The following is a 144,179-nucleotide window of genomic DNA, read 5'->3' on the forward strand; positions in this document are numbered from 1 at the left end:
AAACAAATATTTTGGCTACAATAAGGGGTTTCAGTATATCGTGGCTCAGAAGCCCAGTTTCTGGTGGGAGGAGCATGTAACAGAGACTGATCACATTATAACAGACCAAGGAACACAGTGAGGGAGGAACCAGGGGCAAGGATGTATCCAAACACATGTCCCTAGTGACTTGCTTCTGCCAGCCAGGCCACACGTCCTAAAGGTTTCACAGATCCATAAGTTACTGCCACCAGATGTGGAACAAACATTCAAAACATAATCTTGTGGTTCACGTTCAGATTCAAGCCATCAGTGTTCCCAAATCTTGGTGCTATATCTTCAAATATGTGGAGCTTTGCAAAAATATCTCTTTTTATTTTGGAGCGTTATTTTAGAAATTTTTTTTCTTAAATAATGCCGTTTCCATGTATCAAATCTCATTTGTATATGCAATCTCTGAATATTCTCCTATCTAAGTCTTTATAACTCATATATGAATATATAACTACTCGTCTGGAGAAATTAAAGAGGACTTCTGGAAGCAGAAGTCAGATTCCGGGACCTAAGAGGTGAGTGAGATCTCCAGCTTTTTCAGGAGACATTTGGGGTAGCTGGAATTTTTATTGACTGCTGGGCATAGGTTTTTTTGTAGGGAGGGGAGATTTGACTTTGTTGATCAAAGGCTGCTTCAGCACAATCCCAGAGAACCTCGTTCTCAGGGTGGCTCTCTATCCAGTCATCTTAGCACCCGCAAAGAGATTTTCCCTTGTAGTCATCCTAGGAAAAGTTCCATACCGTATGTTCTCGGATCCAATTTGAGTGTCTCATCCATCCATGAGCCAATTGCCTGGCTCTTGACTGTTAAGAGTTGAGTGACCATCTGCCTTAAGAGTCTTACAGTCAAATCACATGGTTGCCTGGACTGACTGGGGGAGTAGATGCCTGAGAAAATGGATGTGCTCTTATTAAAATGGAGGAAGTTATGCCAGGCAATCAAAATAGAAGGCGATCATAGATAGCCCCAAAGTAACCCCACTCTTTCAGTTTTCCTCTATAACTTTGTTGAGCTCAGGGTTGGATCCAAGGGTAGAGCTTACACAGACTAGGATGGGAATGGAGACCCTGAGTGTATGTAGTTCCCTAATCTTTCTTCCTGCCTCAACTTTCATTGTTTCCTCAGTTTTCTAGCTCTCAGCTTTCACCAGTGCAGTGATTCTCAACCTTCCTAATGCCATGACCCTTTAGTACAGTTCCTCATGTGGTGATCCCCAACCATAAAATTACTTCTGTTGCTACTTAATAACTGTAACCCCTCTACAGTTATGAATCATATGTAAATAAATATCTGAGATGCGACCCTCTGGGGCTCATGACCCACAGGTTGAGAACTGCTGGGCTAGTGAAAAGGATAGGATTTAAAGACTCTCATCGGCTCTCAGAGAGCCTACACTATTAGTGAGTTCCAGCACATAGGACCTCATGCTAAGGTCAAGAAAATTATTGACTCAGACTTTCCCAAGCACATATGTGCATCCTGGGCCAGAAGACACTGCTGTTAACCACATATTCAGAATTATTTATAAATATATTATATATTTATTTCCATCTATTCCCATAGATGACATGTGCCTGTGATTACAGTCACAGTATCATTTAGTAAATACTTACAGATGAGCTTTGGAACACTGTCTTTTTATAGCCTGAATTAGCATGACTTGGGGAATATCTTCCAGAATTAAAGTTGTCTAGACATACTATCAACATGGTTTTATGTCCTTATTTCTGTATTTAACTGAGTGAAATTCTTTTTATCTAAACTACTTGTTTGTGGATATAGAAGTGCTTCTTTCTTTTTTTTTTTTTTTTTTTTTGTTTTTTTTTTTTTTTTCTGGGGACCGAACCCAGGGCCTTTTTTTTCCTAGGCAAGCGTTTTACCACTGAGCTAAATCCCCAACCCCAGAAGAAGTGCTTCTTTCTTATATTAGCCTCAAAAAGTTGACTTTGAAAGAATATTTTATAAACTAAAGGAAGACCGTGTATAATATATTGGATGTATATAACATATGCAGTATGTATAACTTCATGTTTTTATATTAATCTACAATATACTTCTATCACAATATATAAAAGTCACAGTATAAACAAAATTATATACATGATTTTCTGTATTTTCAAGTTTTTAAATTTGCTGTTTAAGTACTTGTGATCTCATGTCTGATGTACGTCTAAGAGCAATGACTAACGTGAAGACAATTTATAGCCAGGAAACAACCTGACTGACAGTTTTCTCAAAGCCACACTCCCATAAAGTTTATGATGCTGCTTTGATTTCTCAAGGTTTCTAGAGGATAAGAAGATTTATTACAAAATGTTTTCCCACTTTATGTTGGCAGTTTTAATTTAATTTACCATTATTTCCTTCTAGGTCACACCTCCACCCTTAGTCTCACTTAGGCTACTTGTGAAGATGTAGCAGGAGAAATAACCTTGGCATTCCTTTCAATTTGTTATTAAAGTTGAGTTAGATACTTGAAACACTTCGGTGTACAGATTCTGAAATAGTCTTCATTGATCCAGGTCTCCTGATCTAAGCTCCTCTTCCGAGTAGACTGGCTTTGAAATGTGCTTCTAATTGCTTTAATAAAACAACAAGGTAGGAGGTGTTCTTTATGGTTCTGTTGCATACGACTTTTACTTCTGTCTTAGTCGAAGGTCCTTTCACGACCTGCTCAATCTGTATAGTTTCATGAAGCAAGGCAGCCACGTTAGACCTAAATTGTCAAGAAATGACGATGCTGTCTGGTCAACTGGGGTCTGAGCATGTGAGCTTGGCAGCACCATCTCCACACCAGGTTGTCACCTAAGACCTCAGACCTGTTCCACCCCTGATTACGGCTTATGAGAGCGCCCGAGGCAAAGGTCCATTCTAAAATTCTTGCCTCCCAGAAACGGTTAAGGAATGTGTTGTTTTCAACGGTTACATCTCTGGTAATTTACATCATGTGATCAATAGATTAAATCCCATGTGGAGGAGGTTTACGTACATGACCCAGCCAAACTCCACTGCTGAGAAGTGACACAGTTTGGATGTGTCCCTCACATTCCTGTGTTGGAAGCTGGATCCCCACTGTGATGATGTGGGTTGTGTGACAGAATGAGACAGGACCGGATTGTGAGAGCAGAGCCTTGGGCATGGGTTAGTGCTGTTATCATGAGAGTGGGTTAGTTATTGAAAGGGCGGTTGTTATAGAACAACTCTGCCTCTTGTACTTTGTCTCTTCCAACACTCATTTGCATGCTTTTCTGCTTTTTTTTCCATGGCATAATACAGCACAAAAGTCCTCATTACGTATTGTCACGATTCCTTGGAGTGCTGAGACTCCAGAATTGAGAGCCAAATAGACCTCTCTGTTCTTTATAAACTACTCAAGCCACGATATTCTGCTATAACAACCGAACACGAATGAAGACAACTCATGGACTTCCTTACAAGGCAATTTGGCAGTCAATTGGGTTAAGTAAATGTCTATGTTATTGGGCTCACATGATATTCTAATGGATGAATTTCTCAGAGTGTTTGACTTGTAGTGGGGAAGAGGAAAAGGGTGTTATAAGCCTATGCAATTGATAGGTGTCCAAACGAGAATTGCGATTTTATTTCTAAAAGAACAAGGAAGTGTACAGGGCAGGTAAAACAACAGTAATCTGTTATAATACCTTTTCTCCAGCATCTTGGAAAAATACTGCTTCCAACCATACAGAATTTCGATAACCATTGAGTAATAGATCTTTTTATATTCTAGTACTTTGAAGTGAATGTTATACTATAGTATACTATAGTATACCTTATAATTTACACATAAAAGCACAAACAACTGTGCTGGATTTTCATCAACTGATTGCAACTTATCATGAACCCTTCAGATGAGTAAATATGGCAACTACCACAGTAGCCATCTGGGAGCATCTTCCAGTCACCATCCACATTCCTCTACACTACCAACTTTCAAAAATGCCAAGTCTTGTGAATTTTTGTCTTTTACATAAGGGGAACGATATCACTTGCCATCTTCTTTGTTTTTTAGAGTGGCTTACAGAATGTGCTGCAGGTCGTCCAACAATGGCTGTCCCCCAGTAGAAAGGTCAAGAATCCAGCAGTTGTTCAGTCTACAAGACTGAATGTCTCAGCAGTCCCAACCTGATGCTTGAGTTCTGAAGGATTCCTAAAGAGCGGATGGTCTTCATTCTACGTTGGAATTGGAAAAGTAGGTTCTAATACCAGTGAAGGAATGCCACAGCAACAGGGTAGATGAACTTACCAGAGAGACTGAGGGCAAGTAGGCATAAAAGCAAAAACCTCCTTCTTTTCATGTCTTTTTATGGGGGGCTGCTACTGGAAGTTATGGCCCAGATTTGGGTTGGGGTTTCACCTAGTTTTAGTTGATGCTTGTAGTTAAGGTTGATAATGAAAATTGGCCATCACAGAAGGCCTGGCTGGTGGGAGCAGAAGTGGGCTAAACTGTATCTGCAGCCAAGAGGCAGAGAGACTTGAGTTCGAGTATTCAGGGAGCCTCCTCCTCATATCTTTTCATGGGGACCTCAGTCCATAGGATGATGCCTCCCATATTCATGGTGGGTCTTCTCATTTAAACCTGTTGGAAAATACACACCCAGATGTGATTTCAGATGTGTCCAGCTGACTGTGAGTGTTAACCTTTACAGGGGTAATTATTTAAAGTCCTACATCAAACATCCTGGTGCTTCTACTTCAAATATCTGGTGCTTGTTTTGCGGTGAACACATGTATGCATTTCTGCTTTGTACATATACAGGAGCAGATTTGCTGGCCTTTGGGGGTTGTATGTGTCGGGTCAGGCTTTAGTGGATACTGCTAAATTATGTTTATTGTTAAGTCTTCTGGCTATCATTCTATTGAGGATATTTTTCTCAATCTGCAAAACTTCTTTATAGGGTGTGGATGTGGGTGACTTGTCTACCAATTGTCCTCGCATATATCCTCAAATAATTGTTAAAATCAGCTCTTTTATTTTTGAGATTATAAAATATTTGCAGCACGTGATCCTCCCCTTTCTCTAAACCCTCCTATCTATCCTCCTTGCTCTCTTGCAAGCTCATGGCCTTTTTTTAGTCATTGATGTTGTTGTATTCCTGTGTGTGTGTGTGTGTGTGTGTGTGTGTGTGTCTGTCTGTCTGTCTGTCTGTCTGTCTGTCTGTCGGGTGTAAATAAATATATATTCCTAAATATAACATGCTGAGCCTATATAATGTTAGTTGTATGCATGTTTCCAGGACTGACCATTTGGTATTGAATAACTAATAGGTGAGCTCTTTGCTAGATAAAGACCACTTCTCCAATCTCAACATTCATTACTTGCCTGTCGTTCTTTGTGAAGGGTTGGGGCCTGTCGTTCTTATGTATGAGTGGGTTCTCCTAATCACTCTGGTAGGTCTGTTGTTGTCTTTGTTCAGCTCATGTTTAGGCAGTCACGGTGGTGAGACATTATGCGTGTAGCTTCACACATTACTAGGAGGCAATCTCACAGCGAGGTCTCCGATCCTCTAGCTCTGCCAATCTTCCTGCTCCTACTCCCACGGTGTCCCCTGAGCCTTCCGTGTTGTTTTAAGAGCTGTTTTGTGGATATAGCCAGTAGAACTAGGCTCCATAACTCTGCATTTTGATTGCTTGGGGTTTTCTGTAATGACTTCTCTCTGTTGTAAAGAGAAGTTTTATTGATGAAGGGTTGGGAACTACACTTATCTGTGGGTATAAGAACAAATATTTACAAAGTAGTTACGGATTGTGCTCATTTAGTAAAGTAGCAATTGTAGGGTTTTTCTCCATGATCCATGACTTCACTAGCCCCGGGGAGTCAGCTAGGTTTCCAGTACCAGGTATGGTCTCCCTCTTGCTGAGTGGGTCTTCAGTGAGAGCTGTTGGATGCTGCCAAGGTATGCGGGCTACTACTGCACCCTATTGTGGTTCAGAGGCATCGCAACTTGGTAGAGCTGATGATTGCTTCCCTTCATCTCCAGTTTTTACAGTTGCGTGGTTAGCTTTCTGTGGTGCTGAGGTTTAAACCCAGGGCTTTGAGCATGCTAAGCCAGTGCTCCCTTCTTGAGCTAATCTTTGTCTTTCAGGGCAAGCTTCTCATAGTAGATTTTTAACACAATCCACTTCACTTTTCCTTTTATGCGTAGTTATTTTTGTGTGTATGTGTGTGTTAGTGTTTGTACTCTGTTTATAAAAAAATGGCTGTCAAATGTGCAACGTGAGTCTAGTGATGTCTTATCGTCTATCAGTGGTATTTTAAGGATCACATACTCAACTGACTTAGCAAACTGATATTCTCATAACTTTTGAAAGAGCCTTGGGTTTTTTTATTTTTGTTTTTGTTTTGTTTTTAATTTTTAGGGTGGAACCACTTGTCATAAAATGTGCCATGGGATGCTGTGTCTTAGTAGATATTGTTTTCACTGTATTTAGTTATTGAGACAGACTCGTACTATATTATCTTCATTGGCCTGGTACTTAAGATATAGACTGGGCAGCCTGCCGTTGAACTCACAATCACCCACTTGCCTTTGCCTCCCAAGAGCTAAAATTAAAGGAATACCCCACCATATTGAGTTGCCTTTCAAGTTTGGAGGAAGCACAGAGTACCCAAATCGCCTTCTCCAGGGACAGTTTAACAACAACAACAACAACAACAACAACAACAACAACACAAGTATCTATTTTAGTGTAACAGGCCTTTGTCTGATACTGCTTCATGAGAGTCCCTTGCTCTTCCTGACCCACTGTAACTACATTTTCAGAAGTTAAATGAATCGTAGCATGCTAGTAATGATGGTGGCATTACGAAAACAGTTGTGGCAATGATACTAACAATGATTTGATCAGGTACCCATAATGCACCAGCACTTTATGGCCTAGTGACCGCCTAACACTTTGGCAAATATAAGCGACTGGAAAGGAGGGTATGAGGTTGAAGGGCGTAAGAGGGCGGGTGGAGAAGAGGTGGGGGAGTCGACGAAAAGAAAATCTAATACTGTGCATGCTGATTAAAATTTTGAATAAAAATTTAAGTAAAAATCATCATCAAAACAAGTATAAAACAGAATGTCCTATCAGATGTAACAGGGAGTTAACATTAATAATAGAAAATTTTCATGGAGAGAATTATTTCACCTGCGGTTAAATTCGTTTGATTATCTTGGGAGAAGTATTTTCCTTGTGCAGTTCTTCCAAACCGAAGAGTTTATAAGGTCAATGAGTTACAAAACCTAGCCAGGACCCGCAGCCAACAATGTCAAAGGTTCAGCACTTGGTGCCAATCCTTAGGTGACACTAAGGGCTGATACTATTCCCAAACCTCTGGCCCTTTGCTTACTTCCTGGTCAGAATCTAACTACAGAGAAGCTACACACTGATAAATCCTGGCACTGATTAAAACTATTTGGAATATGTATGAAAGTTATTTGTATGCTAATTAAAAAAAAACACTTACAAAAACTCCTGGTAAATGTTCTAACTGTTTTTGTCAGAGACACTAAACAAGTCACAATTGAAAACCAGTCTGGAGGTGACTTTATCTTTCTCGACAGTCTATAAACAGTAAAATCACAGTCTCCTTTCAAAGAAGGCTAGCATGTGTTAAGGTGTTCATCCAGAAGTACCCAGAGATGCCAGAATTCACAATGACAGAGCAGGGCACGCTTAAATTGGAACTTCGGGCAAACAACGCAAGCTTTTAGTCTAGATATACCCCACATTTACACAAAATTCACTTTTAATCGTTACCTGCAGTTAACCTGGCAACCCCCCAGCTACCAAAACGACTCTAAAAGTTTGTTTTTCTCTGAAGCTGCTTTGTCTAATGGCCACACAAGGAGACTGAACGGGTCTCTTAGGGCAATGTCCTCGTTACACATTTAGATTATGGATCTCTGTTAAAAAAGTTATCAGCTCATCGTTAGACTTTGTAACATTATAGCAGAGAAAAGCACATGCGCGCACATAAAATAGGCATAAAAAAATCACATAGGTCTCACTAGGTTTCATTAGTTACCATACTTCAACGTTTGCCTTTTTTATTTTGTTAAAAATTATTGTTATATTTTATTTTTTAACTTCTTTTGAGATTATAAGTACATCATTTCCTTCTTCCGTTTTCTATTTCACTTGTTATTTTTCAAATTCATGGCTTATTGTTTCATTACTTACTGCTTTATACACACACACACACACACACACACACACACACACGCACACCTAAATACATGATGAATACAACCTACTCAGTCTTTTTTTTTTTTTTGGAGCTGGGGACCGAACCCAGGGCCTTGCGCTTCCTAGGCAAGCACTCTACCACTGAGCTAAATCCCCAACCCCCCCTACTCAGTCTTTATGTTCCTTGTATGTGCGTGTTTAGGGCTGGCCATTTGGTATTGGATAACACAAGAGGTGTGCTCTCTCCCTGGGGAAGACTATTTCTCAGGCTCTTGGCATTCAACCCTGGCCTTTTAAACTAGCAAATGAACATTTCCTTGTAACCTTTATAAAAATTGACTTATTGTTATTTAACATGATCCAGATCAACTGGTCTCCTTTAGAAATCACAAGGAAGAAAAATAAAATAAAGGAGAAAATTGGATTAGCATATCAACAAAGTAAAGGGAAATTCCCCTGTACGGCTCAGGAGTGCCTGCTCATAATTTGATTTCCTCCAATTTCAGTGCTGGCAATGTATGGGAGTCTCCGAGGGAGAGTCTTAGTTTCCCTGTGGCCTTGTCTTCATTGTAAAACCCAAGCAGTAAAACACCATTGCCTTATAGGTGGGTGCCTCTTAGGGTGTTTTAATAACAGGTGTTATGATAAGATTACATGCTCCACTATGTTCATAGCAGCTTTATTCTTAATAACCAGAAGCTGGAAACAACCCAAATGCCCCTCAATGGAAGAATGGATACAGAAAATGTGGTTCATTTACACAGTGGAATACCGTTCAGCTCTTAAAACCAAGGGCATCATTGAATTTTGTAGGCAAATGGAGAGAACTCGAAAACATCATCCTGCATGAGGTAACCCAGACCCAAAGGACATGCCTGGCAGAAGCCTAGCATAACTGTCCTCCGAGAGGCCCCACCCAGGAGCTGAGTGAAACAGATGCAGAGACCCACAGCCAAACAGTGGATGGAGCTTGGGGACTCTTATGGAAGAATAGGAGGAAGGATTGTAGATGCCAATCAGATAGGAACTCCACAGGAAAACCAACAGTCAACTAACCTGCACCCTTGGTGGCTATTGGAGACTAAACCACCAACCAAAGAGCATACACAGGCTAGACCTGCCTCCCCCACATATGTAGTAGACGTGCAGCTAGATCTTAATGTGAGTTTCCAACAACTGGAGTGGAGGCTGTCCCTAAAGCTGTTGCCTGTCTGTGGAATCTGCTCCCCTAACTGGGCTGCCTTGTCTGGTCTCAGTGGGAGAGGATGTGCGTAGCCCTGAAGAGACTTGGCCTATGGAGGGGGTTTCCTAGGGGGCTTCCACCTGTTTAGAGAAGAAAGGAGAAGGGGGATGGGGAGAGAGACTATGTGAGGGGGAGATGGGGGCAGCGATCCGTATGTAACGTGAATAAATAATAAATTAATAGAAATAAGTTACATGTGTATGTTATACATTCTTATCGAAACATCATGTTAAGTGAATTAGGATCATAAGTTGTATGAGACTGACTACACTTCAAATCTAATGATGTTATAAGTTCTGTCTTAGGAAAGAAAGTCCGTAGGAGTGGCTCTCAACCTTCCTAATGCTGCGTGCGACCCTTTAATGCAGTTTTTCATGTCATGGTGACCACCGACTATAAAGTTACTTTGTTGCTACTTTATAGCTGTAATTTTGCTACTGTTATGAATCATAATGTAAATATCTAATATGTAGGATTTCTGATATGAGACCCCTGTGAAATGGTTGGTTAGCTCCCACGGGTTGAGAATCACTGGTGTAGACACTTACTGTCCCTTCCTTTGCCCATCTGTCCAAACCTTTCCCACTACAAGTGAACAGCATTGCCTCGTGGATGATTATAAAGTGCCTGAACTATTTCCAGGTCTCCCTAAGTCTGGTTTCCTAGAATCTAGTTTCCTTCTCATCTTAGAAGTTCTATATCTCCTGGTTTCCTAGACAGCTACCCAAGAATTAAGTTTCAAGGGTGCAGGAGCCCTTTTCTAATACAAGAATGAGCTAGGAGACTTGCCTTGTTGTTTTCTCTGCAATGCTCCTCTCAGAGAAACAAAGGGCTTGCCATAGCCAGTACCAGGCTGACGACTGAGACACAGCCAGAGCTCACAGGGTGCCACCGAGGATCGAAGCTGACAGCAGATCTAGCATGGTGTGAGTTTGCAAACTTTCCGAATGCTTCAGTTAAGCCTTACATTTTCTGGAAAAAAGAGAAAGCTTTAAGTCTGTGGACTTTGGGCTGGTCTACCCATTCCCTCCCCTCAGGTAACACCACACAAATGCTGGAATCTAGGAAGCAGCCAGGGCTCATCTGGGCACATTCCTTCTGTGTGTGCTGGTCAGTTTGTCTGGGTGTCAGTTATCCTTTTGCTTCAAAGGAGTATTAACCATCAGAGTTCTAACCCCAACCTGGTCTGAAGGGAAGACTGCCTAAGGAGAAGGGCCCAGCTCTTCCCCTCACATCATTAGAAGGATGGATATTTGGAGCGTTCATTCCCTGCCATTGGTCCTTCTCATCTTAGAAGTTCTATGTCTCCTGGTTGTAGAATTAATTGTCAAGGTGAGTAGGGCCTGGAGTAGCTGTTTGCCAGACCTTCTAGAGACAGCTGCTCCAAAGACATGTACAGCCTACCTACTCTGGTATAGTACTGATAAGGCAACATCTTTAGTCATTTCACCGTCTCAAAAGCAGTGTCAGTAGACCTTATATGAAATCTGAGACACACATATTGATTTACAGAGAACGTTAAAAAATAGGTACCTGCTCTGAGATGGGCATCTCTGTGAAAGGATCGAGCACATGACTACATAGATTTTTAGACTGTCTGTCTGTCTATTATTGATATATCGATCTATCTATCCATCTAACTATTTATTGTGTGTGTGTGTGTGTGTGTGTGTATATCTTTGTGTGTGTCTGTGTGTATGTATGCACTTGTGCCATGGCTCCAGTATGTAGAGGTTGGAGGACTGCTTTCTAAAGTTGGTTTTCTCCTTCCTTCGTGCGGGCCCCAAGGATGGAGCTCGGGGTTTTCAGGCTTCCCAGTAAGCACTGCTTCCTCTCTTGTGGCTCTTACAACATGTCTTTTATAGACATGTATTATAAAGACAAAGTTCTAGAGCACAGTACATATGCTAGCCAAACCAAACCAGAAAACAACCGCTACTCTAATGATTTCCTGCTACTGTAGACTGTAAGTCCTGCCCCTACAACCAGGATGCAAGGTTCTTGAACTCAGAGCTGGGGAGATGGCTCGGTAGCTAAGAGGACTAGCTGCTTTTGCAGAGGACCCAGCACCCACATAAGGGGTTACTAGGATCTGACACTATCTCCTGGCCTCTCAGACACCAGCATGCATGTGGTACACACACACACACACACACACACACACACACACACACACACACACACACACACTGCCATGCACGCCACACAAGGAAAAGCAAATCTTTAAAACTTGTGTGTGGTACATTTCCTTTTGTTGCAGGTATTCAAAATATGCTCTGCCCTGATGATGACATTTGCACATAATTTCCCCTCCTTGTACAAAACATAAAAGATTATCTGTCACATAAACCCTCAGTTAAACTAAGAGTGTATTTATATTTTTCTATTATGATTGGGCTGAGAACCTATGCTTTGAATATTTTTCCTTCCGGAAGGAACAGGGATCACAAGTGTATTGGGACAATAGTTAACCAAACAACAGCTAACTTTAATTGACTACTTACTATATGCCAGGATTTAAGCACCTGGCTTGTGCTAGCTCACCTAATCCTTAAAACAGCTCTTCCAGCCACAGGTCTCTCAGCATTGCCCTAAGATACTCATCTGGAGGGGTAAGAATAACTGCTGTTTTTCTAGAGGATCCAGGTTCAGTTCCCAGCAACACACAGGGTGCCCTACAAACATCTGCAACTCCAGTCCCAGAAGATCTGATATATCTTCTGACCTCCGTGGGCACCATACACACGGTACACAGACACACCTTCAGGCACTCACACATACCCATAAAATTACTTTAAAAAAATTACCAAAAGGAGCTTAAGTATTTGCTGATTTTTGTGGAAGAAGCTGATGTATTCTGTGATCTCGGTTGGCACAAGGTGGTTATGCTTGGCCCTCCCCGTGAACGGGTTCTGGTAAATGATTGGTGGGCGGATGCTAAGGCATGGTAACTTCGTCACAGAATTGGGACTTGTAGTGTCACAGGTTGAGTGGTTGAAATGAAGGCATTGTTTCTTACGGTTAGAGATTTTGAAACCGAGAGGCCACTGCTATGTGACATGGAAAAACAATTTAGTCACAAGATGAGAATGCTCTAAGTCCCTCCCTTCCTAGGTTCTTTACCTGACAACGCAGAGTGAGTGCACATGCAAATTAGAGATGGCTGTACTGAGGGGGAGAAGCTGTCTAAGCACACAGGGCTGGCAGGCTGATCTTCAGACCTAGAGATTCTCCCATCAGATGATCACCAAAAGCTAGCTTCCCCTTCCTGGGGTTGTTTCTGGAGGAAGTGAGAGCTAGATAGTACAGAAAGCAATGAAAGTCAGCAACGGCTCAGGGCCAGCCCATCACCCCACCCAAACCAGAAAAGCAGGACTCCCAACGCCCTGGGGTGTGAGTCTTGCTGCCAGTCAGCAGTAGGGCTTCCGGACAGGTTCCCTCAACCCTGAGAGAATAGGACTGAGAACATGTCATACCACAGTACCAGGACCCAGCGCTGCCTCCTCGGCAGCAAGAGAACCTGTGTCCTAGAGAGAGAAGTATCCTAAAGACTGCAGGAAAACAGGCCTGCCTGTTTAGATTGGCCCATTGATGTTCTACCTGGAGTCAGCACTGAAGAATGGAGGAATGGGGTGAGGCTGACTCCAGCCAAGGAGAACTAGAACTCCGGGCCTGGGAACTCTCATGGCTGCCATTTACCAAAGGGAAAAGGGAAGCCTACAGAGTCATGGGCTTACCTGAAAGTCATACAGAGGCTGACACTGAAGTCCGAGTTTTGGACTTCAACATACTTTTATTTGTGATTTTAGTCTAATAACAATAACTTTCGATTCTAAAAACAATTTTTTTTAGCAAAAAAGTCAGAATGAATAACCGTCACTCATAAATAATAACTCTTGTATTTGTAGCTTTCCAACAGAACCACAGAAATTAGCTATCTTTGTTGGCTAAGGCAAAACAAAACAAAACAAAACAAAACGGTGTTTTCTCACTGGCAATTTAAGTGAATTTTTAGTGACTTCTCATATTTATTGAGTGCCTATTGGAAATAAACGTTGTTCTTTTTTTCCCCTTCCCCCCTTTTGTGGTTCTTGGAGTTGAACCCAGGGCTTTATTCACACTATGCAGGCCATCTCCTCTGAACTACACTTCCAGGGTTTCAAGTACTATTCTAGATAACACACTATCACCATCCTTACAGAACTGGCGTTCTGTTGGGGGAGAATTAAGAAACAAGCAACAAAAAATATTCTCTGGTTTACAAAAGCCCCTGTAGGAAGAGTTATTATAGGTTGAAATGAACTTAAAATAGATTTCAATGGAAATATAATGTTTTTCCTCTCCAGCCTCCAAGTTAATACCCATTTATGCTATTAATGGGTATTAATATTAAAGTGGGAGAAATATTGAAATAGGCAATTATTTCATAGGCAGCCACCACAGGACTTACATATGTGCTCACAAACCATCCATCCACACGATGCTCGGTGTATGTAATTATATGCTTAATGCAAAAAAGAATAAAGACACACAATGACTGCCTCCCCGAGAACTACAAAGGGGAATATGATACACTCCACATTAGGGACTATAGATGATGTGTCATAGTTTACATTGAATTTGCTCAATGGCTTCCCAGACCCTGGGACTCTAAATCAGTCCTCTTAAATGTGAGGAATGTGCCTGTGTTCAAGTTGAGGTGCTATATCACTTTAATCTACTTGTGCCATTGCTCTTACCCAGAGCACGAGTGAATGGTGAGAAGGAAGGGTGTGGTAGAGAGAATAGTCGGGGGAAAAGGGTGGAGGGATTGGTGAGGGTTGGGGGACAGGAAGAGACAGGCCATCTTAGGCAGAATCATCGGGAAAGTCTAAAAGGTCAGAAGGAACATTTCTCAACGGTGTGGATATAAGCTGGTGGATTCTCTGGAAAAACAATATCTCAGGTACAAAAACAGTTAAGTCTAAATGCTCTGGGTCAAAACCTCTGGATGCACCAGAAGAATAGCGAGAATGCTGGTGTGAGGAAGCCCAGTGAGGAAGAGACCCTATGTTGGTGGCAAGGGTCTATATTAAGAGCAACTTACCTGTCACTCAAATCTTTGAGATGGGTGGGGTATTTTGAACAAGGGGTTAAACAATAAGAATCGCAGGGAGAAGAAAGAGACAGTGTGGCAAGTGAAGACACTTCAGTGGGATTCAAGTGGGAGAGGAGGCAGCTTAAGTCAGGGCGGCCATGTTGCATGTGGAAGTGGTGATAATCAAGTTGCACTGTGAATAGAAAATGCTTTGTGTTAAATGCGATACATGAAAGAAGAAGAGAAATGAACACTATCAATAATCCTCATAGATACATCGTGTCAAGTCCTGTGTTATATACTCCATCACTACCCAGAGCCTTGTACCAATTGGGATTTCAAGGCCAAGAATGATTAGGGATCTGAAATGTATGCAGAATATATTTTCCTTTATTTTTTCCCCTTAAAGTGAGAGAAAAGAGTCTCCCTGTCCTCCTTTTCCCCTGTCCCCAGAGAAAAGCATTCGAGTATGTCCTCTTTATTCACACTCTAGTGATTGTCCACCGAGATGTCCAAAGTTTGCATTTAGAAAGTTTTGATAAAATCTTCTCAGTGCCGAGGGGCATTACCGAACAGTACGAGCATGGCGACACTTTAGTATTTCCTTATGCAGCATATAATGCTGGTATCTGGGGGTTCCTAAGAGAAGCAAACAGCAGTCTTTCTCCCGTGCAGCTTAGCAGCTCTCAGCGGGAAGGATAAGAAGGCAGGGATGATTCATAGAGGAGACTTCTTTCAGTATCTTGCCAGCTCATTGCCCTCCTACATAGATACCGTTCCCCTTCCCCACCTTAAGGTCAGTGTGGGCAGCTGTGGTGACAGTGCTGGCTTCTGGACATCGTTGATACTGTTCCAGGTTCAGGGACATGTGACCTGAACCGTACAAGTTGGATTTCCTCTGCAAGGGATTAGAACTAGAATTCAGAGATGCTAATTATCTTGTGCATTGAGGGGTTAAAAGCCTAGGCGTTTAACCACTGGCTATGATAATGCAGAGAAAATCCCTTTGGTGAGACAGGAAGCCAGGGAAGAAGGAAGCAGGCACGTAGACAGCCTTCTAGAGCCTGAATTTACCTCACGAGATCCACAGGACACTCCTGTGCTAGCAGCCTTCATGGAAGCAACAGAGAGCTAGGCATGATGGTGCTTGCTGTGATCCTAGAGCTCCTGAGGCGAAGGCAGGAGGATCATGATTTTAAAGTCAGTCTGGACTGCATAGCACAACCCTGTCTCAGAAAAAAAAAGTAAATAGAGAAAGACAGAGAGGGGGGGAGGGAGAGGAAGAGAGAGAGAGAAACTCAGAGAGAAACAGACAGAGAGACAAAGAGAGACAGAGAGAGGGTGGGCAGTTGAGATAGTTATAGAGAGGGAGGGAGGAGGGGGGGAGACAGAGACAGAGATGGGGGAGAGAAAGAGGGAGAGGGAAAGAGAGAGACCTATAACTTGTATCTTGCCAGATTCTTTGTTTGTTTCTGTCTCTAGCAACCACATTCAATGATATTTGTTAAAATGGGTAAGAAAAACAAAACAAAGAAAAGTCCCTTTATGTCTGATATGATGCAGCTTCAAAATAAAAAGTACTTTCTGAGGTGGTTTGCCTAATTTTTTCCTTCAAAATTCCTAAGAAAATACTGAAAAACGAGGATTAAACCAACCCATTAGCGTCTTTTCTAACAATTCCTTTCCACTTGTTCATTAAGAAAGTTTAATACGGCATACCCACCTTATGCCAGGCTGTTCTAGAGTCAGCAGGTATAGTGGAGGACAGACAGATGTCCCTAATCCTCTAGTACTGAGAGACAGCAGACCACAAGCAAGACAAAGAAACACAGCACCAGGATGCACATAAAGAAGCCAGGGAAGGGAGTGGGAAGTGAGGGAAAGGCTTCCTGGAAAGGGGATTTCTGAACGTCTGTACTGGTGAACTGCGGGTGTGGGTCCTGATGACAGCAGCGAGAGGAATGCTCAAGGCAGAGGGAAAACTGTACACACGCCCTGACGCAGAGGCAAGTTTGGATATTCCAGGCACAGCAATGAAGATGGAGAGGCTGTAGGTGTGTGAGTGTGGAAATAAACGGAAGGAGATGCCTGACAGCTTGTTACAGCCAGATAATGTGGAATTTCCAGAGACCATATTATGTTGTTGCTGCTATTTGAAATGAGGGTTTCTTTCTTTCTTTCTTTCTTTCTTTCTTCTTTCTTTCTTTCTTTCTTTCTTTTTTTTTAACACTGGAAGAAGTACTTTATTAAAGGCCCTTGAAAAATAATACAATAAATTCTTCTTAGACTCGAATGTGGAATAATTAATAGTAAGCAACACATTTACTAAACAATTCACTAATAACTGAATTATACATTCTATTATTTATGCATAATTTTCTGCATATGGACCATATAATTAAACCTTTGCAAGAGTCGCAGGAACATATTTAAGATTTATCTAATACTCCCTATGAAACACTAAAAATATTACTATGAGAAAAATTTGGTGATATCGTGTATGTGTGGAAAGACTTTTGCTATTTTTTTCATCTTTATTAACTTGGGTGTTTCTTATTTACATTTTGATTGTTATTCCCTTTTGAAAGGGAATAACAATCGAAATGAGATTTTCTTATAACATACATTGGTTTAGAACCCAGTCTCTAGTCCTATGGTTTCAATCTTTGGGATCCTCTTACCTTAGCCTTCTGATGGTTAGTATTATAGGCCTGTACTATCACACCTAGCTGGGGCTGTATTTAAACTGAACTGAAACACACGCACACAGGCCTGCATGCATGCACACACGGATGCGCATGTGTGCACACACACAAGCACTTTCTTGCTCATACTGAGAAGGAAGTACCTCATGAAAAGAAATCCTTCTTGTCTAAGTTGGGTTTGGTATCCTATGGGCCTCTACAGAATATTGGACAGCCTATATGCTATTGTTTGTATGATGTTCACCAATATACCCACGTGTACAATCAGAGGCTAGTTTTTTTTTTCTCAACCTGACACAAGCTAAAGTTTTTTAGGGAAGAGAAACCTCAGTTGAGAAAATGCCTCCATCCAGATTGCCTATAGACAAATCTAAAGGGTGTTTCCTTGATTCATGATTGATGTGGAAGGGCACAGGTCACTTTGGGCGGCACCATCCCCTTGGCTGGTGGTGGTCAGGCTGAACGAACGCTGGAGAGCAAGTCAGTAAGCAGTACTATTCCATGGCCTCTACTTCCACTCTCGCCTCCAGGAGCCTGCCTTGAGGTCCTGTCTACTTCCTTCCATGAAAGATTATAACTGTAAGCTGAAATAAACCATCTCCCCCTAAGTTGCTTTTGGTCATGGGGTTTTTATCACAGCAATAGAAACTCTAACACCTCCAGCGACCATATTATGTTAATCCTCTGGCAGGGTGCTGATGAGGAGAGGGACCTGTGAGTGCACAGTGGCTTTTGAGAGATGTCATTCTTCCACGTAAAGCACAGTAATAGTTCAGGTGAAGATGGAAGGACCCCAGTGGATGCTGGGATCCATAGCATCTCTGATTGTGTTTAAAGGTGATGGTGTGAGAGAGGAAGGTAGTGAGGGCAGGGAAAGGCACGTGGTCTGACCGGGAGACTAAAAAATAAACGAAAATCTGACCATCGCGGTGTTGAGGTTGGAATTCAGCTCAACAGCAACACCCAGCAGTGAAGTTACAAACTCCCAGAAGAGACTGGTAAGGTGAAAAATGTCATCAATCTTTTGGCAGGCCAGAAATATTATGAAAATTAGCTTTTATATGAGGTGATTATTAGAGAAAAAACAATGTTTGTACCGGATAGTTTTATGTCAACTTGACACAAGCTAAAGTCATTTGAGAGGTGGAAGTCTCAGTTTAAAAAAAAAATGCCTCCCAGCTCCGAAAAAAAGAACCAAAAAAAAAAAAAAATGCCTCTATAAGGTCAGACTGTAGGCAACCCTGTAGAGAATTTTCCTAATTAGTGATTGATGAGAGAGGGCCCAGCCCATTGTGGGCAGTGCCACCCCTGGACCAGAGGTCCTGAGTTCCATAAGAAGCAGGCTGAGCATCCATTAGGGGCACGACAGGAAGCAGTGTCCTCCATGGGCTCTGCATCAGCTCCTACCTCCAGGATCTTCCCCTATTTGAGTCACTATCCTGACTTCCTTTAATGAGGAACAGGATTGAGGAACTGTAAACCAAATAAAACCTTTCCTGCCCAAGTCGCTTTGGTTGTGGTATTTCATCCCAGCCATAGTGACGGTGACTTAGACACTGTCCTATGGTGGTAGGGGTGGGGGAGGAGGTGGTGTACCGAAGGTCTAAAGGAATAAGAATACCTTCAACGATTCCAGAAAAATGAAGTGTAGTCAAGTTATCACTCCCGGGATTAAATAATAAAAAAAAAAAAAGACATTTACAAAAGTTAGCTTATAAAAAAAATAAAGCTAGAAAGACTTTAGAATGGTTTTGATGTGTGTTTTTTTTTTTTACTTATATTGAAATGTAGAAACAGAGGTAGAATCCACAGCCCGGGCAGTAAAGTAGAGGACACAGGTTTAGACACCCAAGTTAATGCCGTAAAAGACAAACTCAGGAACCCCAGGTTAAAGGGAGGAGTGGATTCGCCCCTGGCCGTCAGGGTGATTGAACGTTATACAGTCCTGAGAGAGAGACGGAAACAGCTGGAGTAGTGACAATAAGTAACTTTCCCACTCTCGATTTTCATTCTTATATTTAATTTTAAGGGGCGTGTGTGTGTGTGTGTGTGTGTGTGTGTGTGTGTGTGTGTGTGTGTGTGTGTGTGATTCTTGGAGGCCAGAAGAGGGCACTGGATCCTCTTGGGTTGTGAACTGCCTGATATGGGGGCTGGGAACCAAACTCAGGTCCTCTGCAGGAACAGCAAGTGCTCTTAACTGCAAACCTCTCTCTCCAGCCTCTGAGTCCCGGCTTCTACTGAAGGAGTTACTTGGAGAGCAATGGTACATGTGCCAGTCTGGATATGGCTGAAAGTTTGCGGATACAGACATTGAGCATTCAGCCACAAGACCAGCTGTTTAAGAGGAAAGGAACATCTGGCTGACTCCAGCTCTGCATTGTGAAGTGTCAGAAGATAGATGATTCTCCCGAACGTTTTAAAGAAAAAGGCTTTGTGACGTTAACAAACGACCTCTGTGTACGGAGACCCAAAACCAGACCTGTCACACATTCTTCCTGACGACACTGTTTGAAGACTCGAATCAGGACACCCGAGAGCAGCGCAAGGACAGAGTGTGGCTTAGACACGGCTCGAGGCATTGTGCAAATGTTACAAGCCAGGAGAAATGATGAGAAAATGGGTATACCTAACAGTAGAACTTCTAAAAGTATAACTTTACCAGTCCCCTGTTACTAAACTAGAAAGCAAGTTCAGGCTTAATCCAGTTGCCGGAACTCAACAGTGTCAAGAGCTGTTTGTACGTCATCTCATTAACCCTCCACAATTGTGAAATAGGAATGACTATCTCTTGGAGGCTGAGGAGGTAGGTCAGCAAGTAAAGGCTCTTGCTACCAAGCCTAATGACCTGAATTCAATCTCTGGAACCTGCGTAGCGGAAGGGCGAGAGCTAAGCAGGCTGTCCTCTGACCTCCGCATGTACACGGTGGCATGCGCAAGGTCACACACGGTAAGTAGATGTAAAGGTGGAAATACTGCTAATCGTTTTGAATAAAGAAAAGGAAGACAAAGAAGTAGGGTCTTTCCCAAGGCATGGCTAACGAGTAGTAGTCGGGATGCTGTAACTGCGGGCTTTTCCACCCGCACCCCAGTTCTTGGAAATACCACTCTGAGACTTATTATTAATGAATAATTACTTGGGCCACAGCTTTGGCTAGTTCCCTGACTAGCTCGAAACTTCGTTAACCTGTTTATTCTAGTCTATGAGTGCCACTTGGCTGGTTACCCCTCAGTTTCAGGCCAGAGTTCGGAGTGAATCTGTTTCTGTGCCCGAGTATCCCAGAGTCCTCTCTCCCTACCAATTCCCACATCCTAGTTCCTGCTTCAGCTAATAGGCCATCAGCGTTCTATGGACAGGCGATGCCTCCATACAGAACAGAGAGATTCTCTGTACAGGACGCAGCGTTCTGCCTCTGAGCGACTGTGGGGCTGCATTGTTCACAGGTAGCCTGAATTCTGTACTTAACTCTGGGTGTCAAAAAGAAGAGTTCTGCTTAAATATCTCTCCTTATATTTAGGGCTGTTGGCTTTATGTGCATTTTCAGAAATTGATTCATCTCCTAGAAGGATTATGTTTCTCGCTGTGCTGTATTTACAGCTTGACATACACACATGATATGTAGATGTGCATTTCACACATATGGGACGCAGTTCTACCCCACACCTTGTTTAAATGACTGGGTTGCTTGGATTTAGCTTGGGTTTCCTTCTGCAAATTATATGTATACATATATACATATGTGTATGTATTATATGTGCATATTATATAATTATATTTGTGTATTTACATACATATATATTATATATACGCATGTACATATATGATACAATCTGATGAAAACATCTAATAGAGCTTTCTTCACAGTGTGCTATGCTGAAGGCATTTGATTCCCGCAGATCAGCTGGTAAGTCACAAGGACATATGAAAGTGGACTAGGACAGTTTAAAACTGATAGAAGGCTGGGTACACTTGTCTGGAGGGGATACTTTAGAAGGAAACCTGGAGAATCACGGTACTGTGTGCCACACGTACTGGTAGTAATATTTCAAGGTAAGATACTTAAAACATGCTCCAAGCAATAGACATCATCTCCTCAGGGTCTAGAGAGGTGGCTCATTGGTTTAAGAGTACTGGCTGCTCTTCCAGAGTTCCCAGCACCCATGATGGCTCAAAACTGTAATTCCAGGCAATCTGATGCCCCCTTCTGGCTGCCACTGGCACTGCATGCACAAGGCGCAAAGACATATGCAGACAAAACACCTATACACATAAAATAAAAATAAATAAGTCTTTGGAAAAGACCATTTGTATTTAAGTGGGTTTGTTTAAGTGTGACATTAGTGTCTACCTTTAGCACACTGTCTGATTTAAAAGTCTTCACCTCCACCATTTCCTTGGGCAAGTGAGTCATCTCCTCTCCTACCCTCTCTTCTCTCTCATTCTCCTTCCCTCCCTGCCTGTCTCAGTATGAGTCTCACGCAGTTCTTGCTGGCCATGAACTTGCAGCACAGCGAAGGATGCCCTTGAACTTCTGATCTTCGTGTTTCCACCTCCCAAGTGCTAGAATCACAGGCCTGTGTCTCCATAGCTATTGACTTCATCTCCCTGAAACACTTTCCCTTCTTAGAAAAGTGGAGATAATTCCAATCTTAAGGGTAATCGTAAGAATCATCCTCGCTGGTGCAAAAGGCATTAGCTACATCTGTTTTTGTTTTTTAAACCTAATCTCGTTAGAGAGTAGCAGCTGTCATTGCTACTGCAGCCTACAGAAGGGGATTAGATAGACTTTAAGGGATCAGAAATGTTTGCTGAGTGAAAACGCAAGCCACCCACAGCACAGCCTTCTTCTTCCCCTTTAGAGTTGCTCGCCTGTCTCACCACTATGATCTCAGTTACCGCACTTGTCACTCCCGTCACCCATTAATCTGTCAAGTGATGATGAGCCTCAAGCTCTAAGCGTACCTTCAAGCGAGGACCTGGACTGTGAACTGGAAAGCGTGACAACTGCCCTTCGATCCACCCCCACTGCCCCAAACACACACCCATCACCTGCCTGTTTAAATGGTGCGTCCCCGCCGCTGTCACTTAATAAAACTTGGCGCAGAGCGCGCTCAGTGGATTCGCTGGACGCGACGGGAGGTTCCAGTTCTCCCCCGCCCCAGAGTCGCTGGTGCCTAGGCAGTCGCGGTCGGGGCCACCCGGGGCCACACCTGGTGAGCGCTCAGCGCTGCCGCAGTGCGACTTCTCCCGATCCCTGAGTGACAAGGGACGCAGCAGGCGACAGGGGTCTTCCCGATCCGGCGATTGGCAGCGGGTATTTTGGCTCCTACTTCCTCCAGGATCCACACCTGCAGGACGTACCTGATCTCCGCGGGACGCCACGCCTGCCTACACCGGGAGAAAAAAGCGAGCGCGGGCCCGAGGCTAAAGCCACCTGTGCTGCGCCGGCCACCACTGTGCACTCTGGGCGCGGGTCAGGCGGGGGACCATGGACGCTTCGCGGGACATCGGCAGCTTTGTGGTGTGGGACTACGTGGTGTTCGCAGGCATGCTGCTCATCTCGGCGGCCATCGGCATCTATTACGCCTTCGCGGGGGGCGGCCAGCAGACCTCCAAGGACTTTCTGATGGGCGGCCGCAGTATGAGCGCTGTGCCTGTGGCTCTGTCCCTCACCGCCAGCTTCATGTCCGCTGTCACTGTCCTGGGCACCCCCGCCGAGGTCTACCGTTTTGGGGCGATATTCAGCATCTTTGGCATCACTTACTTTTTTGTAGTGGTTATCAGCGCGGAGGTCTTCCTTCCGGTGTTCTACAGACTGGGGATCACCAGCACCTACGAGGTGAGAGGTGGGGGACGGGGAGAGGGGAGGTTTGCTTGCGTTTTCAGGCTCCACAAGGGACTTTCTGGGGGCAAGCAGTTTCTGCCATATGGAAATCTCTCCTTGGGGGTGCGTCTCGGATTATCCCCACCCCAACCCCGTGCGTTGCATAGAGACATAGGCTTCTAAGCGGGAATAGATCCTTGGGATTTGGTTTTTTTGAGCTCAGATCCGAAGCAAACCAAGTAGAATGGACGTGTATTCTAGGGTCTTTCCTGACTTTATGAGGCTTTAAAGTCAGTCTCTCTCTCTCTCTCTCTCTCTCTCTCTCTCTCTCTCTCTCTCTCTCTCTCTCTCTCTCTTCTCTCTCCATCCCCATTTGTCCACCCTAGTGGTTAAGATGTAGCTCTTATTCCAGTGCTTGTCCTGAAACCAAATTCCAGGACCTGTGAATGACCTTGGGCCATTTGACTTAACCTTTTGTACTGATATCTTCATCTCAAGAAGAAAATAGCCCTGGCGACTTCATCTGATTGTGGGGAGAACTGAACGCGCTGATGCAGGTGTTCCTTTTAGAATAGGGCCTACCGCAGAGTATATGCTGGGTGAGAGCTGAGTGTAATTACTATGGGGGAAGTTATCCTGAGAGGACTAGAAAAGTGAAGCGGCAAGGTTCTGAAACAGCACTGCTTGCTGTCTCGCTGTGGAGGAGTCACGCAGGAGACCCGCACTTCATCTGTTGCTGTGTTCATTTTAAAAGTTGTTCTCAGGACAAGGCTCTTTGAGGATGGAGAACATTTGGTTTGGTCCCACTTAAAGAGATGTCAAAGGTTGTGTGTGTGTGTGTGTGTGTGTGTGTGTGTGTGTGTGTGTGTGAGAGAGAGAGAGAGAGAGAGAGAGAGAGAGAGAGAGACTTTGCCCTGTTTTGTTTTGTTTTTAAAAAGCTCAGTCTCTCCAGCCATGTCCTTAACTCAGACCTTAACCTACAAGCTTTACGGAGATGTTCCCACAGCATTAGGCTACCATTCAGGGAGCTAGGCGCCTCAGCTCACAACCTCTCAGTCCAGGAGTGTATGGTCCGTTTCCCTGAAGCCCAGCGTCTCTGTAAGGTGGTTTCAGTGAGGCTGGTTTAGCCTGGGCTGGGCACCTGCCTCATCGGCATGGCAAGTTTTGGTGGCAAACTCTGTCTGTGTTCTACAGGTGTCATCCAAGTCTAGGCGTGTCCCAGGTCGAGTTGCCTTCTCACTGTGGTCACTGTGTTTATGGAAACTGTGTGAGAAGCTTTCTCTTTGTGAAAGGGAGGTGACGGACTGGCTGTCCCAGGCCAAATTCTCAGTTCTCACTGCTGTCTTATGTTGTTCTTCGAAACATTCATAGCAAGCCCTGATTATTTTGCTTAAGAAATGATTAATTTAGGAATTCACCAGTGAGGAACAGCAGATGAAATCCCAAGTGCCTTTTGGAAATTCAGAAGGCTGGTGATGTTGTGCTCACATTTCCCGTGGCCACCGGGCCTCCAGCAATGGTCACTATCTTGCCCCACTCATGCCTATACTGAGGCTTTTCGTGTGTGCATATTGGCATTCTCATGATAGAGAAATCCTTTCCTACCTACATGTCTTTATAAAAAGCGCATGGGAAATGGTCAGCACTGGGGGGACCCTTGATCGGTGGGTCACGTGGCAGAGTATATTTCTTAGTGGGTACGAGGACATCTTCAGATGTGAATTCCTGACTCCTGTCATTCACAGGTGTTACCAGGTGGGCTTTGGGGGCACTGAAGTCTGTGAGCTCTGACCTGTAGCTGATCAACTCCAAAACTTAGAAAATGGCTTGAATAACCTGGTAAGAGGACTGCAGCCCTGCCAGGAGAACGCTGCTCGCAGAACCACTGACCCATGGCCTCTTCAGGGCTGTAACATTAACTCAACCAGAAAGGGACTTCTGTGTTTCTAGTGATAGAAGTTAAGTTAGTAAGAATTCTGGCTAAAAATGGCCCCCAAAAGCTAATGTTTATTAAACGTTTATAATTCATGCCAGGCACTGTGAGTTTTTGTACATGTTTTGTACATATTATCTAACTCGATACAGCACAATTCGTGTAAGGCTATTCTTGCAGCTCAGTTTTCCAGATGAAGAGGCTCGGAGTATACTAAGCCAGAGAGGGGAAGGAATAAGAATCCATGCCAAGCAACTTACTGATTGCTTCCGAAGGCTCTAGTGAGTTGGTTAGAACCCTAAGCGTTTCACAGAGAACTGAGGAAGTCATACAGGACCTTTGAACTTATAATCACTCCATGCATGTCCAGCTCAGGGTGTCAGGTAGTCAGGGAGAAGGAAGCTTGCTGTGCCTCTGTTAATTAGTCATGGCAGAGGATGTCTTGGGGGAAGGCTTTGTGGTTCTGTGTTGAGGACACATTTATAGACATGCTCCCCGGCACTGAGTAATGGTCACCCCTACACATCCTTGCCCAGATATGAATTATTTCCACACTTCTATTTATATAGCCCGATTTGGTTGACTACAACATTTTTTCTCTACCACTGCTGTCAAAATATAGATGACAGGCATTTAACAATGTTCAGACTCACAGACTGGCAGGAAGCCTATGCAGGAATCCAGAGCGATGAATAATTTCTTTGGGATCTCCCAGGTTCCACTTTAGCTACTTTATTATGGATAGCAATCGAAACCTTCACATCTCTAGGTTAATCTAAATCCCAAGGATGGTGAAAGATCTCTGTTCAGCGTAGGTATTTGTTATTCTGTTGTTTTGCCTGTGAACTCTAGATCTGTTCTCTAAGCCTACTGCAGTGGGACCAGGGCTTCTGCTTAAGTTCTTACATGTTTCCTCTGAAGGCTAGTAAAGGACCCTTGGCTTCCAGTATCTGTCTTCAGTTCACTTTGTGTGAGTGTAAACATATGGGTCAGTTGATCTTTGGGACAATAATATATGTGAAAAATTCCAAGTTATTTGGTTCAAATTGCTATATTTTCTTTTTGCTGCCACAGTCTCTTAAGCTTTGTGTAGTCTCCAGCACTTGGATACATGGATCTAGAAAAGGCAAAAAACTATCACACGCCTTTAATCCAAGCACTTGTGAAGCAGAGGCAGGTGGATCTCTGTGAGTTTCAGGCCACCCTGGGCTAAAGAGTGAGTTCCAGGATAGCCAGAGCTACAAAAGACTTCTATATCTATTCATGTCCACTGATATGTAGTGTAGATTTACTTAAGGGAAATCTTCTGAAATAACTGTTTCCAGTTTTCAGAAATGTCTCCACTTTCCAAAGTAGCCTTACATGATTTTGATATCCATGATTCACAAGATCATTGGCTTTCAATTCCACTAATCTTTGCATCTTAAGTTTTGAAAAGTTTATATCTTATCTATGTATATCATTGGATACCTTCTCTTTGCAAAATCAAAGAGAAAGATTTGCCCCTGGGATCCTCATTTTAAACACAAGGAAGCTGAGATTGAGAGAATGGTGGTCTCAAGCTCACGAGTCAGGCTTGGGACTGCCCAGGGGCTGCAATTCTTCTGTGGTCACTGCCTTGCACTGTGTTGGGAATTCTTCACCCATCAGTGACAAATGAAGGTCTTGTCTGTGGTGCTATGTACTTATTGAGTCTTAAACTCATGATCAGGTTTCTTTTCATTTATTCGGTTATAGGCACAGATTCTGTGCATCAAAGTTTGTAAGTTTGTATGCCACATCCCTGAAAACAGATTGCCATCTCGGTCCTCTCTGAGTGCCAGCAGCCTCATCTCCAGCACAGTGCCTGCTTCACTGAGTAACCAAGCACACCAGGTGTGTTAGCTGTGATTGTGCAGCAAAAATACCCATATGTCTTTCTATTAAATGGTTAGCTAATGACAATTTCTCCTCCTTTTCCTGTTCCTCCTCCTCCTGTTGATTCTGTCTCCTTCTATACAACAAGACTCCCAGTCATTGACTTTTTTCTACATGTACTAATAATTACTCAAGTTAAATAATAGCTTGGTCTTCAGCTCAGAAATTCTGATTCTAACTATAATAAATTTTTATAGATTATACAACACAGGAAATGAATAGGCCATATTATAAGCTATAGTAGATTTCAAGGAGAGTTGTAAAGATTGTCAGGGTCTTGGCTCTAAACAGAAGATAACCTGACATTTCAAGAGGCTGAGGTAGATGGCTAGGAAATTGAAGCCAGTCTGGGCTACATAGTAAAACCCCATTTCAAAAACGGAAGCAAAACCCAAACCAACAAACTGACCCGGGTCACCAGAAATGGTGGCATATACAGCAGAAGGATCAGAAAGATCTATCTGGTCTTTATAGGCAGGACTTGTCTCAGAGACAAAACAAAACAAGACAAAGCAACACTGAAAACTTGACTTCAGCGATGTAAGTTAAATCTACACACACACACACACACACACACACACACACACACACACACACACACACACACACACGCGCGCGCGCGCGCGCGCGCGTATGTCAAGGATTGCAGAGCAAGGAGTTTGAAGGCAGTTCATAGAACAGCAGGAGAGGCAGAGTAAACAGCTCCTGGGAAGAACAAAGCATCAACAGCTTCTTCAGTTTTTTTTCCTGTCAGGATCATGACTTGCCACTTCAGTCCCTCCCCAGTTTAGCAGTTTCCATCCGGATGAGAAGGTGATTGGCTGCCCTTGAGGTCACGTGATTTCCTCTCGCTCAGAAGACGTGGAGTAGTTGATGCAGATTTCTACTCTGAAATAGAAAAGGGTTGATTTCTCAATCGAATCAAAAGAAATAGAGAATGGTTACTGGAAGGAAAGAGGAAACAATAGACTGGTGAAAACGAAGGAGTTTTCATGCACGCATTGTGTGAAGGATTTCAGAAATCTGTGCATATCAATGGTCATTGAATGGCAGTCTAAAGCATCAGTTTACACATAAGTAAAAGTCATTTTAGAAAAATAAAAACACAAAATAAGTTACAAAGTTCCTGTAAATGTCTTACCCTTCATTTCTGGAGACGATTTAAAATCTGTTTAGGAAATTCACCCCCCCCTCTCTCTCTCTCTGTCTCAACAGTATTTGGAACTCAGATTTAATCGATTCATTCGTCTCTGTGGCACAGTCCTCTTCATCGTTCAAACAGTAAGTACCTCTCCATTAATTTACTTTCTCCTTTGCTGTCGAAAATGTTTTTTTTCTGCGGTGAAATATGTGGAAGATAAAGACAACAAGACAACAACAACAACAACAACAACAAAACAAAACACACACACACACACACACACACAAAAAAAAAGAAAGAAAGGAAAAGAAAACAAAAACAAAACATGCTTGTCCTCACCAAGAATGAAACCTAAAGATCCTTAAACTGTGCTTCAGTGAAGAATTTAAGTTCTTGAAAAACAAGGTTTAAGTGAACCTTTTTTAATAGTCATTGCTGTTTATTGAGAGAAGTGACTTTGACCCGAAACTGTAGTAGAACAATTTTTTTCAATAACTAAGTTTTTCTTATTCACTTTCCATCCAGATTGCCGCCCTGGTTTAAGTGAATTTAAATACTGTGTTGGTCAAGCAATAGACGTAGACCTTTAGGAAAATACCCTTTCTAACCTCCACCGGGACCAAGCTGACAGTCAGCACGTTATTTCAATGACAGAAATATTTGAGGGAGCTACGTTGGCTGACAGGAGGGAAGACTGAGTAGATTTCTCAGTCTTTTCGCAGCTGACTCGGTATTAGGTATAAGCCTGACGGGGAAGACTTTAGGGAAGAGTTTTGTGTGAAAGCATACTTTAACGATGAATCAGCATTCTTTAAAAACTTGAGCTTGCTCCAATCGGCACTGTGTGCTTAGGGTAAAGGAGAATCCTGAGCTTTAGGAGAGATCTCAAAGACAAACACACAATGCACTCATTCAAGAATATGCAAATGAAGATAGGCATATTGATGAACCTGAATGGAAAGCAAAGGTTTGCCAAGTAAAGGTAAGCATCACTGCTCCATGCTTCTCGTTCCTTAGGAGGCTGCCGGAGGGTTTCCACTATCCTAATCACAGCATTTACCACCCCCCTGCCACGGTTGAGCATTTTAGGTCTGGATTCTTAAGGGAGGTGGACAATTTGCAGGTCTCCAGTCTAAAACCGCTTAAGCACTTGCTCGGGAGAGATGTGAGGCAGAGCGCCCTTTCCCAGTGTTTGACTTGGTTTTGTTTTATGCTTTTGTACATTTCGTCAGGTCTTAGTATCGGCTGTTAGAAGAGACAGGTAGAGACTCTGATAGTCTAAGGCTGGTCGCTCCTGTGTGGTAACTGTTCCTGCTAAAGATGCCTCCAGGAACAAGACATGGGGCTCAGTTGTTATGAGGACAGTGAGCAAGTCACATTTCAGATCTTCAACACGGTCAGAATAACACGGTGGAAAGTAGTTCATTTCTTTTCAAAGGAGGAGAGCATTAACACTTCCCATTTGAAGGACTTGCTTCCATGTAGGGCAATTAAGCATTCACTTAGCATATAATTTTATAATGTTTATAACATTTTATAATGTTACTTGAAACTACTATAGAATGTATTTGAAGGGTGAAAGGCAATGAAAATGATATTTTGAGAAGCGGATACTTTGTCTTAACAATCGTTTCTTTGTGTTTAAGTGTTTTAAGTCTACGAAAGTTGAATTTAAGTTTGAGTTGTTGGATCAATGAACATATTTTTGTACTGATTATCATTACACTTTAAAAAAAAGTCTTCAGAAAGGTTTTTGTGATGTTTTAGATACACTGTAGACAGAATGAAATCAATTTTATTTAAATATTTTCAATCTATAATGACACATTAAATATATTGATATGGATCAATTTGTAACTGATTTTATAATTCATGTACAGGATTCATTAATTTTATACTTCATATTATTCATTGTCTTCCTTCTCTCCCTGATAGATTCTGTACACTGGGATTGTGATTTATGCCCCTGCTCTGGCTTTGAATCAAGGTACATTTAAAGGGGCTATCATGTGGCTACAGTGGCTGGTTCATTTTTGCTATGCTTTATTCTCTCTCCTTGGGGAGATAGACAGATGGAAAAAGACCTCCAGTAGTCCTTAGGGGCTTTATGAGGGTAGTGGGATGGGCTTAATTAGTCTATACTGGCTTCTTTGAGGTATGAATGGATAATTCCAAAGTGTCTGTGGGCTCATAGGCAGACCTAGATCTTCCTGGGGTAGGGCTAGTTGTTTCAATATTGTATGCCTGCCAGCCGTTCTTTGTTACTTCACACCCTCTCCCCTACTGTAGCCCTAATGACTGCACTCCCTCCTTTTTGACTACTACCCAGAGTTCATCCCTGCATTGATTTGCTTCCATAAATACCATGGCCAAAAGCAACTTGAGGAGAAAAGAGTTTCTTTCAGGTTATAGCTTACAGTCCATTATGAAGGGAAGTCAAGGCAGGAACCCAAGGCAGGAACCCGGAGGCAGGAAGTGAAACTGAGGCTATGGAAGGGTGCTGTTTACTGACTTGCTGCCCAAGTCATGTTCGATGATGATGGTGATGGTGATGATGATGATGATGATGGTGGATGACGATTGCTTCTCTTATGAGAACCTACTTCATTTTTTTGTTTTTTTCGGAGCTGGGGACCGAACCCAGGGCCTTGTGCTTGCTAGGCAAGCGCTCTACCACTGAGCTAAATCCCCAACCCCCCTACTTCATTTTTTAATTTTAAATTTACCTTCTTGAGGATTAATTTTTATGCAATCAAATGTGCCAACTTCAATACCAAGTTTAAGGAAAATGGGCACATACTAGCTCCTGTAACCAATAATCAATTAAAATATCACACCAACGATTTCTCTCATGCCTCTGTAGAATTAATCCCCCCATCCCTGGCTCTAGGCAACCACTGATGTGTTTTTTTCTCCCCTTTTGTAGATTCTCTCCTCACATAGTCTGTCCTGATTATGGTTTCCCCTCCATTTACTCCTCCTAGTTCTTCCCTACTTCCCCTCTTACTCAGTTACTCTCTCTTTCTCTTATTAGAAAACAAACAGGCTTATGACAGACAATAGTAAAGTATAACAAAATAAAATGTAATGACATAAGACAAAAACTTATCATATAGAAGTTGAACAAGACAAACCAATAGAAGAAAAGAGCCCAAGGGAAGGCATAAGAATCAAAGAACCACTCATTCCCACACTCCCAGGAAAACACTAAGCTGGAAGCCATCGTATACACACAGAGGACTGGTAGAGACCTGTGCTGGCACTGGTATGCAGCTCCAGCCTCTGTGAGTTCATATGAGCTTTGATCATGATGATTTAGAAGGCCTTGTTTTCTTGGTATCTTTCATCCTCTCCAGGTCTTACACTCTTTCTGCCTTTTCCTTCATAGGGTTCCCTGAGTCTGAGTGGAGGATTTGAAGAAGCTATTCCAGCTAGGGCTAAGTGTTTCAAGGTTTCTCACTCTCTGGATAAATGTCAGGCTCTAGGTCTCTATGTTTGTTCCGATCTACTTGGAGGAAGCTTCTCTGATGCTGGCTTAAGAAGGTGCTGATCTAGGTATAGCAGAGTATCATTTCCAGTCATTTTACCATTACCTTTAAAAAAAAAAGACTAGTAGTATTTGATTTTATTCTAGGTCCCTGGGCTAACCACTCTCTGGTTCCTGGTCACTGGAGCAATGTCAGGTTTCAGTTCCATCTTATGAAGTGGTCCTTCAATCAAATCAGATATTGATTGACTAGTCACTCAAGTTCAGTGACGCCATTCCATTGCTCTAGTATATTTGGCAGGCAGGACACCGTTACAGATAAGAGGGTTTGCAACTGGCTTGATGTTTACGTTTCTCTTTTGGTAGCATACGGAGCATGTGCCTATACCAAAGATGCTAGAATGTAGGGTGAAGGGTGTGTGTAGGCACCGGCTAGACCTCTCTTTGTTCAGTGAGTTCTGTGGTTGTCGTCTTCAGCAGTAGGGCCTTGCTGTCAGTTTGTGGAAGGCAGCCTGTTGTCTTGGCAAGAGCCTAAGTTATTTGGGGATTCCCATGGGACCTCTATGGCCAACAACTCAATTAGACGGAACCCAGTCCTGGCATTGGAAGCTTTGTTTGGTGATGAGATTGCCAGTTGGGGGCTCTCTCTTATCTCCCCATCATTTGCTGATTTCATTAGATCACCTTCATATATATACATATTTTGGGAAGTTTCTAAAGTATTAGGCTTTTATACTACCCTCAAATGCCCCATAATTTTAGCTGTCTCTCCCTGTATTCCTTCCCCCAATCCATTCTTCCCTCTTCTTCTCCACTTGATCGTCCCATTCCAACTCTCCCAATTCATAACTGTTTATTCTATTTCTCTTTCCTTTTTTTTAAAAAAATTTATTTATTCTTTTATGCTATGAATACACTACAGCTGTCTTCAGACACACAGGAAGAGGGCATCGGATCCCATTACAGATGGTTGTAAGCCACCATGTGGTTGCTGGGAATTGAACTCAGGACCTCTGGAAGAGCAATCAGTGCTCTTAACCACTGAGCCATTTCTCCAGCCCCTATTTCTCTTTCCTAAAGTGATCTAACTGTGCACTTTATATTCTCCCTCTGTGCTTCTACAGATTGTAGCTTGGTCATCATTGACTTAACAGCCAATATCCACATATAAACAAATACATATTTGTCTTTCTATAGTTGGGGTATATTCCTCAAGATGATTTTTTTCCCTAGTTCCATCTATGTGCCTGGAAATTTTGTGCTGTTATTTTTTTAACAGCTGAGTAATACTCCATTGTGAAAATGTATCACATTTTTCTTTATCCATGCTTCTGTTGAGAGACATGATCTAGATGGTTTTTACTTCCTGGCTATTATAAACAGGGCAACAAGGAACATGGTTTAACAAGTGTCTCTGTGGTAGTCTGACACATCCTTTGGCTATACGCCTAAGAGTGATACAGCTAGATCTTAAGATAGATCCATTCCCATCTTCCTGAGGAACCGCCACACTGATTTCCATAGTGGCTGTACAAGTTTACACTCCCACCAGCACTGGAGGAGTGTCTGTCCCCCTTCCTCCACACCCTCACCAGCATGAGCTGTCACTCGATTTATTGATCTTAGCCATTCTGACAGGTGTACGATGAAATCTCAAAGCAGTTTTGATTTGCATATTTCTGATGGCTAAGCTTGGTGAACATTTCTTTTTAAGTGTCTCTCAGAGTATGTGCCTGTAACATTCGAGATTCCTTAATTGAGAATTATTTGTTTAGATCAGTATTCCATTTTAAAATTAGATTGTTTTGATGTCTAGTTTTTTTTTTTGAGACCTTTATATTTTTGGACATTAGCCCTCTATCAGATGTGTAGTTGGTAAGAATACTCTCTTCTGTAGGCTGCCACTCTGTCTGAATGAGGGTGTTTCTCACCATGCACATGTCTCTCACCATGCACATTAAGATCTTGTTGATCTTAATTTTATACAACCCAGGGCTACCCCTGTGGGCTGCCCCCGCCCCACATCAATCATTAAGAAATGTCCTTATAGGCTAATCTGATAGAGTCATTTTCTCAATTGAGGTTTCCACTTCCAAGATGATTCCAACCTCCCAGTTGTCAAGTTTACAAAAACATAACCAGCACAGACCCCAAGAGGCTTCTGCTTTCTGCTCAGATCCTGATGAAGTCTGGCCTTTATTCCTGGAGTTTTATTCAAGTCCACATTGAAATAGACAGTAGCTGTGTGATTTGATATGTGAGGTTGCTCCTAGTGACTACTGTGTTTATAAAAACCCATGAAGGTACCGATCAATAAACTATCACTTTAGATTAGTATCGAAGCGGCTTTGGCTAGCCATAGCTTCAAAAAAATAAATCTATGGGAAAGCTCTGTGCCCGTTGACTTCTTCTCAGTTAGAACTGAATGTGATCTCTAAAACTCCTTGTAAAACAGTTAAGTGGTATTTGTGATGGTTAAAATATGGTGCAGTTCCTGAAGTAAGTGTGATGTGGGGGAACCCACTAAGTCCATGCTCCACCTTCTTGGTTTTATGACAGGAGGGATAGTAACTGGTACCCACGTCTATGACACGGGAGAGACTCATTACAGAGATGTGCTGTAATGCACTCTTGTCATCTGCATGTCGGGCAAGACCCATGTCAACATCACTACCAGTGGAAATGGCTTACTTCATAGTTGAGAAATGAGTTATGAACTTGATACATCATCTATTGCTTTTAACTGTAATTAAAGGCGTTAGGGTTTTGAAACACAGCTCTTGGAATATCTAAGCATGGACTTTAACTTCTGATGAAATCAAGACTTTTGCCTTCTCTCTCTCTCTGGAAAAGTCTGGAGCCACCTTCTAGGCAATTGGAGCCATAGAAACTGTGTTTGGATGATTAGAACACCAACGGTTTGTTTGCTGTACCCAGGAGAGTAGACACAGTATCTTCTGAACAATAGATGCTCTTGTAGAACTTCAGAATTGGGACTTATGCCCACAGAATTGTCTTCATAGGTTTTTTTCTTTTGTTATAGAAAAACTTCAAACGAAGATTAACTTAGTGAGAATAGTGCATTGAACCTTAATGTTGAACCACTATATTTGGGTACTTATAGTCAAATTTAGCCCACCCCAACTCTCCTTTAGCAAAGTAGCTTCCTTTGCTGTAAATATGAAATGTTGTATCGCTTTGTCTGTATTTTAGCGAGTCTTATAATAAATAATAATCCCACCACCATATCTATAATATTAGCATCGATTCTCTAATTTCCTATGAAATTCATGCTAGATTTTCCTGATATATTTTTCAGCTTCTTAGGACCACAGCCTAAGCAAGTCCGTTTACTATGTATAAACATTTTTTCATTTGAACTTTATTTAAGTTTATTTTTCTTGTGTTTAAAAGTTGAAGGCCAGTTTTTCTTGAGGAATACTCTGTACAGAACAAAACACACACAGCTTAGGTGTACAGTCTGATGAATCCTAAGAATTGTATATCCTCGTGTAACTATAATCCAACTCAAAACCTAGACTATTTCCAGAATCCACTTCCAGGAAGTTTCCTGTGCCACCTACCATTTTAGGTGATGGATTTTTTTTTCACTTTTATCACCATAAGTTTGTTTTCGCTGTTCTTAGACTGTACGTAAGTGGAAGCCTAGACAGCTGTTGTGCATCTGGATTCTTTGGTTAGCTTCTGAGATTCATTTATGTTGCCACACTAATAAGTAGTTCATTCATTTTTTTTTTTGCCTATCTCTCATGCGTGTGCATGTGCACCCATGCGTGGAGGCCTAAGGCTGACTTCAGGAATCAGCTTCCATAGGTCTCCTTCTTAAGGTAAGGTCTTGCAGTAGAACCCAGAAGTCTGTAATTACTCATCTAGTTAGCAAGCTTGCTCTGTGAATTCCCTCTCTCCCCTTCCTAACACTGGATTGTAGGTAAGCAGCCATGCACAAACTAGCATTGACTGGGTTTGGGGGTTCCAAGACCCCATCATCATGTTTGCACGGCAAATATATTAATAATGTAGCTGTGTCAGTACAGTTCATTACTTTGCATCGCTAGTGATATTCCACTGCACATACTCACTGAAATCGGCTTATCTACTCCCTTGTTCATGAGCACGGGATGCTTCTAGTTTTAGGCTACTGTGAATTAAAGACACTACTAGTATCCTTACACAGATTTTTTTTTGTCCCCACCCCCATTTTTTACCTTATACAGATTTTTATGTTTTGTTCTCATGACATATGAAGTATAAATTTCAACATACATGTATTCTGAACAAGGACAGGACTGGCACATGCGAGAAATTGTCAAATAGCCTTTCTAAGCAGTTGAACCTTTTCACATGTCGATTCCACAATATCTGAGAATTCCAGCCCTTCTACACCCTTGACGACACTTAGCATTATTTTTTTCCTCGTTTTTTAGCAATCTTAGCATGTATTATCTATATTATTGCACCGTGGCTCTCATTTGTTTTTCTCTGGTGACTACTGATGTTGAGTTTCTCAGCTCATAAAATGATCAAAATAAACTCACTATTTAGTTTAATTTAGCATTTCAAATTACTTGGGATTTCTCTTTTGTGGTCTATGTTATTTGGAGACAGGGTCTCAGGGAGCCCGGGAATCTGCTATGCAACTGAAACTAATCTTTAACTCTTAATTTTTTTTTTTATTTCTTATTCATCATATATAACGGTACCATGTGGAAGTCAGAAGATAATTTCTGTGCATCTGTTTTTTTTCCTCCTGTGTAGGTTTTGGGGATTGAACTCAGGTCCTTAGGCTTGGTAGCAGGTCCCCTTATCCTCTGAGCTTTAGTCTTGAGCTGCAGGACAGGTGTCTGTTACACCCCTTTTCTTACTAGCTTTGAAAGAATCAATTGCAGGTCTAAGGGTATTGCTCGATTTTTACTTTATAATTTCACGAAGTCCTTCACTTTATCCTTCCTAACTCTGTAGACTATATAATGGTTCCAAAGACGGATCTATAAATAGAAATACATTTGAAGAAGTCTAACATAGCCCTATCTTCTTTTTTGTTCTGCTTATCCTTTATGTATTATAGGTAAGTGTATTTTTCTGCTGGCTTTTATTTATGCTTCCATTAAAATATATATCCCTCCACTTCCTAGAACATTGGTAGCAGATTGATGGACTTTTGTACCTCAAGTGTTACCTTAAAAACACACTTCAAGGTCTATAGAAACAGCACATTTATATGAACCCGTGGGAAGGGACGGGAAATCCCCTTTGATCCCAGTCAGTCTGGGATCTACATTACAGAATCCAGCCGTCCCTTAGCTTAATTACAATATAAACCCTGTACTATGAATTAGGCAGTGTTGGATCTGTATATGGTATCTGAATATAGGCAAGCGTCATGTCTGCCGAGCTTACCAAATGCGATTTTTTTTTTTTTACTCCATTCGTCTTAGGGGCATGGGTGAGCCACGATTCTAGTCTTAAGCAAGTGGATCTCTGGAGCTAGGTGTCTCCCTGGTAATTCCTGAGAAGTGCTTTGGTCACACGCCTTTCAGAGTTGAACACATGTTCTCTTTTCTTCTACAGTTACAGGATTTGATCTGTGGGGCGCAGTGGTGGCCACAGGGGTGGTCTGCACATTCTACTGCACACTGGTATGTGGAGAGTGTCTTTCCCCTTCTACCTGCTTCGCAAGACTGGGATTTCAAGTAGTCACATGCGACAGCGTGGCTGCTCTCACACACTCTTTCTCTCTGGGCTTCTCACGCTACAACGTTTTTGTAAGGAACATTTGGTCCTTAGATATGGATTGTGAATGAAGTTTTTCTTTCATCTGGACCATTGCATGGGTCCCCCGTTTTAACCTCTCGATTCATTAATATGGTTTTCAAAAATCTCATAGATGTGCTTGTGTAATACCTCAGCACAGAGGCTTGTGACAATGGTTTATTAACTATAGGCACATCGAGACACAATGCTGCTTTACTGTAGATGCAGGTTCTTTGCAGTCATGCAAATTTATGTAGTCTTTGATAGTCTCTATATTAACCTTTTGTTTGAATGATCTTTCAGAGCCTGTTTGAAACCCAGGTCATAGAGCCTGAAGAGAAATACTTGCGGCAGTGACTAGTATGCAACAATTTTAGCATCTTAACAAGTGATAGAATTATCTGGGCACAAACTGATTAGTAGCCCACACAGTGACGCCTGCAATTTAATTCTGAATTGTCTCCCCAGATCTCCTCAACCCACCTCCCTCCCATCCAAAGTGTATGTCTATATTATATCAGTAGACCACATATCGTTTTATCTTCTTGGCTTTTTCACTGGCTGTTGTCTGGCCTGGGTGGACCTTTCACCTTTGCCTCTGCCTATGCTTGAGGGCTGGGTTAAATATCTTCTTCTCTACCGAGGATCTTTGAACATGACAGCTCCTTCGAGAGAACGTCTTGACCAGGCTCTATATTTCAGTATTTTCATCTCTTGTATGGTGCATTCACGTTCAGACAGATATATCATCACGTCTCATAGAAGGGCTAATTCTCACACACTTTCTCCTCAAAGGGTGGTCTTAAAGCAGTCGTCTGGACAGATGTTTTTCAAGTCGGGATCATGGTGGCTGGATTTGCATCCGTGATTATACAGGCTTCCATAACTCAAGGTGGCATCAATACGATTTTAAGTGACGCTTCCAATGGTGGAAGATTAAACTTCTGGAAGTAAGTGGTGGTTTACCTTCTGGCTAACTGAGTGCCTTCTTGTTTTCTTTGTAAGAAACGGTTTTGTTGAAATAGTAAGTTTGTATTGGAAAATCAATAAGTTACTAATGATGTGGTCTGTAAAATTAAAGTGGGCAAGTAAATGTGGGAGGAGTTTATGCCGGTTGTTTTGAGGAGTTCAAGCATACTGATGTCGCTGGATCATATGGTCATAGGGTATTATGATGGGTCTTCCTCCTCCTTTGAACAGATTGAAAGTAGGGTAGGAAAAAAATGATAAGCAGAGGAAGTCCCTTAAAAGACAAATACCAAGAGACAGTAATTTCATTTGGGTAATTACTTTAACCAATGCAGAGAAATTCTCTGGCAATATACTACATATTAAAATGGCATATTGTTAAATAATATTTCATGCATACATACCTATATCTACATATATTGTTTCCTAAAAACGGACCAGAAAAGTTATGGTTGATGTTTCAAAGGGTAGCCTGGAACAGAACAAACATTTAAACAATGGAAAATCTAGATTGTCTATCCAAAGTCTATCATACAATTTAAGAGAGTCAACTTCATGCACAATGCTCAAGGTGGAAAGAATTTCATTTTTACCTAAACCATGTTTTCTTCTCTTTAAGTAAGAGATTAGAAACCTGCAGTCACTAGCCGGGAAAAAAAGAATATTCCATTTGGATGATTTTTGTTTCTCAGATAGCCTTTTTGATGTGTATTTTTCTTCTAATTTCATCTAGAATCTCCCAATGTCTGGAAATATCATTGTTTACTTAATTGAATGGATTTAAAATAGAAATATTTGTATTTTGACATTATAATTTTGGACATTTTTATGTATGTTTGTGAGTGTATATTGTTTGAGGATTCTAGAACTTTCTTCAGACTCTTATAAACAATTTGTATTTGCTTCCCTTTTCTTTCCATTCAGTTTTAATCCTAACCCTTTGCAAAGACACACGTTCTGGACAATTATCGTCGGAGGGACTTTTACATGGACCACCATCTATGGTGTCAACCAGTCCCAAGTGCAGAGATATATTTCCTGTAAAAGCAGACTCCATGCAAAACTGTAAGCCAAACTGTGGTGTATGAATTAATAACTACCATTGTTCTTATGGGAATGGTTCTGTAAGCCAACTTTAGTTCAACTTGAAGTCTTTGTATCATGAAACTCCAACGAAGGATCAACTTTGACTGGCTCAGTAACAGAGCCCCAAGTGGTACTAGAAGTTTTCAATCAAATATCTGAAAATATTTCCATAAATTATTAAGTAAGTCACCCTCATCAAGTAAATAAATGCCTCATAACTTACAGAAGTTAGAAAACTATAATGAAAGTTCGATGTGAGAGTGATGTTTTTAGCATGAGGAAACAACAAATTAGAAAAGTATATGCAGTCTCGGAGCAGTGAAATGACCTTGTAGAGAAATGTAAGTTCCTTAAAACAATATAGCAGAGTGTTTATTCGAGAATAGAAGTAGTGGCACGCACTGATTGTCAGCTCAGTCATGGGTTATGATGCCCTCCAACTTGCTTCTTAGATGGCATTGTTCAAGTTGCTCAGTTTCACTGAGCTTCAGATCTAAACTTGTAAAGGAGAACAAGCAATACTATTACCACATGGGAAGTCTGGTAGAATACTGTGTGGGGCATACACATGTAATTGTTTATGTCCTTTTCTGCTTTAAATTAATGGCACTTGAGGATAGAGAATGGGTGAGGGAGCACATGGTATGAGGAGAAACCTGTCCAGGGAATACAGTGTGTGTGTTTCTTGTCCTTAATGATGAGTGGTCTTACAAACTATGTTGGAAGAACTTTAGTGAATTGAGATATATATATATATATATATATATATATATATATATATATATATATATACACATACATATATCCACACATATATGTTTGTGTACATTTATATATGCATATGTATATATGCATATGTATATATGCATATGTATATATGCATGCATATGTATGTATAGCTGACCATGTTTAGCAGTTTATAATTAATCTACTTTTTAAAATTAAACTACTTTTAAAATAAAATGAATAAGTTACTACTCTAATGCCTATTAAAATCCTTATTTTATTTTATGGTTAAAGGACTCAGTGTATAAAGCCATAGATGACTGTGGATTTCGAGTAGGAAGACATATTCATTGAGAAACAGCATCTGCCAGAAGGATTTATGAATACATCATTGACTGATATCAAAGAAGACAATTATGTAGAAAAAATCGTTTTTGAGAATGAAAATATTACGTGCATTTATTTATTAAGTGTAATCATGATGTGCTCTCTTCTCCTTGTAACAGCTTCCTTGGTCTTTGGGATAGAAATTACAGCTGTTAATTGCTGGCATCCTCTCTTTCAGGTCTCTCTATGTCAACCTTGTGGGCCTCTGGGTGATCCTCATCTGCTCCGTGTTCTGTGGGCTTGCCCTGTATTCCAGATACCATGACTGTGATCCCTGGACATCTAAGAAAGTGTCAGAAGTTGACCAGGTGTGGAATCACATACACTGGTGATCTTACAAAGCCTGTGTGCTGTTAGGAAGGAGCATTTTCATTCTTGGAGAGACCCAGCAAGTGGGCGCAATGCAGGCAGTCACCTTTTGTGTCTATAAATCACTCAGCAAATCACTTGTCGAGGATAGAGCAAGTATGAAGGCTTCTGTGTCTAAACTCTTGGACGGCCTGGACAATTTTCAAGTCAGATTTTTTGGATGGAAAAACTCAGGGTTTGGAAGTAAGCATAGCTAACTGGGTTAATAGAAACTATGCATAAAACATGGTGACGTTGACATTTGTGGGTATTGTCAAAGCACTTTTATAAACAATCTCCCAGTTTTTATTTACTTTAAAATTTTTCATTTTTTTCACTTGTTTCATTTTACGTTTGTGAGCGTTTTGCCTGCGTGCATGTCTGTGTACCACGTGCACGCTCTGTGCTCCCAGAGGTCAGAAGAGGGAGACAGATTGTCTGGAATGGGAGTTACTAATGGTTGCGAGCTGCCACGTGGGTGCTGGGAACAGAATCTGGGTCATCTGCAGGAACCACCAGTGCTCTTAACTTGGGGTGATCTTTTAAGCCCTCAGCTTCCAGTTAGAAATGCAGAAACAGACTGAAAGATGGACAGAGTTTGCATCCTGACTCTGTGCTTGAGATTCTGTGCCAAGAGTCTTAACATTGCTTGATGTTAATGCCTCCGCAACACTGTAATCCCCATTTTACAGATAACTTAATGAGTCTCAGCGATCGTGTTTGTTTGTTGATGTAATCGTTGTTTTATTTTTGTTTTTCCTAGACAGGGTCTCACTGTGCAGCCCTGGCTGTCCTGGAACTGCCTATGTAGACCAGGCTGATCTCAAAGTCACAGAGATCCACCTGCCTCTGCCTCCAAAGTGCTGAGATTAAAGCAGTAGATGAGACTCAGTGATGGTCACTTGATTGGCATGAGGTCACATTGGTATTACACAGAATTACTGCGAGAGTTCATCAATTTTTTTTTTCACAATAGGCCAGATACTTTGGAATACGCTTCAAAGTCTATTTTTTACTTTTCACAATTAGACTCTGAGGCAGTGTGTTATTACTTTACTTTGAAAGATAAGTAAACCAAGGCACAGTGAGAAATTAGGTAAGCAGCTGGGCAGTCTTTAGACCCAGGCGCTCTGCCATTTGAGCTCCCGGATCCTCCATAACACGCACTTTCTTGTAATCTTGCAGTACAGCTCAAACTTAGCACATACTGACTCCAGGAGCCTGACAGGCTCCTGCAAAAGCTACTCTATAAAACCTGCTTGTTTTTCTGAGGCCTCAGAATGAAGATGGGTGAAATTTACATTGGTGGAAATGTAACTGCCCCAATATGATTGTGGGATTAGGAAATGAGAGGATTATTTTATATTAACTTTTAAATTTATTCTTGGAGAATTCATGAATGTATGTTGATTTCATTTTATCTATTGGGATTTGCATAGACTATCTCTCCCTTTCTTTTTGGGAGACTATAAAATTGACTGTGTATTGATTTTGTTTGATAGCAACTAACACTTGGGTATGAATTTTGGAATTTTCAGCTTATGCCTTATTTGGTGCTGGACATTTTGAAAAATTATCCTGGTGTTCCCGGACTTTTTGTGGCCTGTGCTTACAGTGGGACATTAAGGTATAAAACTGACTCTATGATGGTATCGTTACTATAAGGACTTAACGCTTGTTTTACTGTTATTTTGGCCAATGCATGAGAAAACGACATCTAGGAAGGGACTACTTACTTTAGATCATGGGTTCAGAGGGTTCAATTCGTGCTTACCTGGCTCTAGGCATCTTGAGAAACATTCTGGTAGGGGGAGCAGGCAGTGGAAGATCTTTTTCATGAATGAGGCCAGAGCAAGACAGAAACCCCAGTGATATACCCCAAGTGACCCACTTCATCTAAGCAGGTTCTGCCTCCTATGTATCTACCGTCCCTCAATAGCACCATCACAGCGTGCTCTGCCAAGCTACTAATCCATTTATTTTGAACCGGAAATGCTCTCAAGACAAATTCAGAGATGTGTTTTACTAATCCCTTAGGCATTTCCCTATTCAATCAAGTTGACAATTAAGATTAATCATCATAGTATCCCTCTTTTCTTATTGGCTACTTTAAGAGGTAAAGATGAATTCTGGTCATGGTCAGAAAATGGCCTAAAACGGGCAAATTCTTCCACGTATCCTTCTGTTGGAAAGATCCTATGGAATCTTTCTGCTGTCATCAGGCACTAAACTTGACTAGGTCCCTGCTTTCTAACACAACATTGCATATCCAATACAGTCACAGTGGTGATGGTCACTGGATGGTAGCTTTAATATTTGCTGAGTATTAAACATGAATGCAATGTGTGTGAGGCTAGATCATGGTCACCTGCAAACAGACTCAAGTCTCCTAATCGCAAGTTGAACACTGTACATCTTCTAAGGACTCTTGCACCTCCCTATTGAACTTCCTAGTTGTAGTCTCTTCTTAAGTTTGATGTAGGAAATTGTTATTACTAGGTATATAGTATATGCTAACAAGGGTAGGAGATTAATATTGCAATATATGGTATGTTGCTGAGGGCTTACAGTGGTTCTTTTTATGTACACAGAAACAATATCTTAAAGTTGTTATGTGGCAATTTGAGGAATATATTCGAATTCATTTTATAGATACCAAAGGTCACCTGGGAAATAGAAGCAAGGCTAACTAATTCTTTGTCTTTTACATAGAGTCAAGTCTATGTGTGTTGCCTGACTCATGAAAGATATTAGCTCCCAGAAAGAGGGTACTGTGCTCACTAAAAATGAAAGAACATGGATCTATTTACATTATCTTATTATTTCGTGCGCATAAGTCTTTTGCTTACATGGTGGTGTGTGTACTGCATGCATGTAGCATTCTCAGAGTTCAAGGGAGGGCATCAGATCTCCTGAGGCTTGAATTACAAATGATTATGAGCTACTGCAGGTACTGGGGATCAAACCCAGTTCCTTTGGAAGAGGGGTTAGTGCTCTTAAACAGTGAGTTATTTCTCTAGCCCCATCTGCTTCTAATTTTGAAGTGTGAGTTTGCTTTTCTCTTCATTCCTGCTAAAAGTATCACTAAAACTAACATCATGAATTACAATTTTGCCTTCTTTCACAGCACGGTGTCTTCCAGCATCAATGCCTTGGCAGCAGTCACTGTGGAAGATCTCATCAAACCTCGCTTCAAGTCTCTCTCAGAGAAGTCTCTGTCTTGGATTTCTCAAGGAATGAGTAAGTTTCCTTCCTCATGTTTCCATTTGAGAGCAGTGTTGGCTTTGTTTTGGAGACACTAAAAATTGTCCTCTGAGGGATTTTAAGTTCCTCATGGTATGAGTACCTGTCCAGCTACATGTGCTCACAATGCCGTGGGGCTGATCGTATCTGCAAAGAAGATGTGGCCACTAATGCAAACATTTAAGGTGACAGTAGTGGTGTGCATTTATAACTCTGGTCCTCAGGAGGCTGAGGCAGAAGGAACAGGAGTTGATATAACCCGGTCTTAGTCTCTGTCTCAGTTAGGGTTTTACTGCTGTGAACAGACACCATGACCATGGCAACTCTTACAAGAACGACATTTAGTTGGGGGTGGCTTACAGGTTCAGAGGTTCAGTCCATTATCGTCAAGGCAAGAGCATGGCAGCATCCAGGCAGGCATAGTGCAGGAGGAGCTGAGAGTTCCACACCTTCATCTGAAGACTGCTAGTGGAAGATTCACTTCCAGGCAGCTGGGTGAGGGTCCTTATCCACAGTGACACACCTACTCCAACAAGGCTACACCTCCTAATAGAACCACTTTCTGGGCCAAGCATATTCAAGCCATCACAGTCTCAAAAAAGAAAAAAAATCTAATCATCAGAGAACCACCAAGGGCAGTGTCCAAGGATCCTGTTTGTTTGACCTTAGTGCTAAGACTCTCACTCTCGTTCCTGTTGAATAAGGGTCTTTCTATGCAGCCAGCCTGGCTTTGAACACATGATCCTCCTGCCTCATCCTCCTGAATGCTGAGATGACAGGTGTGTGACATCATATCTGGCCTAATTTAGTCAAGGGCATCATAGACAATAACATAGCAATTGACTCGGCTTCTCATTAATTATGGACACCAAAACCCATCAGTGGTGACCATTCACATTGTATCAAGTGGAACAGAATTAAGTTAAATCACCTGCAATACTATTTATATCTATATTGGGCCCTATAAACATCATTATCAAGAGCAGTTTGGGGGGGGGAAGTGTTTTTTTTCCCCTTTCTTTCTGCTATGATCAGGAAATTCTTAACAAAAGTATGACTACTGGGACGAAGAAGTCAGTGCCAACACACACTGATTGCATAAGTAATTTCTTCTGTGTTGTTTTTCTTTTTTCTTTCCTTTTTTCATTTTGAGCACTGGAAATTATGTTGGTCAATTACAGTTAATTATTTTTCTAAATGGATTATTTTTTTTTAAATAAAATGCTCAGGGGAGTATTATTTCTTAATCTTAAAAGCAATGCACATACTTAAGAAACTATCAAAGTCAGTGAATGTAAAAAGAAAAAAAAAACCTATCATTTATCAACGGGGGTTGGGGGGGTGGTGTTGAGTAAAGCAGTTTGGTGAAAAGAGCGAGCCTGAAGGTGGAATACTATACGGGTTGAAGTGACCTTTCTTTGCTAGTTTAACAGGAAAGGCTTAGGGCTGGATGCTGAAGGAGCTTCCGAGAGACTAGAGAACCAAGCCTCCAGTTGGTGTGGATTACCACTTCCCAGAACAAACAAACAGGGAAAGTAGGGAGGCTCCAGTTCTGGGATTTATTCAACGTCCCCACCCCCACATTGTGGGGAGCAGAGTCCAGAACCTCCGTGTACAGACAAATGTTTGTGGAGGATTAAATGTATAACACAATGCTGCTAAGTCTTAAAACCCCTGTAGTTAATTCCAGGGATTCTTTTCTTATGTAATCTACTGTTGTGACTAATCCCGGGCCAAGTATAAGGGCTTTGTTTTTCTTCCTTGCAACCACTGTTGGTCTCTTAGGAAAATGCCTCTTTCCTTGTCTTGCTGACTTTAATGTGGTATTGTTCTCCCCTCACTGGTATTATCCACTTTGACTCAAATGTGCGGGTACTCATTTTTTTGAGGACTGTAATCCTCTGGGTCTATATGTGCCTTTTGTGTTGTCGTGTAGGTGTGCTGTACGGAGCTTTGTGCATCGGGATGGCTGCTGTGGCCTCGCTGATGGGAGCCTTGTTACAGGTGAGGGCCAACTCTAAAGACTGATGTCATAACTGCTAAATTGTTAGCTTCAGTGTTCACCTGACCACATTCACACTTGGACGTATCAAGGAACAAAGATGACCAAAGTATTTATTTAATGTTTATGTATTCCTGCCTGCCTCTATGTGTACCACCTGCAGGCAGGTGCCCACAGAGGTCAGGGGGCCATCTGAAGCTCTGGAGCTGGTCTAAGAAGTAGTTTTGCTAGGGGTCTGATGTGGGTGCTGGCTACCGAAACTAGATCCTGTGTAAGGGTAGTAAGTACTCTTAACTGCTGAGCCTTCTCTCCAGACCCTTATTTTCAATATTTGAAAAAGCATACGTTGAGATAATTACAGACTTACATGAAATGAAGACAATAGTGGTTTTATATAGAATTTACTCCATAGCAATACCTGACAGGAGGATCTCGTGATGGTAACATCTTGCTGGGACACTGTCACAGCCGGGGGTATTGGGTTGAAACAATGAGCATAGAGAATGATATGACCGTCATCAGTGTTCCACTTGCTATCTTTCACTGCCTCACCTAAATCTGTCTTCCTTCCCCTACTGGCCTCTCAAGAATCTCAAATCGACTTTCCATTCTTATAACTCTTTCATGATAATGATGTTATATAAAGGGAACCAGTACGATGGCTCAGGTTGCCAAGCCTAAAGGATGAGTTAGTTCGCCTATAGGGTAGACAGAGAGGCCTGCCTCTTGGAAGTTTTCCTCAAATTTCCCTCCAGGCAACGTAACACACATGCATGTGCCCACATACATGTGCATTTTCACACACACACATGCACACATACACATGCATGTACCCACACACGGACACATACATGTGCATGCACACACACGTACACTTTTATACATACACACAATAAAAAATGTAATAACTTTTTTTTTTGCCAAAAGTACTGCTGTATAAAGGTTCTAGGGCAATGGTTCAGGAGGCAACACGCTTGCTGTGTAAGCATGAAGACTTGAGTTTAGGTCCTTAGCAACCACATAATAAAGCTAGGGGTGTCTGTAACCCAGACCTGAGGAGGCAGATCCAGGCTGCTCACCTAGTCTAATTGGATTGGGAAGTTCACTGAGAGATACAGTCTCAAACATCAGGTGGACACATTAACGTGCACACAAAAGGATGTTTCGAAAATGAGATCCATTAGTAAGAAACGCTTTAGGTCTTCTTGGTTCTTGCTGTTGAGAGTGAATTTGGAGTGAAATCTGACCTTTTCCTATTATGAGGTGAACTTCTGGACCTCATGATATTTTAGCAGCTTCCTCTGACACAGCGTCAGAGGAACCCTGCCTTGTTGCCACCACTTTGAGTTTAATGTCTAGTCAACACCTGAGTAGTCATGTTGAGTGTAGCTATGCAATATGTTATGGGACACTTAGTGGCAGTAAGGCTAATGGCAGCCCTAGACTGACTCAAGGGCCTTACCAGGTCGAGCTCTGTGTCAGTTGGTACCGGAATGCAGACTGGCCCTAGGGATTTCTAATCATGGTCCTCAGGGCTTCCAAGAGACAAGTCATTTTAGCACACATGCAAACGCTTCTGAACCTTAGAACAAAGTTTACCCTTACCAGGCAAACCCCTCTGTGGAGAAGTGGCTGGTAACTGACCCAGTCTGAATGTAGGTATAAAGGAAGACTGTCTTGAATTCCAAGAATGGTGTCTTCACAGAGATTCTTCTAGTCATTTGGTCATCTGTCCCTGATGGTATCTGGTTCATAACTCTGGCATGTTTCCCTACCAATGGTGTACCACTCTGCCAGGATGGATCACAGCTAAGGTTCATCTTTGGTGCAAATTGAGCAGAAGGTAAGAGGTTGTCCCTGAGGAAGTTAGTTACTAAGACCAGCCCAAATCCTCAAATATGACAATGAGGTTTAGATGGTCCAAGTAGGTGGGCAGGATCATTTTGACATTCATTTCTTTTTAATTTTATAGAAAGACTTCAATTTGTTACTAAAGAATAGACAAAGTAAAATTATTTTCTGGTCTTTTTTTTTTTTTAACCAAGTACATGTTTTCTTTTAAAATTTTTTCAACCGAAGAACTCCTACTCAGTTTGGTCTTTGACATTCTCACTCTGATTTAACCTTGAACCTTGAGTCTTTATTACCGTTCCCTCTTCTTTATAAGTCTCCCCTCCTACGTTCACTCTTCTTTCCTTCCTTCCTTCCTTCCTTCCTTCCTTCCTTCCTTCCTTCCTTCTTTCTTTCTTTCTTTCTTTCTCTCTTTCTTTCTTTCCTTCTCTCTCTTTCTTACTTTTTTCTTTCTGTCTGTCTGTCTTTCTGTCTTTCCTTCCTTTTTCCCTTTCTTTCTTTCTGTCTGTCTGTATTTCTGTCTGTCTGTCTTTCCTTCCTTCTTCCCTTTTCTTCTTTCTTTCTTTGTCTGTGTCTTTCCTTCCTTCCTTTCCCTTTCCTCCCTTCCTCCCCCTCTCCGTCTCCCTCTCCGTCTCCCTCTCCCTCTCCCCCCCCTCTCAGACTGAGTTTAACTAGAGTCACCTGTGTGGCCACGGGTTTGGCACAATGTGCCGAGACTGGTGAACTCCTCAATGGGTACACAATTGAAGACAATGGCTAGCCTTCCTCCAGAACCTGTCAGTAACCAGTCATTCAGCAGGAAGAGTTAGGGTCCCATAAGCTTGTCCCAGCTCTGTGACTGGTGACAGGCCCATTGACATGCACTTCTATGAGAAATTGAGGAAGCAGTGGTCTGGAATTCTCTCCGACCAAAAGGTTTGTGTAGTATGGCGAACACGTCACTGTGGGTCTTTTTTAAAGTCTGTTTTTGCTTCCTCTATGTACTTTGAGTCTCCGTGGTAGCAATTGTTACCAGGAAAAACATACTAAAGCTGCCAATCTGGCCACCAGCAAAAGGTAGTGGCAGACTCCAACATGAGAATGGTACTAATGTCATGGGAATGCCTTGCAGCTAGAGTTCTTACAGCAGAGTCCCCTCTCTAGCCCTCTGAAGAGAACCTGTCTTTGAAGTGATGCACTTGCTAGCTGTCTGCTCTAAGGACAGGCAATCTCTTTTGGAAGTTATGTGGAACGGTGCTACCAAGCAGGCTCGCTTTCAGTAAGCCTTGAGACAGACGTACTCACTCACTCACCAACTTAGACAGCTAAATACCAACTTTTCCACATACAGAGAGCTGAATTCACTAATATTCCTATCCTACACCCAGGAGAGCTCCGCAGAGTAACTCATCGGCTATGACTGTTCTGCCAGGACTTTTATTGGTATATTTCTCAGCATTTCAGACTTTCTCTTTACATTCTGTGCTGCCTGAAGATATTATGGTAGGAGGCGGTCGAGATCCAAACTTTACTAGATCAGATCACATCTCTGTTCAAGATTTATATCTTGGATGTCAACTCCAGCACACATGTTGCCACCAGACCTTGCTGCTTAATCTTGAGTCCTCTTGGTGGCCCCATACTGTTCCCTCATGCCATAAGTCGGAGGACTTGATGTTCTTATCTAATTGTGTTTCCTCAGATTGCTCACTGGTATTTAGAGTTGAGGGGACTGATAGCTTTTACTAGGGATCATTCTGACCCCCCACACTGAGCAGCCAGTGTTTCATCTGCTGAATGTGCCTCCATAGATTTCCCACAATCCATCTGGTCATTGCAGCCCAGTCCTGATAAGTATAAAAATCACTCTTCCCGTGGGGTTGGGGATTTAGCTCAGTGGTAGAGCACTTGCCTAGCAAGCGAAAGGCCCTGGGTTCGGTCCCCAGCTCCGAAAAAAAGGAAAAAAATCACTCTTCCCTCACTGCTGGTGAGTCTGCCCTCTATCCATTGCTGAAGTCTATTCTTTTCTATTTCCCTGATTGTTCAGCTGGATGTTGACTACTCTAGACTCTCTGGTGATGAATCAGTTAAATTCCCATCAGATTGTTCTGAGAATGAGAAAGACTTTTTTTTTTTTTTTGAAAAATTGTTTGACCTTTGACAGACATTCAAATTCAGGTAACTTGTTTGTTACTGATCCTCAAGAGGTTAAACATAAACTTTATCATGGCTATAGGATAAATGACAGCTATGGGCTATCCAAGTGACTGTTTCTGTGAGCCACTTAGTCCTATGATAAGACCCGATCTTGGGGAATTCCAATCTTCTTCCATAGATTTCCAGGAGGCAGGCCATCTCAGGAGATGTGATTTTCAGAAACTATTCAAATTTACTCTTACCAAATCGACTCTCTTTATGAAAGAAGAATTCAGCAACTATGCTGGACTGAATACAGGTATAACAACATAGAAGAACTGTCCAAAGCTGGAGGATGGCCCTTTGATAGAGAGTCTTAACGATCAGCTGTCCAGTGACATCCTCCTGCTGTCTGTCTTGTAAGAGGGCAGCTAGAATGAGCTGCTGCTGCTTGTGAGGATGTATAAGGTGTGTCCTTCATGAACAGTAAACCGGGAAAGAAGTTATTTGGTTTATTCCTGAGTCTACATCCTTCTCACATGCTAGCTCTCGTCCACAGTGTCCACTCATTCCTCACTCCACAGTGTAGACGTCTGAAAGAGTTCATTTGAATGAAGGATCCAGTACACATCTTCTAACATTTTCTTCATATACTGTCTGACTCATTCATTCCACTCTGTTTGGCCTCTTGGTGGACAAGTCACCATGTCCCTGCTCTCTCATGGTCTTAGTTATTTCTTTTTGCATTTTAATTGACCTATAAAGCTATACTTATTTTATGGCATAATATGTTTGAATCCATGTGTGTATTTCACTAGTTCAAATGTGGTTAAGTTTATGTCTCAAGTGTTTATGATTTTGTGGGGATGAAAACATTCAAAATCTCTCATTGTAGCTTTGTCGAGACTTGCAGCCCATTATCAATTTCCATCCTCATAGTTCTGAGCTTCACCCCATCGGAACGATTTCTTTTATAAAATTATTGCTCAGTACCATGGAACGACTGTTCATTTTTAGCCCACCCAGTCTTCAAAACTAGACATTAGATTACTGGGGCTATTAGGTTATTAAGAGCATGTACATCTTCAAGCGACATTTGCACTCCCTCATGATTCACGTTTGCAAATGTCTTTCGGTCTCATGGCCTTTGTATTTCTGTATCAAAGAAAAGTTTCAGTCATCCAAATAGACTTTAACCCTTTCTCTACACCATTGGATCAATGATTTTAAATCCAGTGTTTCAACCTTATTACATCTATACCAGATCAGATCAGAAACGTTTATGGATTTTATCATTATATCTGGCCATTTTGCAGTTCTTATCCACTGTCTTTTTTGAATACCACCAAAGCACAGAAGAGTGTTGTGCTGTATTGGTAAAAGGCTGAGAACAGGTGTCTTGATTTTTGCATGCATAACGGTGCCCTGATGGTTTATTACTGTTTGTCCTCTTTGCATCATGATGCCTCCCTCTCCTCTCTGTGTGTGTGTGTGTGTGTGTGTGTGTGTGTGTGTGTGTGTGTTGAGGAGGGGATCTCATATATACATGTGCCTAAACCAGAAGCTGACATTGGATGTCTTCCTCAATTGCTCCCCACCTTGCATTTTGAGACAGGATTTCTCACTGAACCTGGAATTTACTACTTCAGATAGACTAGCTGCCCATCAACCTCATGAATCCTCTTCTCTCTTTCTCCTGAACACTGCGATTAAAGGCATGAACTGCCACGTCTAGCTTTTGTGACTGTGGGTGTCGAATTTAGGTGCACGTGAAGCAAGCATTTTGGAGACTGAGTCATCTTCCCAGCCCCCTGTGTTGACTTTAAAATTGTTTTTAAGTTGTGTATATGTAGGCATTTGGGAGAATATGTGCATTTGAGTGTAAGTACCTGTGGAGGGTGGAAAAGGGGGTCTGATCTCTTAGAGCTGAACTCAGAGGCAGTCGTGAGCTCCCTGATGTGGGTGCTGGGAACTGAATTCAGGTCCTGCATAAGAAAGATATGCACTCTTAACCACTGAGCCATATTTCCAGCCCTTTGTTGCCTATTTGAGGGTACCTGAAAAAACAAACAAGCCAAGTGTGGTAGTGCACACTTTAATCTCAGCACTTGGGTGGTAGCAGCAACAGGAACTCTGTGAGTTCAAAACCAGCCTTGTCTGTATAGTGAGTTCCAGGATAGCCAGGGCCACATAGTGAGATGGAGCACTACAGAAACAAACAAATAAACAAAAAGTCCAAAGAAACAAATCATCTGAGGTTGAAAAGCAGAAATCTCCAGGCGTTGATGATCTCCTTCAATGACAAGACTATCATGAATACAATTTTGTGATATTTTTTTTTTCTGGTGGAGACTGAACACTTTAATACTGACCCTGCTAGAATTGTTTGAAACACTATGTTTGGGTTTGAGATGTCTAACGGTCGGCTTTCTGTTATTTTTTGTAGGCAGCACTTAGCATATTTGGCATGGTTGGTGGACCACTTCTGGGCTTGTTTTCTTTGGGCATCTTGGTCCCCTTCGCCAACTCTGTGGTAAGTATAGCTAGTGGATGTATCTGAAGGTTACCTTTCCCAACTACATCTTTCTTTTCTGCACTGAAGCCATGGCTGCTTTGTGATCTGTCACTAGTGACTTGTCTTGGTGATTTGACTTGGATAGCGTGGGCACTGAAGAACTGAGAGCTTGCAGGTGGGAAGCCAGTGGAAACAGAGCCAGGTAGTACAACTTCAATACTCACAGTGTGAATAGGCCAACGTCTTTAAATGTGCGTTTACATGCTTGCTTCTTTTAAAATTGGATATCGAGGCTTTAAGGAAGGAGATCAATAGGCTCTGATGGTTTGAAAGATTACGCGTAGTCAGAGCACAGCAAAGAGAAAAAAAAATTACATCTTAACTACCATGACCACAGTTTATTCTTCTGGTGCTTCAAGATGTAGTTCTTGCACATCTTCCAGCCCCGAGCAGTTGGAGAAGAATATAATTGGCAATATTATTTGAAAAGAAGTGGTATCTCGGCTATTATACCTAAGCATGTACACCTCGAAATACAAAAATCTGGAATAAGTGACATTGAACAATTTCTCTAGAAATCAATAGGGAGTTCATTTCCATTATAGGGTGAAGTTCTGGAAAGACCTAGAATGTACGGAAGTGAATGTCAGACATTTATAGCTTAACCATTGGTTCCGTAAAGAGAGAATGAAGTTAACGGGCCTCCTGTACTCTAGGCAGACACTCTTGGCTTCGCCCATGTTGATCCTGACTTTCTCACGTTGAATCTACCTCAAAGAAAATGACGCTGTGTTTCTTCTAAAAGCGCTCTTGTTTTTTCAGGGAGCCCTTGCCGGTCTGTTGGCCGGATTTGCCGTTTCTTTATGGGTAGGAATCGGAGCCCAGCTTTATCCTCCACTTCCTGAGAGAACCTTACCATTGTCCCTTGAAACCCATGGCTGTAACAGCACGCACAACGGGACAGACTGGATGTCAACCACAGAGATGCCGTTTTCTACTAGCGCTTTCCAGATACACGATGTGGAAAGGTGTGTTACATCTTTAAAACTTGGGTGACAAATAGGAGACTCCAGTTTTGTTTTGTTTCTTTTCTTTCTTCTTTTGTTTTATCTTGCTTGTGACACTGCTTCTTCCTAACCCTGAGAAGAGTTGACTCTCTGTGGTCTTCTCGCTGTGCTGTTTTATATTATTCCTACAGTATAAGTACAGCAAGTGACACGGTTGAAGTTGTAGTGAGCTATCCTGTAGCTGCCTGGATAGAGTTTCCAGCTGTCCAGATTGAGTTTGAGTTCCTTAACTTCTTAGTAGTTGATGAGTATAGCTTGGTAATTCTGTCTTAATTCTTTATAACTCATGAAGTTGACCACCCTTTAATATGTTTATTGGACATTCAGATATCTACTTTTGTCACCTGCCTCTATCTATCTATCTATATCTATATCTATATCTATCTATCTATCTATCTATCTATCTATCTATTTATTTATATTAGATACATTTCTTTACTTACATTTCAAATGGTATTCCCTTTCCCAGTTTCCTGTCCATAAGCCCCCATCCTCTCTCCCTCCCCCGTATGGGTGTTCCCCCCATTCACCCCTCTTTGACCCCCTTGACATTGCCCTGCACTGGAGGTCCAACCTTGGCAGGACCAAGGGCTTCCCCTTCCACTGGTGCCCCAACAAGGCTATTCTCTGCTACATATGCAGCTGGAGCCATGGGTCAGTCCATGTATAGTCTTGGGTAGTGGTTTAGTCCCTGGAAGCTCTGGTTGGTTGGCATTGTTGTTCTTATGGAGTTACAAGCTTCTTCAGCTCTTTCAATCCTTCCACTAATTCCTCCCAAGGGGGTCCTGCTCTCAGTTCAGTGGTTTTCTGCTAGCATTGACCTTTGTATTGGACATGCTCTGGATGTGTCTCTCAGGAGAGATCTATATCTGGTCCCTTCCAGCATGCACTTTTTAGCTTCATCAATCTTATCTGGTTTTTAGCTGTATATATATATATATATATATATATATATTTATATATATATATATGGACCACATGTGGGGCAGGCTCTGAATGGCCATTCCTTCAGTCTCTGCTCTAAACTTTGCTTCCTTATCCCCTCCTATGGATATTTTTTTCCTCTGTAAAGAAGGAGTGGGAGCATCCGCATTTTGGTCATCCTTCTTCTTGAGCTTCCTATTGTCTGTGGATTGCATTTTGGGTAATTCGAGCTTTTGGGCTAATATCCACTTATCAATGAGTGCATACCAAGTGTGTTTTTCTGTGATTGGGTTATCTCACTCAGGATATTTTCTAGTTCATTCCATTTGCCTATAAATTTCATGAAGTCATTGTTTTTGATAGCTGAATAGTATTCCATTATGTAGATGTACCACATTTTTTGAATCCATTCCTCTGTTGAAGGGCATCTGGGTTCTTTCCAGCTTATTATATATAAGGCTGCTATGAACATAGTGGAGCATGTGTCTTTGTTGTATGTTGGAGCATCTTTTGGGTATGTGCCCAAGAGAGGTATAGCTGGGTCCTCAGGTAATTCAATGTCCAATTTTCTGAGGAACCTCCAGACTGATTTCCAGAGTGGTTGTACCAGTTTGCAATCCCACCAACAATGGAGAAGTGTTCCTCTTTCTCCACATCCTTGCCAGCATCTGCTGTCACCTGAGTTTTTTATCTTAGCCATTCTGACTGGTGTGAGGTGGAATCTCAGGGTTGTTTTGATTTGCATTTCCCTGATGACTAAGGATGTTGGACATTTCTTTAGGTGCTTTTTTGGCCATTTGATATTCCTCAGCTGAGAATTCTTTGTTTAACTCTGTACCCCATTTTTATTAAGATTATTTGGCTCTCTGGAGTCTAACTTCTTGAGTTCTTTGTGTATTTTGGATATTAGCCCTCTATCAGGATTGGTCAAGATCTTTTCCCAATCTGTTGGTTGCCATTTTGTCCTAACAACAGTGTCCTTTGCCTTACAGAAGTTTTGCAGTTTTATTAGATCCCATTTGTTGATTCTTGATCTCAGAGCATAAGCCATTGGTGTTTTGTTCAGGAAATTTTCCCCAGTGCCCATGTTTTTGAGACTCTTTCCCACTTTTTCTTCTATTAGTTTGAGTGTATCTGGTTTGATGTGGAGGTCCTTGATCCACTTGGACTTAAGCTTTGTACATGGTGATAAGAATGGATTGATTTGCATTCTTCTACATGTTGACCTCCAGTTGAACCAGCACCATTTGGTCACCTGCCTCTTTAGGACTGTCCCAATTTTCAACAGACTCTTTGTCTCTTTCTTGCTTGCTTATTTGGGAGTTGGTGACTCAAAAATATGTTTTAAGAATTTTTTTCTCCATCAATGGCTTATATTTTTACTTTTTGCTAATTTTATATTTTTTAAGAAATCACTACTTTTCTTTTCTTATATCATTAATCCTTTGTAGACTTATTGAAGAAATCATTGCCTACTTTGAGGTCACAAAGATATCCTTCTTATTTATTTATTTATTCATTCATTCATTTATTTTTGGTTTCTTAAGACGGTTTCTTTGTGTAACCCTGGCTATCCTGGAACTGGCTATGTAGAGCAGGCTGGCCTTGAACTCAGAGATCCACCTGCCTCTGCTTCCCGAGTGCTAGGATTAAAGGTGTGTGCCACCATGTTTAGCTATTCTTTTAATTTTTAAATCAAAAGTTTTGTTGTTAACTATATACATTTAAGAAATGTAATCCATTTGGGGCTGAAGTAAACAGTGAGATCAAGATTGATTTTTCTTCATGTAGAATTTTAATAAATCAATCCCTCTTCTTGAAGAGACAGCCCCGTCCCTTCTCCTCGTTCCATCAAGATTTGCTGGCCACTAAGCTAATGTAAATCAAAGGTCCTAGGGATCTGCTTCTTGAGTCACTGTTCTATGCTATGTTTTCTGTCTTTGCCCAATACCAAGCTATCTCAATGTCATTGATTCATCTCAGCATGTTTCCCTTCTTCCTGGGTTTTTGGCTTCTGAAATTCTCAATACTCCCATTTTGCTGGTGCCTTAAAGACATGTTTCTCCACATTGTTCTTAGCAGGGTGGCTGATCCTAATTAAGCTGCTTTATTGAAGCTGAAAGTGACATCACACCTTCCCACAGGTCATCTCCAGTCATACATCTAGATGTAGCCCTCCCCTCTCTACCCTGTTCATGTCATTATGGCACTGCTCCATTTTTTTTCTTACAGGGCTTTCTATCACTTTTTTAAAACTGCTTATTGGATTTCTCTTTCGCTGGATAGTAATGTCTGTGGTCTGCAGTTTTCTTCTACCTTACTTATGGTTGACTTCAGTGATAAGAACAATATTGAGACCATATTGAAGAGTTGAATGAGTAAACACAGACACTTAATATTTTATTACATATGTGTGTATCATCGGCTTTGGGTTACAAAGTACCAACTTGGTGAAGGAAAATGATTTTAGCTCATGGTTTTAGAGATTTCAGGCCAGGTTGGCTCCACACTGGTACTTCTGAGCTTCTGTGGCATAGCAGATCATGGTAACAGCATGTGTTAGAGGGGGTTGTTTTACCTCTCTGCTGGGAGCAGAGGGAAGGAGGAGGGGCTAGGCATCCAGCGTCCCTTTGAGTGATGCCTGCATTGACCTACCTTCTCTCTACTAGGTTTTATCTCCTGACAGTTTACCATTGCCAATGGTTTGGGATGAAGATCAAGCCCTCAAGACAGGAGCGTTAGGGCGCACTTATTCAAACTACATAGGCTTGCTAACCTAGGAGGCAAGTAAGGCAGGCTTGGTGTGAAACCAGTTTATTTCTAATAAAGTGACCACTCAGAAAAATAGGGCAAACCTAGTTATTTAGAATAAGTCCTCCTAAAATGTCATTTGAGGGTTCTGGGTTTTACTAGATTACAAAAAGAAAGTAAGAAGGCATTCATGGAAAATCGTTGTAGTTACATTGGTCACTGGTCTACAGGGACGGGATAACACAGCCTCGTGGCCTGTGTTTCTCCTGAGCCAAAGAACTATGGTACCTTATTCTTATGATATTTAAAGTCCTTTCTCATGTGTATGGTCGAAGTGAAGCCATATTTTAAACCCCTAATCCAATAGTTTGAAATCAGCATCCTTGATGATGACATTATAAATGGTTAACTATTGCATTTTTACTTTCAGGATCATTGAAACACACAGGTCTTGTTGCCAGGAACATGGTGAATCATTGTAGTTATCATTTTGGTATCTTTCAGGACTGCACTGATGGACAATTGGTATTCATTATCATATCTGTACTTCAGTACCATTGGAACCCTGACAACATTGCTGGTGGGGATTCTTATCAGTTTAGCAACAGGTAATTATCTTAATGTTGTTCTGCTCACTTCTAGAAACGCAAGAGTTCCCATGTATGATTTGTAGCTATTTACGGTACTTCACTATGATCCTATGAATGATTGAAATCATTTGGGGTTTTTTTTTTTTTAAATTTTACTCACAGAGTGTTTGGAATCCTAAAATTAAGTCAAAAGACCCATCAGTACTGCAATCTTGGTTCAGCCATTTAATAGCTGCCTGGATCCAGGCCAGGTACATAACCACCACTTAGAGACTTAGCATTACTATGTGTACACTGAGGATGATGAAGACAGGTTGATAGAAGATAAAGCTCAGCTGTATGAGAACCCTTTCTTCCATAATGACCTGTCAGAAAGGGAGAAGCTGTGTGCGTATCTTGGCAAGATTGGTATGCTACGATCTTCTCACTGTCCAATACGGACTCTTCATGAATTTCAAAAATGTACTCATGTGGGAAAGACAATAGCCATGACATTTCTGTGTGAGCATAGTAGGAGGCCTTTGGAAATGTTCATGAAGAGTGAACATAGTTTTAATTATCAGTTGGTAATGCATGGAGTGGAACTTGTCACCTGGAATGGTGATTTCTGTCCTGAGATTTTATTTTGTTCTTATTGTGGGCATTCTTTTGGCCCCCTTCCTAGGTCGGAGTCCCCATTAGAGGGTGGGGACAGAAGAAGAACCTGCAGAGTGGCAAAGACCAGCTATGGTCTATGTCCCGCAGTTTCTCATGTGCATTTATGCTTCTAGTTTAGTTTTTAAATCGGTTTTACCTGCTCATATGTAGTGTGCTGCATGTTTGCCTGCTGCCCACAGAGGCCAGAAGGAGGTGCCATATTTAGTCCTCCTTATCTGCAATTCTGAGCCATCATGTGGGCGCTGGGAACCAAATCCAGGTTCTTTGCAATGGCAGTTGGTGATCTTTTAACTGCCCAGCCATCTCTCTTACTCCCATGTTTATTCCTTTAATTGAGTAGATCTGTCTTATACAGCACATTCTTGAGAAGGACAGGGAGGAGACATTTTGGAAAATTTTACATGTCCAAAAAATGTACCCATGCGTGACTGATAATTCGAGTATAAGTTCTATGTGAAAGCATTTTAATCTCAATTTCCTTCTCCCATGATGCTATTGAAGGCCAGTGCTGGGCCTCCTGCTGACAGTTCCAATGGTACATTAACTACCTTGCCCTATGACCATGTAACTCTGAAGTCTCATGTCTCTCTACCCTAGAGCATTTTCTTAGCTATCCTTTTGTAATTTCTCACTATTTTCTGTTTTATCTTTCTGGAAGACTTCTATTAGTCACACGTCTGCATTAGAAGATTCCTTCAATTTTCTTGTCTTTTCTTTCCTATTTTCCATCGTTGTCTCTTAGGTTTAATCCATGACTCTTTCCCCCAATTATGCTTCCAACAATTCTCAAAGGAGTGTTTGATCCAGTTTGTGAGTGGACTGTAGGGGAGGAGGGTAGGGAGATTCTCACAACATCCGGGTGAGTGATCACAGAGGCTGGGATTGGGGTTTGGAGAACGTGCTGGGTTCCTAACCCCCCAACCTCTCTCACATGCCTATCCGTAGCAGCAAAAGCTGCATTATCTTCTTTATCAATTAGCCAGCGTCCCATGCTTTGTCCCAATATGCAGTGTTGCTGCTCAGTTTACACTACACAAAGCTAGCAGCAGCCTTTTTGTAGAATCTGTTTACAATGCTGGATTTTTGGCATCTGGGTAATGCTGCTTGCAACCTTGGTGCCTTTGCATTGGTAACTGTAGTGTTTGAATTCACTTTCCAAAAGGGTTGTGCTTTCCTCATAGAAAATTAGCACAGTAGCCTCATGGCTTAATATGCACACACACACACACACACACACACACACACACACACACACACACACACACACACACACACACTGGCTTTCTCTCCTTTCTAGAGAAACTGGGGTATCGGAATGTTCCCGTTGGCAATTCCCTTTCTTTTCCTTGACTTCTTTGATTTTCCTGACTTCATGCAGTTATGTCCAGGAAAGCAGATAAATAGTTATAAAAACACATTCCCTTCATTAGTTTTACTAATGAGCCATTTCTCCACCACAACTGTGAGAATCTTGAAATAGATCTAGAAACATACACTTCTGATGTTCCTTATGATGAGCTGTAAGGTATGAGTATAGGAATCCAGACGGACACCGTGATTGGAATTTCAGCTCCATTTGACTCTGTACTGAGTGCTTGTTTCTGTCCCTGTGAAACAAAAGCAAGTGCTGTGGCCATGGCCAAACACTAGCAGATATAAAAATCACCTTGGAAACCAGGCTTGGTGGCACATGTCTTTAATCCTGGCACTCGGGAGGCAGAGGCAGGTGATTGCTGTGAGTTTAAGACCAGCCTGGTCTACAAACTGAGTTCCAGTACAGCGAGGGTTCTGTCACACAGAAAAACAAAAACAACAACAACAATGAACCAACCAACCAAACAAAGAACTCTGGCGATCTTGGCGAAATCAAGGGTTCTGTGACTTCGCAGTGCCAAGTCAGTCGAAGCCACAGTGCAGGATCAGTGTTTTAAGCTCATCTCAAAGATGTAGACGGTGGTGGTTTGAGGACCGTGTACTTGGTTCTCAAAAGCATTTTAGTTGTCCACCAAGACAAAAACAAACAGACGTACACACACACATACAAAAGGAAAAGAAAAATGAAAGGCAGACAGACGGCAGACAGAAAGCAAAGCCGAAACCTTAGAGAGGAGAATTTGCATGAAACATCTGTGAGCAGGCAGAATTTCACTTGCTTAACTCATAATTTCTCCACACCCGTAACCAAAAGCCAGGGAAAGTAGTTTCACTGGCAGAGGCACAGAGATGGAGGGGCAGAGGGGCAGAGGGGCAGAGGGGCAGAGGGGCAGAGGGGCAGAGGGGCAGAGGGGCAGAGGGGCAGGGGGGCAGTAGAGGGAGAGGCAGACAGATGGCTACTTTATGGAGAGGTCATATGGGCTGCTTTTTTTTTTTTTTAAATCATTTTTGGGACAGACAAGTCTTTTATCCAGGTGGCACCAACCTAACCAGGTTGGGTTAGGGTTGAGAGTTATTATCTCTCCGTATCTATCTATCTATCTATCTATCTATCTATCTATCTATCTATCCATCCACCCACCCTATCTATCTATCTATCTATCTATCTATCTATCTATCTATCTATCTATCTATCCATCCACCCACTCTATCTATCTATCTATCTATCTATCTATCTATCTATCTATCTATCTATCTATCTATCTATCTATCCATCCACCCATCTATTATCTATCTATCTATCTATCTATCTATCTATCTATCTATCCATCTTCTATCTATCTATCTATCTATCTATCTATCTATCTATCTATCTATCTATCTGTTAGAAGCTGTGGGGTCTGAGATCTAGGAGAGGAGAGTGGCAGCTGGGTCTTCAGAACAACTTTCAAGGTTTGGTTTGCATTTTCTGTGTGTATAAAGTTGAATGTTCATAAGCCAAGTGCCTGTGTGATGGGGCGGGGCTCACTTTGTAGTTAAAAGACGTCTGTCTAACAATGTAAATAATGTCTTTGTTTTTCAGGAGGAAGAAAACAGAACTTAGACCCCCGATTCTTACTAACCAAACAGGACTTTTTATCCAACTTTGACGTTTTTAAGAAAGTAAGTTAGGTTTTGTTTATCTTAAAATTAGGGAAGTGGGTTTTTAATTATCTGAACAGAGAGCAATAGTTCGTCCCCAGTTCTTTTCTTGGACAGACACACAGTAGAGATATTTCTATATCGTTGTCTGTATGTGTATACGTGTACCTGTAGGTATGGAGTTAATAGATAAGAACTATTTAAGAGAATATGTGGATATCGACAGATAGTTCATGACTTCTTCACACACATGGACATACATTGTATACATTGTATACATTGTACACCATCGTAGCTTCTGCTCCCTTACTTAGACTGGATCTCACTCTCCCTCAATAGATCACCAAGCTGACTTAGATGAACAAGAACAGTAGGTATCAATGATCTGTCATCGAACAAGTAACGTTTCTTTCGTAAACATTTTCATGTGACTCCTTTTCTTTCAGAAGACTCATGTTCTAAACTATAAAATGCATCCTGTGGAAGATGGTGGAACTGATAACCCGGCCTTCAACCATGTCGAGCTGAACTTCCCAGACCACAGTGGCAAGATCAATGGGACTCGCTTGTGAAGCTTCTCCAGGGCTGGATGCTATTGTGTAATGTCTGGTTTTTTATATTATTAAAAAACATGTTTTAGGATAGTTGGATCAGATCAGTTTTTTTCCTATGAAGACTGTTTGGAAGATATGTTTTGTTAAAGCTAAATCCCGATTTGGTTTACTTTATACACTGATTTATTGCTGTTATTGCTGTTATTGGAGTTAAGAGTTTCACCAGGAGCTCATACATGTATGGAAGACAAATACAGACATACATACATGATACTTGATAATCAAAGGCATATTCTTACATGTGGACATTACTGACAATATTTTACATGCCTTTGGTGCTAGTATGTATGTTCTGGGATCTTTACTAGAATCATAAATCTCAGAAAGAGGTTTCTTTCTTCCCCCTACATATTTTGTTTCTAGGTAGCAGGGACATGAGGAGCAGGAGGAGAACATTTCTGTGGGCTTTACTTCTGGATCACCCCTTGCTCTAACCTTGCCACTGAGTCTGTTTCTGAATGGGTAAATAACAGCATCCCACCTAGCAGACGTTAGGGACCCAATGACCAAGTTCATCTTTAATACATTCTTGGGCCTGTTTTTTTTTTTCTCCCCTGAGATTCCTTACGATTGGCCAAGTACAGTGCTTGTCATAGACTCTAGACTGTTGACTTAGATTATAGACCATTAACTGTAGACTATCAACTATCGACTATTGACTACAGACTATAGTTTTTATCTTATGGTTCTACTAACCTTGCCTTTGTAGGGCACATTGCCTGTTCTTAACTGTTCCAGCTTTTTGTTTATTGTCCTGGGCTTAGATATATCTTGAGACACCCAATATAAACCATGTCACTTCTGTCCTTCAGTTCCTAGGTCCCAGCCTGTACTAACACATGTTTCTTGTGTATTGTGTAACCCAAGAACATTATAAATTTGAAAATGCTGAAGTCCCATGAAGTCACAGAACTGCTTTTAGTGCTGTTAAATTGAATTACCAATTCATATAGTTAAAGAGCTAAACTTCATAGGGAAATACTACCTTATTTTTTCACATGTTCCAGGTTACTAAATACATGCTTTCTTTTATTTTCTAAGATTTCAGGCAGTAGCTTCAAAAGTAGCCATTTATTTGGCTATGTTCATAGCTACAACCTGCGTTACAGAGTTTCATCAATAACTTATTTTTCTATAATACACACATTAGATATTGTTTAAAATTTTTTTAAAAAGTTTTCAATATTTTAAAAAAGAGAAATATTGATTTTTAAAAATAATTTATAATTTTATACATATTTTTGGTCTGTCATATTTGAAGGCTACACTATTAAGGCTGTTAACTGACATCAAAAACTAAAAAAATACCAAAAATTAACATTTATCTGAAGCAAAGAGATTTAAATGTCATTTGAATCAACTATGAATTCACGTATTTCTTATGTATATAGAGCTATTTATTGATTACTATATTTGTAAACAAAAATCAAGTTTTGTGACTATATCACAGTACTCTAATGAGCATGGTCATATAAATTTTTTATATGCAATCTTATATAACTATGATTTGAAGTATAGTTATTTATTAAGTGATTCTGAATATATATGTATATATCCATATATGAATGATGCTTCAGTTTTGGCAATGAGAATCAGGTTATTTGAGTAACTTTTTCTTTGATCTGGTTGCACAGAGGTTACCCAATGTGTTCTTCATGAGAAATGAGTTTGATAGCTTCCTGTACGACGAAGTCTGTCCTTCTGATATTTGGAAATATCAGTGTTTTATTTTTTACAAACAACAGGAGTGCTAAACAAGAGTTCTTAAAATCAAAATATGTTGCTACTACTTAAAAAGTATTTGTTTTAAACTTTTAAAATTTGGGGCAAATATAAATATGGGTGATCTTAGTATATTATAATGTAAAGTAAATAATCTTTTCTTAGTTTTATTGAATCACAAAAACCTTAAAGGAAGAAAAAAAAATTAACAGGCTGTCTGTCAGTGTCTTGCTGCTGACAAGTATGTCTTTGAATTTGCCCTTAATTCTATGTAATGCCGATATAAAAATGAAACTGCCCACCTCACAAAAATAGTGTGAAAGACCAGAGCTTTGACAGACTAGGATTTCATTCATTCCAATAGTTTGAGGCAAATGTAATTTGCTAGGTTCTTTTGTTGAACTAGGAAGAATCTGTGCTATCATGATGTAGAGAAAAGACCTTCCCTAACAAATGTGTACCACAGGGACTAAAAACACATTTGAGGAGCAACAGGACCATTCCAACCGAATGACTAGAAACCTTAGACTAGACATGGCTCAGCCCCATTCATCCTGCAGAGAAATGAAAACTGTATAGATCATATGTGAAACAGCACAGAGTCATGTTATCAATAGCTGGATTGTTTGCATGCTCTCTTTTTTTTCTCTTGAGACCAGTAGTTATACCAACATGGGCCATTGTGCTCTCCTGGGGACATGTGGGGACATTTAAGTGTCCACAGTGAGAGTGCCAGTGCTGTGAGAGTTAGATTCAGGAAAGCTGCATAAAGTCCCACTGGATAGGACAGCTCTCCTCCCCCAACCAAAAAACCAGTCAGCTGAAGATACTAACGTTGTGTGGGTTGAGAAACCATGGGAGCTAATGCTGATGCTTTTTGGAAGCCAACAACCTGATGTTTCCATCAGAAAGTACCATTAGCACCCTGGGTAATGACCACATACTCTCAGAGGAGTCTGAAAATATGAAGACATTTTTACAAATAGTGGGTAACTATTTAGGCCAGTCTTTTGCCAGCTCACCTCATTTACGTCATTTCTAATATGGCCCCACAGTAGGATGGTACAAAATACATAACAAGTGGTTTGTTTCACGAAATAGACTAAACAGATGATATAGACACACTGGGTAGGGTTGAGGTAGAGAAAGACTGAACAACCCTGTGAATTGATTCTTGGAGAAAACTCCAAGATGAAGATTGTTGATAAGGAGTCAACTGAGGAATGGGCTTGTGGTTTGGCGTTAAAGCTCTTACTGAGCATGTGCAAGATCCTAGGCTTCCTTCCCAGCATCACTGAGATCGGAGTCAATCAAGTGCAAGACCATTTAGTTCTTAGAATGCCTTGGATGAATTTAGAGCCAACTTTTGTACCACTGTTTGTGAAAAATCTTGGGAAAGTTGAATATTTCTATATAAAATATGGTTACAAACTTATTTTTTTAAATTTGTCAATTAAAATTTCCATAAAAATCATTGCAGTTGTCTGTTCTTGGAGTAAGCATATTCCTGGATACAATGAACATTATGAAAAGCATTTCTATCCAATTCACGCCATAAGGGACTCTCTCGAAGTAAATGCTGTGTGTAAGTCATAAAACTGAAAGCAAACGAACTTGCACGATTTTGTCATTGAGGACCATTTTATATTTTAATTAATTAACAGCGTATGCTGTGATGGTTTGTATATGCTTGGCTCAGGGAGTGGCACTATTAGAAGGTGTGGCCCTGTTGGAGTAGGTGTGTCACTGTGGGTGTGGGCTTTAAGACCCTCATCCTAGCTGCCTGAAAGCCAGTATTCTAGCAGCCTTCAGATGAAGATGTAGAACTCTCAGCTTCTCCTGAACCATGCCTGCCTGGATGCTGTTATGTCCCACCTTGATGATGATGGACTGAAACTCTCAACCTCTAAGATAACCCCAATTAAATGTTATCCTTATAAGAGTAGCTTTAGGTCACGGTGTCTGTTTACAGCAGTAAAACCCTAAGACACACAGAGGCAGAAATGCTGTGGTTTGCACGCTGGCTGACTGTACCTCAAACATCCATGATTGAAAGCTTGGTTCATAGAGCGGTGCTCCTTGGAGATGGCTGAGTCTGTGGAGAGTGGGGTCTAGGGCAGGTCTTTAGGGCATAAGCATCAGAAGTGCCCTCAGAAGTGATTGTTGTATGCCAGTCATCCTTACTTGTTCCCTGATGCATCAAGCTCTGACCACTTGCTTCTCTCCATGTTCCAGTCCTGGTGAGTTACATGGCCACTTCAGCTATGCCTTCGACTTTGAGAACTGTGAGCTCAACCAACCTTGCCCTTTTAAAGGTTTAATTGACACTGGTATTTTGTTATAGTAATGGAAAAAACTCACTAATACAAAAGGCACAAGACATGTAGGATGCAGAATCTACAATCCGGTCCTTGTCTGACATACCATAAACAACATAAAAGTGCAAAAAAAGGGCAAACTTTTCTGTATCAAGTTCAAGTTTTTAGTTGAGAAAATTTAAAAATTGGTGTGAATAATTGCTGGTAATAGCAAGGCTACTGACTTAAAGTTAGACTATAGAGTTAGGAACACCCAAGCTGAACATTTTCATCTTCTTGAAAAATAATACCATTAGAAAGTTTTAAAGTTAAGATGTTTATCTCAAGGCTTGCCTTGCTTGCTGTACAATTCAGTGGTCAATCCAGCTGAAGGTGACCGTGGTTGTACCCAACTGCCTGATTTAGTAAAGTGTCCTGCAAACAGTTGCCAAGTTTCCTGTTTGGTAAGGACCTCCCCTTTCTTTGGCCACTTCAAGTCATCCATTGCATTGAAGTACCTTTTGGCTCCCTGTCCAATTTTCCAGAAAGTGGAATTCCACTTGACCTTTCACTCTGAAGGTTAGTTTTGATCTTTGCGATTTAAATTCATCAAGCTGAAGATTATTCTGAAAAGCGCCAATTTCATCATCCATTCCCATTTCACGAGCACTCCTTTCCTCATTTTCAAAAAGGCCTATTTTACTTTTCTTTTTTGTCTAGGTGAAATCCCCCCGAAGGGCACAGAGTATCCATTGAGAGTGTTTACTCATGGTGTTCCCATCCACTTCCGCATGGGTAGATTTAGAATCCTCTTCTGTTTTCCTCTGCTCCCTGTTTGATCTCTGGATAACCCACAGTGGCCACCTCACATTCTGTCCTGTCCTGGGTCAGCATCACCTGGAACTCTTAGTTTCTGGTTAGGCTGCACTGGCATGGAGCCTGGGATTTTAAGTCTCAATTTCTTGAGGAAGATGGTGGTTCGGGTCTGTGACCCACATACTGATGGTTGTGCTTCTAATTCACAGTGGCCTCTGTGGAAGCTCAAGCTGATGATTCTCTTGACTTGAGAGATGCTATGTCCTCATTGTATAATAAAACCCACAACCTTCAGTCAGATTATAATGCAGTCGCTTCCTGTGTCACACGGAGAGTCCCATGGGATGCACTATGCAAGCAACGCACTCCTGTTTTCTTGTTATTTAAATGTTCTCCTCTTACGCAGACAGCCCAACAAGTACCTGTGAAACATAGTTGCTCTGCTCTTCGGAGCTAGCAGCATGTACCTCACTCCCTCTCTTCTGTTTCTCTGGCTGGTTTTTATCTTGTTCGTAGCTCCGCCTTCAGCAATTGCGATATACTTCACACGTGTAGGACGCACTCAGCTATCTCTTCAGTGGTACACACGACTCTCCATTTCTGTATTGGGATGATTTCTGTAAGCTTGTGTTTTTCCTCCCGGGCCCAAGCTCCCAGAGTAACAACTCTGAGACTTAAATATATTTACAAATGTCTACGCCAAAGCTTCGCATGTTCTCCAACTAGCTCATAGCTTAATATTCTGTTTATTCTAATCTGAGTTCTGCCATGTGGGTAGTTACCTCTGCTCAGCCTTCATGAGTCTGTCCTCCTTCGGGGTCCCGGGACCAATCCCCTGTGCACCTCTCTATCTCAGAAACCATTCTTCCTACTGGAAGGCAGCTATACTCACCACTATACCGCCAATGCAGGTTATTCTTCCTACCGGAAGTCCCACCTCCTATTTCCTGTCTAAGCTAATAGGCCAACAGCATTTTTTATTGACAGGTGAATGCTTTTATACAGTGCATAAGACATTATCTCTACACATTTCTGATATTTCATTCATGTGAAGGGGCCATCCATTCCAGTTAGCTTCCTGACTTCTCTCTGACCCTTTATTTCTCAACTGCTTACGAAAACAAGGAACAACTATAGAGCTCAGTCAGTTTGAGTGAGGGGTTGGTCCTAGGACTCCAGGACAAGCACAGACTTTCTCCATTTAGGAGCTGATGCTTGAAAGATGTGGACCCCACCTCCTTGTGCACATTATCTTTGTCCCTCAAGCCTGGAACAGCAAACCCTCCCTCAAGATGTGACTGCTTGGGGGACTCTCTGAAACAGTCATACGGCTCAGTCCCTGAATTATCACACATTTTTATTCAAATGTCACTCTCCAGATGAGGTATTCTCTAGTCTCCATGTAACATTGCAAGTTCCTTCCCAACACTTCCTAGCCACTTTCTAGCGTTAACTCTCTTTAGTCAGCTTTCTGTTTGTATAACTAATACCCAAGTTAAATAAGAGTGATACTTTGGTGCATGTCTTTTAAACCAAGTTTTGGGCCTGTGTCAAGGCAGGATGTAACACGAAGTCCATGGTCAAGTAAGTTGTCCATCTCATAGTGGAGATGAAACGGTGTGTGTGTGTGTGTGTGTGTGTGTGTGTGTGTGTGTTGTACATGTGCGTGCTGGTTTCTGACAATACTCTTCAGCAGCATGTTGCCTAGTAGGACCCACTGTTCTGGGACAGATGGTAGGAAGCAAGGGGGAACTTATTCCAGCCCTTGTCACCCATGCAAAGCCACATGTGATTCTCACGCCCCAGATTCAGCGGGCAGGCTCTCTAGGGCCTTGGTTCTGTTCTCTGTCAGTCCCAACACTCACTGTGTCAACTATGGTATCATTAGTGGAAGAGTCACTCTCAGCAAAGCCTAGATTGATTGGCGACAACCTGTTGAGACAGAGGAGAGTATCCCTCAGATCCCAGACTAGGCAAGAATTTTCCACTCCTAGATGTGTCCGAATTCAGACAGTAGCCCCTTCTCAAGATAATTCCTGGCTAACACACCGTGAAGATTTGCTGGGAGATGAAGTGAATTTCTTTTCCAAAGCAGATTCTCGCTTATCTATTTATAGCACAAAACTGAAAATCTTTCAGTACTTTCTAACATTCAGAATTGCCTGTATCTGCATTGATATCTGCTTTTTTCTTTCTCTTTTGTTTTCTGTGCTATCTCAGAATTCCTTTTTCTGTTTTTTTTTTTTTTTTTTTTCTACTGTTGAATTTCAGCATTATACTGTGGTCATGCATCTTGATATGCGTGATGACTCGTTGCTTTGTGGGAAATAGAAGCAGGTGAGCACTGGGTCTCACTCACCCACCTTGCTAAACCTTTGGAAAACCAGACTGCTTATTTCTGAACTCCATCCTAGTGTCTGCAGTGTTTTCCTTCCAGAGTTTCACAAACCTGATTCCATGAGCTTTTGTGAAGTTAGTTGTTACTCATTGGCATCCCGATGGGAAGACAATCATGGAGGGCCTTAGCTGACATCCTGCTTAGCCCTACATTTTAATAGTAGCCCCCTTTTTATTGAATGGCTTTGATTCTTTTTAGTGCTGATGAGCTGAAGACCAAGATTTTTATGTCTGGCCTTTGCGGATTTCTTCAGATCCAAATTATAGCAGACCATTATTAAAAACAATGATTCAAGATGGTAGCATGTTTGAGTTTTTTATTTAGTAGTCCCTTCAACATCTGAAACAATATTAAGACCAAAGCTGCGCTCACTGTGGACTGGAGTAGTTTTTTGAGTATGGGGCATGTTGTAAGATTTAGTGCTGAACAAATTCTGCTATTCATAAAAACATCTGGGTTTTTCTTTTTTCATCACCCTATTAACACGTGTAAAATTTTGAGATTCAGTATTAGATAAACTGATGCCACACTTAACTATGTCCTCCAACCTTCCATAACAGTAGTTCCAATAGCATAGTGATGGACCAAGGTCCCTAAGTCTCCATCACTGGGTTTAGAGCCTCATAAAGAAGATAAACACCAATAAATCACCACAGAAGTATGATGCACAGACGAGCATCTGGAGCCCCACAGCATGCCTGCCATGTAGGACAAGAAAACTACAATGAGGTACTAAGAATTACAACAAGGGATCAAGCCCATTCAAAGACCTTTGCCCAGACTAGGGTGAGGTAAAAGACAAGAAGGGTTATTAGCTATCAACGAGGAAGCAAGAACAGACTTGTTTAGGCAGAGGTAATTAGAATGTTCAAAAGCTCATCAGACAGAGAAATGCTCAAGAGTATGGATAAAAGGTAGCATTCTAAGAGATAGGCAGTGCCCAGCATTGAAGCATCGTGGTAAAGAGCTTATATTTCATCCCTACTGGAATAGAAAGTCATTCAAGAGTTTTGAATAGAGCACCCTATAGGGAAAATGTCTCATACTGAATAACATGGGCAGTAACTAAGATCTTGACTGGGTGCTGCTCCTCACCTACCTTTCTACCAGGAGGCTAATCTCTAAACAACAAGACAACACTAGTTAAGCTCAGCTGAACTGTCGAGTCTATTCAAGTGGGTACAATTCAGTTGGCAAAAGATTGGAAAGTTGCATTAGTGTTTGCAAAATGTAATCTCCCTCCATTGCATAGTGGAATTGTTTCTATGCATAGAAGCAACACCACTAGGTACTTGCTAAAAGCTGAGGACCTGGTCCACTCTTGCCACATTGATTCAGCACTTCTCAGTTGATTCTAATGCATGTTAAAAGTTTGAGAATGACAAAACCACACAGTAATAATTAGGAAAAACAAACTAGACCAGTGGTTTGCAAGTAAAGCAGATATTAACGTTTCATTAAAATGTCTTTTGTTAGCAGCATTTATTGTGCATATTGGACTTTAGGCCATCAAAATGATTACATATTCTTAATTAAGGAGGAAAGTTGAAGATTGAGAGAGTTAATGTTTCTGTATGTCCATAGAATTCTAACAAGAACTTTGGGTAATGACCCCTCACACACCACGAGATATAAGTAGTCCTTATTTATTAGTAAAACTACTTGTGAAATGGAAGCATTGCTAAGAAGGACTTTTTAAAGGTGTGTGTGTCTGTGTGTAAATATTATAAGGTTGGTGCCTAAATCCTGGTTATTACCAGGTAATCTGAAGAAATTACTCAGTGCTCTTTTTCTGAAGACCATATCTGTCACTGATCTCTGCTGCATTTTGAGGATCTTTCATTAAGACAGAGGATTGTCACAAAACTCAAGTCCAAATGGATCAAAGATATTGACCTAAAACCAGACACACTAAACCTAATAGAACAGAAAGTGGGGAATAGCCTTGAACACATCAGCATAGGAGACAACTTCCTAAAAAGAACACCAATGGCTCGGGCATTAAGATCAAGAATTAATAAATGAGGTCTCATTAAACTGAGCAGCTCTGTAAGTCTAAGGATACTGTCATTAGGGCAAAATGACAGCCAACAGATTTGGAAAAGATCTTCACTAACCCTACATCTGACAGAGGGTTAATATCCAAAATATATAAAAAAATTAAAGAACAATCCAAACAGCCCAATTAGGGTACAGAGCTAAACAGAGAATTCTCAACAGAGGACCTAGAATGGCTGAGAAGCACTTAAAGAAATGTTCAACGTCCTTAGTCATCAGGGAAATGCAAATCAAAATGACGCTGAGAGTTTACCCTACGCCCATCAGAATGGCTAAGATCAAAAACTCAGGAGATGCTGGTGACATTGTGGAGCAAGGGAAATACTCCTCCACTGCTGGTGGGATTGCAAACTTGTACAAGCTCTGTGGAAATTAATTTGGTAGTTTCTCAGAAGACTGGAGATAGTTCTACCTCAAGACTCAGCTGTACTACTCCTGGGCATATACCCAAAAGATTCCCCACCATCTCACCAGGACACTGTTCAACTACGTTCATAGCAGCTTTATTTGTAATAGCCAGACACTGGAAACAAACTAGATGTCCCTCAACTGAAGAATGGATAAAGAAAATATGGTTCATTTACACAACGGAATATTACTTAGCCATTAAAAAAACAAGGACATGATGAATTTCACAGGCAAGTGGATGGAACTAGAAATATCATCTTAAGGGAGCTAACACAGACCCAACAGATGTGCATGGCATGTAGTCACCTATATGTGGATATAAGTCATACAGGACAGGATAACCATGCTATAATTAACAGATGCAAGAAGCCAAATAACAAGGAGGGTCCCAGGGAGGATACTTGATTGTTTCTCAGAAGGGAAAACAAAATAGACATCGGAGGTTGATGGAAGGGGGGAACTAGGGAGAAGAGGGGTTGGGGAAGGGAGCAGGGTGGAGTAGTGGGGGAGATCATATGTGGGGAGAGCAGGGGAGAGAGAAGGGAAATAGGCTGTGTGGAGCAATCTCTAGGACTTGCTAGAGAGTTGGGATGGGAGGAGGCCCCAGGGGGTTTATGAGGGCAACTAGCTGAGACTCCTAGCTGTGGGGGATATGGATCCTGAAGTGGCCACTTCCTGTAGCCAGGCAGGACTTTCAGTGGAGGGATAAGGACAGCAACCCACCCACAAAACCTTCCTCCTAAAATGTGTCCTCCCTACAAGATGTGCAAAGACAAAGGCAGAGTAGAGACTGAAGGAATGGCCAACTAGTGACTCCCCCAAACTGAGACCCATCCCACAGGTAAGAACCAATCCCTGCCACTATTAATGATATTCTGTTATGCTTCCAGACAGGAACCTAACATAACTGTCCTTGGAGAGGCACTACTCAGCCACCAATGGAAAGAGATGCAAAGACTCACACAGAGGTCCCAAACAGTAGTTGGAGCTCTGGGAGTGTACGGAAGAGCTGAAAGGAGGATTAAGGGGCCCAAAGAAGACAGGAACTCCACAGGAAGACCAACAGAGTCAACTCACCTGGATCCTTGGGGGCTCCCAGAGACTGAATCACCAACCAAAGAGCAAGCACAGGCTGTACCTAGGACCCAGCATATATGTAGCAGATGAGCAGCTTGATCTTCATACGGGTCTCCCAAGAACTGGAACAGGGGCTGTCCCTGAGGATCCCAGGCTCCTAAATTGACTTTGTTGCCTGACCCCAGTGGGAGGGGATGTACCTAGTCCCATAGTGACTTGATGTGTGTGTGTGTGTGTGTGTGTGTGTGTGTGTGTTGACACCCAGAGTGGGATCCACCTTCTCAAAAGTAAAGGGGAAGGTGGAATGGGAGTACTTCTGTGAGGGGTACTGGGAGGTGAGGGAGGGCTGATACTGGGTTGTAAAGGGAATTAAAAAAAACCCCACTGGGGGTGGAGGAAGACAGGGAGTTATCTAAAGTTGTGGTATTCCACTTGTGTTTTTTCCATATTGAAATACATATTTATAGGAGACTGAGTTAAAATGCATTATCAGAAGCAGAAGCATAAAGTAAATAGATGCATTTATTTTAAGAGGTACTGAAAGACCTCCCAAAAGACTTTAAAGACTGTAGCGACTCCACAGTTGGTTAGGCAATGGGGAGGTAAAGGTGTTTCTTGACCTGTATCATGTGAAGGCTCACCAGGGATACAAGATCGGGCATGCACTAAGTCCAGAATGATGCACTGGGGATAAATGTCTGAGTGGGGTAGGTTGTGCAATAGGAGACTTGGAGGAACCATGGAAGGGTGGACAAGACATTTTGGTTGATGTACTTGTTTGGGTTTTATGGTGATGGCTCTGAACCAACAAATCATGAAAAAAATGTTTTAGTTTCTTTGGTGTAAGGTATCGAGACGCCAGGCATGGTTGGGTATCCCTGAAATCCTAGCACTCAGTAAGCAGAGATAGGAGAATCAGGAGATCCAGGGCATCCTCAGCTACATGATTTCAAGATTATCCTAGGCTATGTGAGGCCCTGTCTCAAGAACAAGCAAACAAAAAGGAAATATATTAAGGGTTTAAGAAAGTACATATACACACAATATGATGGTTTCAATTTTTAGTCAATGAAAAATTTTGCAATTTTCAAAGACTTAACCCCCTTCATAGCGATTTGAAAAACTTTTTGCTTGAAATCACATCACTCTATTCCTGAACGACCTTAAGAACTCGAACTTTAATGATAAGGGGAAATTGAAATTGGACAATTATTTTGCTATTACCAACTAAACTTCGTATAGAAGGCTAATGTCCAAAACATATAAAGAACTCAAGAAACTAAATATCAAAAGAAACCCCAAATAATCTAATAAAAATGGAAAACAGATAACTCTCAGTAGAGGAAACTGAAATGGCTAAGAAACAAAGAAATGTACAGCAACCTTAGCCATCAGGGAAATGCAAATCAAAGATTCCACCTTACAACTGACAGAGTGGCTAAGACCAGTGCAAGTGACAGCTCATGCTGGCGAGGGTGCAGAGGAAAGGGGCCACTCCTCTGTTGCTGGTGGGAGTGTAAACTTGTACAGCCACTCTGGAAACCCGTGTGAAAATCCTTCAGGAAGGTGGGGATGGATCTATCTATCTCAAGAGCCAGCTCTATCACTCTTGAGCATATATCCAGGGGATGTGTCAGCCTACCACAGACACTTGTTCAACTATGCTCATCGCTGCTCTTTAATAGTCAGAAACTGGAGACAACCTAGATGTTCCTCCACAGAAGAATGAAGAAAGAGAAATGTGGTCCATTTACACGGTGGAGCCCTACTCAGCTCCTTTAAAAATAAGGTCATGAGATTGGTGGGCAAGTAGATGGAATTAGAAAAAATCATCCGGAGTGAGGTATACCAGACCCAGAAAGATAAATATGGTATGTATTTGCTTATATCATAGTCACTAATATTTAATGGACATTGGCCATTAAATAAATGATAACCGAACTACAATCTGTAGACTCGGAGCAGTTAGACATAGAAGCAAAGACTAAGGGGATACATAGATTTCTCTAGGAGGGGAAAAATAGAATAGATTTTGTGGGTGAACCAGAGCTGGGTGTGGGGGTGGTGGTGTGCGGGAGGAGATGGGAGGACCAGGTGGGAAGGGGGAGGGGAGAGGGGACTGGGGGACGGAATGAGGGGAGAGGTGGCTAGGATTGAAGACTATTTGGGGGGCAGTGTGAAAACCTAGTGCAGTGGAAACGTCTTCCTGTAAGACACGAAAGTGCTCCTAAGGACATGTCCAAGGAGATGGAACCTCTACTGGCCATCTCCTGTCACCAAGAGAAGCGTCCAATGCTTGAACTGGGTTTCATCCAATTGAGGTGTTTGTCCAAAGGATCGCATGGAAATCCCGCCCCCACCCCTCAAACCTAGGCAGTGGCCTAGACTGTAGGCTGCTCTCCACAAACTGACAGCAGGGCCACAATGCTGAAGGCAGCACCCATGCAACGCATTGAGCATGGAGAGATCGAATTGGTGCCCACATAGAACCTTTATCACCTACATTCTAGTTTATAACACTGAAAGGTACTCTGCAGGCTACTGAAAGGGACAAGTTTACACCAGCCCAAACGCAAAACCTTTGATTTACAATCTGTCCCACTTATAAAGTATGCTAGGGCTATGGTGGCATAAGTCTTATGGGGGTAACCAATTTATGTCTGATTTAACTTAAGGTCCACTCAGTAAGATAGAACTGATACCGGATACTACATGGGTGACCAAGAGCCAGAATCTAGATAGCTCAGAGACCTAGGGTAAAACTAAGTACTACAGGTCTCCCTCTCCCTCTCCCTCTCCCTCTCCCTCTCCCTCTCCCTTTGTATATGTATGTACATGTGCATATATGTATATACGCATATACACACACATATATATGCATATACGCATATACACATATATGTATATACGCATATATGCATATATGTATATATATGTAAAATGATTCCTAATATTATGCTATACCTTATTCAGTCATCATCAGAGAGGCTACCTCTTTCTGCAGATGAAAATAAATACAGAGACCCACAGCAAGACATTATGCAGAGAGAGAGAGACAGACAGACAGAGAGACACACAGAGAGACAGACAGACCTTGAACCACATAACTCTAAACATGGTGTCTTCATCAAATCTCTCCCCTGGGGCAGGGGAGGGAGTCAGGGAACACTGTGGAAAGGGAGGGAGGAAGAACTGGGAAAACAGGACACAGCGGACACCAGGAGAGTAAGGTCCTCTCAGACAATTGAGCAATGCTCACACGAACTCATGGAGACTGAAGCAGCCTGCACAGGTCCTACAGGAGTCTTCGAGGATTAATATTTCACTACCTGGACTGTCTGACCAGAGGGAGCTCCAGACAGTTTAAGAAATGTTTGAAATTCTAGTCTGTCTGAAGCCCCCAATGACCATCCGTTTCTAACTCAGCCTGGGAGAATCTATATCCACCTTTTGGTGGATGTGATGATGGAGGAATTTTTATCTCCCACTCCTGGCATGTCAGGTTGACACGCGCGGATGAACACATGCTCAGAAGCAGCTGTGGAAAGTGGTAGCTGTAGTTTCAGTGTGTCCCCCAACGTTTGCATGCTGAAAACCTGTGTCTTGTGTTAGTTTCGATACTATGATACCTGGGAACTAGTGACGTATGTTAGGTTATATGGTGAAGTTGAATGTAATTCTTGTGGGACTTAGGGATCTGCGATACCAGACTGTTACCAGAGATAAGTGAGCCTGACCCCCGAATTTCTGTGCCATCCTCTTGCCAGATTATCTGTCCTTCTGCACACAGCTGCTTCCGTTTTGCTGTTCTGTCATTCTGCCACAGATGGTGGCTTCCCCACCACCAAATACTTGGGGCCACCCAAGATTGAAATGTCAACCTTTAAAAATGGTGATCTAAGTCAAGCTCTCTTCTTTATAGGGTATTGTTACAGAAACACGGACTGGTTACCATATGGGTGTATAAATGTGACCATAGTAATCGTTTCATGCTAACGCTACGATGATAGAAAATGGTGTACACCTTCAATACACATGAGGAAAATGAATTTAAAAGATTCTGCATCTCTGGAAGTAGAGTAATAATTAAACCATATTTCCTGCCACACCAACTTCCCAGGTAGGTGGCTTTTCTTCAGATTAGTGTGGTGTTTTAACACACAGGGACATAAAGGCATTCTAAGTATTGATGACTGGTTCCCTGTTTCCCCTGCATAGGGTGTGGGTAGTATTTTCAAACTCTTCCTATTGATTTTGAAGCAATTTGCTCTGTGCCCTAAGAAGACACGATGGAAGCAAGAAGGGAAGGGTGACCAGGGAGGAAACGCATACTTAGGGTGAGATAATTTGCCAGCATTAAAAACCGCATGGTGTTAGCTCCTTCATCCCTGGAAAAACACAGCAGAAGTTCAGAAGAGCCCGCTGAAAATATTCCATGTGCATAAATTTATTTTAAACTCTATTATATCACATTATACAAGCAATTAAACATGGCTTTCATGTTGGTGACTGTTTAAATGTGAAAATTCATCATTCGTGTCAGTACTTTTTATTTTTATTTTTTATTTTTGGCTATTTACAAGTAAGGAATTCCTATGTACTTTATATACCTCTGCATTTGTATGTACATATGTAGGAATACATGTCTATACATATGTACACACAGAAATACATCTATGGCCATACACATAGCTATAGATATGTCATATAGAATTATCTCTTCAGAAAGATCTGAACTTAAAAAAAAAAAGAAAGAAAAAGTTGTAAACAGGGTCTTCTCTGTGTCATTTGGTGATGTAGAACAGGACAGGATGACATTCTAGGAATGTGTCCAAGTGTCCAAATACCCTTTTTTAGCCCGGTATCTGTAAAATTCACATGGGATAGAATGCAAAAAAGGTAGCAAACAGGCTAAAAAAACAGGCCCAGTATACAAGTCTCCCCTTGGTTTTAAAAACTTGATGAATGTAACTGCCCATAACGTGCATGCTTGCTCGGTCAAGAATGGTCTATGGATAGATAGCAATTGTGTGCTGGACTGCAGCGTGATTTCACGACAGCGGGACTCCACCTCCGTCAGTCGGCTCCTTGCTGCTGCCCTGTCTGCGGCTGCGCGGCGGTGTCTGCAGCATGCACTGCGCGTGCGCTGCTCGTCATCCACTTGAATGTGCTTTTGCACTGCCCGAAGAAGTAAACAAGATTCAGGTCTTTCGCCTGGAAATCAACTGTCACCTGGAAAGAGAAAAGACATTAGGATCATACACACTTAGGTCATCTATACACCATAGTGCACCGTAGCTCAAGGATTTACCGTATGTCAAAGGCATTCAAAGAATTTGGGACCCCAAAGGAAGTAAAGGAAGGAAAAACGTTTTGTCTGCTTTATGACACGTGAGTCAGAGAGACAATCTAAAGTATGAATCCCACTGGCTCTTGTGGGGATGAAGCCAGGCAACAAAATGCGCTTTCCAATAACAAATGAGAGGTAGGCAGAATATAGTGTCAAAGGCAGAAGACTCCTCCAAGATGAGTCACTTGCCTGGCAGCCCAGCCCAGCCTCTAAGGACAAAGACATGCATCCGTGCCTTGTTCTATGGCCACTGGAACTTTCAGGGGCTCCACGGTTATGTAGGCCCAGTGAGGTGATTAAAATGAGTCCAAAAAAAAAAAAAAAAAAAAAAGTCAGGGGCTGGGAGCTTAGAACGTACATTAGACTCCCAGAAAGTGAAAACCAGAACCCCTCATCCCCTGCATTCTCCCCTTTCTTTAGTTTCCCCCACACAGAAACCAAGTCCATGTGACAGACCACAAACAGAGAGAATGTGAAAGGCAGATACGGGATCCAGCTGGCTACACCACGGTGCTAAACAGTAAGACCCACGCTGGAGAGCATTCTACAGTCTGTTATGCTTGGTAAGTGCCCCAGGGGCACTTCATCGTTTGAGCTGCTTATCAGCTCAGCTCAACAGGTAGACCCACTCAAGTTCAGTAATTTTCCCACAGGCACGGCCAGAGAGTGGCCATTGGAAATGGCAGAATTATTTAGTTTGTATTGGAGCATAAGTCTGGTGTGCATCTGAATTTGGGGTGGGAGTTCAGGTGTTGATTCCTGCAGGATTTAAGTCTATCCTATTTCCCCCAAGTTCAGCCTCTTGTCAAAGTCATAACAACCTGCCCGATTGTCAACACGCAGTGAGGCTGATACAACTTTACCATTCACAATATGCATCTCTCCAGATATTGTTACAATCAGCCAACAGGGATTTCCTTTTCTCTGTATCTCACTTTTCCCTCGGGAGGCAGAATTTGAGGAAAAAAAGAAGCCTTAATGGTTTTGCTCAAATAATGAAGAAAATGTTAAGGAACACAAAAGGACAAAAGACCCTCTTCTGCCATAATATGAGTCTCATGGGGTATGAGAACAGAGGGTTCATCTAGACAATTCATTACAGAGGAAATGTTGGCTCAGAGAAGCTAGGTGATCTGTCTGACGTCATACAACTAGTAACTGACTCTATAGGAAGTTTCAGAGCTTTTCCTGTGGGCCAGGATGTTTGGTGGCTCTGTTGAACTTTCGTGAAATGTACACAGCTTCACTCTATCTGACTTTTACTAATCAAATGTATACCTTTTTAGGCATCACAGGCCTCACACTAACGAGTTGGAAGCATTAGAATTACAATCCATAGAGATTTCCCCAGTGAGCTTATTACTGTGTTGAGAAAGTCTGATCAATTGCTTTAGAGGACCACTGATGAACAATGCAAATCAGCATTTATCTCTTAGCGCATTGCCGATGGTGGGGACCAGAGGCGTTTAGGTGTTAACTCTGAATGGGCTGAGAGGTCTGGGAAACCTCCTTAGAAGGTATGGTGTGATACAAAAAGCCAGCTAGAAAAATGAGAGCTCTTAATAGAGTAAAGCCAGCTGTGGGGGAGGGGAGATGCAGACTTGGACCAGGAGGAAGGGGATACTTGTGCTGGGGATAGAAGAGCAGCCTGGCTGGAGCAGAAGGAAGAGGACGGTGTATATTATCTGAGCCGACATGCAAAGACCCTGTCTCCAGGCCAGAATCTGGCAGGGAAGGAGAAGGCAGACTGACCATGTGGGAGGAAGGACTGAATGGCACTGATTAGCTGGTTTTGGAAGCATCTAAGCTTATTTTGACCCTTGCTAGTAAACACTCTATACTCTGTTTCTGAGTGTTGCATCAGCTGCTCTACACCTGACCTGGGTGTGGCTTCCCCCTAGGCACAGTGGTCACCTACCTTGTCACGGCCACTCATTGTGATGTGCTTTTCCATTCTTCTTCCTCTCCTTCCGTTCTTTCTGGAGGCGTTCCAGTTCAGCCTCATACATCATCTCCTGGATCAAGTACTTTTCTCTCCTCATCCGGTCCCTTAGATCTTTCGGGAGGTCTGGTATCAGATAGGAAATGAGGTGCTTTATACAAAACACGAGGTGCTAAAAACACAACAGAGAACACAGCGGAATCAGAAGGAGGGGTAGGGACCTGGGAAATGGGGGAAGTGGGAAGAGGCCCTCGGGGGAGGTGTGTCCTGAAAGGGCAAAGGGTAGGTGAGAATTGAACTTGGTTTGTTGACACCATCTAGAGAAGAGGACCAGGGGCGGAGGGACAGCGGAGGAGAGATGCTCAAGGCAAAGAAGAACAGGAAAACAGAGACCAGGAGCAAATCTTGACTCAGCAGCTTTCATTGCTTTGGAGCCAACCTGAGCATAGGTCACTTAACTACACTCAAACCAGTCACGCTATGAAGATTAGAATTAGTCTGAAGATTCTGTGTAGATTGTTCAGTGCTCTGCAAAACCCAGTGAGAGTCACCCATGGGCCTGGGGAAATGGCCATTTCGGGAAGACAGGTTCTCTCTTTGGAAAAGTGCCACACATTTCTTACCTAGGAACTCTAGAATGGCACTCGCTTTTGTCTGTCTACGTCCCGACAACTGGTGAATTACCAGATGACATTGTGATTAAGAGTCTTTATAATTTTAAACTACTTTAGTCACAATAATGCCGTGCTGAAGCGTATCGATAAGGATTCTCCGTTTATTTAAAACAAACTCAGTGACACACAGCCCGCATGAAACTCTGCCCATCAAGAGGTTTTTCTGCTCCTTCTAGTGCTTTAAATGGTTAACCACAGTATACAGGAAGGGTACGGAAAGCTCTAAATGGAAAGAAAGCCACTCAGTAGTTTAATGTTATCCTTATTTGGGTTTTTTTCCTTTGGAATGTGTGGTGTGCATGCACGCATATGTGCATGTATGTGTGCATGAGTGTGTGTCCGTCCACATATGTGTTTGTAGATGTGCTTGCTAGTGTGTATGCATGCAGAGGCTACCAGTCTCTGCATGCATGTGTGCATGAGTGTGTGTTTGTCCACATATGTGTTTGTAGATGTGCTTGTTAGTGTCTCTGCATGTTGGGAGTCTTCCTCCATCATATTTTGTCTTAGATTTGATTGACAGGTCTCTCATTGAGCTTATTGTGTGGGCCAGAGTGGCAGGTCAGGGAGCTCCTGCAGCCCACCTGTCTTCATGTCTCCTCCCTGGGTTGCCATTACAGGCCTGTCCCACCTCACCTCATTCTTACATTGGTGCTGAGCATTCAAATGCAAGCTCTCATGTTTGCCTGCAAGATCTTTATCCACTGAGCCAGCTTGAGAATACCCTTTCTTATTTAATTTGAAAACAATGTAACACCAGGTTAGGTTGAGCCTATCTGTTTCTTATTTACTTATAGACAGGGTCTCATGGGCTCAGAAATTTCTATGTTGACCAGGCTGATCTAGAACCCAGAGATCTCCCTGTCTCTGCCCCATGAATGTTGGGATTGAAGGCCTGCACTACCACACATGAGAAACATTTCTTCTTTAAAGAGTGGCTCACTGAGTAAGCATCCTTACCACCAAACCTGGCAAATGGAATTGCATTCCCAGAAGGCAGAAGGAAAGAACTGACTGCAGCAAAAAGTTGCCTCCTGGAGGCCACACGTTCACATTGGTATTGGTATACATGTGCGTGCACACACAAAGAAACAAATAGGGTAAAGATGTCTACAAATAGGGACTTAGCCATCACTTAATTTATTTCCAGAGCATAAGAGCTTAATATCATCTTCCCTTGGCTGTCTGGGGTGTTGGGGCAAAGTGATGATAGAGTTGTCTCAAAGTTTTAAGACACTTCCAGTCCAAAAAGAGGCATCTTCGGCGTGCACAAATCTGCCTCCAATATACATGACAAGACATGGAATTGACTTTATAAATGGAGTTATAGCAATAGAAAATTTCCTAAAAGCCCAAGATAAAATAGCTGATATATTTATACTAAAACAGAAATGCAAGCAATAGCCAGGAAGAAGGCGCTTCCTGAGTCTCTTCTGATTTTCAGTAACCGGTGCTTACGTAATGACACAGTGAGGCACACAGAGGCAACAGGGGAGCATCCAGCTCAATGTCTTCCAGACCATCTGGGAGGACCTGCTGCAGCGTCTTGGAGAGGAAAGGACATCGCAAGCAATATCTCAGCACCTCTGGAAGCAGGGATGGGAGAACTGCATTTCTCTTAAAGATGATGAATCACGGCCCCAGAATATTGAATGTAAGGCCCATGGTTCCTGCTCTGTTACTAAGAGACTTTGAAATGGTTCCTGGAAAACTTGAAAGTTCCAATTAAGTAGAAAGATGAGAGTGGGGCTACATTATGTGGCCATGATACTTTAGAAAGCCAGGGCTGGCGTTGGAAGTCTCTGTCACGTTTTCACGTTACTCCTAGTGACTTCATTATGCCAAAGGAATGAAGGGACTGCTTGAGAAAGCTCACCTCAAACACAATGATGAAAGCCAGCCGAGCTGCGAGGACATGCCAAAACTGCAGTGTGTAGCCATAGGGAGCCAAAGAATGAGGCGGGTCCCGGTAGTCCCGATATCTGTAAACACACGAGAAGGTTGTATCCCCAACCCCGATTCTCCAGGTCCCAAATCTCTTCCATCTTCGTGACGTCTTTACACACACGTTGAACAAATGTTGAAGGGGAAAGAAACCTTTCTCTAAGCTAGACAGCTGTCACTTTGTTTGTCCAGCATTCTTTTATTTCTTTTGGTAAAATAATATCTCTTCTCTGGGTAATCATCCATGGTGGTTGGGCAGGAAATTACTTCTTACTCAACCTCTGCTCAAAAAGATTCTTAAGATACATCACCAGGATGCTTGTTAGAACTATTATTAAGTGAATTATCACTAAGTCTGCAGAAATGCTAGGCTACCACAAATTAGATGGGGTAGCAGGAAGGGAGAGAGGGAAGGAGGGAGGGAGAGATGGAGGGAAGGAGACAACATGTTGCAGGAACAAAAACAAAACAAAACAAAATAAAACAAAACCAAAACCAAAGTAGAACAGAGTATTCTGCTGACTCTGCCCAATTTTGGGCACCTTAATTTAAAAGAAACTTTCTGTGGCAACTGCCTTGAACTGCACATTTTTCTTTGTGCATGTCAATTTACATGGGATTTCTGCTGCCTGTCCTTCATGCATCCTTCCTACCTGGTCTTCAGCCTCTAACATTTGAATTGACATGGAGCTGCACATGTTTGTTGAACACCTATGTGGGGTCAGGTGTCATCCTGGAAACTTCGATCTACACAAGTAAAACTCATTGTTGCAGTCACTGTCACTAACTCCACTACCGAAAAGTGACCCCAGTGTCACAAAGTTTTCATGCATTTAGAGTGATGTGGATGTATTGGTTGTTTGAATGTGTCTGCTGTAGAGAAGCACAGAATTCCGTTTGTCTGAATAAAAGTTGTGATTTGGGGGGTGGGGGGCTTGTAAAAAGTAGAGCCTGACCTCTAACCTTTGGATCGGTATTGATTAACAGACAGTCCAGAATATGTTCCTATAAAGACTGTGCTTAAAATATATCAAGTACTTGAAATAATATTACTGGTCACCATTATCTCCATCAAAATCATCATATTAATTATTATCGTTAGCGTCTTTGGGTGGGTTTGATAATCTACCATGAATCTTTTATCACTAGGGGAATACTGATAATGACTGTTTTGTGTTGAAATTGAGCGAACAGTTGGATGCCTCCAAATTGGTAATAGGAAGCATTGAAATTTCTACTGTCTAATATGTGGTTATTCATCTGACCCCAGAATAGGTCCAATAATTATGCATGGAATTCCAGGAAGAACTTTCTTTAGGGCTGAAAGTTTATGCAGACTCCCCTAACCTCCATTTGCTTTTCCTGAGTCACCCAATAACCAGGGATCATATTTCTCTGCTCCTTTTCAGGCTCTAATATTTCAGAAATACTTTAAGTAGATATTCTAGAAGAAAAATGCAAATATACTTTATCACCACAAAACCTATCCTATAGCCATGAATTGGAAAACGGTTACACTCAGATGCTCTTTCTGCCCTAATTTTGTTTTGGTGCTAGGAATTGAACCCGGGTCTTCCTTATGACAAGCACTGGGCTCTGTGCTCTGGCCCTGAGATCTACCTCAGCCCTGTTGCTTGGCTTTTGATGCGGTCTTCCTGTTATCTGTACCAGTTTCAGGGAAACATTCCCTTTTGCTAAAGCTGCCCTTATTTCTCAAGACGTAGATGACGTCATTGGAAATGTGATTTTCCTAGCATTGGCTATTGTTAATTTATTCCCATTTTTTTTTAACTGTGAAAGAGTAGAAAGTGACTCTTAGCCAGCACAGGGGCTGGCATTCCCCGATGCCCGGGAATGTTACAGCACTTCTAATTTTCAGGACAATGATCTTGTTTGTTTTCAGTTTTATTTTCTGCGTGGGACTTTCCTAAGTAAAACCACGCCTACTTTTTAATATAAACAGCACATAAATATGTTGATTTTCTGAGAATCGTACCTTAGTTATTACATAATCTATCTTTGAATTCTCAATTTTGTGAAATTGTCTATTTCCACTACCATGACACTGCCACATTAATTACTCACTATATATTGTACCTTAGCTTAAATAAATCTCTTTTATTATTATTTCTTCAAAAGAATCTGGACTGATTTTCATCCTTCACATCCACATGTAATGATATTGTGGTCCTCAGGCACACAGAATTGGCCTAACAGTAATTCCCAATCTATAACTAAACATATAGGTCTGTTATAAGTTTCTCTTAGTTATTTACTTGACACTTCCTAATCCCTTGGATTAATTTGGTGGGATCATTTTGATCATTGAAACACACACAGTGGCAGTTTGAATGAGAGATGTCCCTCGTCGGCTTGTGTGTTTGAACAACTGGTCCCAGTTGGTGGGACTGTTTGAGGATGCTATGGAACCTTTAGGAGGTAGATAGAGCCTTCCTTGCTAGAGGAATCACTGGGCTTCGAGGGTTTACAGCCTTGCCCCACCTCGTAACTTCTCCCTCTGGCTCCTGTACATGGATAAGATATGAACAGCCAACCCATTGCTCCCATTGCTGCCATGCCTTCCTGCATTATAGACTTTCCCTTTGGCACCACAGGCCAAAATGAACAACTCTGGTATAAGTCGTAATTGTATTTTCATCACGGCAACAGAAAAGTGACAAATACGTATGTTCACTTACACATCTGTGAGGATGTTCTAGTATTTACTTTTATTTGTGCTTGAGCTTGATGTAAGGATGTTATAGCTTTAGGAAAGATTTATTTTTTTTATATTTTTCTTTCTTATTTTTTAGTGTGTGAATGTATATGCGTGAATTCATGAGCCCACAAAGTCCATAGAAGGTGAGAGATACACCAGAAATGGAGTTCAGGTCCTCTTTGAGAGCAGAATGTATTCTTTAACACTGACCTATCTCTCCAACCCGCAAAGTCTATGACGTCATATATATATATATATATATATATATATATATATCTTCTGAAGCTGTTTTTTTTTTTTAATTTTCTGTTACGTTGCCTGTTTATTTTCACTACTGTACATTTATATGGTGTGGTTATATTATAGTTGTTTTATATAGCATATGTTTAGAATTACTCATAGATTTGCCAATTCTCTACTTTTTTTTTTCAGCTTCTGACCATGGGAAGTCTTTAAAACAAAGCTTAATTCTACCCTGCTTAACAGATCCTCTTTGGGTTGGATGTTGTTCTCTTGTGTACTCTTGGCTCCTGATCCACTTAGTTCTGCCTTTGGGAAACTAATTTTTTTCCAGGTCACTGATCCACTTGAGAATGTGTTTTAAAAATTTAACAGCATGTTCAGATGTTTTCAGGCTGAGAGTCAACTCAGGTGCATTGCCTGACAGATACCTGAAGAAGAATACTAAGACTGCCTTTTCTATGATGAATGTACATGTGTATTTTACACATATGTGTACGTATTCCTCTTGCAATTGAAGGCCTTAAAGAAATGGGAAACTTTTGTTTCAGAAAAAATTAACATCAAGCAAAATGATCACAATTTAAATGAATGAAGATATCAATCCTATTTGTGTTAGTCATTGTGAAAGATACTTTTATTTTATTATGTAGGACAGCTAGAATTATAAAACAAGAAGAAAAAGGTGAAAAGTGTTCTATACTTTTTTATTTTTTCCATTTATCTATTCATTTTACATCCCAATAGCCCCCCTCCCCTCACCCGTCTCCCTCTCACACTGTCCCTCCCCCTTGGTTTAGCTATTAAAGGCTAGGCTCATGACCAAAAATATACTTTATTTTTAATTAACAAAAAAATTTTTAGGGGTTGGGGATTTAGCTCAGTGGTAGAGCACTTGCCTAGCATGCGCAAGGCCCTGGGTTTGGTCACCAGCTCCGGAAAAAAAAATTTTTTTTTAGAAGTAAGCTGTTTTTAATCTATTTTTTTCAGATGGGTTGGCCTCCAACTCACTGTGTAACCAAGGATGACTCTCCTGCCTCCACCTTCAGAGTGCTGGCATTCTGGTGCGTGTCATCATACCTAGTTTTCTGTGTTGCTGGAGACTAAACCCAGGGTTTTATTCATGGACGGCAAGTAGTCCAACACTTGTCCTACATTTCCAGTCTACTGAATGGCTTTTAAATTAAAATAATACTTATCATTTAACAGATAAAACATCCCAGTTCCAGGCATGAATTATCCTTTTTGGAGCTGTTACCCAGTGAGGTCCCATAGATTCTTAAACATTATAGGCTATGATCATTACTGTCTGTTACCCTCCAGAACTTTATAGCAAGACGCTATTGTTAAAGACACCAAATGCTTGAGTCATAGAACATGGATAAATCAAGCTGGTACTGACTTTCTCTTAACAGTGCTGAGAGGTGCTATGTACACTGTTGGAAAGGTAAAACTGGTTATCGTTCTTATCCAGCTGAGAACTCTTTGAGCTACAATAGTATCTGACTTGGTAAGATATGCTCACTGGTATAACAATGACATACTGTCATGGAAGTAACCAACCACTTTCTGATTGGAATTAAGACCTGCTATACAAGCTGGAATTCATACTGGCTCTGTTATATGGCCAAGAACATGTGGGGAGGTAGGTCATAGTCCCCATGGAGAACCTACTACCGTGGGAACTAAATGGGGACAGTATTAAATCGACACCTATAGATTAGTCCATTTCTGAGCACTGATGAAGACGTTTCTCATTTTTTTTTATCATCTTGCAGTAGATGGTGATTAACACAGAGACCGACAATTAGTGATGACTCAGAGAATATCTTAGTCACGGTTTCTATTCCTGCACAAACATCATGACCAAGAAGCAAGTTGGGGAGGAAAGGGTTTATTCAGCTTATTTCCATGCTGTTCAACACCAAGGAAGTCAGGACTGGAACTCAAGCAGGTCAGGAAGCAGGAGCTGATGCAGAGGCCATGGAGGGATGTTTCTTACTGGTTTGCTTCCCCTGGCTTGGTCAGCTTGCTTCCTTATAGAACCCAAGACCACCAGCCCAGGGACAGCACCACCCACAATGGGCTGTGTCCTCCCCACTTGATCACTAATTGAGAAAATGCCTTACAGCGGGGTCTCATGAAGGCCTTTCCACAACTGAGGCTCCTTTCTCTGTGATAACTCCACAAGACATACAAAACTAGCCAGTACGGAGAATAAGGAACTGTAGAATGGTCCATCTTAAATGGGACATTGATATTATTCCCCTCCTCCCATAGCTCAGGGATCATTGTGGACCAGGGTGAAAAGACTCCGAAGGTCAGGGATAGAGAATAACTATAAGGAAACATGCTTTCTGGATAGAGCAAGGCAGTTGCACAGATGAATTCACAGTGGTTGTGACAGACCTATGGAAGCTCAAGCCAGACAAAATACTAGCGTGGATAGGGAAAGTGAGCATGAAGTCCAACCCTTGAGTGAGAAGCTATTGGTAACTGCTATCTGTTGGAAAGACAGTCAGTTTTCTTTAAGGATGTGGCTCTACCGGAACATGGTCCTCCATGCTCCAGGGGAACACCACATATACAAGTGCACACGGACGGTACACATTGGACTTGACAAGCTAAAAGTTTTAAAAAGGACACAAAATTGGGTGAGGAGAGAAATGGAGGTGAATAGGGACAGGGTGAATATAATCAAATTATATTGAATGATATTCTAAAAAAAAAACCTAATGATGAAAAAAATCAGCAGGTGACACTTGATGCCCTCAGAACTGCTTTATTTTTGTGTTATTTAATTTTTACTAGAAAAATTAAAGTGAATGAGACATAATCTATACTGATCTTCTAACGTGATCCATGAAGTCTTTAATTACCTTTATTCTCTCTGAAGCATGGTTTTGGGGGCAAGGAATATAAATTATATTCACCCTTGGTTTGCCAGAACCACGTTAGTATACCAATCATGCCTATAGCCAACGAAAATTTTTAATATATTTTCTGCCCAAACACTGGGTAATTTTTCTTTTATTGGAAACATTTTTTCATACCATATATTTTAATTATGAGAACCACTGCTTTAAACAGACTCAGCCAGAAGGACTGTGGCTCAGCAAAACTGTCCCATGCTAGAGCCACTAGAACTTCGCAGGAAGCCCGGTAAGGTTCCCACTCACCTGCAGTACTTCAGAGGTGTTCCTGAGAACTCACTGCCATCAGATTCTGGCTCAGACCGGTTTTCAAAGTCAGAAATTCGGAACACGGACAAGCTGGCATTTACATAGCCAACCATGCACCTGAAGGAGATGCAGATTGCGTAATTACAACAGTATCCATCCCCTTTAACACTATGCCACTAATGCCTTTTCAATTCATATCTTACTCTACAGCCAGCTATGCCCCCAACGTGGCATTAGGTTTCCATGCCTCTGCTGGCATTTTCTTTTTCTTTGGAACCCCTTCTCCTTTGTGTGGAAGTGCAAATATTACTTATCCTTAGTGATCAACCAAAACACCACCTATTCCGAGAAGAATTCCTCACCCAGAGTCAGCATGACTCACCCACTTCCCTCTGAAGTTCTACTACATTTAGATCAGAATTATCCTTGAGCTGCTACTAGTGTTGGCTGTGTACACACGCCTTTCCCTTGAACTGCAGGATTGTGGGAGTGGATGTCTTACATTTTTTATTTTAGGATCTAGTGGTTTTATGCACCCACAAAATCCAGAAACATGGAATTTAGTTGACTTGATGAGAGGAAAATGACACATCAGAGATTCTATTGATCTTCCTGAATGGGATGAGTAGAGTCAGTCATTCTAATAGCCACTCTGTCAGCTTCCTTCCATCTTCTATTTTTTTTTTTTTGTAGTACAAAATAAGATGTTTCATCACAACATTTTCAAATGATTGTTCTTTGTTTTTACTTTATATTTACTTTATATAATTCTTTAATTAAAAGTAATTTATTCATCATTATTACTAATGTAATAATAGTGCCTGTGTGAGAGAGGGGGGAGAGGGAGAAAAGGAGAAAGGAAGAGAGAGAGAGAGAGAAAGAGAGAGAGAGAGAGAGAGGAAGATGGAGAGAGAGAATGACTCTGTGTGTGTGTGTGTGTGTGTGTGTGTGTGTGTGTGTGTGTGTCTGTGGGGGGGGAGGCATGCATCATGGGGCATCTGAGGAGGTCAGAGGATATCTTGTTGAGTCAGTTCCCTCCGTCCATATTTACATGGACATGGGGTATTGAACTCAGGTTTCAAGGCTTGTGTAGCAAACACCTTTGCCTTCTGAGTCATCTTACTGGCCAAAATGATGACACAAGCAATTCCTGAAGCACGTGGCTTCTTCATATCATGCCCAGGATAAACCACTGTCCTCATCATGGCCTTTACAAAGATGAGCTGATCTCGAAGAACCATTTGTCCAGACATTTGAGGCTTACATACATGGCCAGCAGGGATGCAACATTCTCCAGTCCTCACTACTTCTCCTCGAAATGGTGGTCTAGAATGAATGGATGAACTGTCTAGAACAGGGCATGCAGACACACTAGCAGCTTGATGATAGTTGTTGCAGAGAGAGCTGGTGGTTTGACACACAGAATTTAGTAGTCATCATCATAGGATCTGATATTCACAGGTCTGCCTGTACTCATATCTCACCAACCAGCTCCAAAGCTGTGTGGAGATTAAAGCTGATGTCTTCTGATTTGGTTTAAAATGTCCATTGACAAAAGTCAAAATTCAAATATGACACCTGTCCTATGAACGGCATCGTTCACCTTTTACCCAAAGAAGTGAAAAAGAGGATAAAGCTGTGAACCAATTTACTAAGCATATTCATGTAATGCCAGGCACAAAGCCACGTGGGAAGTGTCTTTGGTGGCTGGTTACTCATATGTACATAGAATTAGATGTGGATCTGGTATACAAGTATATTGTCTTCTTTCTACAACATCTCAATCGTCACGGGAGATGTTATATAACTAATACTGAATTGTTTCCCTAATTCTTTTTACAATGGTGAAATCCCATCACCACCACATCAGAAAGTTGAGTCTGCTATAAATCTAGAGAATTGGGATTTTATACTTTATGGTTCAGCCACAGTGCAGCCAGGGATGTTTGTCCATCTACTCTGCACATTTGTCACAGTTGGAGGGCCATAGAGGGCATGCTTACCACTTGGTTTGCTGGCATATGCTCTCTGCATACCCACCACCATTGAGAGAGAGAGAGAGAGAGAGAGAGAGAGAGAGAGAGAGAGAGAGAGGGAGAGAGAGAGAGAGAGAGAGAGAGAGAGAGAGAGAGAGAGAGAGAGAGAGAGAGAGAGACGGAGTTTTCCTAAAGGACAAGTAGATGCCTCTGAAAGCATTTCCAAGTAAGGAGACCTGGATCAGGACACAGACTTCTCTCAAGTAAGTTTTGAAAATGTCTCATGCCTCTAAATGTGAAAATTCTCCTTTGAGACATTGGCTATTTATTGTTTTGAATTACTTAATGTACAAGATGGGGACATCAGGTGATCATTGTCACCAGGATTGGAAGGAAGAACAGAACCAGAAGTTGACTTTCAGGTTTGTTGATTGGAGATCAAACTTGCTGCTCAATGTCTTTGAATCAGCTATAAAGTTTGCCTTTGAGGTTTTAAGTATTGGGACACTGCCTGGGAATGGAAATCAAAGGTTGGAAAATGCCAGGGGAAATAAGACTGGGTTTATGTACTTAAAGACAAATGTGTTTTATAGATAAAGTGTCTCAGGCTAATAGTTGAGTACAGAAGAAATTATAGGATTTATACAGATATATTCTCTATTATTCATTAAGTAAGATATGCTTGTGATTAACTCTGTGAATGCACAGAGTCCTTGATCAGGGCTCTAACCCTTTATGACATCACCATTTCTGTGGAAAAGCAGCTTTGACTTAGTAATTACCAAGTGCATCTGAATTATGCATATGTCACATGGTAATTCCAAGGTCAAGAGCATTCTGTATCCCTAGCATGAACCTGAACCTTAATGCTTACCCAAAGTTTTCCAAGTTCTTTCCTAAGGACCCCATGTAAAGATACCCCCAAAAAACAGTGGCCTCACCCCAGAAGAGGAAGGGGACTCTGCACCAAACAATGAGCAGTATGAACTGCAGTTACAGAAGATGAAGAACCCACAAAAGGGAAAGGGGAAACCCTCAGAAGAGTTTTTGTACATGTAACACGTAAAAAGTGTTGCCCTAAGCAATTTCTTTTCTTTGCAAACCTGGCTAAAACAGACTGTCTACCAGCGGTCTTGAACACTTGACTACCGGGCATCCAGAACAGGAGAGAGTGGTTCTACCTTTAATGGAAATGGACATGAAAGATGTGGTTCTTTTTTTAAACCACTCTGCAATCTGCTTGGGAACAGCATTAGGCAGACCTAAGTGTGTCATCTCAGGGACAAGGGTCATGGGAACCAAAGGACACTATGTACACAAGAGAAGACATCCTCCATGGAGGAGCCAAGGTAAACTCATCTAACAGAGAGGAGGAGGCACCGACTGTTGTGACACAGAGCTATTGGAAGGCACAGTGACAGGCTTGGATAGGACATTGGATTGGTTTAGGTTCAATTTAAATGGAAACGTGTCATTTCCACAGCTGGTTTATATCACAAGTGGGATTTGATTCTAGCGGCTCATTGCATTGTAAACGCTTACCACCATCTAAGATATTACGGTGTTTCTACTCAGCAAGCTTTTTTATTTCTAGAGCATTTCTAAGTTGGAAAGACAGCAGAGGAAGAAGAAGAGAAAGAGAAAAAAGATGATGAAAACAAAGAAGAAAAATTACTGTAAAGTAATAGGGTGTCTGCTATGACAGAGCTAAGACTCACAAAGGAACACACACACACACACACACACACACACACACATACACACAACCACATACATGCCCACACCACACACCTACCCACACACACCATACTTGTACACACCATACATACAATACACACACACAGACACACAAACATACACACACACACACACACACACACACACACCACACTATATCATACCACACAATTACACACATACGCCACACACCTTCACACACATCCACCTCCCTCCCAAACCAAGAATACTGGCCAATGGATTAGAGACAAGAGCTATAATATGGAATGTTGCAAATGGCTCATAAAGAGAAAATCTTCAAAGAAAATGCCCAGAGATGGACAGAAAGTCCAATAAAAGGATACCAAGGTATAGTAGTTAAATTCTAATCGCTGTGAACACTGCTTTACGACTGACAGGTTGCTAGAATTCTAAAGCTTTGGTTCACTATCAACTCCACAGATCTGTTCTCTGCTCATTTTGATTCTCCAAAACAAAACAAAACAAAACAATTACAAGTTTCTCCACAAGCAGAAGTGGGGAAGGATCAAAACACTTTGTTATGGATTAAACCTGGGAGGTTTACAGTGAGATGAGCCAACAAGTCATTTGGGGCCCTGGAGCTAAGAATAGAGAGGTCTGTGTGGGTGTGGCTCTACCCCTGTGTAGGTTCCAGTGGTTCCAGTGAAGTTCATCCTTATAATAATCCTCTGCTTCCGAGGGTGAGGATAATAAGGCATAGCCCACTCCTCATTTTGAGAATCAAATGCAGAATACATCTGAAAGTGGCTGAGGTGAAGGGAAGGTTTTTCAGGCTAAGTCAAATAGAGGATGTTGACAGTGGTTGTAATCAGGAAGCAATGCCTGGGCAATATAATCCAAGTCTTTCGGTCTTGGGTCTGAAGAGTTGATAGGCTCACTTAAAGTTGCTAGACAATTAGTGTTCAATTAGTGGCCCTGTGGTTAGTAGAAGACTTCGCAGGAAGCCTCTTCAGATGGCTAGATTGTGAGCTACGGCACAGCCTCCATGTGGGATAGTGGTGGAACTGGACCCTGACCAGGTTTGCTTAATTCAGGTGAGTTACTCCTTTTGCCTTCAGTGGCTTAGGGAGCAAATTAATTGGGCTAGGACTGCAAACCAGGGGACAGGACTGCTTTTAGGCGGTGCCAGCTATATAAGATAATTTGCTAGGCATCAAAGACCATAGGTGGACCTCTAAACACCATAGTTAGAGTTAGATCATTAGTGTGACTTTAGGGATTGTTCATGTATGCTAAGACTTCTGGCAAAGTGCAGAAATAAAAGCCAGGTGGCATGTGATTATACCGATTAGGTTTTATCTGACCACATACATTCTAGTCTCCTCCTCAGAGCACAGGACTGTATTTTAATTTGACTGTTCATACATAATCTTCACGCTACACAGATATCTATTGAGTTCCTTCTGGGTCTTAGGTACAGGGGTCCTCATGCAAAATTTGCATACTCCAGATGATGACAGTATGAATCTGAGAGTAATTCCCTTTTTATAGATTCATAACATTTCCATAACTATATGTTACACTAGGTCACTCGTGCTATTTTTGTTGTTACATGCATTAGGAGCTCAAACATTTATGAGTTTGGAGTTGGCAGGAGCCAGACAGTAGGGGAAATACAACTGCTACTCTCACATTAGACTCATCTGAAACTTGTCTGACTTGTTTGGGCTCCAATGCTTTGGTAAATGGGATGTGTTTTCTTTGGCTGAAAACGGAATGATATAATTTCACTTCTCCTACCACAGGCCTTGTTTGGGCTTGCGTGTCACATGCCCCAGTATAAAAGCCTCTTTGTGTCCGGTACCAGGCAATGGCTAAGAAATGGAAGTTTCATAATCCTTTTACAGCACTTACTTCTGCCCAGCTTCTCCTTGGCCTGCACACGGTCCATATTTATAAGCATATACTAAGCGGGGGATGAAGTCGGATGTTATTGCTATGACAAATGCGTTCGTAATAACAGAGAGAATCCCGATGCCTTCGAGAATTCCATACCAAATTCCTATTCAAAGAGAAGGGTGGTGTTAGTTCCTCCAGAGGTATTGAGAGTGAAAACAGCAAGGCAAATCTACCTACAAAAGTCCTTTCATCTTTCCAAATGCCTCCGGCAACAAGGAGTTATTATCTGTGTTTCCAAACAGTTTGGAATTGGAGGAATTTCTATAGGTGCGTGCAAGTACCAATGTACTCGAGGCTTAGGGGTCAGCATCAGACATAAGTCAGAGAATTCTAGCCACTAAGTCTTTCATGTTTTACCTGATAAGATCGGCCCACAGTGTCAAGCCCCTAACAGACTGGACACTCCTCAGTGGTAACGATCAGGTCTCTTCTGCTCTCCTTTGCAGACTGGCCCTGATGTGCTGGCTCAAGCTGATGCCCAGTGAGTAAACACTTGCTTCATTTAGAGGGGAAGAGGCTACTCTGAGAAAAATGTCTGCCCCCGGTTCCCAGCAGAGTGGCACTGCTCATAACCCAAAGATGGCCAAATCATATCAACGCTAAATACTAAGAAATACAAACTGAAAATACTCTGGGGATAAAGGATGACTCTTCTTCGTGGTAGAATTTAATTAATAAACATAGAAGGAATGGAGAGGACTGGAAGCCACCATTAATTGACAATATTTTGAGTCAAAAACCAAAGTTCATTTCTGCCACTAGAGAGAGAAACCAGGTTTTGCTTCACGTGAGTAAAGAAAACATTGGGGAAAATGGGAGTATGGTAGGGTGGAAGCAAATAGATCTATTTTAAAAAGTGATAAATCGGTATTTTAGATTCTGAAGCCTTGCAGCAGAAATGACCAAACTAAGAATCTATTTAGGCACAAATTCATAAAACACTGGAAATCTCAAGCAATCAGTTTGAATAGGTGGCTTTATTTCTTGCAGAATATTATTTAAGACCAATATTGTTGCTTATTCTTCAAAAATTAGCCGAATCAGCTCAAATGCAACCTTGAGGATTCCTAAAGTGTCTGGCTTTTAATCTTTTAGTATTTATTCATTCATTCATTCATTCATTCATTCATTCATTCATTCATTTATTGGAGACAGGGTATTACTATGTAGCCCTAGTGGGCCCAGAACACACTATGTATACCAAGCAGGCTTTGAACTCACAGAGATGCACCTGTCATTGTCTTTCCAAGTGCTGAGATCCAAGGCGCGTGCTGCTGGATCAGGCGGGCTTTAAAACTTTGCCTACAAGCCATTTCAAATCTTCACAGAAGCATACCCGGACCCAACTTACCTATGTCCTTGGCCCTCGAAGCCAGAGGCCTTCTCCACTGAGTCACAAACTTGTAAGCATCAAGTCGGATTTCAATGATGTTATTCAGTAAGGCCAGAAGCGGTGCTAGAGGAAAAGCTGCCACAAAGATAGTCGTGAATCCGAACTGAAGGACTAGGGAGGCAAAGGGAGAGAATGAATGGTGTCAGCCTCCCATCGGCTGTTTCAAAGAGACAGTAACCCAAATCTATCATCGCCTCAAGTCATATTTTGGGATCTATCCAATACACATGCACCAAACCCTGATACTATCACAGATGCCATGTTGTGTTTGCAGATAGAGCCTAACATGGCTGTCCTCTGAGAGGCTCCACCAGGCAGCTGACTGAGACTGATGCAGATACTTACAGCCAACCATGGGACTGAGGTAGGGGATCCCTTAGAGGAAGACTTGAAGGAGCTGAAGGGGATCACAACCCCATAGGAAGAAAAACAGTATCAACTAACCCGGACCCCTCAGAGCTCCCAGAGACAAAGCCACCAACCAAAGAGCATAATGCATGGATTGGTCTATGGCCCCCCATATGTAGCAGAGGACTGCCTTGCCTGGCCTCAGTGGGAGAGGATAGATCTTATTCTGTAGAAAATTGATGCCCCAAGGAAGGGGAATGCTGGCAGGAGTGAGATGGGGGTGGATTGAGGTGTGTGCTCAGAAGCAAAGGGGAGGGGGGAGGTGAAGAACTCAGCGAAGAGATGGCAACATTTGGAATGTAAATAAATAAATAATTTAATTAAAAAAGGAATAATACACTGAAGAAACTTCTCTTGCAGAGAAGAAAGCCATGAGACTGGACAAAGAGGTAATTCTTGGGCCTGAGAACAATGGAATATGAAAGGCAATATGTTTACCTCAGATCCCAATACTTTTCAAATGTCATTCACTAACTAATGGAGCCAGGACTTCTTGGCAGAAAGTTTGATGGCCGGATGTGGTGGGAAAACACACAAGGATACTGGATTGTCTTATGAAAAAGTAAATTGATGCTCAACAAATGATGAGGGCACATCAACAGGACAAACATGTAGGCACTGCCAACAGCTGAAGCTGGAATAACAGGGCACAACAAAATCACAGCGGTACTGGATCATAACCCAAAGAGTGCTAAAGTCCTATCAATATAAATACTAATACATCTAAACTGCAAACACAGGGAATAGAGGGCAGCTCTTCTTCATGGTAGAGTTTAATTAATAAACATAGAAGGGATGGAGAGAAACTTTATATGGAAGAATACTCCAGTTAGTGGGTGGAATGTTAAAAATAGGATATTTATATATTTCAACAGCATCTCCTCATGTGCTTAAGATGCTGATGTGCCATACCCTGATATGATGGCCCCTTTCCTGAAATTCTTCCTGTGTATGCTCTTCTTGGATAGACACTAGATCTCTGCTAGTTAAGCCATCAGAACCGTTCAACTCTAAGTTCCGTCAATGATACCTCATTACTGTCTCCTACTTCTCCCTCTTTCCCACAGTCCCTACTTGACTTTAGACTCTGGCTTTCCAGCTGGCTCTGTCTCTGACATCCACCTCTCTTCCCCACTGAATTGCTATCAGTCTGCACAGAGTCTTGGTTCCAGGCCGTTGTTCACCGTCTCCCTAACGAGAAAAGCTGCAGAAGGTTCTTACCACCTACAGGCCAACTCCTCCTCTTCTCCATACCATTCAAAGATCTTAGTGATTTTTCCATGCAGATTTCTAAGCTTCAAGATCAAATGTCCTTCATGCTCCAGACCTTCTCTGGCCACATAATGGTCTCTAATGATAAACTAATGAAACTCGATCCTTTTTTAAAGGTTAAGCTCAAAAGTGCCCTCTCTTGGGGATTTACAGTTACATGGCTGCATCTGGTAGTTTCTACTGTTGCTGAGCTACACAGAGTGAGTTTATTTGCCTTTATACTTTGGCCTCTCTTTTTCTTTATTTCTACTGGGCTTTGCGAAAGTAGGAATGTGGGCCCCATGTTTCTCCTTCCCACATATACGCTGCAGTGGTTTGTGTACGGAAGGGATTTATTAGGCAATAAATTGGCACATAATGACAATGATGAAAGGTCTGGAACAGCAAGAAAAGCCAGTCCATTATGTGAAGGCAAAACTCATGATCATGGCGCTCAGAAACGTATTTCTATATCTATATTTACATCTATCTATACCTACCATACATATCTATATGTATATGAACATATATATGAACACTATATATATATATATATATATGAACACTTCTTTAATCTGAGAAATGTATAAAAATAGAGCTGATATCATTAGTAACAGTAATATATAGAACGCTTCTGCCTTCCTGTCAGGAGCAAGATGCCCATGTCAGCATTATATGAATGGTTTTAGTACATCATCTCCCTACAAGCAATGCTTCAGAAGGTTCTTACCACCTACAGGCCAACATTTAATGAACAGAAAGGGAAATATAAAATTATCATTATTTGTAGATGATGTGGGAGAACATATAGAAAAATGTAATATACATATATATATATGTATATATATTCTAATTGATATTAGTTTTCAGAAGGCTTCCTTCCTACAAGGTCAACATACACACCAGCGATAATTTTACATAGTAGCATCAAAATAGACAATAAACGGAGGACTCCGTACAGGAGTTTGTGCTTAAAATTCATGAGTCTCTGGGTTCAATCATCAGGATAAAAACCAACAAAGCCCCACACCACAAACAAACAAACAGTATACAAACAGAAATATTGTGAAGGCAACATTATTTGCAATTGCCTAAAATTTATTAAGTTCTCAGCAATAAATCTAAATTCTCAACACAAAATCGTTCCACTAAGACGACTGAGAAAAAAAATATAAAGACAAAGGCAGGGATATCCCACATTCAGGGACTGGACCATATTTAAGTATTGTTCCAATTTTTTTTTTTTTTGGTTCTTTTTTTCGGAGCTGGGGACCGAACCCAGGGCCTTGCGCTTCCTAGGCAAGCGCTCTACCACTGAGCTAAATCCCCAACCCCTGTTCCAATTTTTTGAGGGGTTTAATTAAATTCCAGCCAATATCTCAGTAAAAGTTGTTTTTGGTCTTTATGAATGGGATGGGGGGTTTCCGGGAGGGGGCATAATATTTGAAATGTAGATAAAGAAAATATCCAATAAAAATGGAAAATAAAAGAAATTGGGAGTGTTAATGTGAAATTAGTTGGAACTAATTTTGAAGAAGAAAAAAATTGAAGACAGCATTATGAGTAGGAAGACAAGCTATCAAGCAAGAAAAGATATTTGACTTGCAGCAACTTTATCTGACACGTGATGGTCTCAATATGAGACATATCCATATATCTGCACTTGAATATGTGCTCTACAGCTGGTAGTGTTTTGGGTGATTGTGGAGCCTTTAGACCGGTGGTTCTTAGCATTTTTAATGCTATGTCCCTTTCATACAGTTCCTCATGCTATGGTGACACGGAACCATAAAAACTATTTTGTTGCTACTTTGTAATTGTAATTTGCTACTGTAATGTACTGTAAATATCTGATGTGCTATCTGATGTATCACCCCCGACCCCCAAAAGGGGTTGTGATCCACAGGTTGAGAACCATTGCTTTAGCCAGTGGGATCTAACTGGATGAAGTGGGTCAATGGGGGCTATGGTTAACACTGAGAGTGTGACTGTTTCCAGCTCACCCTGTTTCCTATTGGGATGAGATGTAAGTTGTCATAAACTTCTGCATCCACAGGGCTGTCTGCCACTGTATCTTATCTAATAGGATGGGCTGTGCCCCTCACCAGGAACTAAATTAAACCTTCCTTTCACTGAGTTGTTCTTTGACAGACAGTTTGTCACAATAATAAGAAAAATCAACCAATACAGGACTCCTGTCTATAGTCTGTAAGTAGATGCTACAAATCGCTAGGAAAACAACATCCTCCTACTCCCAAGACATGGGTCAGACAGAAATTCAAAGATAATACATAAATGGTCATAAGCATCTTTGCTCAGTGCCATTAGTTGCCATAAACTTTCATATTAGAACCATGATGAGATGTCACTGTATACCAACTAGAGTATTTTTTAAAAAGCCTAACACTTTAGTGAGATTCAGTGAGAACGTGGATATCAAAGCGGCACGCCCTCTTCACCAGTTCTTAGAACAGGATCGTTTGTGCCTAAGGGAGTGGGCGTGTGGTGATAGAGGAAGACCTCACTTATAAAAACTATTGGGTTGAGTTTGGCCTGTGGACAACAGTTCGCCAGCTTCTCACCTGCATAGATGCAGTTGCTTTCCCGTATAAGTCCACGAAAACCCAGCGGTATACTTGAGATTTACACACTTCTCAAAGTCACTTTATACTGTAATTCAGTAAGTTATAGTATTTAACAATCTAATAAACCCAGGAGGCAATTAGGAAACATCAAAACCAAACCAAAAGGAAGCAGGTAGAATTCCCGTGTCTGTCTGTGGCATGCCTCATGTTGTTCCAAGCTGCAGTGACACCACGAGAGCTGTAGCATTCTACCTACATAAATGTTTCTTTTGGGGGGGGGGAGGGCATTATTATTCATTTCCTTCTTTATGGGAGAGTCCGTTAAGAGACTCGAAATGGTGATTTCTCTTAATGAATTGCCTTTATTAAGTTTCATTATTAGTGCCCACATTGAGTTTTTCTTCAAGTTATATCATTCTGCTGTCGTATAATTGAAACTCTAAAAACATCAATAGATACTTAGGACAGAAGCAATCTAAGAAACATTAAGCATCAATTCTATTGCTCCTTTAATTTTCAAGTTCTCCCAGCTGGGATTGCTTCCTTCAGAAGTAATCCATCTTGCCCAGCTCTACTCTCATTTCACCTCTACATTGTAGAACTTAAACAGGGAATTTTCAAAAGAAGAGAAACACACAGGCAAGCATGCACACATGCACGCACTGTATCTGACGATACAGCATTATCATTATTTCCTCATCACATAGATGCTGAGACTAACTTGAGTTTGATTCTAAGGAAATCTGATTCCTTAACAAGTGTAGCCCAGTCCAAGTCAAGCATTTCTTACTTCCTGTCACTCCCCTCTCATAACAAAAATGGCCACTCTGATGTACTTCTCATGATTCATGTCATGGCAACTGCGATACTTCCTGTGCTTACACTTCCTGTCTCGGGATCTTCCCCATTAGCCTATGCACCCTTGAAAGCTGAGTACTGTGTCATATTCCCTTTTTGTGTCTTTGGTGCCAAATGTAGTATTTCCTTGGCATTGAGTAAGGCTTAACAGATGCCTGCTGGATGTGGGAGTCAATCACATTAAGTGATGATTTTTCTTTCTCTTTTTTGATGTATGGAATTTTCCAACATTTATTTTCCTGTGGATTTAGTTCCATAATGAGGCAGTGTAGGGATATAGGAGGAGGTCTTTGGGCTACAGGGTAGAGACTTCATGAATAGGGTTAATTTGTGTGTGTGTGTGTGTGTGTGTGTGTGTGTGTGTGTGAGAGAGAGAGAGAGAGAGAGAGAGAGAGAGAGGAAGAGAGAAAAAGGTGGGGAAGGAGAGGAAAAGAGACCTAAAATATGCTAAGAAATATCTTTGCTTACAAACTACAAGTTCAGTTCCTTCTGGTGATTCAAGCAGCAAGATACAGTATCCTGAAAGGTGTGAAATGACTATCCCCTGAACTTTGTTCATTTGTGGTGCTAGGGAATCTTACTCGTGTGCTTTTACATACTAGATAAGCACTGTATCACTGAGTTAGAACCGCAGTCCTGGGTCTGAATGTCTTAAGATTTCACTTTCCTTTATGCTTTGGAACACCTTCACATCAGAATCCCTTCACATGCATGGCAGATGATAATAGATGTACACTTAATTGAGTGTAGCTGCAGACCAAAGGCTTGCATATATAATTAAGAGGTAAAGAAGAGGTCTTTCCATACTCATTTCCAGGTATTCATCGAAGAGTCCATAGGCGTTCATTGGCTGAAGATTGTAGTCCTTTTCCCACTGTGGGAAATTTATTTTCCTTTCAGTCCCATGTTCTTGTCGGACTTTTCTTCTAGTCCACCAATTCTGAATTAACCTGGGTGACAAGATCAGATTTTTTTAGAAAATTATACATGATTTTTCCTAAGAATGATGAGAGAATAATGAGAAAGAAGAGAGTAAGCATTTGGAACCACAGTTAAAAACCAGCTTCACTCAGGCAGGAAGGTTGGGATTAGAGAGAGTTCTGAACATTTCTATGAGCATTTCTATGAGCAAGTAGACAGAATGGCTGATGACCTTATTTGATTTTCCCTGTTCAGCTGGTTAGAAGCCTGAGAGCATCATGAGTTGACTCAATACCAAGGCAACACCTTAGACATTCAACAGTTAGAAGGTCTAGTTTACATGGCTTAACTTTGTCCTCATTTGCAGTCCTATCACATGGGTGACCATGATCACTACAGTCTGACTCCAGAGACCTAGCGTATCTGAAGATCACAATCAGCTTTCTCTCCTGGCATCCAGATGCCTGTAATTCCTTCCACAAAGGCCCAGCTCCTTTAGACTTAAGCTTGACATGGTTTCTGACTCCTGTGGGATGCATCTGACTCTGACACTTGAGACTGACACTTGCTCCCTTGGCAGCAGGCAGGAACACATAATATAATACTAAAGGGGTGGAGCAAATGTCACAGAGGAAGCAGGTCCAAGTGTTCCAGGAGAAAGTGACAAGGTTTTAGTATTTCCAGGAATGGAAATGGTAAAACAAAAGTATATGGAATAAGGAAAAAAAGAGGAAAGGCTATCAGACACTCTGCTTACCCCACATCTCTGCTGTGTGTCTTGACTCATTGGCTGACATTTTGATTAGATTCAATCAAATAGTCCATAAGATGTCATACTTACATCTGTATATTTATTTTTTTTAAATCTTATAGAAAATGTTAGACACTTAGGATAAGATTTTAAAACTTGGATCTAAGAATAGAAAACTGTTGGCCTTGCCTCTGACAGGGCTCTAAGAGAAGGGGTTCCTCGTTCAGCAAGTCCCAGGTACTTGTCCTCCCTGAGTCCTGGAGAGCTGTGTCCCTCCAGAGTCACCGAGCTGACATGGAGACCAACCGGTGTGGAATCCCAGCAGACACAGAAAGTACGTGATGTGTCCTTAAAGCCAGGCTGAGCAGAAGAGGCTGTCACAGCAAAGCTAAAGGCCATTTTTTACAGAAATGACAAGAAGATTCTGCCCACTGTTTTCAACCAGAAAACCGTATCACTGAGTGATGATGATATGCTCTTTTGAGTCTCTGACATTATCTCCTTTTCTTACTTTCCTTTTGCTGTAGTCTGAACTTGCAATGCTTTCTTTTGTAAAATTAAGATTCAGATTTTTTTCATGGAAATGGGAATAAAGATCTTATAAATAATGAAATAGCCAAGGGCTTGCAGTACTGGAACCCAAAAAGTGAAAAGCACCATTAAAGCATGCTCACACACACATCCAGAGTACGAAAATGCATAGAAGTCTCATAAAGAATATTAAGTCACCTTTCTTTAGAGGTGACCACTGGTAGCCTGACCATGTTTTCACACCCAAGAGTATTTGGGCAGCATAATAGGCTTAAAAAAAAGAGGACACATGAATTTGTTTGGATGGGTAAGGATATCAGTAGGGATCTAGGAGGAGTTGGGAGAGGCGGGAGAAATGATTAAAAGTGATCGTATGACATTCTTGAAAAAAAATGATAAAATTAATTAAAAAGAATGGTCACTTTAATTTGTATGAGTTGTGCTAAAAGAGCCAGTGTTTATTGTTTTTAATTAAAAATGTATTGTCTTGTGTATATATGTTTGTGCTGTATGTACCATGCAGAGATTAGAGGGAAACTTTGGGTCAATTATCTTGAAAATCTTTGAGTGAGTTTCAAGGGGATCCAATTCATGTTTGCCAGGCTTAAGAGGCAAAAGCCTTTCCCTGCTGAGCCATCTCACTGGGCCGCAGTGTTTACTGCTTTTATGACGGCCTTTGAATCTGCATGTGACCTACTGGTTTAACTGCTGAGTCCATGATTCGTACACTCAGAAATGCTCATCATGAGCCACGCTGCCTCTCCAGGAGATAGCTATGATACTCACGGGTAGCCAAGTTCCATGAAATTATTCCAGGTCTGCTTTAGCACCATTATAATACCCATTTGCATGCAGAGATCAATAAGGCATCCACTAGGGTGGCACTGTGAGGCGAGAGAGCACAGAGATCCGTCAGTCGATGAGCCGAAGCGTGGCGGGCTTCCACTCCGCACCAAGTTGCCATGCTGTTTAATGGGAACGAGGGGGACAGTACTGACCTCTTCTAACCTCCACCTGTTTATCAATCTCAAGTAGGCACCTGGGTGTCCTGTAAATCTTCAACACAAAAGCAAGCATTAGCATTGGGTAGGTTCAAGCTTTCAGTGAGTACTACATTCTGCCCTCTAACGTAAGTGATGGGAGCCAGTAAGGGTCATGTCTGAAAGGAGGACACCCTCTAGGATGGTCAATACTTGGGCTTCAGGAATTCTCCAAGGCACATTCTCTTCTGGCTTTCCTGCCCAGCTACTGAGGGCAAGAGCCCATCCTTGCTGTTTCCCAATGTCTTCGAACATTTCTACTGAATATCAAGTGCCCCAGCCTGGGTAAGCAGCAGTTATGTCCCTGGGTTCACCCGCATTTGATCTTTTTGAATACCAGCAGTGTTGGTTTAGTTACGGTCCTGGTACTTAGCTATGACAGCAGTTTCTTGCTGCTGAAGTAGCTAAGCAACAAAAGAGAGGTCTCTGTCTCCATCTCACCCAAACTGGACTCCTGGCCCTGCCCTGTTTCCCATCTCCTCAGATAGGATGGGTGGTTATCACCCATCATTACCATGAAGCAGGGTACTCTTCCCAGATTTTGATCTCTGCTGGATTTCAGAAATCCAGAAAGCCTTGGCTTCTCATTTCTACCTTATTCCCTGCTGGGATGTCCTTCGGTAAAGTCAGGGACCTTGGCTATACTGTAACTTTCGTCTCTTTATTCCACCTACTAACACAGGTGTGACACTCACAGGCTTGACTCAGGTGAGTTGGAAGTTGAAAGCTTTCGACCCATCGTTTGCCTACATAAACTATTTCCCTCTACTTATCTGTGCAACTGAAGAGGTACAGGCACTTTTTGAGGAAAGTGAGGTGGTTTTTCAGTCTGGGAAAGGAGGTACCTGATCTTCTCTTTCTACACTCGGCCGTTGATCACTCTACAAGGAGGTCCCTGGCCAGTGGGCTCTCAGAGTTCTATTCTCACTAGGGCTGGGGCCGGGGTGGAGCACAGAGAAATGTGCTTCTTACCTTCCAAGGAAGAATGCGATGTAAAAAGTAGAGCTGTTCAGATTGACGAACTGAAAAAGGAACATTTTCAAGGTAAAGCTGTTCTCCCACTCAGATTCTGTGCGAGGCTGTTCTGTGGGCAAAAGGGAGTAGGATTTGAGAGGCTGGCCACGACCCTCTCCTACTTCCTGTTTCCCCTTCCCCCACAGAGTGAGAGGGTCATCAGGAGGCAGGGGAAGCTCAGGCTTGCTGACAATTGACATGTTCCTAGACAGAGCACTCGGGAGATAGACCTCCAGGTTAAAGATTAGCCTAAATAACAGTGTGGTCTCAAGTGAGTACAGGCACTTCTGAAGGGAGTATCCAGCCTGTCCTGTGGCTACAGGGTGTCTGGAGAGGCTGAATCAGAGACAGCCCAGCTGAAAGTACCTCCTCCGTCTTGACTCTCTGCAGTATCTTTGTTTTGACCAAGTTTCTGCCAGTTAAGTGTGCATAGACCCCGTTGTAAAGCTCCTAATGCTTCTAGCTCCTAGATCTCATGTTACGTGAAGGAACTATAAACTCCAGGGCAGTGGGTGTGTTTGACTCTCAGGGTTCAACCCTCACATTCTATTTCTTTCATTCTCATACATAAACTAGAGGATGGCCTCTTTTGTAGGACGTTCCCCATGTTTAAGTATCCATGGTGCACATCTGTGGCCTTAGTCAGGGGCCAACTTGAAGCCCATCAGATAAAGGCTCCCATAGTGTAAATGCCCTTTGGACAGATAGTGTGAACTAAAATAGAGAACCAATTGCTCCTGAGATCAAGCCTCCAACTTAATGTCTCATGTCTGCTGTATTTATCCTTCCTAAAGAGCTGACTTCTAAACTCAAGCAAGAAAATGTATTTAAGGCAATATCATTTTTTCTCGGTTTCCACATCCCCCAAGCTTCTAATTGCACATTTAACATCTCACCCCATCAATTCCTTTTTTCATGGCTTAAAATCAAAATGCTCCCTGGCACATAACTGAGAAGGGAAGAGGGGGAAAAGGAACCTCAGATGTCAATGTTTCAGCACTGGAACAAGGTTATGGTGCCGTGGAGGGAAGAAACATCAAACACTTCTCGATGGATTTGATTTCACCCTGCAAACCGAGTTCCTAGTTATAGCGAAGGTTGTCGCAGTTGCCAGCTGACTGGATACTCATTCTTCTCAAATCATGACATGTTGGCCATCTTCTAACCAGTTGTCCCTGGACACAGCATGGCAACGGGCAATCCCCTCTACCATAGTTGATCTCCTTCTTGGTAAAGGTATGGCAGTGATGGAATATGTTAATGACATTAAAGGAGATAGTCAGAGTAAAATGGCCAGCTCTGCATAGGACACAGCAACTCATTAAAAGGATTCAGTGGGATAACAACTAGGCTACCAAAAATACTCTGAAATTTCTCCCCTTTAGACAAACTATACACAGGAATATATAAAAGCAAGCTACCCGTTGTAGCATGTGATTTTCTCATTGCCCGTGCAACAGCCAATATCTCTTTAAGAAAACTGAAGCAACTATCAGATTGTTCTGGTAAGTTCTGAGGCCAGAGAAATGTTTTAAGACACAATTTGTCTACATGAACTTATTTGCACAAATGCCAACTATCAACGCCCTGACTACATTCCTGATTTAAAAGGTTGCTAGTCTTCAAAAGGACTAACTTTGAAAACTTGACACTTTTGTGGAGTCTTTTTTTTCCTATGTAGTCCCAGCACATCTAAAACTCTTGAACTGGAATCATCTTGCTTTAGCCTCTTGAGCCTGCTGGGATTAGTGGATTATGTCACTGTGCCTTGTGGAACCTGCCTGTAATTCTAAAATGCAGGCAACAGCTACTGAACACTTTTTCAATGGTCTTGGGTATCTCCTAGATGTGTACTTTTGTGTTGCTGTTTTCCATGTGAATTTAAGGGAAAACATCTACTTTAAGTTTCAGTGGCTTATGGCATATATGGGATACAATATCTTGAAAAGTATAGATAGAAAAGATCTTTTTACTAGACACATTTAAATTGTTCGGCTGAAGGGAAAAAATCTTGTGTAATTCTCAGTAAAGGGGCATTTCCTTTAACATAGACATTTAATATATTTTGATCAGACTCATCGTTACTTCTCCCCCAAAGCCCTCCCTGATCCACCCATCAGCCTCCCTGTCCCAACCTTATGTTCTCTTTTGTTGAAAGTAACCCACTGAGTCCAACTAGTGTTGCCCATAAACTCATGGGTGTGGCTCCACCAACTGGAGAGTGGCTGGTCTATAAGGAGCCACCTTGGGGCGGTCTTTTCCCAGCAGACTCTGAGAAGGGAGGCTTTAAAAGTTTTCCAGATCCCTGGACTGCAGAAGAAGGCCATCACTTACCCAGATTTGTCAGAAGGAGTGCGACTTTTTCATAGAGCTGCAAAATAAATTCCGTACATTTAACAAATGAACTCTAGATGCTCTCAAGCCTACAATTATAAAGAATAAAGGCAATCAAGTTGGGAGTGAAACTTTTTTCTTTAAGTTCCAAACAATGGGAGACATTCTAAGCAACAGGACACTTTCAGGGATAATCAGGACTGTTCAAGGACTTCCTTTATGGTTAAAAAAAAAATCTTGCTTCTCGTTTTGGGGTTGATAATTCTGTGACAACAAGACTTAATGCCACTAATTACCAGTTTTCTGAGTGAGGCTGATCATTCATTATGCTCCTGAGTTGGTTTCTAAGGTGAGCCTCTGTCGTCTTGTTGTTGTATAGAATGCCATGAGTTCTACATTACAGCACCATACATGCTGGGTTGGGCAAGCATCATGGGAGACTCCCAGAGCATGTGATTCTATCTCTCCATTCCTACACTGAATTCATTCTTGATTCACCTAGCTCTCTGGTTGACTGATGGCCCTCAGAGGGAATGGAGTGTGAGTCTGTGTGTGTGTGTGTGTGTGTGTGTGTGTGTGTGTGTGTGTGTGTGTGTGTATGTGTGTGTATGTGTTAGTTCAGGAAAATATAGCTATCAGAGATTTTCCAGAGAGGATATAAAATGAGAGAATAAAAAACTGCTTCCTCTAAAAAGAAAAATAAGATTACATAAACGTACCCCAGGCTTGCATTTATTAATATTTACACCTTTCCTAATTTCTGAATTCCCCCAGATGCTTGCTTACTGTAGAGCAAAACCAAACACTGAGATCACCTGACTCGAAACATTCAGCTATGGCTACTTGCTCTGGTAAGGCAAACAGTTTTTCTATACAAAGATATAGTCACTAAAGCCATGAGATTAACATTTGTGTACAGAAATTCCAGACTCACAGAGTCCAATGCTAAAAAGAGATTTATATAATTACAGCAAGAAATTATGTGGTGTAGATTAGTCATATTCTTTTGACCATAAAAACAAAATCCCTGTAAACAAGAGATTAGAATAGGTGCTCTAGTAAAACTTATTTTTGTGTTATGAAGCATGTTATCATTAAAATGGCTTAATTATATTATTGTCAATGGTTATTAAATTTGGTAAAACGCCTTCCTGAAAAGTATAATTTTGGTTCTCAGTTTATTCTTTGTCCCTTTCACATAATACGCCCTTGTTCAAGTTTGAAACACTTATGTCAAAGTTCTCAAGAGCTTGTGATAATGCCAGTCACCTGGGTATGAACACTGGGAAAACTGGCAGTTAAAAGAGAGAACTTGCAGGGCCCACCTCCAGCAGAAAGACAGGGCATCAAGTTATGGATGGGGATGCCATCCCACAGTCAAAAGCTCTGACCCAGAATTGATCCTGTCTGAAAGAACTGCAGGGATGGAAGTGGAGAGGAGCCCGAGGTAAAGAAGGTCCAGCAACAGGCCCAAGGTGGGATTCAGCTCAAGAGGAGGCCCCAAGGCCTGACACCATTACTGAGGCTATGGAGAGCTCACAAAAATGGACCTATCATGGGTGCCCTCCAAAAGACCCAACGAGCAGCTGAAAGAGTCAGATGCAGATATTTGCACCCAACCAATGGACAGAAGCTGCTGACCACTGTGGTTGAATTCGGGAAAAGCTGGAAGAAGCTGAGGAGAAGGGCGGCCCTATAGAAGGACTAGCAGTCTCCGATTAACCTGAGATCTCTCAGACACTGGCCCACCAACAAGGCAGCATACACCAGCTGAGAGGAGGCCCCCAGCACATATACAGCAGAGGACTCCTGGATCTGGATTCAGTCAGAGAAGATGAACCTAACTTCAACAGACTGGAAGCCTCAGGAAGTTTAGATTCTGGTGGGGTGGGGGTTGGGGACATCCTTGTGGAGACAGAGGGTGGGGAGGAAATATGGGATGTGGAATAGTTGGAGGGTAGACTGGGAGGGTAATAAAATCTGGAGTGTAAAAAAAAGATTAAATAAAAAGGAATAATAAAAAATGCCATGAAGACATGATTCACATTAATTTTTTGAAAAATAAAGTATACAGAGATAAGAGAAGGGTCAATGAATATACACACAAACATACCAGGGGTGGGGGAGGGAGGAAGGGAGGAAGGAGGGAAAAAGAAATGGAGGGAAAGAGAGGTAACAGAAAAGTAAGAGACTTTGTCTATAAATCAGGAAAAGGCACATCTACAGAGAGGAGCTCATTGGTAAGTAAGTGACCCTTCTATGAGTGGTTTGTGTGAAATTACTGATTTTTTATTGTGCCATTGAGGTAATAAGAACATAGATGATTTATTCTTATAAGGTCAGCAGGAAAAACTTAGTTTCCAAACGTACTGAAACCAATTATTTCCCCCTGTTTGATTCAATCCTTTGTCATTATATAATGGAATTCCTTATCTTTTTTTTTTTTCTTTTTTTCGGAGCTGGGGACCGAACCCAGGGCCTTGCACTTGCTAGGCAAGCGCTCTACCACTGAGCTAAATCCCCACCCCTATCTTTTTTATTACTTGTAATCTTACGTTCACTTTTATTTAATATGGCCATGACTAGTCCTGCTTTTTTTTTGTCTCATTTGGGTCAAATATCTAATACCATATTTCATAGGAAACATATATTTGGGTCATTATGTTATTTATTTTGGTACTCTGTCTTTTAATTGGAGATCTTAATCCATTGCATAAGGGAATTATCTATAGGTTTGGTCTTTCTTTAGCTACTTTATAACCTTAGTTTTCAATTTTGGGTCAGATACTATAAATCATGGTTGTTAATATCTGTAACTGATACAACGCTTTCAGATTTTAAGGTTATTTCTAAAATAAGGTAGCTATAAATACTTCTAATTGGACATATCAGTCTGATCAATGCCCATGAATTTGTACTAATTTAAGTAATACTTTCTGATTTACTATATTTTTGTATTTTGTATATATTTTGTATTTTCTGCTTTTTATAGCATGGTGAAATATCTGATTCACACATAGATGAATTAAAAAAATTACCATAATCTTTACTTTACTCTATCTTACTGGTCTACTCCATGTGCAAGCATGATTTTGAGATGCCATTTGGTCACTAGAGAAGTAGAACTGAGTTGAAACAGTATGGTAGAGAGAAAAATGCCTGTCCCCTTCACTCTTCTTTGAAATTATTATTACTTTAATCTATCTATCTATCTATCTATCTATCTATCTATCTATCTATCTATCTATCTATCTATCTATCTATGTGGATTTTCAAGACTCTGTGTAGGTTCTGGCTGTCCTGAAATTCCCTCTGTAGACCAGGCTGGTCTCAAACTCAAAGATCCATTAGCCTCTGCCTTTTGAGTGCTGGGATTAAAGGTGTGCACACCACCATCCTCTTTTTGTCTTTTAGGGGGGGATAATTTTCAAGACATTGAATAAAATGCAAGTCAGTAAACACATTTAATTAGTCATCCAGAGGCATCAGAATGTTAGGGTCAGAGAATTTGATAAAACAATATGAATTGTATTTTTAATCACATACTACACAAAAGTAAACAGTCATTACAAGATCTTGAAAATAAGCATCACATATGAACCTGCTTCTTTAGTTAAGATTAGACAAATTCAGCCAAAGGTCAAAAACAGAATATATTATTTAAAATAATAACACAAAGTTTCAAACAGTATAGAAAAATCTATCCCTCAAGGATTTAATAAAAGAGTGTTAATAATTAACATCTAAATATTTATTTATTTTTTATTCTGAAAGCCCATAGTGGCCAAAAATTTGAGTAGTCCAAACCAATTTAGATAACTGTTAAAAAAGAACTATATTGATGTGCCACAAAAAGTATCTTAAATTGAGTATTTTCAGAAGTCGATATAGAATTTAGTTTTGCAATGCTCTCGGCTGTGCAAGGCAGTGTTCCAGCCATTAGTTGGCCATCCATCATGCTGTGATTGCTTCCAAAGGACTTAAATTATTATGTTTTTATATTCTGATGAAATCGGTTCCAAACTACATTACACACTTGGCTACTCTCATAATGGAACTCACGAAGCTCCAGGGCAAACGACAGGAGTGAAAATGTGGTGCTGGGAAGGGAGAGAGGGCTGAGGAGGGAAGGGCAATTGGCCACTGAGCAAAAAAGTCCCAGGATGAGTTCTTATGTTCTCTTCCTCTCTCCCTCTCCCTCTCCCTCCCCCAACCCCTCCCTTTCCCTCTCTCCCTACTTCTCCCCCCCCCCTCCTCCCCTCCCCCCTCTTTTCTCTTTCCCCCTCTCCTCCCTCCCCCTCCCTCTTTCCTCCCTTCCTCCTCCCTTTCCCTCCCTCTCCCTCTCTCCTCTTGCTACGATTTGCCTTTGCTTCCTCTCGCCAGTGTTTTTAACTTAGTAACCTTAGGCTATTTTCGTTTGAAAGTGGCGGGGAAATCAGAACATCAAAAGTGTCCACACTGCGCCTAAAAGAAAAATATATCCTGAGAGGGAATCCCCTGGCTAACACACCTTAGGTTAAGTATGTGGACATTTTGGTTATGATGAAATTTTGTTAGGAAATGTATCAATAGGTTTATGGTTTGGCTCTTCCCACACAGTGAGTGTTTTGTAATGTCAGCAACTAGATATTTTCCCACTCCATATATCCTCTTTTTTTACTTCAGTTTACTTCATCTTCTTTTGGCTGTCTTCTGAAGTAGATTCTGTTTTCCAGCTGTATGAAGTATTGCTCTGATGATGGTCCCTGCTCTGAACATAAGGACAAATACGGTGTACTTATAGCTCCAATGTACACAGTCCTGCCTTCCTTAAGGAGGTGTATAAATTAAATTATTATTTATTATCATTTGTTTTGGGGATAGACCCCAGGTCCCTGTGCAAGTTCAATATACACTGCACTACTGTGTTACATCTCTAGACCGAAATAATAATAATAATTATTCTTTGAGATAGGACACTGTGTAGCACAGGCTGACTTTAAACTCATTATGTAGTTGAGCCTGCCCCTGGCTCACAAGTGCTGGGCTTACAGCTGGGTACCATTGCACTCAGTGTGTACAGTTCCAGGGACTGGATCCAAGACTTTGTGCATGCTGGGCAAACACCCAGAAAACTGAGCTGTGTCCTCCAACTAAATTAAATTTTTTGATAAACATTGAAATGAAAAAGATACTGGTTAAGAATACAGTAAGCATAATGCATTGTATCTCACATAGACCTAGAAACTTTCAAAAAATCTGATGTCTTCCCACTCCATATATCCTCTTAAGGTTAAGTTAAGTTACTATGAATCACCCTCCCTCTGAACTGGAAGGCATGGGACAGCAAGGAGTGACAAACAATCTATTTCCATGTGATTCAGTGCTCACGAAGTCATCACACAAAAACAATTAACGATTGCTGTTTTGTTTAACCATTTCTGATGTTGAAACATCATTTTCTAAAATAGGAAGTCCCTATGATTTTACAATTATGAGCAATGAGTAGCCTATGTTTCATTAGCTCAGTGATTTCTAGTTCACTCATAATCACAGTTAAAGTTGTTTATTATTGGGTAGATGGAATTCTCTTGGGAATTACACAGGGTTTATTGGTTAGGGAATGTAGATGTTTTTTCAGAGTTCTTCCTTTAGTAGGTTGGATTTCTTTTTCTTTTTTAAAAATATGTTTTTAATTGAAACAGAATCATACTATCTTTTCCTCTCCTTTTCCTCCATCTAGCCCCTCCTGATCCTCTTCCTTGAACTCTTCTAAAGTGTTCCCATTCTCAAATTGAAAACCTCTTCCTCTTTATTATTGTTATACATGTATGTGTATGTATGTGTATATATAAGCACATATAAATACCACCTGCTGGGTCTGTTTTGTTCATGACAGCCGAAAATGTATCCCCGTGCTTATAGTAGGGTTTTGTTTCTCCGTCTTTAAAAAGTCTTAGTCCATTTCTAAAGATGTTAGTGTGTCAGCATGATAAGTCATACTTAAGAAGCCATTCCTATGAGCATGAGCAGAACAATTACTTTGGACAACTAATTCATGCCTGACACTGCTCAGCACATACATTACCTCAATTATTTCCTACTACAAACCTCTAAGGTCAGTATTTTTATGTACATCTGACCTCAAAGCCTACCCTTGTTAGCTATTATTTTTCTGTTGTACAAATGACAATAATTTACCGAATGCCGGCAATGTGTCATGTGCTGCATCCGACATGAGGGCATAGCTACAGTAAAAATAAGCCGAAGAGAGACAGGGCTATGCGCTTACGGACCTATGTACTGTGGAGAAGATAGTAAATGAGTTCAGGAGTATAACAGAGGCTGAGAAATGAAAGGCACAGAGAAAGGTACATGAAGGCAGGGGATTGTCAGAGGTCAGGGCAAGGTGTGATTTGAAACCCAGTGATGGGACTCCTTTATTAAGGAAGCAATATACTTCCAATTTGTAGCTGGTGCCTGAACCTCACTGATCCCGGCCCACAGCTCCCTGCTCCCAAACCCTGTGGGAGAGAGAGCTCATTGCCCAGACGTGTGGGCAATCCTGAGACTGCAGGGCAGGAGAGACCGCCACTCCTGCCCACCTTTGCCCACATTCCTGACCAAGAGGAAACTGTATAGGGCCTCTGGGCATAGGAAGATAGGGGCAGTCAAGCTACAGGAGCCCTGCGGTCCAGAGTGCACCCGGATCTGAACAGACCCGGTCAAACAGCTCCCTACATCCAAATCCCATGGGAGGGAGAGCTAGACCTTCAGAGGCGCAGACAGGCCTGGGAAAACAGAGGAGACTACTCTCTGCCCACATTTCTGACTCTAGAGGAAAACACCTAGCACCATCAGGGACCCCTGTGTACAGGGACCCAGAAGTAGGGGCAGGCCCTTCTGGTAGCTGCCCTCACAGAGAGCTGAAACCCAGCCTGGAGGAACAACTTCAGGTCTGAGACTAGAGGTAAGATCAACTTTTCTGCTCCAAGTGACCTGCCTGGTGGACTCAGGACACATGCTCACAGGGACACCTGAAAGCCAGTGGACAGGAACGACTACATTCCTGAAAGCAGAACACTCTGTTCCCATAACTGGCTGAAAGAAAACAGGAAAACATGTCTACAGCACTCCTGACACACAGGCCTATAGGACGGTCTAGCCACTGTCAGAAATAGCAGAACAAGGTAACACCAGAGACAACGTGATGGCAAGAGGCAAGTGCAGGAACCCAAGCAACAGAAACCAAGGCTACATGCCATCATCGGAGCACAACTCTCCCAACAAAGCAAACACTGAATATCCAAACACACCAGAAAAGCAAGATCTAGATTTTAAATCACATTTGATCATGATGATGGAGGACTTCAAGAAAGACATAAAGAACTCCCTTAGAGAAACACAGGAAAACATAAATAAACAAGTAGAAGCCTGTAGAGAGGAATCACAAAAATCCCTGAAAGAATTCCAGGAAAACACAATCAAACAGTTGAAGGAATTGAAAATGGAAATAGAAACAATAAAGAAAGCACAAAGGGAGACAACCCTGGATATAGAAAACCAAAGGAAGAGACAAGGAGCCATAGATGCAAGCATCACCAACAGAATATAAGAAATAGAAGAGAGAATCTCAGGACAGAAGATTCCATAGAAATTATCGATGCAACTGTCAAAGATGATGTAAAATGGAAAAAGCTACTGGCCCAAAACATACAGGAAATCCAGGACACAATGAGAAGATCAAACCTAAGGATAATAAAGAGAGTGAAGACTCCCAACTCAAAGGATCAGTAAATATCTTCAACAAAATCATAGAAGAAAACTTCCCTAACCTAAAGAAGGAGATGCCCATAAACATACAAGAAGCCTACAGAACTCCAAATAGATTGGACCAGAAAAGAAACTCCTCCCATTACATAATAGTCAAAAGACCAAATGCACAAAACAAAGGAAGAATATTAACAGCAGTAAGGGAAAAAGGTCAAGTAACATATAAAGGCAGACCTATCAGAATCACACCAGACTTCTCACCAGAGACTATAAAAGCCAGAAGATCCTGGACAGATGTCATACAGATCCTAAGAGAACACAAATGCCAGCCCAGGTTACTGTATCCAGCAAAACTCTCAATTAACATAGATGGAGAAACCAAGATATTCCATGACAAAACCAAATTTACACAATATCGTTCTACAAATCCAGCCCTACAAAGGATAATAAATGGTAAAGCCCAATACAAGGAGTCAAGCTACACCCTAGAAAAAGCAAGAAACTAATCATTTTGCAACAAAACAAAGAGAAGACAAGCACACAAACATAATCTCATCTCCAAATACGAAGATAACAGGAAGCAGCAATCATTATTCCTTAATATCTCTCAACATGAACGGACTCAATTCCCCAATAAAAAGACACAGATAAAAAACTGGATACCTAATGAGGACCTAGCATTTTGCTGCCTACAGGAAACACACCTCAGAGACAAAGACAGACACTACCTCAGAGTAAAAGGCTAGAAAACAACTTTCCAAGCAAATGGTCTGAAGAAGCAAGCTGGAGTAGCCATTCTAATATCGAATAAAATTGATTTTCAACCAAAAGTCATCAAAAATGATAAGGAAGGACATGTCATATTCATAAAAAGAAAAATCCACCAAGATGAACTCTCAATCCTAAATATCTATGCTCCAAATACAAGGGTACCTACATATATAAAAGAAACCTTACTAAAACTCATAGCACACATTGCACCTCACACAATAATAGTAGGAGATTTCAACACCCTACTCTCATCAATGGACAGATCATGGAAACAGAAATTAAACAGAGACATAGACAGACTAACAGAAGTCATGAACCAAATGGACTTAACAGATATTTATAGAGCATTCTATCCTAAAACAAAAGGATATACCTCTTCTCACCACCTCATGGTACTTTCTCCAAAATTGACCATATAATCGGGAACAAAACAGGCCTCAACAGATACAGGAAGATAGAAATAATCCCATGCGTCCTATCACACTACCATGGGCTAAAGTTGGTCTTCAATAACAATAAGGGAAGAATGCCCACATATACGTGGAAGTTGAACAATGATCTACTCAATGATCACCTGATCAAGGAAGAAATGAAGAAAGAAATTAAAGACTTCTTAGAATTTAATGAAAATGAAGGTACAACATACCCAAACTTATGGGACACAATGAAAGCTGTGCTAAGAGAAAAACTCATAGCTCTGAGTGCCTTCAGAAAGAAACAGGAGAGAGCATATATCAGCAGCTTGACAGTACACCTAAAAGCTCTAGAACAAAAGAAATCAAATACATCCAGGAGGAGTAGAAGGCAGGAAATAATCAAACTCAAGAGCTGAAATTAACCAAGTAGAAACAAAAAGGACCATACAAAGAATCAACAGAACCAAAAGCTGGTTCTTTGAGAAAATCAACAAGATAGATAAACCCTTAGCCAGACTAACGAGAGGACACAGAGAGTGTGTCCAAATTAACAAAATCAAGAATGAAAAGGGAGACATAACAACAGAATCAGAGGAAATTAAAAAAAATCATCAAATCCTACTACAAAAGCCTATATTCAACAAAACTTGAAAATCTGCAGGAAATGGACAATTTCCTAGACAGATACCAGATACCAAAGTTAAATCAGGAACAGATAAACCATTTAAACAACCCCATAATTCCAAAAGAAATAGAAGCTGTCATTAAAAGTCTTCCAACCAAAAAGAGCCCAGGTCCAAGTGGGTTCAGTGCAGAATTCTATCAGACCTTCATAGAAGACCTCATACCAATACTGTCCAAACTATTCCACAAAATTGAAACAGATGGAGCACTACCAAATTCCTTCTATGAAGCCACAATTACTCTTATATCTAAACCACACAAAGATCCAACAAAAAGAGAACTTCAGACCAATTTCCCTTATAAATATCGACGCAAAAATACTCAATAAAATTCTTGCAAACTGAATCCAAGAACACATCAAAACAATCATCTGTCATGATCAAATAGGCTTCTTTCCAGGTATTCAGGGATGGTTTAATATACGGAAAACCATCAACGTGATCCATTATATAAACAAACTGAAAGAACAAAACCACATGATCATTTCATTAGATACTGAAAAAGTCTTTGACAAAATTCAACACCCCTTCATGATAAAAGTCCTGGAAAGAATAGGAATTCAAGGCCCATAACTAAACATAGTAAAAGCCATATATAGCAAACCAGTAACTAGCATTAAACTAAATGGAGAGAAACTTCATTGATAAGTGGATATTAGCCCAAATGCTTGAATTACCCTAGATGCACAGAACACATGAAACTCAAGAAGGACGTCCAAAATGCGAATGCTTCACTCTTTCTTTAAAAGGGGAACAAGAATACCCTTAGGAGGGGAGAGGGAGACAAAGTTTAGAACAGAGGCTGAAGGAACACCCATTCAAAGCCTTCCCCACATGTGGCTCATACACATACAGCCACCAAACTAGATAAGATGGATGAAGCAAAGAAGTGCAGGCTGCCAGGAACCAGATGTAGATCTCTCCTGAGAGACACAGCCAGAATATGGCAAATACAGAGGCGAATGCCAGCAGCAAACCACTGAACTGAGAACGGGACTCCCGTTGAAGGAGTCAGAGAAAGGACTGAAAGAGCTGAAGGGGCTTGAGAGCCCATATGAACAACAATGCCAACCAACTAGAGCTTCCAGGGACTAAGCCACTACCCAAAGACTATACATGGACTGACCCTGGGCTCCAACTGCATAGGTAGCAATGAATAGCCTTGTAAGGGCACCAGTGGACGGGGAAGCCCTTGGTCTTGCCAAGGCTAGACCCCCAGTGAATGGGATTCTTGAAGGGAGGGTGGTAATGGATGGAGGATGGGGAGAGGGAGGGGTTAGGGCAATGTTGGCCTGGAAATCGGGAAAGGGTTTTGAAATGTAAATAAGAAATACCCAAGTTAATAAAGATGGGGGAAAAAAAAAGAAGCAACACTTGAGCAAAGACCAGAAGAAGGTAAGATGGTGCGTTACACAGACCCTGGGGAGGGGAAGGGGGAGAGGGAGTTCTGGGGGAAAGCTAACAGCAAGGAAATATGAACACATGAATGTTTACTTAAGCAAGAGGAAAGTTGTGGACCCATAAACCTTCAGAGGAGCTGCATGACTGACTCGCATGTGACATGTTCCATGTGTTTTCAGCATTGAGCCAAGATTGAAGTGAGCTGATCTAGAGGCTAGGAGACCAGTTACGAAGCCGGGGAGATAACCCAGGTAAGAGATGCTGAAGGCTTGGCCCAAGGATGTGTGAAATGTGGTTGCACTGTGCCTTTGAAATTTGACCCTCATGTCTCATCCTTGTCAGTGCTGAAAATAACCATCTCCTTAAAGTGGTCCACTGGTTTCCACTTGCATACTGTATTTTTTTTTTTTTTTGGTTCTTTTTTTTGGAGCTGGGGACCGAACCCAGGGCCTTGCGCTTCCTAGGCAAGTGCTCTACCACTGAGCTAAATCCCCAACCCCCATGCATACTGTATTCTGCATGGGCAGGCATGTGCACATATATACACATAAATAAATAAGCAAGTGGAATGAGAGCATTTAAGATGTAAGATTGCCTAGTAGGCAGTTTCCCATGTAAATCTGGTTCAGAGGAGAGATTGAGCCTGAAATATGTGGTGACAGAAAGTCTGAACTCAGCACGAGCAGCATATGTCACTCTGACCTTCTCCTTATGTGACTGTCTCAGGATGCTTTGGGTACTGTCTGCTCTCCCTTTTTCTGAATGAAGAAGATGGGTACCAATGCTGCTGGGCTCCATTAGAGCTTCTGAGCTGGATTTTCTAAAGGTACTCTTCAAATTTCACCGAGGGGCAAATCGGTGCTGTCCTATGGACTAAACAAGGGAAACCAGGTCCAGGGGAGGTCTCTGCTTTGTGCAGAGAGTCCTGGAGCTTAGATTTGAATCAAGACTTTTAAATACCCAGACCTACATGTCATGGCAGGCTACCGGTGTTTGATCACAGACCCTCTGCCTCGACTGTCTCTAGAAACAGAAGAAAAGCACCACGGCATCCCACGACATCCCCGCCCCCCTCTGGTTCGTCTCTCACTCACCACGTTCAGCAGCATAATGATACAGAAGTTGATGCACACCGCAGTCCCTGTGGTCGCGACCTGAGAGTTGTTCCTGATTAACGCCCACTTAAAGGCGGCGAAGGTGCTCACGGTCACCACCCGGTAAATGACGATCCCGAACACGGCCGCGATCACCACGCAGATCTGGAAGGAAGAGGGAAAAAACCCAGTGAGACCCTAAGGCCAGGTTTCAGGAAGCAGATTTTTGTTCTGATAAAATAAGAAAATCCAATGGTGGCGTTGCTGCTTCCGGACGACCCCCACGAGCATGCACTTTTCCTCCTGGCAAATACTTTCTCTGTCTGGGTTTTCTGATCAAATAGAAGAAGAGCACACTGCTTAAAAGCTCAAGATCTGCCCAAGGGAGGGAGGGCCTAATACGTTTTAAAGCAGAATGATTGAGAGGTAAGACCAACACATATTAATTATAGAAGTCCTGCCATGCTTCTGATCACAACAGTTTGCTTCCTATTCTTATTATTCTAGTAGGTTAGTAAGGACCTCAACTTCTTACGGACCCACAAAGCACCATTCTCTCTACTCTCTGGGGATCCTGGGCATTTCCTTTCTTATAAAAAATAAGTATTTACTTTTCATTTATTTGTTGTATGAGTGAGCATGGGCACACAGGTATGCACTCATGGGCATGAATGTCATGGTATATGTATGCAGGTCAGAGGACAACTTACAGGTCAGTTCTCTCCTTCCACCATTGCAGGGTCCAGGTATCAAGCTAAGATTGTTAAGTTTGGTGACAAGCACCCTTATCTGCTGGGACATCAGGCCAACCCACAACTCTTCTTGCTTCAAATGAGTTAAGCACTGTCAACTTTCAAGATTATTTCCTTTGTCTATAACATCCATGCACCCACCTCCTGCCCAACGTGTACACAAGTGGGTGCATGCGCGCGCACGCACATACACACACACACACACACACACACACACACACACACACCTGTACACAGCCCAGCAAACACCTCCTCATTCCTCTTTACTTCTCAGCCAGAAAAACACTGAGAATTGAACCTTTCCTGAGCACTACTCATTGCTGTTGCTGCTAGAGTGTGGTGCATGCCCTAACTGGGTGCATCCTCTTTCACGATGTTCCTTGTCATTTCTTACAATCTTCTTCATCTCTGTCCATTTCCCCATTAGAAAGTAAGGCCCAGAAACCAGGGACAGCATTGGTATACTCCTGCTATGCGTTGTTGAATAAACTATGTAGTAGACATGTACTATCTTACTATTAGATGCATACACAGACCGAAGCATCTCTTGTTAAAGTTCATGGTATTTGGGAAGAGTTTATGGTCTCTATGTATATCTCTGTAAATAATGAAATCCGACACTCCAAATGGTTTTGGAACTTTTATTCTGTGATTCTGGCCCATTTAATTATTTAAGGCTGGATTTTAAATCCAGTTCCCACAGTAACGTCTATTGATCTATAGGTTCCTTTCCTTATAGTCTTCGTTTGTATAAACTTTGTTTTCTGCTCAACTTCTGGTGTGAATTATACAAAAACCTAGAGTATGAGCCTCAGCTAAGACTGATCAGAATGATAGTAACATAGTAATAGCTAAACTAACGTGTTAATCCTAGTGCTATTGATGGGTGGAAAAAACAAAGTCTACACTGAAGGTCATACATGATAGACATATGATGGTAGGATAAACCCAGCAGATTAGTGTCAAAGGACAGAGCATGGCTATGCTACTAGCCAATAGTGTGACTTCACTATAGCCTCAACCTCCTGTTTGCAAGGTCTGTGTCTGTAGAACAGGAGAAGCCAATGTATATGTCTAGATCTTATACGAGAGGTAAGTCAGTAAATACAAGGGTGTATATAAAAGGCAAAGCAAGGCACAGCTGCTTACGAGTGGCACCTGAAGAAGGCTGTGGGCCTGAGTCTCTCTGCCATCTGCTTTTCCCTTCAACTCCATATCTCTTCACTGGCTAAAAGGAGTAGATGGCATTGGTTTGTAGAAACTTTGCCCTATATCCTGTCTCAAGTTTTTGTTCCTTTCAATAGAGCACCGTGGGGTGGGTAGACTTATGAGCAGACCCTGGGTGATCCCTTAACCTTTTGGAGTCTTAGCTGTGATCGCATGACAATAGCAATACCGTTTCTGACCAGCAAACGCAGCATTGAGGAGTAAATAGTGTACTGTACAAAAGTGCTTTAATAATTGTGCGAGCAACCTGACAGCATGATTGCTGTTGCTGTAGTACGGGTTGGCACCATATAAAACTAAAGAGATGTTAAAGAAAAGTTTCAAACCATGAAGAATATTCCCGATGCAGAAACGATAAGTCTGCTGCATTTATCAGTAAATGCCTGATAAGGTTCTGGCTTTCCCGAAATGGGATTCATCCGCTCTTTCTTGGAATACTTGGCTTCAAACTGGGGCCGTATTTCTTCCTGAAAGACAAGCAGACACATCCGTATGTACTGGAGATGTACAATAAGAAAGAGTCTTCTTATCCCATCATAAGATGGATCCCATAGCTGCCATGCCAATCAGCCAGTCAATGAAGTAAGCTTGGAGGCACAGGCCTACACATTTGGAAATTGATCGGTTGAAGAATATCCATTAATATGGTTATAAACATTCATTATCATCAAAACTGATGTAACCTCGACAAACCATTACACTTTTCTGTTACCATACAAAACTCTCCCTGAAGAAGCAGTAAACTGACCATCTGTCCTATACCTAGTGTTTTAGAATAGCTAAGAAATTGTCATGTTTATCACCAGAGAATGACTTGGACAGTAGATCAAAGAAGTCATCTGAATTGGCAAATGCTCAAAACCTATTTTATGATTTACAAAGTACCATTCTTCTTTTTTAAAACCTAAAATAGTTTTTTTTGCATGATTTATTTTTATTTTATGTACGTTGATATTCTGCCTGCATGTATGACTGGGTGAGGGGTGTCAGATTCCCTGGATCTTGAATTACAGACAGTTGTGAACTGCCATGTGGGTGCTGGGAATCGAACCTGGGTCTGCTGGCAGAGCAGCAGGAGAGCCATCTCTCCAGCCCCAGCTTTAGTTTTTGTGTGCCTAGGTTTAGGTAACTAAAATCCATGGCGAATTTATATTTTAATACACCCTTTGGGGAGGTGTTTGCCTTTAACCAATAGCTACTAAATGCATTCTTAATTGTCTAAACACCATCCAAACGCTGCGTATATAGGTTCCTTCAATCTCAAGTCAGGCTGAGGTTTTTGTTTTGTTTCGCTGAGCCCTATTCCAGTGTGACTACTTTGCAACTAAAAGGCAATTATGGGATTAGGAGAAGATAATCAGCAAGAGAACACACCAGAGCGCCTCTGGTTAATTAAGAACATGCTCTACTTGAGTGAACAAGAAAAGGACGGAAAATGAGAAAACAGGGTAGGCTGGGGATTAAGTCCATGTGGACAGAACGCTCTGGTGAAGACAGAAGATGAAGGAGAGAGAAGGGAATTATGGAGAATGGAGAGCAATCCTAGCTTGTGACTAGCCATGCTCTGTCGGGAGACACAGTTAGAAATCTGCTTGGCTTCTTTTACTCTATTTCAGGCAGTGTAATTTGAGGATACAGAGAGATACTGGCCCTTCTGTTTCCTTGGGAAACTCTCAGTTTCTCAGGATACAGATGTAAGGGCTGCTACCTACAGACTCCTTATTGGCCTGGGCAGTGCCTCCAAGCCCATAAAACAAACCATTCTCTGAAGAATGTTTATGAAATGTAAGAGTGAAAGTCTTTCAGAATAATAAAAATTACTGAAAGATTCTAATGCCATATATGAGATTTCCTTCTTGTACATAATAGACACAACACACACAACAACAAAACAAACAAAAACACCCCCCCCAAAAAAAGAAAACCTAAGCCAAAAAATAAATGAGCCCAGCATTTTCACAGGAATAAGAAGAAAACCTGTCAAAATGATCTCCCTTGTCAAGCCAAACACAGGGTCAACATTTTCATAATATATGTTTCTAAATGCTTCATGTTAATATGAAGAAACACATGCGTGTCTCTGTAGGAAAAAAATACCCATAGTAGATGTAAGAAGATTGTATTTTTTTTTTTTTTAGTTTATATGATTCCCAGGCCTAGCAAGGCTCTTGTGATTTAGGACTTAGGAAAGCTAAGAGAATATACTGGTAAGGAAAAATGGTTGAGGCTCAGATTAAGAAGGGCCCAATGGAAGAATGTGGTAACCAATTTTAGCATGAAAAATTGGGTCAAGAAAAGGTAATAAGAATTGGGCACAGATTAGGAAAGCACACGATATAATGACCTAGAAAGGGGAATGAGGTCTAAAGAGGTTGGGGAGAGTGTCAACAAAGTAGATTTCAGAGGACTGAGCTTGCCCTCTTTGGTACTTGGCTTCCAGATGACCAAGGAAGCTACCCAGAATGGCTTCTCCCCAGCATTTAGCTCTTGATTTAGCCTTGATTCTGAGCTTGTGCGTATCTGGGGGCTACCGTGGGTGCTGGTTTATAGAAACAGTTCCTACAGGAATTCTCTGAGAAAGGGTGTTTCATGTGCCTAGCAATGGTAGGTGAACAACTGTCTTCTACTGAGATACAGAACATGAATGGTAGGTAAGGATGGTCTTCCTGAAACCTACCTATTAGAGGACATCTTGTGACTCGTGGAATTTTAATTCACTACTGAGTCAGAATGGAGCTTGAGCACAGGGGTTTGATGAGTATTGACAAATGACACCAGACTTCCTCACCCTTCTCCCCATGGTAAAATTTCATTATGTAAACCAGGCTGGCCTTGACTTGTGACCCTTCTGCCTCACTTCCTGGATGTTAGGGTCATTGGCAAGTCACCCAGATCTTCCTTATACAACTTAAAGCTCCTTTCAAAGACAGGTATTGAAAATGCACTCTGGATAATCTGACTTCTGCCATCTAATGCAGGGCGACAACTCAAGGTCTGTAGTTTTGGGTGGCCTGTGTTGTAGGATGACCCTCTGAGGTAAGTGACTCAGGCATGGCCTGTGATATAAGGTACTGTGACATAAGTGACAGAGACATGTCCTGTGATATAAGATACTGTCAGGTAGTGACTGACACTGACCTCCTCTTCTTCCCAGTCAATCAGATCCCAGTCATAAGCGATCACCGCTCGGCGTCTCTTCCAGAATTCCAGGAAAACAGTGGCTGGAACAGAGAACAAAGGTAGTTTCAAATGAAAAGCCATATCACTTTCAACAAGTAATAAAGGCAATGCAGACAACAGAGGTAGTTTGGATCCTCCCCACTTTATAAAATCAGAATTTCCAACTCAACACCATTTAATAAAAAAAAAAAAAACCCTGAGAATTACTAAGCTCAAGTCAAGTATAATGAAAATTGGAGATTTTGCCTAGAATTAAATTAAGATGTCTTGTAGGCTGAGGCAGAATAGATTTAACAGAGGCAGAGCTCCCGGGATAAATAATACAGAAAACTTTCTTGCCAACTTCTTGCCTACCAATATGGGATTTATTTTTTAAATATAAAAGGCAGCCAGGAGCAGAAAAACAAAACCCAAACTCTGCCTACCTTTGATGGACAGTAAATTTCTTGCTCCCAAATCCCCTTCAGAGAAAAGTATACAAAACAACCTAACCATACTTAGATATATATATGAATATATTTGCATTTAATATAAATATCTTAGCTGGGCATGGTAGTGCATGTCATTAATTTTGCCACACAGGTGGTGGGGGCAGGGGGCAGAGACAGGAGAATCTCAGTGAGTTTGAGGCAACTCTGGTCTACATAGTGAATTCCAGGACAGTCAATACTATATAGAGAAATCCTGTCTCATAAATAAAATACAATACAAATCCTTTTGTGGTAAGGATGTTAAAGTGTGATTGAAGAACATGTAGTTACAGCTCTTGGATGCTTTTCCCATCAATATCATCAAAATAATAGCAATGTTTAAAACTTAACTATACTTCTTTGCCTGGCAAACTTTATGACTGCCACTCCCACTATTCTACTGAATAGGCGTCATGACAGGGATTACCAACCATTCTCAGAGATGCTTTCCTGGTGCACAGCAGAAGAATTGTTGCCAGGAACATGCTAACTAACTACACTTCGAAAGGTAGGGATATCCACATCGGACTGGGTTGGTCACATTCATAAGAGAGAAGTTCCGTCTTTCTATGCTACAGAATGATGTTAGACCTTTGCATTAGAATGGTCTAGTCCTATTTTAATGAATGTAGACATTTTACCACGGGGAAAGAGGAGACGTTTTATGAGGTTGCTGGGACACCACTTTGACAGCAAGAAGATGTAGCTGCTTGTATGTTATTTCCGTTATAAATCTTAAATAATCTCAATCTATTTACCTAAAACTTTATTAATTTTACTTCTATAATTTTACTTATAAAAGAGGGTTTTTCACTTTTCTCTCCCCTTTTTACCCTCATCCCTACTTGGTACTATTACCTAATCTTTCCACAGTGAGGTTCACATGAGGCATTAACCAAATAGCAATCCTTTTACGACATAGACACATTAGGAAAATAGGAAACATCTCTCTTCTTAGCATAGGTAGGAATAGGGTTTGGGTCTGTACTGGCTGGTTTCTGTGTCAAGTTGACACAAGCTGGAGTTATCACAGAAAAGGAGTCTCAGTTGTAGAAAAGGCCTTCATGAGACCCAGCTGTAAGACATTTTCTCAACTAGTGGTCAAGGTGGGAGGACCCAGCCCATTGTGGGTGATACGGTCCCTGGACTGGTAGTCTTGGGTTCTATAAGAGAGCAAGCTGAGCAAGCCTGGGAAAGCAAGCCAGTGAGTAACATCCCTCCATGGCCTCTGCATCAGCTCCTGCTTCCTGCCCTGCTTGAGTTCCAGCTTGACTTCCTTTGGTGATGAAACAGCCATGTGGAAGTGTAAGCTGAATAAACCCTTTCCTCCCCAGCTTGCTTCTTGGTCATGATGTTTGTGCAGGAATAGAAACCCTGACTAAGGCAGGGTCTATGTAGATTGGTATTCAAATGTAGTAACCTCCACTTGTCTGTGGGGTGTGTATTCTAACACCTCCACAGATGCTTGCGATTGTGTATGGTACCAAGTTGTGTGCAGTCTATATATTTTAATTATTTGGCCTTACTGTAGATATTAGCAACCCCAACACTCACTTTTTATTTCCTTATTAAGCAGAGAATTATTATAGTTTTATCCCAGGAAGCATTTTGCAATAACTCTCTGGAATATATACACGGACATCATTGGTATTCTTGAGCTTCAGGTCCATTATTAAGACCATTGCTAAGGGAAGCAACTTTAACACAAGGCCTGTGACACTGTGGCAGTTGATCCGATACTCAGATGGCATTTCATAGTGGCTAGGAGATGGGTAGCATGTACAACGTATTTACTCTGGATGGAGTTGGAATGATCTACATCCTGGAAAGTTGGAGGTGGCCTGCGTAAGGTTTCATCATGTAGTTAAGAACAGTGTACAATTTAAAATATAACATTTCTGAAATTTCATATTTAATATTATTAGGCCATGGTTGACCAGAGTATTGAAAATAGAAATCAAACAGAATCAAACAAATGGCACCTAAGGCCACACCTAAGTGTGCCAGAACACTTTATGGCTTAGTATCACATACAGTTGAGATGAGAGATATAGGAAGCTCATAAAGGACACTCAATGGTCAGGATACGTACCACATTTATTTTCTCATGTACAACAGTCACTGTGGATTTCTAATAAATTTGCAACAGGCTGTTACATTTTTTACCAAAGCCACTTATTTACATTTATTTATTGAAATTAGACAGGGTTGTAATCCACGTGATCATGAATAACTAGCTTCATTTTGGGATCGAAGACTTAGAAAGAAGATGCATATTTTCCAGGCTCCCTGTGCACCCCCCAACCCTCCCAGATGTAGAGAGAAGATGGAGTCGCATGATAGAAGGAACCTAGCCAGTCATTGAATAGATCCTGTTGAAGGTCAGCTGTTGGGGTTTGTGGATGATAATAACAGTTGATTTGTACTTCTTTCTGGAAAATGTGGCCAACAGTTACCGTTCTGCAAATAGAAAGAAGGAACGCACTAACTAGCTCCCATATCACTAAGGCATTAGAGATGTTCAGCAGAAAAACTCTCCTCTTAGATTCTCTCCTAAGCTCTGTCTTAGTTAGGGGTCCTATTCCTGCACAAAACATCATGACCAAGAAGCAAGTTGGGGGGGGGAAGGGTTTATTCAGCTTACACTTCCACATCGCTGTTCATCACCAAAGGAAGTCAAGCTGGAACTCAAGCAGGGCAGGAAGCAGGAGCTGATGCAGAGGCCATGGAGGGATGTTACTTACTGGCTTGCTTCCCCTGGCTTGCTCAGCTTGCTCTCTTATAGAACCTAAGACCACCAGCCCAGGGATGGCACCACGCACAAGGGGTCCTTCATCTTTGATCACTGATTGAGAAAATGCCTTACAGCTGGGTCTCATGGAGGCATTTTCTTCAACTGAGGCTCCTTTCTCTGTGATAACTCCAGCGTGTGTCAAGTTGACGCACAAAACCAGCCAGTATAAGTTCCATGCTGTACTCCTTAACTGACACACAGCTACGAAATGACAGAGTCAAAATTTGGTCCTGATGTGTCATTGGTAGTTTAATTACTAGTTTACACTTTAATTCAAACTAAAATTGCATTTCTATTGAAATGAAAAGACCCTAAAGGAAAAAAGGCTAGTTTTCCAATTATTTTGGGGTACTATGCTGAAAAAGTTGTAGATATGAAAGGGGTTATGTTCCAGAGTCAGTGGGTGAATTCGGCATTTACTTGTATCCTCCATGCAGACCTCTAATTTTCTTATAGGCCCAGAAAACCCCACACTTATTCTAAAAGCTGCAGGGATACAATGCTGCATTTTCCCCTACTGATAACATAATTGGTTTTGAAAGGCCTAATTTGACTCTTTATCTTTAAAATGTCTGTTCGGGAATGCCGAGAGAAAAATTATGCTGACTGCTAGAAAATAAATGTAAAAATATTTGAAAAATTTAAAAGACTTAAAGATCTTATGGTGTCACCTCTCCTCAACTTGTCAGAAGCTTACATTCTACTTATTTGAATAAAATCAAGAATAAAGACTTGATAAAGTGGGCAGGGTGCATGGGAAGAAATAGGGGATGTTTATTTCAGAATGATGACCCAACCTCTGCTGACTCAAAGCATCCTCAGAAACCTATTCAGGACAATTTTCTTGCTAAATCTGGGACACAGCTTGATTGGTGGGGTTCCTGTTTTGTAAGTATGAAGTTCTGAATTTGATTCCCAGGGCCAAGCTACTAAAAAAAAAGATTCTTACTTTCTAGGAAATATAGAATGGATTACTTCACATGTACAATCCAGTTTTCTACCAATACTAATGTCTTTTTAAACATGAAATTAGTAATATTCACAGATTTCATTTTTACTAGTCCTTTGTAACTTTCTGAGACTGTTTGCTTGGACAAGACTTAGGGAACTAAACAATAAGTGTCTCCCAAGGCATGAGAACCAGAGGCATGAGGGCATTTCCTGAGAGCTTAAGGTGTAAGATCCACATATACACGCACTTTGTAACTTAGCTAAGAATCATAAACTCATAGCTAAGAAAGGAACAGAGTACCAAACAGAAGAGAGAAAACAAACTCTCCTAATAGGGAACTGGGGATTGGAACAAAGGAGGTCTGTATATTCCAGGTGGGGTGACAGACCCTTCTCAGTTCCCATTGGCTGTGTTACAGAAAACAGCTCACAATTTTCAAGAGAAAAATATCTTCATGTAAACCTTGTCAACGTCCAAATAAAAATATTAAGTATTGTTATCAAAGAACCCCAACAGCATATATTTATAGTTTACTAATTTACAACATCCAAAACAGGCTGGTATAATAATGTAAATGAGAACCAAAACGTTTATGAGATATTGCAACATGTCAAAATGGGGTAACAGAGAGTGAGGAAGGAAGACATTTTTAATAAGATCAGAGCCATTCAGTTGTACAAGAACCTTTGAGATGAGTGTATGAATTTACATGCAAGATTTGAAACTCACAGGGGGACAGAAAGCCAGAGAGGACAATTTATTAAAGTCCAGTCTGCTGTAAAATACTCTAAAATTATCCTGACGGAAACCCGGTGTCTAGGGTGTCTTATGCAATAGGGGCAAACATTGCTGATTAATCAAGTTGAAAGACAGTTCTCAAGAACCCCCCTCCTTCCATTCATGTAACAATAATTAATCCCATTAATTTCAAGTACCAAATGATTTGCTAGATGTAGTGATTTCCATGGTTAAATGACACATGATAGTCCATCTGGTTTCACAGGCATCCTGACACAGAAATTCTCAACAGTCATTTAAAAACATTCTCTGTCTCAGACGCAGCTCAACATTCTGTATGGTACATTGATGCTGGTAAAGTCTGGAAGCGAGTACTGTCTCTCCAATCCCAGTTAGCTCTGGGGATCCTGACACCATTTCTGACCTGGTAGCTGAGGAGTCCCACAGGCAGGCACTGTAGTTTTTTGCCCCCAGGGACTAGAGTTTTACGGGGCCTGTTGAGTTCATACTGCCTTTCGGTATAACGAGACCAACCTGTCATGGCTTGGAGACCTTCACTTTCCTCCTTAACTACTAAAACACAATAAAATAACGTCTATCCACATGGCTATAAGGCAGTGAAGAACTGTGACAACCAAGAGAGAAAGGAATAAACTACTCAGGGCTGTTACATCAGATCATGGCTTAGAGTCACCAGGACACTGTTTAGGAAAAGAGGACCGAATAATGGTCTTAATGTGTCAGGGAGATGATCATTGAGGTGAGGTATTATCTAGCAGGGCCACATTAGGAGGATATGAGGGAAAAGGCAACCATCAACTTGCTGAAAGAGGCCTTCCTCAGGGGTGAGCGCTGGGGTGAGCACTCCAGTTAGTTATCCAGTACTAAGCAAACAGACTCACCGGGTTGTATTTATGTATAAATAATAACTATATTAAATACACAGTAAGCATATATCTAAAATAATAAAGAAAAGAAGGTAATACATTTGAACAGAATATGTGGAAGGAGTTGGAGGAAGGAGGAGTAAATAACATTATTATTTTACCTAAAATGAGAGATAAAAAAAGAGCACATGAAGTTGGGAAGAGGGTCCGATAGTGGGATGGATCTGGGAGGAGTTATAGGGAGGAGGGAGGATGAATATGATCAAAATACAGTGTGTGTGTGTAATTCTCAAAGAATTAATAAAAATATTAAAATGCCAACTTGAAATAGAGGCATTTACAGATATATAAAACACTTTTATCATCATACATAAAGAACTCACATAACAAAAAGAAGACAGACAGCCCAACGCAAGCAGTGTAAACAAACAATGAAGGAGCAATGTGGACAAACTCTTCACTATGGAAACTATGTGGGTTACAAAGAAGGGCAAGGACAGATGCTTAGCATCGCTGCTCACTAGGGAAATTCAAATCGAAGCTATAAAGTGCTGGCTATGCACACCCTTGAAAATGACTATAATTATAGACTGATAATCCCCAGTGTCTGTGAGCATGTGGTATGACTGGTAACTCTCATGGAGTGCTGATGGGATGTCAAGTCTCTGGAAAACAGCTACTTATGATGTTATTTACTTATCCTCTGATCCAGTCATGCCACTTGTAATTATCTATCCAAGAAAATATGGAGGCAAAGACTTGAAAACAAAACAAAACAAAAAAGATTTAGAAAGCCAGCAATCTATTCATTCATGAGAGTTAAAACCTGGGCACAAGCAACTACCACTTGGGTAGGATACAAACTCTGGAACAACCAGACAATGAGATAAAGACCATACTGAACGAAAAGAATCAAACTACTGATCTGTGCAGGAACAGAACTGAACCTCAGTAGCATTGACTGTAGTGAAAGAAGCCAGACACCAAACACTGTGTTGATTTTTTTCTGACATAATCTGCTATGGACAAATGTGTACTGGGAGGCAGGCATCAGGGTGCCAATGCACTGGCTGCCAAGCCAGGAGGAAGCTTCTACAGGATTAAAAAGTCTCATGCCGCCATGATGCTGATGACTGCATCACTTCATACAGTTGACATAACCTGTCAAGTTGCTGGATTTTGTTGTATGTAAATGATACCTAAATAAAACTTAGGGAAAATCTTCCCGCCATTCCAGTGCCCACCACTGATTGACGTTGTTCCCCAACCTCTTCTAGTCTAAATCTGTGAGGTACTGGGCTCGCACTTTGTTTACTTTGCTGTACTTTAACCTGTACTATAATTAACAACCCATGATATACAGGGTGTCTCTTGAGAATACAGACATCATCCTTTTCATTTACCTGTTGTGGTTTCCTTTATCTTGGAAGGAACTCATTAAGACATATCCTGTTTACATAGAGGTGAAACACAATAGGATGTCCCAAGGGAATGTGAAACATTCCATCCTACTGCAGCAGTTCTTTCCTAACGCTGCTACCTGACCTTTTAATACAGTTCCTCATGTTGTGGTGACTCCCAACCACAAAATTATTTTTGCTGCTACTTCATAACTATAATTTGCTATGGTTATGAATAATAATGTAAATATGTGTATATTCTAGTGGTCTTAGGTGGTCCCTATGAAAGGGTTGTTTGTAACGCAAAGGGGTCATAACTCATAGGCTGAGAACTGCTGTTTAGGGAAATACAGGAAGTCAACAATTCAAAATAGCTTCAGGAAGTTCCTGAAAATGACTGGATTCACTAGATCTCTTCTACTCCAAACATATAGCCAGAAAGACACTTCAGAGAGGACAAGCTATCTAGACAATGCTAAGTCTAGAGAAATTGCTTGGAAGTCATGACAGCCAAGTTGTCTGGAAAAAACCTTAGGCCAACTGAACTATGTCTGCAAAGGACACTCTTCAACCTGTTCAGCCACCTTCAGGTTGCACATTATGGTCCTGGTTCCTAGACCTTAGGAGCTGTTATGCTGAGGTGAACTTTGGCAATGCAGTTTTGAGTCATTTCTGTTCTTTGAGTAACCCCCATCCATGTTTCTGTAAGTAAACTTTATAAAACTCATGATTCACCAAACTGGACTTTGGTGGTATCTGTTCTTTGGTCTATCATCAGTTTCCTCCCTGGGCGAGTAGATGTTAGGTGACATCTGTCCGAGGATAGTATCATACAACACCACCCAGTGAATGGTGGCAAGGAGTGTACATTCTGCTAACACCAAGATCTTTTTTTTTTTTTTTTTAAGAGTTACTTAAACAAGAGCCAGAAGGATTCATTTTCAGAGAAGTTCTGGCTAGTTGTTTTATTTTTACAGATATAAACCTTAACAAGTACAGAGTGCAAACCACTGAGCAATCTCTCCAGCCCCCATTGTCTGCTTTTAAAATGGGGAAACTAATGCACAAAGGGACAGCAAGGCCTACAATAAGGGCCATATGAGTTCTGTGGTCCCAAGCCCACAGTTAAAGTGCATGATGTAGAACATAAAATGATCATACGTCATAGTACGTCATGGGGGTGGAAAGAGTGATTAAATCACCATAGATACCTATCTACTGACACTAAGTCATCTGAGCATTGACTACTCAAAGTCAGTCCTAAAGTTGCATTTTGCACACATTTCGAGAGAAGTTGCATAGCACATATACATATATGTATTATGATAAAATACATTTGTACAGAATTAACACCAAGATCTTAATCGATGAGCCCTTATGGAGGAGGCTTTGAAATGGCTCTGGAACAGGGCACAATTGTTTGACAATGTCATTTTTGTTGGACATGTAGATAAGATTACAAAAGATGAACTTAGGCATCAGAAACAAAAGGTCAATTATTCTAATAGTAATTTAAAAAGAGGCAGGTTCCCTTTGCTAATTCCTTACAGAATTGTACAAAACCTTTCAATTTACAGTAAAATATCCACTACGTTATTATTTAGACTGGAGGGCCTATAATGTCTCATTTTGTTGTTTGCTGGCGGTTAGTTTTTAAAAGCAGCAGTGAGAGTTGAAAAAAATTAAAGAAAAAGGAGGACTTAACAATCAAGATCAGAAGCTACTTCATGATGGGTCTCGGCTAGCATTTACTTCTCTAATGATTTGCTTTTTTTCTCTCTAGGGAGAGACGCTAATTTAGCCTGCAATTTTTCTGTCCCTCAACTTCTTGTGAATAGACAGGAGCATAGAGGAAAGGGCCATATTGCACCTTTCGTCCAGAGTCCTGGGTTCATGCTGTAACTTAAAGACCCTCATGGAGCCAACCCTACTGCAGTACACATGGAGACATGAGCAGAACTAACATGCAAGGCAGGGTAGGGGGCAGTGTTACAGACTGGCTCCAAATGGAGAGTTTATTGTTCTGCTGGTGACGCAAAGCAAAGCTAAGGAACAGCACATTCACCCAGAGCCCTTGCAAATCACTCTGCTCTCATCAGCTCTCATCAGATCGTGTCTAGCAATTACTCTGAAAACAGGGAGCATCTGTTTTCATAAATGCTATAACTTGTCAATTGCAAGATATGATCCTGACAGGATTAGACTGAGCTCCATTCGAGCTGAAGGGCTTCTGCAAAACATCGCCATCCCAAAGCAGCCAGAGCTAGGTTCACGGTGAGTATGACAGCTTGTTATCTGGAGGCTGGGATCGCCAGAGCTGAAACAACTGCTTACAAACAATACCCACGTCTATTTGGTAGCTGAAGAGCTGTGACTGCTCCCATTAACTGCCCGCTTAGCTATATGCTGGCTTCTTCCATTTTCTTGGCTATTACACGAGCACAGTGATAGCAGTTTCCTTGGAGGTTGTGGTGGAGATTAAATTAGAGAAGGTATGTATAGTGATTAGGACAGTCTGTGGCAATAAACATATAATACTAGTATAACTGTTATTATTTTTTGGATATCCTAGATCACTGTAAAAGACACATCTCTTTCTGCAAAGGAGCACTTGAGATGACAGGGTCTGGCCCTCAGACTAGAGCATTTCTGGGAAGAACATAGGATTTAAGCAATAAGTTGTCAATCAAGATGAAGCAATTGAGAGGGTGAATTGTCCAAGGTTTGCTTTGCCAAGAGAGACTCCAAAATATTCCTGTGTGCCCAGTGTCTTATAGAAAATCTATCAGACTCATACTACATATATTGTAAAGTATTGTCTCTAGTCTACTCACTTGTAATCTTAGACTCTTCTCAATTCCAGGCTCTACCATCAACCAGCTTAATCTTGGCAAAGGGACCATTGATAAAACATGTCATTCACGGGATTGGATAACTTGCAAAAAACCCATTACCACCACCGACAAAAACAACCTCTTTTACAATAGCATTATTGGGAAAGAGGCAAGAGATTTCACTTTCAAGACAAAGAACGCTGAACCAAATTTCACTTTAATATAACTTCAGTGGTTAAATTGTGGGGAGAAAGACAGCTCACTCAAAAGATTTATCAATGGGTATTAGAAATTGGAGAAATATTAAAGTGGGTGTGGAAGGTTTGTATTTAACTCTTCCTGAATGACACCACTGTACATTACATAGTAGATTAGCATTCAGGGAAGAGCTAGCTTTTGGGGATGCTGGGTAAGGATGCTCATGGTATCTCTATCCCTGGTTGTGAGTTAGTTCTTCTAATTTCCACCTGCATGCCTGGCACTAGTTCCATTCTATATGTGGCTGGCACCAGACAGAATTAGGTACTACTGATTTAAGAAATAAGTACATTTTCCAAAGTAATTTAATTTGTAACAATGGCAAAACTTAAGCATTGGTTCCTTATTACACTTCCTGATTATGACACTTATATGTTCTAGGGAAGCAAGATATGTATTATTTTTGATCTTGATATCAGTCCTGTAGCCAAAACTCTCATTGACCTAGTTATTCTTCTTCCTCTCCTCCTCCTCCTCCTCCTCCTCCTCCTCCTCCTGCTCTGGGATACAAATGTATTGAGGATTTAAAGGTAGCAAAAGAGCGAGAAATTGTCACATATTCCACCACCAGAGAAGGCAGAACTCCTGTAGGAATCAGACTGTTCATAGAGAGGCTACAGATGCCAGCATCTTTGGTGTCTATCAGCCACAGAAGGATTCTGAGAGCCAGAGATAGAGGATAATTTCAAGGAAATTGATGAAGCTGTCAAAGGTTTTAGAGGAAAATATCAGACATCCTCTTGTATATTATCACTTTAAATGTAAATCAAGTTAATTAGTGACCTGCTCATTGCCAACAGGAAACCCAACTGAATTTACTCAAGCTTTCTCCGTTGACATCTAGGCTTTAAAGAAACATGGTAGAGGGTAGATGAGGGGGAAGTCAAGCTTTATGACTGTTATTCACTTACCCCAGACTGCCATGAACACAGCAAAGAACACAGTAGCCCCGTTGTCAAAAAGGTGGGTCACCTGGGAATAGCAGAATCAGTTCAGTTAACTTCTCACAAACAACATTTTAACTGCTATTTTTAAAGCTGCATGAAAGTAGTTATGGTGATTTAAGGATTTTAAGGATTCTTTGGTGAATATTCCCCTTGACAATGAGTAAGAAGGGGGCCGTCTTCTGACTATGAAATTCAGATGTGGCAAAAAGAGTTTATTCCCTTTATACTGGGATCACACAGTTGAACATTTGTTAGTAGCCCCAATAGGGCTACTAAGAATTCCACTTGTGAACCATAAAAACCCTTATACATCTATATGGATATGGATATAACTATATTTAGGACTAGGAAGGTGCTTTGTTGCTGGTTTACAGGCTCAGAATTCCCCAAACATGGTTTCTAGTGTCTCATTTATTTACTTCAAAAATAGAGCTAGTTTGTGCCTGTTGTTTTGAGCAAATGTTTTGTGGGCTACTCTGCATTTTAGCATTCTGAACACAAGAGGCAAGAAACCATTATCAAATCCACTCTTACATTCATTAAAGCCTCATGTAACCACTATGTTTGCGCATTCCACACAACTCAAAGATGTTAGTGATACCTTATTGCAAAACAGCCAAGCTCATTTTCCACTTAAGATCTGAATCACACCAAAGTCCATGACCAATTGATGACTGATAGTTTCATAAAGCATAGCCTTTAGGGCATTTTATGTTTCCCTAGAAAAGTATACTTTACTGTCCTTGGAGAATATGCCCAGCATAAACAGGCGTTTTCTTGCCTTATTTTGTTTTATTCCAAAAGTTTCTGCTTTTTTCTTTCCTTTAACGTAGGAGAGACGGGCAGCTTTCAAACACTAAATGTAACACAAGTGCCAAATCATATGCCAGAAGGAATTGGTTACCTAGTATCATAAAATTCTGAGAGCTCTAGTACATGGTGCATTCAGGATCCTCATCGTGATATCTGGTGAGTGTAATAGTCTGTAGCATGAGGGTAGGTTCTTGATTAAATTGTGGCTGTCATTTTGATTTGCCTAGATCATTCCCACCCACACAGCAGATGTCTCTCATGCTATTTCCTAGGAGTACATGGATCAATAGGGCCCAGCAGAGTACTGCCTTAGGACAGGATATGTAAGCATGTGAAGAGACAGCCTTCCACTGCTGTTATCAGTGTGAATCAGAAGAAGTAAGAAAATGGGAACTTTTAGTTCCTAGAAAACTGGTAATTTAGCTTACCTTGGCCCTTGGCCAGCTCCCACCAAAGAAAAGCAAGAGAATAGACTCCAGATATTGATAAAACACAAGAACAAAGACCTCAAGATGCTCCGAGGAGGTTGGTGGCGGTATCAAACTGATCTATGTGGGGTACATGTGTGTGTGGGCATGCATATGAGTATGACTGAGCACTTATTGTATGTGTGAAGGCCTAAGGTTAATGTTAGGAGTCTTCCTTGGCTGTTCTCCATCTTATATGTTGAGGCAGGGTCTTTCAGTCAAACCCAGCACTTGCTGACTCAGCTAATGTAGTCAGCTTGCTTAAGGGGTTCCCTTTCTGCCTCTGGTATTCTGGGATTATAGGCAAGCTACTGCACCTGCCTGGGTTTTATGTGAGTACTAGGGATCTGCGCTCTGGTTCTTGGACTTGCATGGCAAATGTGTTACTGCTTAGCCATCTCTCAGGTCCAACATATACTCTCTAAAGGAGTACAGACTCCAGAACAACAAATCAAAATTTGAGGCAAATTTTTTATGATGGGGATGAAACCCAGAGCCTCCTACAGGCAAATGCCCTGCCATTGAGTTTTATCCCTAGTCCGAAGACCAAGAATTTAAAATGAGAATAAAACGTATTCTTAAGGTTGCCTGGAGATGCAACCATTTTCCCGGAATAGGAAACAAACCTGTCCACAGGATGATATCATGTGCATGTGTTGGGGAGAGACACTGGATGGCTAGTTCTAGGCTTGGAGCTACCTCCTGATCTTTTTGTTGTTGTTGTTCGTTTTTTGTTTTTTGTTTTTTGTTTTTTTTGTTTTGTTTTTGCAGAAAAAATATAATCTTGTCAGTCTCTCCTTGCTTAAACTACTTGGTGGTAGGCTTCAGACTCTCACGCATGCCAGGGATGAGCAGAGCAGTGGCTGTCTGATAATCCATTATCTGTTTTCCAGGGTTGCTGTACAGACAAGTCCCACACACTCACTCTTGACATTTCTAATAAGTGCTTCTAAAGGAATCCTGTAGAACTCTGGTTCTGTTATTCTTGACTTTGGTCTGAAGATTTTAGGGAAGACCAAAGACAAAATTCAGAGTCTAAACATCATACAGCTCAGTTGGGCCTGGTGGTAAAGAAGTTGGGTTTAATTGAGTAAACCAAGGCTCGTGTCTACCAGGATTACTGTCTCGTGAGTAAGAATGAGTAGGTTTTACACTTGTGAGTAAGATGAGGATAATAACACCTGCCTCGAAATTGATATGCAGGTTAGAAATAACACAAGCGGTCCAGCAATTATGGAAATAATGTCAAAATTAGGATTATTCTAAATTTTTGGTAGAATTAGTGCCAATAGAAGCCCCTATGAAATCTGAATACTCCGAACTATTCATGATGGTTAATTTAAGGACTTATCAAGGATTTCCTCTTTGCTTTAGAAATCTTTTCATAGGCAGTAAAATGCAGAGAACACCAAACTGAAAAACTAAACCAGATAAAAACCCTCACAGCAACAAAAATGTGATGCTTTCTGAATGCAGGTCTCTAAAACATAAATTTTCTCATGGCTTTTTAGTAAAATCGCTTTACTGACAAATTCTTGACTCAAAACCGTACATTTCTCAAGGTTGCCCTGCTTAATTTGTCCTTATGTCCTGATCTTTGTGTCATTTAAAGATAAGGAGAGACACTTTGTGCTTTTTTTGGACTCTTGTGACATATATTCAGAGTCCACCTCCTTTTAGACTCACTGCTGAGTGCTACAGCATGGGCTCTGCCCACAGGACCCGCCACCTGCAAGTGCTGTAGCCATTATGGATGGGCGGGTTATGGGCTGCCTATCAAATGTTCTCTTGTCCTAAGAGAACAAAGCAAGCCAACGGAGTAATTAGCTAGATCCAGGCTGCAGTAATCACAGATGTTTGATAAAATCTGCCAACCCCTTTTATATCTGGAATCTAGGCAAATCTAGGCAGTGGATCTTAGGAGGAAGACTTCATTAACCTGAACTCTAGGTTTTGTTTGCATATGACGCTGCCTTGAAGTCTAAAACATCCTCGAGGAATTTGATGAATGTATCTAATATTTTGTTAAAATGAGATATACTGTAAAAAACAGGGATGGGATAGCATATGATAATAATCAGAATTATTCAGCTATCAGGATGTGTCATGGAGTAGGTTGGAGAAGTCCAGCCCTGAATACATTTAGGAACAAGAAACTTAGTCCCAGAAAGGCAGTACCTATTCAAGGTCAACAGGCAGGTAGTTGACCTGGATTTGATGATTGACAATAATGATAAAGAAAAGCCAAAAATCCATAACTGTCATTTACTGAGAATTTGGGACAGGTTGTGCCATGTCCATTTTGTAGATGAAAAGAATCTTAGGGTCAGAGAACTTAGATAACTTATTCTTGACAAACAAGTGATAGAGAGTAGAGTCAAAATCAGAACATGCATATGGCAAAGGTCTCCAAAAATAATGCATGAATATCTAGGTTCCTGGATTAGTCATGGAATTTCTAAAGCAGAGGTTTCAGCCATCTTCCCTACCGTTAATCACTTTATCAGTCTGGCAAAACCTATGCATCTGTGATGGATAATAACTGAGCGGTCAACTTGACAGGGTCTAGAATCACAAGCTCTGGCCATGCCGGTGAGGATTTATCTTGACTGAGTTAATTAATGTGGAAAGTTCCACTCTTAAAGTGGGCAGCACCATTCCCTAGGCTTGGGCTTGGATTGTATAAAAAGTTGGAAGTCAGCTAAACACAGGATTCATCCTCCCACACTCCCTGACTACAGATGCCATATGCTTCCTGATGTAAAGATAGACTCAGTTTATCCAGCCTTTCAGACCAATCCCGCCAGAACTCCAGCCAAGCCCTGGGCCTCCTAAGCATTCAAAGACTGGATAACAGATACTAAAGCTAGCTTTCTTAAGTATAACCAAGTTTTCTAATTTTCCTACCCCTCCCTGCCACTTAAAAATTTTCATTACCCCTATTCAGCAAGAAGTTGTGGATCCCTTGGGTTTGGATGTATGGTTATGGTTATTTTATAAATTATAGATAAGTTGTCATTTTAGGAGATAACTTGGAAATGGTCATAATTTTGAACAGGGAGGAAATAGATGGGATGGTTTACTAAATTTGTTCTTAGGCATAGCATTATAAGGTGCAATCTTATATTGGTAAAATGTTTATAATTGATACATATTTGAGTTATAATTTTACATTGGTACAAAATTTATAGATTGATGCAGACTTAAGGTTTTCATTGGTATAAATTTCTTATATTGATACAAAATTTGAAATTAATATTGTTGCTCTTAGATAGGCATTGTGCCTATGCAACTCATTTAGGAATACAAGGCTTAGACCCAGTCCTTCCAATAACTGCTATTACAAACTGTTTAGGATGATTAAGTAAGGCAAGTTAAGAACCAGATAGTAAACTCATGGTTATGTGCTTTCTACACTATTCTAATAGAAATAGCTAAGAGCAATCAAGGTTTAACAGTTCAGATACACTTTACATAGATAGTCCTCAAAAACATCAGAAATCCACAGAAAATAACATTTTGTATAGATTCATTATCAAAGATTATCTGACTAGAGACTTGTCTGCTCCTCACAGTACCCCCTTACAGTTCAAAGAAGAAATTGAGCATCCAAACCTCCCTATAGATTTGTTCCAGTTATGGCAAGGTAACCACTGGACAAAAATTGCCCTAATTCATCTACAGTCTAAAAACATTGTCCAAGAAAGGACATATGATGCAGGATAGTTGACAACTTAGCTCTTCCAAGACAGAGTAAACTAGTCCTTCATAGTTCCTACTTCATTTAAGGTCTGGCAGATGATCCTGGGCCAGAAGACTGAAGACAGATGCTCCAACGTTTTGAGGATAGGGGACTGTCCAAGTAGTCAGCCATCTCTACAGTTCAGTTAAGTTTTGGAAACTATGTTTTTGTGCTTCCTATATATTCAGGTAATATTTAATTTGTTCTAGGATTTCTGATAGGGTTAAAGACTAATTATAACCTCATAACCAAACTTAAGTTGTTTAGCATTGAGGAATATGAAATAGTTTTGAAAGGATGGTTTAGGTAGAGAATTGTAAACTCTTTAAGTCATGATATGTGTTTGAGTACTTTATGTAAATTGGCAAATATGATAGACTAGATGTTAATTATATACCATACTTTATAATTTACCTAATTATTATGGTTGTGCTCAATTTATATCTGAGAGAAAAGAGCCTTTTTATTGGACAAAAGGGGGTTTGATTTGTGCTTACATGGGAATTCACACTACTGTAGGTCCTTGCCAACAGTTGGGTTTTTGACGGGTCAATAAAGAGCCAATGGCCAATGGCTGGGCAGGGGGACAGAGGTGGGATGTTTAGAATTCCTGGGCAAGAAACACAGAGGAGAGAAAGGGCAGAATCTCCATGAGAGGAAAGCAGAGAGATCAGACTTAAGAGCCTGATGACATATAGGAGTCAGGACAGTGGCCCCAGGGGCCACTCCCCTGACTGAGCCTGGGGTAGCAGAGATAAAAGATAGATTAACTCAGAAATATTGGAGGGGGATGTGTTAGCCATGTGGAGGTTCAGGACTGGCCCAGTCATTGAGATAGTAAAACATACTAAAAATATGTTTAATCTCTCTCTCTCTCTCTCTCTCTCTCTCTCTCTCTCTCTCTCTCTCTCTCTCTCTCTCTCTCTCTCCCCCTCTCTCTTGCTCTCTGTATCCAGAGCTTCTTGGGTGAGTACTGAGTCCCGTGCCCCACCAGGAGCATAGAGTAGCATTTCACTATTTACTACTACATCATTCAATAACAACAAAAATGTAAACTGAACTTCCTCTGACTCCAACAGCTATGTTCTTTGAACCAGGCCATCATGTTTTGCCTTGTGATGATGCCTGGAGACACATGTTTTAGATATATCACATTCAAAAATATATTTTCATGGAATGCTGAATATTGATGTCTCTGTCTTACAATACAACCTGAGATTCAAACATGGGAAATATCAGAGGACTATATTTACCCAGTGTCTCTCAGGAAAGCTTATGGTAAATTCTACCTCACCCAAAATGATGCCTGCATAGAATTACCTTGGCATAGACGCAGCTGTCTGATAACCTCATGAATGGACAGTACTTGTCACACACAGGACACATGATGATATCTGTTGCTTGGCAGACTTCTTTACTGAAAATGAGAATAGAGAAGGGCTTCCTCTTGATGAGGCAGAATGTATTTAGATTCTTCTTCTGAAGTAATTCTAGTGTCCAACTGACAATTAAAACCAATATCGTATGCCCCCAGAAGCTTTTCAGTCTTTTCTGATATTAGTGTAGACAACCACTGCATGCATTAATATCTTGATAAATCTTATTTATAAAGCTTTATTTACATATTAGTAAATTAAACTTGGGGAAATAAATGAATGCCCACCTTCATCTATACACATGATAAAATCAATAAATTAGAGGAATAGCTAAAAAATGTTAATCCTTGAGGAAAACCTAAATATTATTAAAAATATCTCAAAATAGTAAAACAAAAATGTAGGCAAGAGGCAAAGTCACTCATTAAAGAAAAGTTATTGTTGCTCTGCAGTCCAGCTTTGCAATAAGATCTCTATGAATATTTGAAACCATATTTTGATGAGGAAACTAACAGGTTGATTTCCATCTAGAGATTGACCCTTCTGTAGGCATTAGTAATTTGTTGAAGGGTATTTGTGGCTTAGGTACAGAGGTTCTGTGTGGAAACACAGAATCCATGGAAAAGGATTGCTAGCTATTATTCTGCACCAGCAGCAGCAGTACCAGTTTTAAGATGGAGAAAAACTCAGAAAAACAATGTGCAGTCACTGAGTGGAAATGAGTTGTTCCATGGATGGATGCTTGCTCACAAATCTGTCTGGAATTGTTAACTTTGGCTTCCATGGCAGCAAAAGACAGGAGCTACGAGGAGCTACAAGAAACTAGAGGACCTTTTAGATTGGTCAACAGAGAATGAGAAAGTAGTGGAAATATATATATATATATATATATATATATATATATATATATATATATATATATATATATATATATATATATATATATATATATATATATATATATATATATATATATATATATACACACACACACACATATATATTTAGGTCATGAACACCACCAAAATGTAAACCGTCATCTCCAAATATTGAGAAGAAATGGAATCACCCATAAGTTCCCCATACCTGACTTGGCAGTGATCCAGAGTGGTGACTCCGTACAAGAAGACAAACAAGCCAATGAAGGCTGCCGGGAAGAGCATGCCTGTGTACCATCCCAGCCAGGCAAAATACAGTCCAATCTTCTCTCCAAAATACCGCCTGTTTGGGACACAAAAGCCTTGAAACTACAGTGACGTGTGAAGTTCAGCATTATAACACTTTGCCCATTTATGTCACTTAGTACGTGGTTTTCCAGGTAAGACAGATATGGGGAGCCAAGGAAAGAAACATCTATCTGGTCAACTCAAAGCTCTGAGATGAACTTTCCCCCATATTACTTTGTACTAGGGGAGTATGATTACCCTGCCCCTAAAGGGACATAGTTATACACCTTATTCTGAGACTACAGAATGGATTGGAAGGAGTCAAA

General features: G+C 41.3%; 2 protein-coding genes across 5 annotated transcripts in view; one reads left to right on the plus strand and one right to left on the minus strand.

Moving 5' to 3' along the window:
* Positions 1 to 22,317: 22,317 nt before the first annotated feature.
* On the plus strand, positions 22,318 to 63,355 carry Slc5a8 (solute carrier family 5 member 8). The gene is made up of 15 exons (XM_032911004.1): positions 22,318 to 23,092; positions 28,143 to 28,208; positions 30,004 to 30,055; positions 37,145 to 37,212; positions 38,123 to 38,277; positions 39,221 to 39,361; positions 40,674 to 40,803; positions 42,382 to 42,470; positions 43,971 to 44,083; positions 46,023 to 46,090; positions 52,501 to 52,587; positions 53,392 to 53,597; positions 57,816 to 57,919; positions 61,515 to 61,594; positions 62,020 to 63,355. Exons 1-15 carry the CDS (start codon positions 22,742 to 22,744, stop codon positions 62,143 to 62,145), a joined length of 1,836 nt encoding a protein of 611 aa, XP_032766895.1. The 5' UTR covers positions 22,318 to 22,741; the 3' UTR covers positions 62,146 to 63,355.
* A 14,031-nt stretch (positions 63,356 to 77,386) lies between these two features.
* The window catches only part of Ano4 (anoctamin 4), a 398,260-nt gene continuing 331,467 nt past the window's right edge, over positions 77,387 to 144,179 (minus strand). For all 4 annotated transcript variants that reach the window (XM_032911022.1, XM_032911030.1, XM_032911017.1 and 1 more), the window contains 17 exons: positions 143,774 to 143,908; positions 142,632 to 142,728; positions 136,254 to 136,314; positions 124,968 to 125,050; positions 122,156 to 122,296; positions 119,851 to 120,015; positions 107,734 to 107,770; positions 105,358 to 105,469; positions 104,344 to 104,401; positions 104,132 to 104,229; positions 101,950 to 102,092; positions 95,999 to 96,151; positions 94,603 to 94,750; positions 89,012 to 89,131; positions 82,806 to 82,911; positions 80,232 to 80,427; positions 77,387 to 78,195 (listed from right to left, as the gene is read on the minus strand). In XM_032911022.1, the coding sequence (XP_032766913.1) occupies positions 80,236 to 80,427; positions 82,806 to 82,911; positions 89,012 to 89,131; positions 94,603 to 94,750; positions 95,999 to 96,151; positions 101,950 to 102,092; positions 104,132 to 104,229; positions 104,344 to 104,401; positions 105,358 to 105,469; positions 107,734 to 107,770; positions 119,851 to 120,015; positions 122,156 to 122,296; positions 124,968 to 125,050; positions 136,254 to 136,314; positions 142,632 to 142,728; positions 143,774 to 143,908 (1,849 nt within the window). In that variant the 3' untranslated portion in view covers positions 77,387 to 78,195; positions 80,232 to 80,235. The remainder of the gene's footprint in view (positions 78,196 to 80,231; positions 80,428 to 82,805; positions 82,912 to 89,011; positions 89,132 to 94,602; positions 94,751 to 95,998; positions 96,152 to 101,949; positions 102,093 to 104,131; positions 104,230 to 104,343; positions 104,402 to 105,357; positions 105,470 to 107,733; positions 107,771 to 119,850; positions 120,016 to 122,155; positions 122,297 to 124,967; positions 125,051 to 136,253; positions 136,315 to 142,631; positions 142,729 to 143,773; positions 143,909 to 144,179) is intronic.

This window comes from Rattus rattus, chromosome 1 (assembly GCF_011064425.1).
Source record: "Rattus rattus isolate New Zealand chromosome 1, Rrattus_CSIRO_v1, whole genome shotgun sequence".
Classification (NCBI taxonomy): Eukaryota; Metazoa; Chordata; class Mammalia; order Rodentia; family Muridae; genus Rattus; species Rattus rattus.

What these genes read in the sequence shown, in the direction of transcription:
- Slc5a8 (XM_032911004.1), top strand. Translation starts at nt 22,742, where the DNA reads ATGGACGCTTCGCGGGACATCGGCAGCTTTGTGGTGTGGGACTACGTG. An exon ending in GGATCACCAGCACCTACGAG is followed by an intron (nt 23,093 to 28,142) that starts GTGAGAGGTGGG and finishes CTGTCTCAACAG; the next exon opens with TATTTGGAACTCAGATTTAA. An exon ending in AAGTGTCAGAAGTTGACCAG is followed by an intron (nt 40,804 to 42,381) that starts GTGTGGAATCAC and finishes TGGAATTTTCAG; the next exon opens with CTTATGCCTTATTTGGTGCT.